We start from the raw sequence: 144,179 nt of genomic DNA on the forward strand, positions 1-144,179 counted from the left end.
TAAACCGGTTCACTAGTAGCCTAATTAACTGATCTCATGTAGCTGTAACCCTTGTTAAGGAAACTGGTCCATTTCCTCCACAGTGGCAGATAACAAGCATTACACAGCAGTGACCCGAGCACTTCTGTCAAATCGTTCCAACGTCTCTGAAACCTTCCAGAAAACAAGGGGTATGTTGTATTTTTTGCTTGGCACTACAGCTGTAGTAGATAGTACAACTGTAATGTCAGACTCTCATTTATCTCTCCCCAATTGCACTAATTGTTGCAATTAAGGAGGAAAACCAGTTCATGTATCTTTAAAGACCTAAGAAGTGCTATTGCACTTTGAACTATTACACCCTTTAACCTAAAAATATTATCTACACACTAGTCTCCTTACCTAAGGAGCTCAGAAGGAGGAACTAGATGTGTAAACTCCTTCAGCAGTAAGTGAAAAAGGAAGAGAAAAAAAATTTAAAAAATAAAAAATCAATCTAGAGAAAAAAAATTTTTTAAAAAAATCAATCTACTGTAAGTGGCCAATACAGCAAATTAGAGCTGATACTTTTATTGCTAATTGAAGTACTACTATATCAAACAAAATGATTAAAGACTTAACTGGGTCTAACGCTCTATGAGTAGAGATATGAAACTCAATCATGATAAAATACATAAGCAATTTAGGCTCTTACTGTAAAGAGTAGCAGTCACTTTATTTGATTCGTCAACAGTACAGCAGCCTTGACAATATGTTCTGTACGTTACAGTGAGGCCTGACAGCTTACAGGACATCAGGTCTCCCTTGCATGAAGATGTAGCTTTGTTAATTCATAATTCCCTCAAGGAGTCTGTTAGTGTGGATAGCAGTTAAACAAGTGTGGGCTGAGCATGTAGATCTCAAAGAATGAAAAATGGGACTGTTAAAAGATTAAACCAGGAATGCTTCAGAAAGAAAGGTCTAAAAACTCAAGGTTTCAGCTGAGAGATGCAGTGTGGAATTAAAATAGAGTTAAATTTAAATTCCAGAGTTCACTGGAAACTGTACTGTAATAAAATAAAATTTGAAGTCAGCCCTGTGCTTCTAATTGAAGCAGCTTAGCAATGCAAACTTAGAGCTGACTATTACACATAGAAGAAAGAGCATCTCTTCGCACTCAGAATTTTCATCTTTCAGGCTCTGAGCATCATTACAAGCAAAGGAGATTCAAACCTGTCACAGCCCTTCTGCTTTACAATTTATAACCTGCTGCAGAACTACAGCCAAGACTTTCTCTCAAACTTGCTAGAGCAGTTCATGGGATTACTGCCCCAAAGTGTCCGTTCTGAGTCCTGTTGGAGCATAAGAGACTTTGAAACATCACAAATTCATTTTCTATGTGGAAGATGGTTTTCAGATTAATTTTCTTCTTCATGTTTATCCTTAAGGTAATTTTCTATTCAGAACGCTGAAGAAGAAGGGGGTTCTGGCTCATATGCACTCTCCATCAAAAGTTACCAGAGCTACAAACCAGCTAAGAAGCAAGCTGACTGACCTAATGAAGAGTCAGCTGGGGCCCCCTGAAGGAAAAAAGAAATGACTGGAAGATCAGAGAAGGAAAAATAAAAAACTAAAGTTCATACTGTTGTGCTAAGCTGGTCAGAACATGCCCACTTCACCCTGTTTAGGGTGAAAGTGTGTAATATTATAGCTGTCTGGGGAAAAAAAAAAATCAGGAAAGTAAATTCAAAAGTTCTGAATGTTTTCACGCTTTTTTTTTGTGACAGCCAGCACTGCTGACAGGCCCCACTTGCAGACAACAGAAGTTGCAGTCACTCCCTGGTTATGAAATGGCTCCGTGTCCAGGCTGCACCAGTCACCATGAGGGCGGCATCGACAGAACAAGACTGTCTGAGAACACAGGGTGTGAGGGATCCCCTGGCAGCCACAGGGAGCGACAAATCAAGTGGTTATTTTCATCAAAGTGATAGAAACAGAGTTGATCAAAACAAGCAGAAGGCACTGTTCTGTTTGGTCTGTACACTTTGTACACTGCCACTTGGGAAGTTAATTAGTCCGCATGCTTCATGTTTCTATCTTTAGACTGATGGCATACAGCTGTTCTTTTCAACATTGCTGCCTACTGCCCTATCCCTGCTGTTGGGGTACGACTGTAAACAAACTAGGTGAGATTGTCTCAAGTTTAACCCTCTGCCAGCGTGGCCTGGGCTTACCGATGAACTGCAAGCCTGGAAAGATGGAGTGGCACTGGGAGAGGGCCTTCATTCACCCTGGGGAGAACGGCCGGGTGGGCTGCCATCGCGGCTGGAGGCCAGACTTTTGCCTGATTAATCAACCCAAACAGCACCTGCTAAAGGTGTCTAAAGGCAGGACCGTTGCTGATTGCCTAAAACATTAACTATTGGTCCAAATCATGAGGTAAACTGTTTCATTACCTCATGGGAGTTTTGTTTAATTGCGGTTAGGGGAACACTGCCTGCATGGGGATGGATCCCACAGCCTCACTGCGCTCATCCCATCACAGGGCCACCCTCCAAAGCTAAAATGCAAAAAAAAAAATCTACCCTTTTGAGGGCAATCATACCTGTCAGGGGGAGGGGGAGGCATTTTGAGTCACCGTCAGCATGAGGTAAGGGGGCAGAGCTGGTGCTGCCCAGGGGCTGTGGTGGCAGCAACTGCCGCTTCCCACCTCAGCTGAGCTGGCCTCCACAGAATCTGCAGGTGACTTTCTGGAAGGTTCTGCAGAGGCCACCTCAGCTAAGGTGGGTTTGGGGCAGAACAAGTCCCGGACATGAACATGTGTCGCAAAAGTATGAAAGGTATTTCAGGGTATCGAGGCCTGGCACTTTCCCCACAAGATCTCCTGCCATGACAGACAGTGACCAAGACTGTGCAAGGATTTAGGAATTAAAAAATCCAGGACTGAGGCTGTTATGGCCTGTTCAGACTGAAGTGCAGGAAAGAAACATCTACTGAAGATGCCAAGCTGGCAGTTGAAGTCAAAACTTGAGGAAAAACTCAGCAATGAGGCGTGAGCTCCCACTTCTGGTTGCCTATGTGTTTAGCATCAAGATGAGCCTTAGCACCCCTATGCCCAGCAGTCACAGCGCAGGAAGAAATACAAAACTGGCTTTATAGTCTGAGTCTGCCAACAGAGGAAGGGAATGCACCTCTGCACTACGTGCATTAAATCAGTGTCTTCAAAATCCCTTTGCTTCTGTCATTTCTCACACAGGGTGTCAAAGCCTTGCACTTTCAGCTGTGACATTCATATCTCCCAGCTGGAATGCAGCCAGCAACCCCAAGCCTGGCCGTAACCACCCCCAGTTCAGACAGCAACTAATTTTTCTGAGCAGTTAAGACGTTATAGGTTCATCTACTCCCAAGATTTACCATATCAGTATCCTCCCCCTCCTGTCTCCCCCCCATTAGTTTTTGTCTCTTGTAATCATTTTTTCTCATATCCTAGAACCTCCTGCTTCTCTACATTGACAGTGATGTTAACATCAGGTGCTGCATATCATGCCACACTCATGAGTTTTACATTCCTATAACATGGCAGACTTTGATACAATTACAGCTTGGCTACGTATCTTAATTTATGTTACAATATTGCTATAGTGATATCGGAGACAAATGTTTAATTCACAGAACCTCAGTTTTAAACTACAGTCCCTGAACGCAAACAGCAGACTTCAATATTTTTTCATCAATTTCTTAGTTCATAAAAATCAATTTTTGTAGAGTTTTTACACTGTACATAAAAGACTGTGGCATCAATTAGCCTTAATTCTTTTTTTTTTTTCTTTTTTGGAAACCTCTTTGTAGGAAAATCTCATATTTCAGCAATTTGCATTATCCACACAATCTGCTTTGAAGTTCTAAGTTATGGTAAGAAAAGGATCCACTTATCTGCACATAAAAAATGTTCAAAGCTTATAAATTCCCTGAAACAGATGTACATTATCATTGGATTTGCCTTTCTCTCTTTGCTGTTGCATGGCTAATAGAGTTTCATGTGCCCCCTCACATCCTCCCCATTTAGCATCTTTTCTCTACAGAAGCATGCACCCTACTGTGCCAATCCACACTTCAAAGATTTCTGTCTATCTATTAGAAACAAAGCACAAAGTGAGAACATATGGCCCCTTTTAAATTTCCCACATTTAAGTCAATATCGTTTCTTTTCTCCTTTGGCAAAGAAACATAATAAGGTTTATCTTCTCCCTTCCTAAATCTGCTGGCTCTCTCAAACTGCTTGTGCCAATTCAGCAGTTACTTTGCAGTATCAGACTTGGCAGCACATATGAAAACAAAATCTCTAATTTTTTAAATTGCTTTTATTTCTTCAGATCAAGAAGATGCATTTAAATGATGAAAAAGGACAAAATGTAACTGCACACTTTCAGATAAGTGGATTTTAAACCCATGAAAGGGCACAGCAGAGAGTCAACAGCAAAAAATTGTCTTGCTCAAGTTCTTTTCACGGTGACATCTTTCCAAACGTTTCCTATCACTGACTAAAGGGATGGAAGAGCATTTTGGAATCTAAGGCCTTACTGAGTGTGAGTATCTGCTTGTCCCATGTCCCAAAGCATCCACAGAAACTGGCTTTGAGGGGTGTGATTAGGCAGTATGAGACACTGATGCCCCTCTTGAGGAAAAGAAACAGTTACTTGCCTCAGAATCACTTTGGCTCCTCAATTTACTGTGTCAGGGTTACAGACATAGGGAACATACCTCTTGTGTGCCTGGAAGCAGAAATTTCAGACCATTGCTTTGGAGTGACTCCATCCTGCACATCCTTGGGGAGGTGGGTAACAGGGCATGCAGGAGGCTCATGGTGAGGTCTGCTGTTCAGAGGATTTCCTCCACATTTGTGGGCAATAAAAGCAGTATCTATATGAACAAAAGCTCCAAGTAAAATAAACTTCATTAACTGTTGTTAGAAAGATCAGCGGACACATAGTATCTTGTGAATGCTGAATTTATGATTCAGTCATAAAGAAAGGGGTTGCAGTGATGATTTTTTAGCAGAGTAAGGCATGGAAGTCTTGCCGCACTCCTGAAAACACTATGGCTTACTCCTTCAATTCATAATCAATAGCTAAAATTACTCCATATTTCAGATTGCTAAGCTGCCAAGGTTGTAATCTTTAAATTAATTGATTTTAGCATCCATTTATTAGACCAGGAAAATTCTTATAAAAACCTGTCCCTGATCAGTGCAAGCTATAAGTGCCCCAGGGTCCTGATTCCAAGCGAGTGCAAATTCAAGTACCTCTGTTTACATCTGCTGATCCAGTAAAGTGCACAAAGTTTCCATTGAAACCCGTGGAAGTCACATGTGCAGAGCCATTGAGGACTATGGCCTTAACAGACAGCATACTCAAACAACAAGAAGTTGTGATTATAGACATGAAAAGTAAAAAATATTCCCTGAGAAGGCTGTAAAGAGACAGGAGGAATGTGAGGCCCACAGTGCTGCTTTCTGCTTCCCTTCATACTTTTGCACTTACTGGAAACTTCGAGTCTCTAATTGAGCTTTTCCTCCCCTCCACTCCTTGCAGGGTGAGAGGGTTAATTGCTTTGGACTGGAACATTACAGTTTTCATACTCCTGCTTCTTAATGGCACGCTGAGTATGCAAGGATGCCCTGAGCAAGGATGGAATAAATAGCTCCAGACCCCATGGCCATGGGTATCTATAAAGCACCGTATCTATGACTTTAAAAATCAGCACTGGCCAAGTGAGACCTTAATGCTAATTGCCATAGCATTTCACTGTTTATCTTAGTTGAACTAGCATTACCAGTCCTGGTTGTTAACAACCTCAAGTGGCACTTTATTCATCTATCAACAGTCTTATCCTGCGAACAAGCAAGCGAAAAACTATAAACACCCACTCCAAAGTCACTTTATAGGTTTAAGCTAAAGCCCACAGAAAAAGACCATTCACAGAACTTCAGTGAGGACAAAATACAACCTCCAAACCAATGTTTTAATCTACAAAGTTTTATTTGTCTTTTTAAACTTGTAAACCATAAAAAGAGCTTATCAAATATCTGAAATTAGTACAAGAAAAAATGATGACTCATATATCAAACTGCATTTGAAGGTCCAAATTCCAAGACATGCACGGGGCTCTTCTGGCTTCCATTTGTGAAGCTGAAGACAAATTTGGCCCAGTTTGTTCGGTGTTTTATTAGAAAATTCACAAAGCCTCTATGTGCTATACTTTGTGAATCGAACACAATGGGAAGGATTAAGTGCAAGAATAAGCACTCAGCACCAGAAGGATCTGAATCCCATACCTTCAACCACAAAGTACTGGCTCACCAAAAGAGTACATCTCTTAGCTGGTAGCAATTACAGGCTGCTTTGTCTATATGGACCAGGCACTCAAAGGAAAACACAAACCCCACTTCATAGGCATGTCATGAAAAACAGAAAGCACAGTGCACCGTAATTACCAGTATGCCTGATATTATTAGTGTTTGCCCATTGCTAAATTTATGAAGACTCTTAACATTATGCCTTCAACATTCTTGTGAACTTTCTGGAACCTCCTACTCTCAGGCCCCGAAATACTAGGCTGATGAGACAGCCGATAGGTCCAGTCTGCCATTTCTTGTGATATAAAGATTATACTTTGTGTCAGTAGATTTCACAGGCATAGTTAGTGCTTAGTGTTTAGAAAATCAGGACAGACACCGAAGCTTTGGGCAACATTTGACCAACTTACGCGTGTTTGGAATCAAACAGAAAAAGAACTGATTCTAAATATTGAAAACAACTGTAGAAACACCTCCGCTTCTGGAAAAATTTCCCTCAACTTGGACAGGGACTCAGGAAACCAGGGCATCATTTCTTATTCTGCCACAGCCCTTGTGCCAATTATCTACAGCTTTCCTCCCTTGCGCCTCCCACTGCACACTGGAGGTTGACCTCTTCTAGAAATTCTTTCAAGCTTTCCTAGTGAAAAGCATTTGTGAACTACTATTGCTGGTTTATGAGCATTAAATGTACCATAAGAGATTCAAAAAAGTAATACAAATATAGCTTCTCCATACAGTATTTTCCTGCCTCTTGTCCATCTCCCCCCACCCCTCTGTTGGACAGTTCTGTGCTATCCCTACACTTCTCAAATCTTTCCATCCTTCCCTTGCCAGTCTTTCTTCACAGCTCTAACCCTCACAGTAATCCATCTGAATAGGCCTTAAAGTCCTGCTATTTTAAAATTAAGAAATTAGAAGACCTCATCCATATAATTTCTATCATTTTAGCTCAGTAGGATTGAATTATCTAGAATTATATAGAAATATAAAAGTAAATTAAAGCAGCATTGAAAACATCATTATTTAATAACTATAATCCAAACTTCAAATAAGATGCAGTTCAATGTCTACTGAATAATTTCAATATAAAATTATTTGCTTTTCTACATCTGTTCCTTTTAGCCCATTTTGAGCATGTTTTAAATGTACACAAGCCAAAAAAAAAATCCCAAAACAGTCCCTTCCAAGTCAGATCAACTGAACATCTGTCAAATATGCAAAGAAAATAAGTTAATATGTGATAAATTGAGGCTGGTTTTGCTGCTAAATGCATTAGAAAATAAGAGAAATCTTCTTCCAGAAGCTATTTAGAAAACACATTTAAGTTCAATTTTTATTTTATGGATTTTCAAACATGTTTCTGCTTGGTACATTTAAAAAAAAGTCTGACAACTAACAGGATGTTGAATATGACTTGCTTCCCAGCAAAACCATGAATAAGTCATGTTTGAAAACATATTTTCAGATCTTGATGAACTGCATCAAGGTAATTAAAGGTGAGGCTTGATTAGCTGACACATTTCCAAACATGAACATTCTTGCCTGTACTCCAGGCAAAAATTATGATGAATGTTTTTCAAATTTTCTAGCATGATGAATTTTTCTCAAGTATAATCTAGGCCCCAAGGGGCCTAACTTTCCTGTTAATTGGAATACAAATGAAATCTGTCATTCAATAATTGACATACACAATGACAGATGGAGAACAGTAAGCATTCATCATATCAGTATATTTATGTGGCAACTTGTAGAGTGTTGAGCATACACAGTACTTATCCCTTTATAAAAGACCACCTCTGTCAGAATCCATCTTGTGCCATTCACTAACTCCTACCAGAGGACACACACACACACATATATATATATACACATACATATATATATATATACACACACACACATACACCTTTAAGGTACTTCTCCAGCTGTACTTTGCTGTTCTGTGCTCATGATGACTAGAGTAGGAAGGCAGCTATAGAGGTCATATATGTGGCTTTTTAATTTGGTATGGCCTTAAGGGGCTGGTCTGCCAATACGGCAGGAGAACTTGTACTTCATGATCCAAGGGCAGAACTGGGTCTTAATTTCTAACAGCGACTAAATGACGTGTGGATGTTTCAAAGACATTTGGAAGTGCCTTGAGGTCCTCCAGTGACATGAGTATAAAGCACAGTATTTGCTGCTAATCTTAATTAATTTACCAGCTTGATCTCTTACAGTAAACTTCCATTTAATATTAGCAACTACAAAGCCATCAGCAGTAAGATGCATAAAAAATAAATACTGAAATCACTGTCTGAACATTACGTAGACTTCAAACCCACATTCCTGGAATGAAATTATAGGCACTCTGAAGCCAGTGGGAATCTGGCAGTCTCACCAGAGATTTCACTGGGTCAGAGATTTTACTTCACTATCCTTAGCTTAGTTTACTTTGTATTGGGTGGTCATGAAGTTGTGAGAAGATCTTAGCAATCCTTTTCAAAAATCTGGCTTCCCAAAAATTGCAGCTGGTAGAGGTAAGCAAAATTTTTCATTTGAAATTTTTTCAGCAAATAGTGCAAATTTTGGAATCATCTTCCACTTTGCTGAATTGCTTTGTGTAAAAACAGAAAAAATAAGTTAAAAGGCTGGAGTTTTCATTTGAAATGACTTCATGCCGCTCCATTTTACTTTTAAATAGTAATAATACACTCAACTGATTTTTTTTTCCCTTGGGAATGAAATGTTTTGTTTAACCAGAAACTAATCTATTTTAAATTTTGATTTAGCCACAGTTTTGAGCAACTTAAAATTATATATATATACACAGATATATATATTAAAGTTTTCAGAATTAACAAGCTGAAAAATCAGTTACACAACACAGGTATAACAGTAGGGGACAAGAAATTTACCTTTGAAACTTGATAGTTTATATATAAAACCAAAGCATACCCAGTCCATACCTTATGGCCTGATCCTGTTCCCAAAAATGTTAATGCAAGCTCTTTCATCAGTGGGATCTGCAAGCACTGACAGCAATTGCAATAAGCCCCTGAAATCCACAACAAGAAGAAGGAAATATACTTTCTGAACTAGTAAAACTTTAATTAACAGGGGGTTCTCTTGGCACAGTTTTGCTGTTAAATAAATAAAGTATTTAGTCAAAACCATCTATATTTACTATACAAAATACTGAAAAGCAAACATTTTTAAAAGATACGGAAATTTAAGGTTCTGTGAAAAGAAACTGTGCTACATGTTATTCATACTTAATGCACGTAACACAACTGCAACACAGTATTTAGATACTGTATGTTCATACATGGCTGGTGTAAAGTTTTAGTATGGGGATGCCACGTTATTAAAATGTATTTGTATTTCACAGAATCTGCGCAAGGTAAAATTTGTCTTTCGAATCTCCAAATATAATAAACCAAACCAAATCAATGCAAGGTTTTAACCAATGGTCAGTTGTGTTACATTTCAGAGTCCACTTGTCACAGCTAGTACTGCACACTTTTCAATCAGATGGGATTTTGTAACTGGTGCTGTTATCTTTTCCAGCAAAATATCTTTGGGTGAAAGAGCATTTATGCCCCTTTGCTGCCCTTTCTTAGAAAAACCCACAGTTCTGAAAGCACTCTAGTTTTCCAGAACGTCTTCTGGTTTACAGAAAAAATCTGCATTAAAAAAATTGACCAAGAAACAATTCCCACCTCCCAGACTTTCTGGCAGATGCTCTACTGAAAAGAGAACAGCTTGAATTACTTATTGAAAACAAATAGCATGGCATCCCTTCTTAGATGGAATGTACACTGGTGTGTTTGCATGCGGTATAACATAAGTCACTTGAATACATCAGACTTTGTTAACACTATAATATAAATAAGCTTATTCCTTCTACTAGACATATAAATGCCTTTTTTTTTTTCAGTCCATAATTATATATACATTGAAAAAGAATGATACACAAGCAGCAAAAAAGGCTTAGACTAGAACAACTCAGTGGTAACTATCCAAATTTGTGGCCTTTTCATATTTTTAATACAGAAAATTCTGCATATAAATATTTTCGGACTTTAGGAATTTTAAAAATAAACAGAACAGTATAGTTGTCACACAGATCAAACACATTTTAAAAACATTTTTTTTAGATTTAACAGAACACACTGTTGACAGCTAAAAAAAAAATAAAATAAACCAGATTTTTTAAAGAGGACAGTAAGTCTAAACAACTGCTGATCCAAGGATACAAGAGATGGACCTAATTACCATGAAGCAGTGATTCTATTCCAATTCCACAAGAAGGCAAGGCTTTCCACTTTTCTTTAAAAGTTGATGCCTCCATGTTCTTAGAAAGGACATCCCTCTAAAACTGGTCAGCAGTAAAGTAATACCCCATTTTGGATTGATCAAAACTCTAGTCAGAAAAAAAATACCCTACTCACAAAGGGCTTATAACAATGTGGGATAGTTACATTTTATAATATATACTATAGACAAAATACCACAACATTTAAAATAATTGAAACCAAAAGCAAATATGTTTATAGAACAATAATGTGAGGAGTTCTCTACTTTAATGTTCCAAAAGCAACGTAGGTGTTTTTCAGTCACTTTCTACCTGCAAAATGGTGATCTGTACAAAACCCAGCTGAATGTATTATAAATCTGGGCCCCACAGAAAGTAAAACTTTGATGTACTGACCCTTTTTTTCACTTTTTCAATTTGCTTTTGACCTTCAAATTTCTCAGTAGCCAGTAAGGTCTTGTGAGTATGGTCTCATTCTCCTTCATGGAATGGAAGCCCTTTAATAAGGAAAAAGTAGAAGAGGCCAGAATGATTGTGAATGATATTTTTTTACATGTTGAATTGTCTCTAAAATGGGAAAAGCACAACTTGGTAGGTGCTGGGGAAATTTAAATTGGAGGCATCTAAGAAAATGCCACGGCATATGTTTCTAAAAAGTCACTGTTGTGGAAAAAAAAATATTATAATGTTAATATTCAAACCACAGATTTCTAAAACACAACAAAATGTACCTGAGAGTGTGCATATTTATATATATATATTTATATTTATATTTTATATATATTTGCCAACATTTAAAGTGAGAAAGTATATTTTCCTCAATTCTTTCTCAAAACAAAGAACTGTGGATTTAAACAAAACAAAAACCCCAAACAACCCCTCTCCTTCTCAACCCCCCATGAATGATACTTACGGCCCAAGCACTAAAGTCTAGTGATGCTTTTGAAAACCCCATTTCACATCCTCCTCTTTTCAAATGGTTACCCCAAACAGAAGGGAGAGTAAGCAAGAGAAAAACCAAAAATAAAAGAAGTATATTTAAATATTACCCAGTATATAACAGACTGTACTGTGTCAGTGAAGAATCTCCAAGAAAATAAACGTGTAAGTCGTACACATGTAGCTCCGTTGACAAGTATAGCTAATATTTTCTTGTAATTATAAGATAATCTGAAAGGATGTGAACACAAACAGGCTACATGAATGCAGTATATTAAAATTCCCCCCCTGTAGCACATTACAATCAATAAAAAGAAAATAAAATCTGAATAATACTAGAGGTAGCAGCTGTTTGTATTTTCCATTATTCTGAGTATCTCTGGAGTCCAACCCTTCGAACATTGCTCCCCTGATAAAAGGCTTGTGTGCGATCAGCCGACATACAGCAGAGTGGTAAGCTAGATGTCTGCAATAGTGTTTGAAGTATCTTTCCTACTACAATGGAAGTAGTACTTGTAAAGAAGTGCGTTGACGACCTGTATTAAATCACAGCTCAAAAAGCTATGGCTGTTTGCTGTTTTACAAGCCACTTTTAAAAAAAAAATAAAATAAAATCCACAAGGTGTTTAAGCTATGCAGTTCCACAACATATAAATAGGGTAAGTTTCAAGAGTTCCATATAACCTCTAAAATATATGCTAGCTGAATATTAATGGAGTAACAATAATATTAATCATAATAATGCCTTAGTTCTGATATCACAAGAACGCATTTCCTTCATATGGGATGATTCTTGGAGGATGTTGGAGGGATCTCTTCTATGTCTGGTAGAAGTGATGGTAGTGGTGGTGGTGCTCGTGGTGGTGGTGGTGTTCATGTCTTTGTATCATTTGTCCAACTTGGCCTTCATATAAAATGACTGTGGGCAGGTCTCTCACATGTTCCTTTTCCACAACTGTCCCTGGAGACTGGAAGGTTTTGCACATTTGGTGATTCTCCTTTGCCCTCTGCTTATGCTTCTTGTGAACCTGTTGAGATTGCAAGGGGAGGTACGGAAGATTCTGGCCCACCCGTGCACTTGGGGAAGCCATTGGCATGGGCACCCCTTGAAAAGGTTTATTTCTGACTGCCCTTCCAGGATGCACAGGGGCAACGTTTTTGCCCTGGGCCTTGGGAGACCTCACAAAGTGCTTGTTTGAGTCCTGGTTCCGGAGCCTCTGTTGGATTTCTGCAATCTTGGCGTATGAACTTTCAGCCAGATTGATGTGGCTTGTATCCACCACTTGAGATTTCCTATGGTGAGCATGGAAGGTTTCAGGTTCATGAGAACGGGATCTAGTCTGATTTACAACTCTGCTTGGTGGGTCATGTTTTTGAGCTGCTGGAGGAGATCCTAGGAAATAACAAGCTGAGTTAGTCATCTAGTATTTCAAAGTTTTAATTAGTAGAATGTAGTTGGCAGGGATAGCATTATCGGCAGAGTGAATTCTTCCTAAGGAAGGGAATGCAATTATAGCTGTCTAGTTTAATTACATTTAATAATTCTGACTAGTAAATAATACACACACAAATATACGTACAGATCTATATAAGAGTGACTATATGTGTGTGTGTGTATAAAAGTCTTTACATTACCTTCTCTTGGTCATCATCTATCTGAAATTCACCAAAATAACCATGAGTGGAATAGTAAAATCTTGGCAGAGGTCAGGGAAAGGGAGGAAATCCAAATCCCTTTAATTTGGGAACAGAAGCCAAAATTCCAGGTATGAACCCACATTCTCCTATTTTTGGGTCAGTAGTGAGTACAAAATATGTGCTGGTATCATCTTGGGAATGAGCTCCAACATCCAAAAATCAGTCCTCGCCTCACCCATAGACTAAACCTAATAATTTAGATGTAAAGATTGTTTCCTAGGCTCACCTCCAAGTTTAGCTACACAAACAAGTACTTCAAAGCAGGCTTGCAGCACATGAGCCACTCCGTTGTGATACCACCTTCACCAGTAATTACCTTGCAGTATTCACAGTCCTATTCCTTGTAGCAAGTCACTACAGACAAATCACACAGGTTCACAATTCACTGCCCCTGATGTGGAACATGCAACTGAAGACAAAAAGGTTGCAACATAAATTAGCAAATTACCTGGCCCAAACTTTGATGTGTAGTTTTCTATTCCTGCAAGATCCAAATAGTGGTTTCTCCTTTCAATGTTCTCATCAACACAATGACGATAGCACCCACTTTGCTCTGGATTGTTTTCACTCTGGTGATATCTGTCAGCAGGAAGCAAAATTACAGTTCAGCAGAGCTTCTTTAAAGTTGTTATCACCATCTGCAAACCAACAACTAATGGCCTCTTTGAAGTGACAGGAGTTGCTCACAAAGAAACAACAAATGCTTGAAATTCTGGATGACCAGATTTGCTAAGTCAATAGTCCTGAACTGACTGTTCTTTCCCCTCATACAGATCGACCCTGAAGTTGCAAAGCAAAGGAGACTTTCAAATTGCATCATGCATGTAAAAACAAATAAAAATGCTCCTAGGGTTTATTACATTCTGTCTTAGGGCCAAACCATTCAACTGATTCTCCAATTTGGACATGCCAAAGAAAACCTGCAGTTTGATTCATAACTGTTCCCACTGCGTCAGGAAGCACTGGGGTACGCCTCGTGTCAGATAAACATTCATGTGTATCTGCTTCAGAAAGACAGGCAACAGCACAGGTGTAACTAGAGAGAGCCTGAGAAGAGAAGGTGTTGGTACAACACCCAGAGATAACCACTGCTTTCCAAAATACAATTAATAAGGTCAGATCAGCCGCTGGCTTCAGAATCTCGACTCCTTTTCCTGCTCAGCTTTGCAATTTTATTTATAGCAGAACTATTTCCTGAGAATAAATATCTGAAATACCATTCATTTATGAGGCGGAAAAAAATCAGGCAGAGGTTTACAGTATTGTAGCCCATAATGCCGAACAATTTAATTCAGCAATTTAAATGGATGTCTGCAGATATGAATAATATTTTTCAATATAACAAACAGGATAAGCAGAAAATTCTTAAGTCACTGCCTGTCATTCAGATAGTTCAGTTTCCAAGACCACAAGATAGGCTTTTTGCTCTTTCTCTGTGTGATTGCACTGATGTCAAGCTAAGACCAGAATTTGGCCTTGGTATCCTACACCAGTTGCTAAATATGGGCTCTGTACTGTATGGTGCCCAGCAGTCCGCTTTTAGTCTATTAACACATTTCCAGGTTTCCAGAGGCTGCTGATTCCACTGAGCTTTGGGCACAAACTGCTTTCCTGGTCTAGCGTAGTACTGTTCAGGGACATTACAGAACTGAGGCCCCCGTGTCTCTGTCAGACACAGGTCTACGGTTTCTTTGATAAAAGTCGCAAGACTTGACCTACCTGGAAGATCATTTTTGCTCTACTTTGATAGAGGTAGAGTCTCCTGAGTGGAGGAGAGTCTGCCTGGAAAGCAGGTAAGCTTTAAAGACTCTGAGTCAGCTTTGAACTCCAGAAGTGACATGGGGTACTGTCAAAAAAGAGGGAATGTCCAGATAGTCTTTATTTTTTGGATACATAGCCAAGTCGGTACCTTTCCTGCCTCAGACACACCTTTGCAGGTTGTTACACTTTAGCAGAAAACATAAAAGATCTCTGGGGCTAGAACCTGGCTAACTGAAGTTGCCAGGCATGAATTGCTATGGAAACCACTGGGACTTCCACACATGTGCTGAAAACAATACACAGTTAACCCAGAAAAAAACATCATTGGGCTTGATCCAACACCATTAAGCAACACTGTATACAGCACTGTCTGTTGAAAACGATGTTAACAGGGAACCCGTTTTTTTGTTACTGTAATAAATTCCATCTCTCATCAAGACAGTGAGGAAAAACCATGCCAGTACTGCCACAGCCCCGCATTCTCATAGCTTTCTTACATGCAGGATGACTTCAACAATATTCATGCAAATATAAACAGTGAAGCAATTATATACTGATGAGAGATGTGCTCCACTGTCAAAGAGAACTTCGAGTACTTCTGAGAACTGAAATGTCTGGCATCCAGCTCCACAATGCTCTCCTGCATACACATGGGAAGATACAGGCATGCATCACCAAGCACAGCATGTAAAAATATGCAGCATTGTTACTGTTTTTTGGTTTGGTTCGGTTTAGGTTTTGATAAAAAAAAGGCATCTGCTTAAGTGTTTGCGGAGCATATGAAAGCCCTTTCTAAAATTCCTATGCTGGAGTGCCACCCTGATGGTAATAAGCACACAGAATATAGTAGGTAAGGGGAATAGAGCAGTGACAGAGTGCAGAGTAGGACATTTCCTGAAAGCTATGCTTACTGGTAATACACAGTTTAAGCCCGTCATGAAGAAATGACTTAAGCAGGAAAGAGAGAGTGAGAATGTGTATCTGTGGGTAAAAGGAAGATGTTTTAGAGGCTGGTGTGCATCATATTTTCCCTGTTGCACTAAACAAAACACAATCTAGAATGGCATGAAGATACTCAATCTACAAAGTTGCCTGCCAGTGCTCTTCCACCATCCATCTTGTACCACACATGCCAGACAAGCTAGCTGTAAATCTAGCTACTTGATCTTGATACTTGTATTAGCCTTACAGGTGAAAACTCCTGCCTGTAGCTTCCAGCAGATGAAAAATCTAACCCATCTCCCACCTTCAGGATAAAAACATTTCTATCCATTTTATCTTGAATATTAATCACATCTTGCCTAGAATTCCCAAGTGACTGAATCTGTGAAATGTGTGCACTGCTCACAAGTCCTCATTCCTGCATTCAAAAGGGAAGCCTCTGCATTAATATCATGAGATTCTGATGTGAGCCTTGGGGAGCTTTCCTGAAGGTTAGCAATTTGGCCGGAGTGCACAAACACCCCTGCAACATACACAGTGTGAACAGTTCCACATTTAATGAGATGCAACAAAAACTGTCAGATGCTGACAGTTGTCTGATGCTGATCTACTCAGCTCAAGATACAGATTTGTTCTGCCTAGGAAGCCTGTAACCAAAGGGATAAGAAGGACAAATGCAGCAGAGCCAAGATTCTACCCCAATATTGGATGCCGCTATGACTGTGGATTTAAGTGGAAATGGCTGCTCTTCATAAAACCACTACATTTGCAAAACCAGGACTTTAAGGTGGATGGGAGGGGGAACTTCAATCTGAAAGGGGATTTTTGCAATAGATTATCAAACAAAACCAGTCCATTAAATTCACACATCTGCTAATGGTCAGAGGGAATCTGAACATCACATCTAAGCCAGCAAGCAAAACCACAGAGTATTCTTTAGTTCACAGAAGATTTTGTACAGAGTTGCTAACAGAAGATTAGAAGTTATTTTAGTTTTCTTTTAATTTGAAATTTGCTGTACTGGGATTTACTCACTGGGATAAGTCACTAGCAATTTTCCTCTATCCAAAAAAGGGAGGCACTGTGTTGTTGTCATTTTTAATAAGACTGAATGCTCCTTCTCCTGATAAATTTATTATGCATTTGGACAAATATCCCTAAATCCAAGGAAAGCCAAAAGTGGATTGTTTTTTTAAATTTGCAGCTGAAGAAACAAACGCAACTAATCATTCAATGTCATTTCAGCAAACACTTCCCTCTGCCTTAGCATGAAACATAAAATCCGAAAACAGATCAAACCTATACATCAAGATGACCTGTTTGGAGCAACTGATCTACACTAAAATGCATCAAAATTATCTGCTTTTGATTTTTCTATCCATTAAAATACCAAATTCAGAAAAGGAGTAGCACACCTACATGTGACTGAGAGACTAACACTTTTCTTAGCTGTAAAAAAGTTTAATACTTGAAAAATACATTTCAAATTATTATCACAAACCCTGAAGTTCAGTGCAGGTAATATCTATCAGGTAGGCAGAACTCATGATAACAGAATAGATATACATGATTACCCATTTTCAGAGGAAAAAGGCCTGTTCTGGACTGGCATCCAAAATAATATTGTACATTCTGTTAGGGAAGAACTAAAAGCATTTTTTTATCTAATCTGTAGATGGCTGCAAGTGTACCCACAGCTCTCCATAAAAGGAACCACTGTGCTTGTGCTTTATTGGAAATGGGTGCACTCTGAGTCACACAGGCTGGATTCTATTGAAAGACAACAGACAGGTATTTTTTCAAGTGGTGAAATGCATTCTGAAACTTACGGGAAAAAAAAGATAAAATAAATTATCCCAATTTTCCTGCAAGATTACATTAAATAAACTGGTTCTAAACAAGCAGGCTAATTCCTACATGGGCACTACCTAATAACTAGTTCTATAAGGGAGAAGTCAACCTAAAGCTGATGTGGCAGTGGGGAAGCATGGTTTCTGGCAGGTGGGAGTCAGCAGAGATGGCCACTCTGCTAAGTCACTGTGAGGTAAGAAAGAGATTAATTTACTTCTCCTACCAAATATACAAGCACACTTTGCAAGTGGAGTGGAGACACCCCACAGTCGCTATAAGCCAGAACCACCTCAGCAGAACAGAGAGAGCATGGAGCAGGCAGCATGTTGGAAGCTCTTGCTTGTCGCTTACTCTGTGGGATATAGCCTATGTAGACCATTTGCTGTAAAGCTGATTGTCTGCTGCTCTGCTGCAGGCTCCTTTCTTTCCTCCTGCTGGGTACTGTACACCCAGTGCTAGCCCAAAGCTGCTTCCTTTAGGAGGAAAGGTGGTAAGGAGAAGCAGGTCTGGTTATGACCTGGTGAACAAGATTGACTTAATACAGCTTGGAGCTAATCGAGTTGACCAGTGAAAAAGATGGGCTGGAAGGAGGACAGAGAAAGGCAAGAGCTGCCCTCTATGAAGATGTAAAGGTTTTAGGACACTTGTAGCCAAAAGGCTGTGCTATAAACTCCACTAGTAGGCACAATATTTGCAGATAGCATCTAAAAAGATACAGCATGTCCTCCAAAGAGCCAACAGAAGAAAATTTGAGTAATGGGTGCTACATATTTGCCTTTTTTTGGTTTTAGTATACAAAGCGTCCACCCATGGAATCTGCTGATGGTTCCACAGTGAAATCAGTGGTTGAGGTTTTCTCAGAGGAACTCAGTGCCTGTCAGGAGACAGGGTTCTTTCCCCTTACCTGAGAGAAGCCCGCTGCTTCTTCTCAGAGCTTCTCACTTCTTCATTAGGTTTGCTTTCAGCTCTATGCCTGGCACTCTGCAAATCTGCCAAGAGAAAATACATTATTCTCACCTTACTGTCCTTGCTAATCAGCATAACTAATGTGCTACATTGCAAATACATTTTTTCCTTGTTGGTAGATCAAGATGTAATGTATCTTTTCGTGTAGTCTTCTCAAAAGTGCTTTTGTCTGCATGACAGAGTCTAGGCAGATGTAACCTTGACTGCAGGACGTTAGTCAGGGCTAGCCTGCAAGCCATGTGGCAGGTTAAATGGAGCCACATTCACACTGATATACTTGTCCCTCAGGAGGGCTCGGCAGTTTGGAGCTCGATGCTGTACGAATGCATTACATAGCTCCCCAGCAGTGCCATTTGCTTATGTCAGCACTTGACTGAGTGGATGTATATATTAAAACTGAAGTAACAAGGCTGTCCTTTCGGATAAGGTGCCCACATTTTCTACTGAAGTATTACTTTAAATACTTTTAAGTATTTTAATTTAGTACTACTTTACCTACTGAAGTAATTATGCTGATACAACTATTATTAGAGTGAATATAAGGTGAATAAGTCATCAGAGTATAAGCCATTTTACAATGGCAGACTCTGCCAGTACAGAAAAATGTGCCATTTTTATGCATAGATACATAGAGGTTGTTTATGCTTAATTGTTTATTCTTATCCAGCAGCAGTGACAGCTATGCACTTGAAAAAAAAATTTTATACCACTTCACCTGTTTCCACACAAACTGAGTGTTGTAATATCAGCAGAGTTAAAGTGGTACAAGTCAAAAAGGCCTTAAATCTGCCTTGCAGTACACAAAGACACAACATACACATATGGGTTATTGTTGCTTCCAAAAAGAAACAACCAATCAGGAGAGGGAACCCTAACTTGCTTAAGAGACACTGAAAGGAGGGTAGGCAATTTTGCAACCAAGATCATAAAGCAGGTTCATGGGGCTTAAAATACCCACATAATTATTTGCCTTTAAGTATATATTTATTTGAATTAGCAAAATACGAAGATGGGTTTTTACGGGATTCTTGAAGGTTTTCGTACTTTTTCCAGTGGCTGATTGCACATCCTTACCAGTATGATTTAACAAGATACTCTTTTTCTTCTGGCTGCCATCTGGTGCCACAGTAAGTTTCACTCGCAGAGTTTTGCTGGAACTAGGAGAATGGTTTACTGATGCATCAACTACCTCATAGATGGTATGAAGCAAGCTGGTAATATCCTATAGTTGGATGGAAACACAAAAAGACACACTATTGTGAAAATGGTATGAAACCTACAGCTTTGATAATTATAACTATTTTGGACTTGGGACTATTAAATGCTGAAATATCCTCAGAAGTCACTGAATTTAAAAGAGCTGAACTTGCACAGAACCTTACAGGCTTCATCAAATGGCCTAAGATTTATGAAATCGGGCAAGCCAGATCAAAATAATAACAAGAGCGCAAGGTATTCAGGTTTTCCAGACTGTGAATCAGCAAAATTGTGTTCTGTCTTTTCTTTGATTTCAACAGAACCCAGGAATAACCATTCATACTGTGCTGAAAATTGAGTTCACATGACCAAAATAAATACAGCAATTGAAGAAAATCTTGGACATTACAGTCTTACTAATTCTTGGGGCTTTTTTCTTGGGATAGTTAAATAGCTGATTATATAGAGGAAAACCAGTAAGAGAAGTGGCAGAACTGTAAACCCTGTCAGGTTTGGAAATAAATGATATCTGAATTCACTCTACCATATGCATTTTGGGGTCTAGATTATTTTGGAAAATTCAAACCAGTTCTAAACTTACATTTTTGAACAGCAGAGATTATCCAGTCAGGCCTATTACAGAACATTCTTCACACATCTCTTTGAAGGCAATGGGACATGAACAAATGCTTACAAGTGTGGCTGTATCAGAAAGAACACTAGCCAATTTTAATAACCCAATTGTTTCAAACAGGAAAAACACTGTTTAGCAGCTGGCGATGCTCAAAGGTCTCTCAGGTTGATCTAATCCAGCCAGGCTCAAATAGGGTGCTACCTTAAGCTTCTATCATGGTTTAACCCCAGCCAGCAACTAATCACCACACAGCCACCCACTCACTGCCCTGGTGGGATGGGGAGGAGAATCAAAACCAAGTAAAACTGTGTTAAGACAAGAACAGTTTAATAATTGAAATAAAAATAAAACATAACAATAATAATAATAGTAATGAAAAGGAAGATAACAAAACCCAAGAAAAGACAAGTGATACACACTGCAACTGCTCACCACCCACTGACCAATGCTCAGCCAGTCCCCAAGCAGCAATCTGCCCCTCCTGGCCAGCTCCCGCCAGTTTATATACTGGGCATGACGTCATATGGTATGGAATATTCCTTTGGCCAGTTTGGGTCAGCTGTCCTGGCTGTGTCCCCTCCCAGCTTCTTGTGCCCGTCCGGCCTTCTTGCTGGCAGGGCATGAGAAGCTGAAAAATCCTTGACTTAGTATAAACACTACTTAGCAACAACTAAAAATATCTGTGTGTTATCAACGTTATTCTCATACTAAATCCAAAACACAACACTATACCAGCTACTAGGAAGAAAATTAACTCTGTCCCAGCCAAAACCAGGACAAGTGCCAGGACCAAAAGGAAATCTCTTGGCTCACTGCTTTTCCTCAAAGGGATTCCACCCAAATTGATCTTGGGCACCAACCTAAGGCCAAGGCATACTGATCATTCTAGGCTATAAAGATCCCACTCAATCTATATCTGAGAATTTCTCCATGTTGCTCTTCCTATTCCCTGATCTATCCTAGTACCTAAACCCTTTCCAGATGCCTGTGAGCAGAAAGGAAATATCTGAATCATCTTTTGTTAAGTATAACTGGTTTTGAGGATTAAGTCAGGTCTATAAAAATTCAAAACTTCTACAATTTTTCCCTTGCCAGGGGTCACACCCATAACAACAGCAGCATGAAGTTTCGTATGCCCTAATGGGTCCCAGCACTTTACTAGTCAATTTGCCACACGGTTCTCTTTATCTAACCAGCTTTAAAGGTGACATAGAAATAATAATTGCTACTCACACAGAATTTTGGGAAATACTGATCTTATGGCCAGGAGAAATGATTTTACAGTAGATGATTTTCCAACTCAATAGGCAGAATATATAACTAAATCCTAGAGGGTCCAGACTTTGTCTTAACATGTACCCTCTCTTAACTTTTCCTGACTCAGTGGAAGTTCTCCAGACTTGTGAGTTCAAGACAACATGTTCATAAAAAGAGAGCAGAATTTGCAATCTCTCCTTTGTTTCCCCACTGATATATTTTTTCTATCATTACCACAAGCGTCTCTATACTGTTACTACCATGTCAGTAGCTGCTTTCCATTCTCTTGACAAGAACCATGGTCTAAAGCTTGAATGAGGGAAAGACTGCTCAGTGACAATCTGGTGGACACCTCACAGCTCTTTAACACATCTCACTTCTCACACATCCACCCTAATTTGAAACCTAGGCAGACCTTTAAATAGACACAGCCATATCTGAACAGCCAGCTTGAAGGGCTGGATTTTTATTTCACCTATGAGAAAAACCCAATCAAGCAAGAACACAGACAAACAAAACATATCTGTTGTTTTATACGCCCTCCATAAATTATGTCCTAGGAGCATTATGCTATAATCCTACACCTCGATAAACCAAATCTTCCCCTTCAGCAGAATATTTAAGCACCATTTATTCTTAACAGGGCTTTATACACTCAGCACTTTGGTGAATGGAGCCTTTCCCATACATTCCTTAACAAGTGTTGGTTAGCCAGCATGGCATCTTTCCACACAAGGCTACTATCAAGAGGTTATTATCAACTCTTTCATTCACAATAATCTGTCCTCCTTCCTTTTTTCAGCTACACTAGATGTTTGTACAAGCTGATCATCTAGTCTATTTTAACTTCAACAGGCAAAGACAAAAACTCTTTACTCCCACTGTCCTTTTACATGAATTTTTTTGCCAGTGATGAGGTCTAACTTGCTAACTGGCATACAATCTGCCCCTTGTGTTCTGTGAGGGTCTTTCTCAACAAGCCGCTTGACTCAGCAGTTGAAAAAGTACTCCCAAACGCTGTCAAGGAAGGCCAGACACAGCATTTGTGTGACACATACTTGGCAAGTCAGAAATATGTGCGCACACATATCGTGTCAGGACAACTTACATCTCTCAGCCAAACAGGCCCGAATTAACCCAAATTAATGTCCAGGCTTTAAGAGGCTGCACAGAGGTATCAGGACACTTTGTGGCCTCATACTCTGCTGCCTTTGCATTTCATTACATGTTTAATACCCTGCCTCCTCCATGACAATCTGAACTGCTCTGCATTCTGGCACTGAATGAACATGGTCATCAGACTGGATATATACCAAGATCGAGGTTACGGATATCCATAAGTAACCACTTAATGCTTATGCTGATCTTTTAAATACTGACAACAACATTTTTATTATAGGATCCATTTACTTGTGGTCCTAATTTGAGGTGGGAATTCTAGCAAACTGACAGTTCTGACTTGGTCAAACAAATCTGCTTGGGTCATTCCCTACTCTGTCATCTACCAAGGTCCTGGCTGAGTACGTACCAGCTACAAGGCAGCTTGAACCTCCTGTTGCTTTCCAGTTATTGCTTCACAATTATAACATGCAAATTCCTGAGGCACTGATCTGGTAGGAATGGTCTTCATCACCGAGTTCTGAGCTGTGACTGTGACTAAGTCCTTTTTCGGCAGCTAATATGGTAATGGCTTCTTGTGAAATTAGTAGTACTAGACCATTAACAGATATGTAACAAAATTTGGATTTCATAGTTATGTCTGTATCTGCCCCCAAAAGAATTTTCATATTCCAGGAGACTGAGGCAATGTATGCTTCCCTTAAAAGCTGTCCCACTGAACATAGTTATCTGTATTTAAAATTCCTTAAAGAACTGCCTAAAACCATTGAGACAGCTCTACCTTCTACATACCAGCTTGTGTGTTTCACTGTCCTCAAGAAATTTAGCATCAAAGATCAAGACTAAAAGCTTAAACAAAAGAACAAAAGTTAAATTTTCCTCCCTTCTGGTACACCAACCAGCACGTCTCATGGACCACCTACCAAAGAATCTAACTTTTCTGCACAATGGATTATGATTTTTACTAGTCACATGATTTTGCAACTGCTTTGCTTAAGACTGCTTGGCACTTCCCGCACAGAAGTTTCATTCCACATTTCTCAAATTTCCTTCCTTTTTACATGAAAAATAAATAAGAACAAGATTTTTCAGTGTCTCCCGTTTTTCAAAAAATATCATTTGCTCCTTTTTTTTAACTGTAATGTACTTTTAAACCATTTCTAGTTAAAAATCATTGTGGCTTTTTAAACTAGTATATTAAATGGGTAAAGAGAAATAAGAATTTAAAAAAAAATATATATTTCTCTCCATTATAGCAAACGGATTATATTTAGAGAGGAAGTAGGCTACATGAATCTAACTTCTGAGGGGCTTCTACTGTGCAGAATTTCTGCTGGGATAGCTAGTTTAATCAAGTAAGAAAACTGAAACTATGACATTTTTCCTCAGAGGAAAACAAATGTTTGCTGGGTAGTATCCAAGCAGCCAGCACATGCCATACCCAGATTTATTTGTGTCTTGCTTATTGAACACCACAGTTGTTTTTTCCAGTGCTGAAGGATTTAACAGTGTTAATCTGTGTGTTTTTCTCATCCTATTTTATCAAGCAGCTAATACAACATAGTATATTAAAAAGAGCAACTTTAATAGATTGTCAGAATACTTGCACTAGAAATATTAAAAAGCAAACAGTTAAAGCCAGACACGTATGGTGCACTCACACATGTATCTGCAGAACACTTTACAGATCTCCAGTAGGAGTTTAGCAGGAATTTAGAACATTCAGAGAAACTAATGGGCCCGCAAAAACTAACAAGAGCAAATTATACTGAAGTATTTTCATTCCTTACAGAACTCATGTGACTGAGAAAGTCCCAATTACAGGTATTAATTTTTTACTTCTAAGGAACATTAGTGGTACAGGGGTGACCCTATTTTTCCTGTATTGGTGTAGCTTATCATCACAGAACTATCAAACTAGAGACTCTGTAGAGGAAACTAAGAGGCTTTTCCAGCAGCATTAATTTAACAGAGTGAGATATTTGCACAAAAAAAACCCAAAACAAAACCCAAAACAACAACAACAAAACAAAACCAAAAAACAAGAAACCAAAAAAAAACCCCCATGAGTTTAATAACACTGAAAGAAAACATTCAGTTTGATTCTTTGTAACTTGTCTGGGAGACATGTCCCCTCAAAACCAAAAGAGAAATTCCTATTTTCTCTTAATATTTCTCTCTGACACATATCCAACAAATCTAATGGCTGAAATGATGGCCCCTCTGATACAGACAGGCACTATTCCTCTATCCGTTGGTTCCGCTGCTCTTTCTATATCATGAGTTAATACAACGTTGACAAACAGTGAAAACAAGAAAATTTCAAGATAAGGGTCAGGCTGATAAATGGTATCCTCTTTTTGAGCCAGTATCTTTCCTTAAGTCAAAGATTAGGTGCTGAGTTCTGAATGCAGAAGTAACCTCAAACATTTTCACTCATTACAGAGGATACAAACAAAAATAACTAAAAAGGGAAAGAAAAAAAAAAAAAGGAAACATAAGAGGAAAAAAATTGGGTATTTAATGTATGATACAAAGAACATTTTTAGCATTAAAAATGCATGAAGAGAAACATCAATATCAGTTCATTACCTTTCCCTCAGCAAAAGAAAAGTACAAATGTCTCATTTGTACTTTGTTTGTAGTCTGATTTTTACATACAGCAGGATGTTTTTATTGCAACATCAGCTTTGTTTGATCACATACATTTTTGAATCATTCTTATTTGGAACCTGAAAGGAGCTTCACTTGCTATCTACTCAACAACCACTCTAGAAGAAATTCCTTTTTTTACTCCTGACAAGCAGATTTCTTGTGTGCTTATTCCTGTGCAGCCACTCACCAAAGAAACTCAATTTTCCAAGAAAGAACTGATTAAAAAAAAAAAAAGAGGCTACTGTTTATGTAGTATAATTACATTCAGAGAGCTCGATATAAAACCTCATGGATCAAAACACATTAGTTCAATTATCCAAGTTTCAAGTCCGATTACAAATATCCGTGTGAAGATAATTACAGTGCAGCTGTCAGTTCTAAAAAGGCCTGTAGTATATAATGAATTGTCCTCTTATGGTTTATAGAATGAAGGGAAACATTATTAGCCAAGTTTTGTAATATACATATTAGAGCAGGAAAAGTTATCTCCCACTGCACCAAAAGGACTGAAAAATAGTCATCTTCTATGACAGAAAAAGCAGTAGTTTAATAATATACAGTAATGCTAATTTTATAATTTGCCATCCCAATAATTATGCTTTCATAATGGGTGTATCTCTTCAACAAGCATGACTAGATCTGAATTTCTAATTATAAGGACTATGGAATAAGTCATACAGGCTCTAGGAGGAAATCAAAGCAGTATTAAGTTCTGAAGATGTTGCTAAGATCCAGAAGAAATTTCACTAAGATGGAATTTGAATGCTCTTGCGGTGATCTGCCATTGTGTAAAACCCAAGGGAAATTTTATCCAGTAACTAAATCCATATCTTATTTAGAATTTTCAAACATTTTAATTAAAAAAACATTTAGTCCACTTGTAAAATTGCACCCCACCTACATGTCTCTTACAAACTTAATTTAACACTGTGCATTCCTTTGGAAACTCTCTGGACATGAAGTCCAATGTTTTAAACACAATGACTCTGAATCAAATGAAATGGATGTGGGTGGGCAAGTCACTTCCTTTTACAGTGTTTCACTTTTCCAACGTGAAAAACAAGAATGATAAGGCTGACTTCTTTTTGTAAAGCACCTCAAGGTGCTTTACAAGTCAGATGATAGAAATCTGACTTAAGAAATTTCATCTATCTGTTAAATCCAGCTATAAATCCAGGATACGTTAAAGTGAAATTTTCAAAGGAGAAAAGGTCTGCACTAAGCTTTTCTCACCAGAACACTGGACCTTTGTTTAGAAAAGCCGATAGGTTCTGAAAGCATTTTCGTCAGCTCACTAAATAGCACGGGTACCGATCAGCCCTCTTCCTCAGCCTGTCCATTCTGTCCCTGACCCAGCAATAAGCTTCACATACTTTTAACTCAAAGCATGTGTCCCATTCATTTTAATTGAAATTATTCACATGTTTAACGTTAGCCATCATTAAGCCCTTTGCTGGATCAGGAGCAGAGCTGCTTAACAAATGACAGTATCAGGCCCACTATGTTGACTGCCAGTTGCTTAGGGGCTAATAGAGCAAGAAATTCTGTGTTGTATGAAGAGACTTTTTTGTGGCCAAGATTATCTATGAGCTGCTATCGTTAGTTATTCTTGCACAGACAACTCTTAAATTGCATCTGTATTCAACAGAAGACACCCAACGACACGGATTACACAAATGGCACTGGAACAGCTTGCAAAAGTAGTGTGTAACATAACTGGGAAACTCTGCAATGGTGCATACTATTTGTTTCTATCTTTGGTCACATATAAAGAGCTGAAAATTATCATCCTATTTGGTCCCTTGGTTAAAAGAATTTTTTTTGGCACAGGTTCAAGTCTGAACGTAGCAACCTCCAGACCTCAGAGTAGTATAATTTTCAATCCCTGCACAGATTTGGTTTCAGTTAAGCTGCAGTCTGCTCTTGTAGCAGGGAGAGGTAGAATTTGGCTGCAACATATTCTCCAAGTACAGTCAAATTAAGCTCTTTGGTGTACCACATAATCACAAATAATTATTGTATACATACTTAAAAAGCATAGTCTCGTTATGTTCAGCACATGGAACTCCCACTAACATTAATGGGAATTCCATGGCTGAATGTAAAGGACACCCATATGCGTGGGTTTGGGTTTTGTGTGTTTTTCCCCTGTTCTTTCAGAGTCACGATAATCTTGTAATGAAGACTTAGCCTTGGGTCTCTAAAGATCTAGGTTCAATCTGCCACAGGTTCTTGTGAGACTTCAGGCAAGTTATTTCATTTTTCTCTGTTCCCCATACATTAACAAACACAATACTACTTCCTCACCTCACCCCGCCTTCCCCTTGCCCTCTCTCTATATCTCATCTTCCCATTTGAAAGTCTGGACTTGGCCTGTAACTTTTCATCTGGTTATTCTCTTGCACGAGGGGCACAGATTTCATTTGACTATTCAAAGCACTATGAGTAGAAACAATAAAAAAATCCTAGTAATGATGTTCATATACATGTTAAAAACCCTGAACAACCACCACATTTGGCAGTTTGTTCGTAAATGTCAAAAGAGATTTGCTTCAGTCTTCTAGGAAAAAATTCTGCCCTCATTTGGTGTCTAAGGCCACTACACTTTCAGTATTTACCTTATTCCTTTCAATTAGTTCTTAATAATTTTCACAGACACCAGTGTAGCAACCAAGAGAGACAAAACCTGCCAATTATCTGAAGGCACAGGAGGCAGTAAACACACCTCACAAAAAAACCCAATGACAGCACATGGCAGTAAATCACAGTAAAAGACATTCTTCTAGAAGAAGCATCATTCAACTTGGATAGAAATAGTTCTGTAAAAGGACTGTATTCTAATCTATACATCCTCTTATTTGGCTTCTTATTTGCACAGGAAACACGACTTGAAGACAACCTGATAATAAAAAAATACACACAGGTATGCTTTGACGGCCATTCACTATGGTTCTCCACCAAATATCGTCAATGTTATTTATACTTGGAGGGAGAAGGCAGAGATCAGCCTAATATTCATGAAAACAACAGAACAGTATAGTTAGTTCTACTGGAAAGAATGTCAGAAAGCAACCTTGCTATTTGGTTAGCTTAACTCTGAAAAGCAGAATAGAAGCCAGAACAATATACATTTGCAGGGGTTTATTTTGACAATGTGTTTAGTTGTTCTGTTGTTTCAGATATTTTTCCTCCTCAAATGCCAGTACTATTTTTTAAAGACTAATCCCAGATATTAAACAACAACCAGCTTAAAAAGTGGTACAGTACATCTGAAAACAGTAAACTACTGGTGGGATTTTTTCTAGGAGGGAAGGGTCCATGGAAACTGCTGTTTAAGTTGGCAGGACACCTCTATTTCATAAAAGAAAAAATGTTCCTGTTATAAAACACTTCTCTTGTTAGCAAATGCTGCACACAAAGGGGCAGCTGTACTTTGCTTACCTCGCGTGTGACTCTTCCGTTGTTATCAAAGTCATACAGTGTGAAGGTCCATTCTTGCCTGTTATCTTCCTCTACAGACACATCACATTGCAATTCCTAAGAAACATGCAAAGAGCAGCTGATTACCTAAAGCAAAAGGCCTGTTTGCAGAGGTGACTCTCTGTAGAAGGAGGCTGCTTGCTTTCCTCCTTCCTCCCTCCCTCCCTCCCTCATGGGAGGAAGCTTTCAGGATATGTCCTGGGGAGGCCTCTGTCCACCACAGTGAAGGAGTCTCATCACAATCACATGATAATCCTAACTCCCTTGGGCTAGACTTTGGTGAATCTGCAAGATGCTTTCTACTTCACTGTAGAAAACACAAAAAGGTACAAGAAAACTTCTCCCTGAAGCGCTTGAACTATAATAAGATTTCCCACTAAAAAGTGAGAAAGAAAATTCTGCTTAATTCAGGAAGAGAAAGGTAACAGAAATAGACTCACAGAACAAGGCGGTACACCACAGTGCCGGGAGTAGTCATTAATATAAAGTGGACATATGGCACAAATCCCCACCAGCGAGGCCTGTCCTTGACACAGAAATTTGATACCCAAAGGTTGTCAGAGTTAGTGCAGTACAGCCTCATGCCACTGAAGCTCCTGAAATGGAGCGTGCCTAGGAACTGGCAGGTAAAAACTACCTGGGAGTAGTGCCTGGCCCTTATTTTAACTGTGCTTCTGTTAGTGAGAGTGTGATCTGTGGAAAGCCTGAAAGAATCAATTTGTTAAAGGGGAAAAAAAATCCCCCGAAACCAAAACCAAGACTTCAGCGAAGAACAAAGGATGCACTTTGACTGACTCCAGTCACCTGGGTGCAAATCGTTTGCTTTCTCTCAAGACCTGTGCAATCAGAATTATCCAGAGCCACAACACGGCAAAACAGAAAAGTTACAGTGCAATTAAAATGAAAGCCACTGTATGCAAGTAAAATAAACTGCTCCAAATAGCTTCGGCATGATAGAGCTCAAAATACCTGGTTGATCTTCTGACTTGAAACCAATTCCCTACAGCAGTTACTGGTACCCCCTGTCCCCTGCTGAGTTCAAAGGCAGTCTTCTCTCAGTTGTAACAAGCCCGGCTGAAAGCTGCCAAGTGCCCCACACTCTACTGTGGAAACACAGTTTCATATTACATAAACATTCCCGGCACCTTTAAAAGCCAAATCACACCACCTCAGATTTAGACCTCTTGTCTCAACACTTGCGTTTCTGATTCTTTTATACCTTTGAAACATTTACCAATGTCTTAGCTTCTAGCTTACATAGCTGGAAAACTTTCATTTGTAGAACAAGAGCAAAAATATCAATAGTTGGTTTCTTGCCACATATTAATACTTCCCTGTCCCACATTGCCTAACATAACATCTTTATGTGAGGATGTGCTCTGCTTAGTTAAGAGCCATGGCAACCTTCCCTACATTAGTCATGGTGCCTAGTACCAAGTGCTAACCTTTATGGCATGCCAAGAACTACTTGGGAACAAACACAGACTTTGTCAGTACAGTGGAGTTCCAGCTACTCTGGCACCAACCATGTTGACAGGTGTCCTCCACTGTTCAAATATCAAGGCACTGTTAATTGCAATTTATCATGCCTTTCCTGTCTGCAAATGTCTGCTACTCGAGGCAGAATATAAAATGTGCCTAGAAAAAGAGTTATCGCTGTGCAAAAAAAAAAAAAAAAAAATGCAGGAAAAGTCCCTTCCCCCCAGAAGGCACACAAACACCTAGGAACACCTGAACTGCCTATGGGAAAGCTAACTCCTTCTAATCAGCCTTGAAACAGTAAAAAATAAATCGTACCAGACTACTAAATCTGCTCTAGAGAAGGAAACAAACACTCGAGCCATGCTGCAAGGTGGCTGCATGGTCTTTTAAATAACAATTGAGGAACGCAAAGCTCATTAATGTGACAGGCTGACAGCACTGAAAGGTAGAAGTTTGCCATGTCTGCTGGAGTGCAGAGAGATGAAAATTCGTGCTGTTTCTTGCCGGTACCAGAATATCTTCCGCCTCACCAAGACAGACAACCCTAGCTGGATGACAGCATGTTTCAATACTCATATTTATTAAATCACTCCCTACATAAACAAACCCCGCCAACTACACACAATGTCTGGCAGTTTTATGATGTTTGTAAGTCTACAAGGAAACAGACCATCAGACTCATTGCCCTCCAGGATCCTTTTCCTCCTGCCATGTGATCAGATGGATTTCCCAAGTAGCAGGTCAGGGTTGTTTCACTTTGGAGGCCCAGGCATAGAAGACTGATCATTAAAGAAGCGTCACAAACATCTTTTACACGAGGCAGACTTAACCAAGTGCAATAGTCCACGAAATTCAGTCTAAAGGTTTGATAACATGGTAGCTGGAATAATAAATTATTAACAAAAGTATCATAGATAAATGCCTCTTCTTACTGTACATTTCAGATCCTACAGAGGAATGATCATAATTTGATCCTCCCCAAACCTGGAAATAAATCTCACTAATCACCTCATAAGGAGCACCAATAGTAAGACACATACTTGTGCCAATTCAGCTTCCTCCTGTACCCATTACAATCATTGGGAGCTATATACATGCATCAGAGGACACTATTTGGTCCACAGGTTATTCTTCTACCATAATTATGTCAGCACATGAAACTTTAAAATATAGAGGACTTACTTCAAATTTCAGTTGCTTCTTGGAACCTGTGCGTGTGTCACTTTCTTTTTCTGTTTTCTTTTCATCTCCACTGCAAACTCCATCTGTCTTCTCTGGAGGCAAAGCCACTGCGAAAAATATATTTAAGAAAAAATGCTTATACAAAAATGTCAAAGCAGTCTTATATTTGCAAATCTGTCTTTATATTTAGGTTGAAATTGATTTCAGCAAACTTGTATGAGAGGATCATTATACTTGATTTGCTTTTGTGTTCACTATACATCTGGGATAATTTCAGCAGACAATCTACCAACAGCTTTTGGTACACTGCCTCTCCTACAAACATCACCAGAGTCACACAAAGTTCAAACACGGTATTATAAGAATATAAATCAGCAGAACTGCTACTGTAAATAAGTTGAATAATTTGCAAAATATTGAAAGTTTGTGACATATTGCAAAAACATCAGCAGTGAATGAAGTAATGAAGCTGAAATGAAGTTCTCATTCTGTTCCAAATTCCCTCTTCAAATACACACAAACCTTACTACCTTCCAAAAAGGTAACACTACTTGCCGAAAAGGTTAAACTGCATTTTTTTCAAGTATATATGAAGTATATTTCACCTAAGTTTCAAGTTGAAATATTATGCTTTTGCATAATTCAATAGCACTCATCAATAGGAGCATCAATATTAACATCTATTACACATTTATCACAACATCTCATAACATATATCAGCTATATAACAGAAAGATATATATACTTCTCATGTGGATTAGAAGATAAATGCCCAGGAGCTTAACAGTCGTGCCTTTGGCTCCTGCAGAGGTACTCAGCCTTGCACATGACTAAACCCTATATCTGAAGTAAATTAATTCTATATTCATTAGCATTATGAAAATATACAGACTTTTTAACCCTACCCTCAAACTTTTTAGATATGATTTTTTTATACATCCACATACCTCTGCCAACGTTATGCCCATACTTCATTAGGCATAGCAGTAATCCTGTCTACTCCCCAAAAAATAGAAGATAATGCGAGAATGTGGGTCTTAAAAGTCAGCGTTTTTTCTCTTGCACTGCAGCATTTGCATGTACCCAAGGCCTTTATCCTAATGCTATGTAAGAATCGTTTCTTGGGGATGCCTTTCTACGTAAGTTAGTGCCGGTTCAGTAAAGTCAGATTCCTTGCAAAAAAGGAGACACGATCCCCTTGAGTTCAGGATAACCCATTTCAAACTGGGTTTACTCTGTGACTCTCCTGGTGTTTGGCATTACTGAAGTGCCTCCCAAGCATTCTCCCAGGAAAGCAAGTCACTAATGTGCTAGGAATTAGGATATCGTGTTAACCATTTTCCAGCATTTTCTTCCATATTTAAGATAGAACAACTAGCTAAAAACAAACAAACAAATCTACCCTAATTCCAAAAGCTAAGATTTCTGCCACAACATTCACATTGCTACACTGCAATATACATCACATTTTCTAGTCTTATTTCCTTGTTTAGATTTAACACTATTGTATTACCTTTCTTTTTGGTTTTCAAAACTGTGGCATACTATAAAAGATTCTGGATGTGCAGTAAAAAAAGAGGGAACGAGGTAGAAACCCTAGCCTTTGGAATTTCCTGACTTTGATACTTATTTGCAGTTTTGATATTATACTAACGCCAGCTTCCCAACACACAGATGTAATTTGCATTGTACAAATGCACACAGACATGGCATTTATCATACGCATATCGACACACTGATACACTTTGATTTCTACTCCAAACTATGTTAGGCTTCCCTATGCTAAACATAAACTAAGCAGGAAGGTCAGCTGAAGGAAGAGAAAGCTCACTTCACAGCAGTTTCTTCCCTTGCCCTTTAAAACCTGACGTTATTTGGATGAGTAGGAACTCTTTCTTAGGAGGCTTTTGTATAGTGTTTATCATAAAGAAAGCACGTATTAAAACTTCACAATACAGAACTTTGATGTATATCTGAAGGAGGGCTTTATGCTCACTTTGTCTGTAAACAACTTCATATTCCTAGAAGTGCAAAGCTAATACCACAAAAAGATCCCCTCTATAAAACAAAAGACAACATTTGGTTGTCTACCTTAGTCCAGACTTCTTGTTTCCTTCTAAAATCAACAAGAAATGAAAAGGTAATGTGGGCCTTCATAGCAACACTGCCAGTGGTTCTTCATAACTATCAAATATGCCCCTAGACCTTCAGTGGCTCATCTGTATCAGTGATCACTTTTCTCACATGAACAGTTCTAACTAACGTGGCAAACATCTGTATGAGGGACTTTTGCAATCCCTCACAATCTCGCTGTAGGGAATGTGAAATAAATGAAAGCTGGGATGGTATGACCCCTAGCTTTGCTGGAACAGTGGGCAACCAATCGGAAAAAAAAAATCCACCCCTGTTATCACACGTACTTTTAAATGTACAAAGGCACATAATGGCCAAAAGACTTCTACAGTTGTCTTATCTGTTAAGGGATAGCATCCCACACGACATTGGCATGGCAAACAACATGAGGCTGAGAGCACTGAGGAACAGATCCTGCACAAGGTGACTATTCCCTGCCACAAAGCTCTCTGTTGGGTTTTTCTGGCAAAACGAAGTGTCTTACAGAGTGTTCTCTCCCTGTCACCACCACACTCCTGCACTGTGCTGAAAACTGCCGGCATGTGCAAAGAGCACCAGAATTCCCCAGTCACAGGGTGCTTCAGAGAGGAACGGCACAGAGTTACCTTCTGGTTTCAGGAACTGCCCTTTCACTGGCACGTTTAATAATCTTTCTGGATGTACAGTTTGTGTGTTCAGATAAGAAGCTTTCACTTTAATGTATAATTTATGTATCAGAGGAAAAAATGTGCTCTGACAAATTAGTCTTCTCAAAAAACAAGAGTTCAACTATTGGGGAAGGAGGGGATACATCTTGCAGTACACTCCTTGAGAGAGTTTAAATACTGTATGCCAGAAATTATCCTCTTTGAGCTTCGCTGACCTTTGATCTGAAGAACTCATTGGCCTTGCTGCTCCAGGGAATTATCCTTTGAAATCAGTTGCTCATTTTGGAGCTCAGATGAAATGGGGCAATCTGGTGATCTCATCCTGATGTCAAGTTTCATTCAGCAAAGAAAAATGAAATCTAAATGAGGAAACTTTAAAGGGGAATATGGAGGTATTAAAATAATATTTATGAGTGATCAAATAATGTGTCTGTGCATATATTCTCTGAACATTTAAAAATACATACTGGAGTATGACTGTTTTGTCTGGGAAGAGAAGGATAAGTGTTTGGTATCTTGTTTCTATACTTAGTTTTGACTATTGACATGCGCTCAGTTTCATGAAGGATACAAACACATGCTGAACCTACTTATAAATAAAATGAGAATGTCTGCTTGGGACAGTTAAAACTGGCAGCCTGTAAACAGAGATCCACCAGTGAGCCACATGCCAAGGTTCAGATATATTCACAATGTGAACTTCCTTTCAGCTCTGCCAATGATATTAAAGTAGCCCAGACAAGATAGTTATCTCAAAGGAGTGGGGAGAATTAATAGATTTGTGTTTCCAAAGTCTAGGGCATCAGAAATAGGTCCACGTACAATACATCATCTGTGTAAAAATACTTACTTACCTCCCCACTCAGATAACAAGTCCTGACAAAGAGAACGTGCTATATAGACAAATACAGAGAAACCTACCCTTGTTGTGGGAATCCACAACTGGAGGGGGAAAAAAAGTATATTTATTGCTTCTCATGGGAATAACCATATGCTCTCAAAACCAATGTTCTCTAACAGAATGTTTCATGAATTGAAATACTGCATATGTTTTCTTTATGATGTTCTCTTTTCTTGTTCATTATTAATGGTCTTGTATTCACTTCTATAACCTTAAGACACTATAAAAATGCGTCTGGACAATATTTGAAATTGGAAAGACAATAAAGGAAAAATATTAACTTGGAAAAATTGTGAAATACCATTCTTTCATGAAAAACAAACTGACTGGCTTAAGTGTACTAGCAGATGTTTCTCTCTAAGATTGTTAATTACTACCACCCAATTGCTCATAATTGAGGTGGGGGAGGAAGACAGGGAGAGAATGAACACCAGTTTAAAGGTATTAAGACTCATCCCTGAAGAATTAAGGTTTTTTTCAGCGGTTTATTCATTCCTAAGAAAAGAAGGGGGTAATAATTCCAACTGCTCCTTAAGAATCACCAAAAAACCCCCCGAAATGAGGTAAAACCAATCGCTGTGCTGTGTGTATTGAATGAGCATAGAATACTAAGCTTCAGACAGCCAAACCATTCTTCACTCATCTCCATCCTGCATCTGAGAATAAGGGGGAGAAAAAACAGCCAAAATACAGCTCCAGTCAGATGGAAAAGTGACTGTTTAAACTTTCACCCTCACTCAGGTGGTTTGTCATTTCAGATTTCTTAAAGCCTCATTCAAGCAAAGCACCATGTTCTTTAACAAATTCTCTTCCTTCTCAACATAAGGACAGTTTCACTCTATTTTTCAACTGTACTTAGCATTTTAGCCAGATGGATTAAGAGGATCTTGTGGCCAGAAACAAAAAAGGATGCAACTCTGATGAAAGTTCAGGTCTAAGTTACAGCTACCAAGTTCAAATTTGCACAGCAGTTAGGAGAACTCGGGCTAAAGATCACAGGGCCTTGACTCAGAAAGCAGAACTATGGGAGAAGCTAAGCAATTCCACAGTGATAAATTATGACTGGACATTACCAGTGACTATTAGCTTAACATCAGGGTCATTACTGTGCAATTTTTGAGAGAAAGCAGAGTAAAGGTGGTAAAATTGGAGAATTGACAAAAATGCCACCTATGAAAGTCAGCATCTGGCATACATGAAACCAAATTCTTTGAAGTGAAATATTATTAGCCTTCCCCTCAAGTCAGATAGGCTGGATTCCACAACAATTCCTTAAAGCTACTACCAGAAACAAAGGAACAGAATTATCTGTACGTGGGGAAAAACAACAAACCACACACTAGAACCTGAGACTTGTGGGGAAGTAGGATAAAAGGAAAATTTAAAAATGCACAGATGTATCAAGACAAGGAGATGAAATCATAAGCACTTCTTAGAAGCTCAAATTGAACTTCGGTAGCACTATTTGACTGGTGGAATTGAGCATCAAAGAGCTGGTCCAAGCGAGCTCAGTAGTAAAACTCCTACTGATGTCAGTCAATAGGGTAAGAGTTTCACTTCCAATTTACACATCTAGCAGACGCAGCAGAACTTAAAGTCAGAGACTATGAGGACCAAAGAGATAGAAAGAGAATTAAATGGTTGTTTTTCCTGGAGTCTCTGATGTCCAAATTATCTGGTTCTGTCAACATTTTTTTCATTGCAAATCAGGTTTGACATGCATAACTGACATTCTTCACTGACTGCACGACAACCACCAGAGCAATAACTATATTTGAAAGTCCAAACTGAGAAGTTGTCCTTTAATTAACAATTACATTCACATTCAGATTTCACTTTTAAATTCTCCTGAAGGCCACGGATTAAGAAATATCACCCCCATTAAGCACACAGTTTGGTTTTATTCCACAGAGTTGATTGAAATATATCCCCAACAAAGATAACTCTGCTTGAGCAAAGGCCCTCATCTCCAGCAGCAAATGAACATAGACAGAATAGGACCAGGAAGGGAGTAACATTCCTGTTCCACAGCCACCAGAAGAAGCACAGAGAAAAACAGGCTCATCCTGGGTCAGTGCCAAAAGCGTGTATTCAACTTTCTCTGGCTGAAAGCTGAAGCTGATGAATTAGACACACCCTTCAAAACAACAAAGATCAAGCTGCCTTCCCTGAAACTTACTGTAGGGAAATTAATTGTCCATTTTAAGTCTGGTGGGACAAGTCATAACCAATTTAGCTAGAGCTGTACTAGTAGTACTTTGCACTAGTCTGGGATGGGTATTTCAACCTGAAAATATGGAGAGCAGTCTTTTTCTTCTATTTCACTATTTCCTGTTGATGGTCACAACACAAATTAAAGGCTCAATGGCACACCATGAAGTAGAAAAAAAAAGATTCAAGGTGTCTCAAGACCTACTGCCAGCACCCAACAGTTAGGCACAGAACAGAGGGGTAATGACTCAGACCATGTGATGGCCTGCAAAAAAACACCATCAAAAGCAGACAACCAAAGTATGTTTTAATCATTCAGGCATCAGATAATGATTCTAACTGACAAGTCACCACTAGGACATTTGGGAACTGCTAAACTGAAATTCACTCAAATGTTCAGACATTTTCTCTCCTGAATAAAAAGTAGTCAAACTCTCAGGTCTGTGCAACACCACGTCCCTTAAAACTTCAATTCCTTTTGCCAACCCCAATAATTTGACACATGTAAGTAAGAGTATTTCCAAGCCTTGATACAGAACCACAGGTTTCTGTCTAGGTCTGGTGTCTTTTTTTTTGGCTGCTGGGTTGGGGGAAAAATTTTTTACTATCTCCTTACCAAAAAAAGTTTTGTACTAAAGATGCATATACAAGGGACAATACGGTCTCTCTCTGCTAGCTTGGGTGTAACTCATACATGCTTAAACACTAAACCTAGATTTCTCACACTCTCTCTGGAGTGAGTTTGCTGAAGGGAGGGAGTTTGTTGAATTTTGCCAGATTATGATTCCCTTTTCCAATTAGTTCCCCAACTGGCTGTATTTCATCAACAGCAACTGCCAGATTAAATGCCTTACTTGACCATCTTCACCCAATACACTTTGATGTTCAGTTCTCAAGCTTCAAAATACCTTTTGGATGAAGATCAGACAGCACTAAACAGAATTACTAATTAATTAAGCAAAGTTAAATTTTAAACACTGTTTGTTGTGCTAGCCAAAAGCCTGAACAGAACAGTCTTTTTTTTTCCCCTTCCTCATCAGAGATCAAAGAAGATCATTTCTCCCTCCCCTCCCCTATCTTAAAAAAAAAAAAAAAAGGGGAAGGGGGGGACTAGAAGGAGAGAATCTCCATAAGTTTTGCTCAGAATAGTTCAGGATGATACCTGTAGCAGCAAGATTTGTGTTTGATCAGCGGGCATATCAAAAGCCTCATTAACAAAATGCAATCTGCTATCATTATCTGTATCATTTAATATGGGTAAGTACTTCTTAAGTGAAAACTGTCACTGTCATATGGACCACTTACCATTTTCTAATCGCATTATGTGTTTCTAGAGCTCTGAATGGGCCTGAGAAGTGTTGAAGTCTGTTGCTCAACAGTGACAGATGGGGACACCAACTCATTTGTAACTTAAAGCAAAAGAAGACAGACCTCTCTTCTCTAAAGATGGCCATACACTGATTTTGGTTAGTAACTGGTAACAATTTTGCTTTTTAAAAATTCCTTCTCAGTGTAAGTTGCAGATATGCATGTTCACACAGGATTTTCTGTCTTAAATTTCCTTTGTCTCTTTGGATTTCTTTCCCCTGAGATTCACAAGAGAAGAAAAAGAAGAAAAAAAACTCAACCACTACATAACCCTTTATTCAAATGAAGACTGAGTAGGTAATGTTATTAATAATGTAGGCTTTGATATCAACTCACTCCCATCTAACTTAGATGTTCAATGGGAAAATCATGTTTCCACCACCTTTGCTATGGTAACAGGGCCTCTAAAGGTATCTGAACTGTAAGATTCATTTAATCAGAATTGCTTCCCATGAGGAAGAATGTCACTCTGGCCCCTACAAAGCTAGCCTTTTATAGAGAGCAATGTTGTGGACCTGTACTGTAATGTTATTTTGGCTGTGATCAATCAGTTGCATATCTGACAACTCTCTCACAGTTAATACTCAGTAGCAGGTTCTGTGTTCCCAGCCTCAGAGCCCTACATCTTACTCAGAGAGGTGGGAGGAAGGGAAATTGATCCACAACACAAATGAAAAGCAATATAGTGACTAATAGTCCAGCATACACATGTGTGTGCACAAGCATATGTCTCTTTTCCTTTTCATATTTATACATGGTTGTACGGTACTACGGTGATACATCACAAACTGAAAAACATGCAGAGAAATAAAATTCATCAAGGCTTGACCCCACCACCTTATTTAAAGACTAGAGAGCACACAGGATCTCATCACAAGAAATCACAGAGTGATTTGGGTTGGAAGGGACCTTAAAGATCATCCAGTTCCAACCCCCCTGCCATGGGCAGGGACACCTTCCACTAGACCAGGTTGCTCAAAGCCCCGTCCAACCTGGCCTTGAACACTGCCAGGGAGGGGGCAGCCACAGCTTCTCTGGGCAACCTGTGCCAGTGTCTCACCATCCTCCCAGTGAAGAACAACTTCCTTACATTTAATCTAAACCTAGCCTCTTTCAGTTAAAAGCCATGATTTCCACAGAGCAAATGCAGGTAACTGCTCACCATTATTAATAATTATACTACAGCCTAAAGACCACAATCTGAGATGGAAGCCCACTGTGCTATGTACTGCTCAAAACGTGGAAGATGAGACACTTTGGAGCATCCCTCCTTTACAGTAGGATCCAGCCCTTCCTACTGCTCTAGAGAGCCCATGTGTTTCACAGCTGAAGTCAGCTTCCCATACCCTTTGGTGCAAAATGCTGTAATATCCTCCTAGACAGTGTCACTGTGAATTTGCATTCAAATGTAGTGTCTTGAAATGTTGGTGGCAATCACTACTGGCTAGTGGGGCCTGGACAGCCACCCCTCCAGGGGCACAGGTGGCCTAGACCAGGGCAGGCGGGGGGTGCTCAGTGCAGCTCCCAGAGGGTCCTGCAGCAGGAACAGAGAACGCCCTCCCCTGAACACCAATTTGCCAAGAATATCCTTCCATACCTGGATGGCTCCACTCTCTGTAAAGGCCCATTAAAATAATTTAAAAAAAAAAAAAAAAAAAAGGTCTGCAGCTTCATGCCTCCAAATGCTTAAGAGGGACTATAACTTCTTCTTAAATAAATCTTTTGCACACAGAGTTCAGGGCTGCCTTGGCTCCCCTCGGCCACTGCCCCACTGGCGCGGAGTCCTGCACACAGCCCCAGCTGCAAGGTACAGCAAAGCTCTCTGCTCCTCCAGAGCCCTGTGAAAATTCCTCGGGTAGCAGCTCTTTTACTTCTGGATATTTTGTTTTACAACTACTATTCCTTCCCTCTCTTTGTTACCTTTACAGTTTTAAATCCTTTTTGGTACAAGGATGGGCACTTTGTATGACATATTTTACTGGTGAAAGGACCTGGATTGCTGGATCAGATTTTTAAAGCAAGAAAAGCCTGATTACTGGTATTTTTAATTTTTTGGTAGGCTGGGGGTTGGGACTTTCCATCTAACAAGAGCAGCTGGACTCCAAGCTCTTTCAAGAGCAGAAATGTTGCTTCAGGTTCATTTCCACAGCCCCATAGTGCTGCATTTATTATTTGCTTTTACTCACAAACTAGTTGTGGTTACAAAAAAAAATCCTCTTCCAAACAAATGACATTTTATCTTTTTCTCCACAGGAGAATAAGGTTGACTGCTACTTGTGCTTTGAGGTTTGGATATGATTGAGATGAAACATCTGTTAAGAAAAAAGGTGTGGGGGGGACTTTTTTCTGCTAAAAATATCATGCCTTTTTTTTTTTTTCCACCAAACTTGAAACATGTGATGAAATTCAACTTTTAAAATATAACCCTGGAGCTACTTGAAACTATAAAAGTCTCCTCAGTATCTGAGGCAAGTCAGAATTTCCACTGTTCAAGCTGGGCTTTTATGAAGAGCAGACTTTAGAAAAAGCTGTAATCTGTCTAGGTAACAAAGGGCACTTGTTCTGCCTGGTGAGGTAAAACTTTGGGTTTCTGTAGCTACTGCAGCAGAAGTGGAGTTGAAGCACACAAAAGCACCCTGACTGATACACACTTTGAATTTGGAACAGCAACTGGCAAAAGCAATATGCTTTTCACTGAAATTGCCTCTATAAGTCTGCATGTACACGCTTGTGTATTTGTAAGGTTCAGCAGGATGACAGGCTGTTGTGTCTAAACTATCCAGCCCGAAGGTTCAGGCATCTGTCTAGCTTTACATCTATCTAGCCATCTATATAAAGCAATGGCTCCTAAGTTTGATCCCAGAAATGCAAGAACTATTTAATCCTGTCATAAACTGTATCCTCACATGAGACACTCTGGGATAGGGATTTCAAACCCTACGGGCAGGAGAGAAGGGCCTTACAGGAGCATGCACATGGGATCTTAACAAAAGCCTATTGCAGAAAGCTCCCAAAAACCCAGCAAAGGGAGCACTCTGAAACTGGGTTGCCTGGCTGTGTCAAGGTCAAGTCAAACACAAGAGAACTGGCAACTTTAGGAATATTCGGGAGTTGCAGCAGGACATATTGCCTATTAAATGCAGTATTCAAGGTTTCTAAAAATGAATGTAATGTTTCATGTAAAGGCAAGGGATTTGAAACAAATATATTGTCTTCTGAAATAGCAAGGGCCAAACTGCTTTCAATTACAAGAGCACAAAACTGGAATAATTCCACGAACACCAGCATGAGAGTATTATCTGACCCCAAATCTTTGCCTGGAAATATGCTCTAGTTTCACATGGGTAAAAAAAGAGAGTCAGTCACAAGAGAGTCAGAGAAGAATGGCATTTTGACTCACTTTTCAAAAACATGTTTAATAAAACCTCCACGAACTGTGGTCAAAGCTACAAGAAAAATAACTGGTAATAATCGTTGCTGGGAAATTAAAAGTAGAAAAGAACCTTTGTTCTTCAAGTAGAATAAATGAAACCACTGGTATTCATCATGTTTCCAGAGAGATTGTTTTCAAACTCCTGACTTGTTCCCATATTTCATTCTTTGTTCTTGGTGGTGGATGTCCTGGGGCAAAGTTCAAGTACATTTTTATACCGCTGCACATGTACAGTAATGCAGCTTTATCTCTGTACCATACACACTAGATCAGCTGCCTCTCACAGATATGCCCAAGTCCATCAGTTTGCCAATGTCTATCTGATGGTAGACCCTGCCTCCCAGATTAGCTGAGGCAGGGGCGTGGGACATACAGACAGATGTGGCTAGCTGGAACCCAGCCATCCCGGGTTGGTGTTGACAGGCGTACCCACGCAGTGGGCAGCCGGAGCAGCGCTGTGCACCAGCTCGCATTCCTGTGCGCTCAGTGCGATTGTTACCCAGCCTAAGCTAGATGAACAGCTCACCCAGATATGCCTACACATGCTACAGTTCCTTCCTCCTCTGAATCACAACCTTGACAGCCCAAGGGAAACACTAGTGACCAAAACTGACTTGGTGAGTCCCAAGCCCAGCCCTTGGTGAGGCCCAGCCCTTTCAAACCTCATGCACAGAGTATGAGCCTCATATCACTGGCACCCATTTCTCGCCCCACTACATGGTAGCTTTCCTTGAGCTTCACCCACTGATGTGAACAACCACTTGGGTGCCCACGGTCTGCTGCCTCAGCTCTGCCATGATGCTTCGCTCACTTTTGGGATGTGGAAGGCAAATGCAAGAGCCCTCCTGCCTTTGATGAGAACTCCCTAAGCTACATCCTTTTGCCCTTTGACTCTCCTGGTTCCCACATGCACCCGGATGGTCTGGCTCTCGCATGTTACAAGAGAAGCAGCTTGAGAGATTTGCAGACAGGTTTTTCAACAGCTATACCCACAGGTGACTTTTTGCCTCCTATCTATCAAACTAGTTCACAAGTACCCCAGAGCTGGGAGTAAATGAATATTCTTATTGTTAATTGATTCTTTTTTTAATGACCACTCAGAAACAGCATTAGCTTCTCTGTGAAAAAAGGAAAAGTTGCCAGTCTTAGGTAGAGGTAAAGAGTATGGAAAACCAATATTGTTATAAATACCAAGATGCATATAATATTATTTTAAAGCTTTCCATGTTTAACATGTTCACTAAGAATCAATTCTGCTTTCCTGAGGTGCTTGTTCACTTCCCTTTTCATTACCTGGGTTTTCTACTGAAATATTTTTTATACATTACACACAATTAAATTAATACTAACATTTGGCTTTCTTCAGCCACCATAAAGAATTGAGAACACTTGTAAGTTTGGAAGGTTTTCTTGTGTTCTATACTTTAAAACCCTTTCTCTGTCATATTGTAAGGGACAGAAATGGACGCAGGAAATCCCAGGCTCTGTTAGCAGCTTTGCTATTATGTCCCTGAACCAAATATTCAACTTGCTTGTGTTCAGGAATAACAACTCTCCAGCAGTGTAGAATGATCTGAATACAGAAATCAGTTTGAAACTATTACTTACAGCAGGTATGATCTTCCCAGTCTAATGGAGAAGATGAGTAACTCAGAACAAAACTCTTAAAACCATAGACAAAACACATCATCTATGAAAAACTCTTAGGCAGCTGGTAGGAGCTGGTGGGTTGTTAAAGAGAGCAATACCCTACATGCAGGGGGAACAAGCACGGCACAGGCAGCAGAGCACATACCCTCTGCACAGCAGTGGCTCAGTGTGAGGAGGAAAGCTCACCCTCCAAGGTGACTTAACAGCCCACTTTTCACTGCCTTTCTGTGCTCTGCTTGCCAACATGGGTGGGAGCTGTTAGACACTGTAAAGGTCCATTTGGAAACACCTGGAGACCACTAACTCATTACATACAGGCCATGGACAACCATTGGATGGCAACAGTCTTTCATCACTACTGACCTGGCTGCACTTGAAACAGCAGCTCTAGAAGTAAAAGCTTCTGATCCAAATACCAACCCCCCTCAACTGGAACAGCTAATGTTAAGAAACACTTGTACAATTTTATATTTTTTTAAATATTTTTTTTTAAAGTGCCTTATGCCATAAGATTTTCCTCCCACTCATGGCAAAGAGCCTACCTGCTTCTTATAATTTCCTGGATCTGTGCATGACCACAGGAAAACTTCTGCTAATCCTACCAGTCTCATGTTCTTTGGTGACTTTTATTCTAACTGCCAAACTAAGCAGTTTTCTCTTGGCACTCTCCACTGCTCTTTCCCCCCCCCACCCCCCTCATGTTCTTTGGTCCGCCTTCCAATTCACAGTAACTAGCTTATCAGCTTCCAGCCTAGGCAGGGACTAGCTGTTTGTCAGATAATGGTGGCTGGTGCCAGTGGGTCACCCTGAAGCTGAAGATATTTTTCAGAGTAGTTTCATGTCATATTGAGTAGTAGGAAAGAGTACAGCAGAAACCTCTTGACAGACGAAAAAAATACAGCCAGTGAGCAAGTGATCACATAGCATATACTCATGTATAGCAAATCTATGGTAAGTGCGTAGGATTAGCAACAAGTCATTAAAACGCTGAGTTCCCATACAACATCCCAGAAAGCCCACCACAAGAGCACTTTTAAGGTAGAATTATTAAGCCTCTGTTTGCAGTGTCAATAACGAATAGGTATTTGGTTTAAGAACATGACAGAGAAAGGACCTTCATTTGTTGCACCAAGTCTGCATCAACTAGATAGGTAATAACAACAGTGCTGAGATAAAGCAACTTTGTTTGTGTGCAAGATGCAATCTATGTCTTTTCTATAAATACACTGGAATGTCATGTATGTAATACATAGAAAATTATTTAAACCTTAGAAAATAAATTAAATAACCATCATAAGTGAACGCATAACTTGAAAGAAGCATGCAGTTTGAAATAACTGCCTGATGTTATCCATTCATAGCTCAGCCTAGCGCAATACATGAATTTATTACAGCTAAGAGATTTAAAAAGTATAGCAAAAAGTGTCTCACATGCAAATGGATGGTTAGCTAAAACTAGTTAAAATACTTGTTCAAGTTTTCCTTTGCTGACAAGTATAGAAACAATTTGAGCCCAAGTACCGTTCCTTGTCACCCTTCCTCTGAGTTGACAGCCCAACAGATATTCTTCCAGTTACCAATTTTAGAAACAACTTTAGGAACTAAAGTCTTCACTGAATTTTTCCTGAACGGAGAGACAGAAGAGAGGGAATGATCCTGCAATGCATGAGAGCAGCCTTTCTCCAGGGTGCTGTGAGGGAGGCACGCTTCACCCCATGCCCTCCCCTGCACCTGCAGCCCCAGGACGGGGGAAGCACCGGCACCTCGGCAGCACTTGCGTGGAAGCCAGCGTGCTCTCTTCTCTGGGCTGGTCGGGACATGTATGGTGGGGGAAGCGTGTGCAGCTGGGAGGGGTCTGGGAAGGTTGGCAGCGTTGGGCATAAAATCAGAAGCCTTAAACCACTGGTTCATTTTTTACTATTGGTTCCTTGTTTCCTTATCAGTTCTTATTAAAGTAAAAAATAACAACACAGCTCTTAGTGGTGGAACTCTTTTAACCCACCTCAGCTCCCACTTGACCACAGATTCCCTGGATGCTGGGTGGAGGAAGAGGTGAAGGACTGAGTGGACATACTAGTAACATCTTGAAAAACATATAATAATATTAAGAATATAATGAATTATTTTTCTGCTTTGCTGAATACAGCATGCCTTACTTGCAGCTTTAGAAATTCCATAATGTCTTGTAAATGTGTGAAAAGTGCTACAAGTAGCTCTTTTACAGATATGACAGATCTTTTTCAGCAACAACATGTGCTTTGAACTCTGCTGGAGGGCTCTCTAATATTTATGGGCAAGAAGATGGCCTGAATAATTTCGTCATTTCTGGTACCAGATGAGGCACCATCTTACACCTAGGGATTTGGATACATCTGGTTTGGGAAACATATCAAAAAATGGGTTTGTTGACAGGTCAAGCTCTGTCCCTGCTTTCAGCAGGACTTTGGATATCATGTTCAGATAAGGCACCAGGAAGGCCTGGATCTTCTCCAGTTTTCTGTTGAGAGAATAATAATCAAGACATCACCCTCAACTGACAAATGAAACAGGGAACAGATTGTTATCAGCATAAGAGACAGCTCCTCTGACAGGTACAGGACTAGATTGATCTCACAGAGATGCAAGACTTCTGGTTAGTAGAGACACTTAAATCATACTTTTCAGGAGAACAGTGACATGAGAAATCACATTATCACATAACTTAATTGGGGTGATAGGTTAGGTGTCTCCTGAGCTTAAGAACTTCACCTTGAACTCCAAAAGGCAGCTAAAGTAGACAGGTATATCCCACTGGGCTCTAAAGAGCTTGCATTGAGACAAGCAGGAAATTGCCTCTTTTCCACAATCAGTCTGTGTCAGAGGGAGATTTTCCTGCTTCTGGTTCAGATGTCACAAGCAGGGAGAAGACAGGCTGCTCTGAAAAGCTTCTAAATGTTCAAGTGATAAGATGGAGAAACTCCAGTTCACTTCATAAAGACATGGAGTGGTCAAGATAAGAAAGCTCTCCTGATCTACTATGTCTGTGCTAGTTTTTGTGACTTCTTCCAGAGCCACCATCAGATCAGTCATCCAGTTCTAGCGACCTACTATTCTATCTAGGGACAAGGAAGAGAAAATGCAAACTCTTTTATCCTAGACATGAAGAGTGATGAAGCACATGCTTCCTGTGCAGAAACGTCTGGACAAGAAAGTTCAAGCACGAGAAGCTTGTGGACAGCCACAGCAGATTGCACAAGTACTCTAAGTTAGGCAAGTAGAAGTCTGAAATGCAGTGGGAAAGCACTACTAAACTTGGAATGAAAGTTGCAAATGAATCCATTACAGAACGTATATCCATCATGCCCAATTGTTGAGTTATTAATGAAACAAGAAGAAAGAAGAGACTGAGGTTTTCATTGGTGTCTCTTATCTAAGGAAATCACTGACCACGTAAGAGAAAATAAAAAAATTTCAATTTAGTGACTTGCTGAGCAGCAAAATCAAAGGCAGGTGCTGGATATAATAGACAATACTGGTCAAACTGTTTCTTTCTGCACAGCACTCAGTAAACAGTCGCCACTATTGAGTTCTAACCTCTTGTCATGCAGCAACATTGAGTCAACAATCCGCTCTCATGGCTTAATGCTTTTGATGTTTACTTTGTTCTTTCTATAGTTCAAAAGAAAGAACTAATGCACCAGTCCTCTTACCAAATACAATCTTAATCCCAGAATCCCGAGCCTTTTGCTGTTGGCCAGTTAAGTCTGTTAAGACGAAAGGATTTGATCAAGCTTTACATAACAACACAGAAGTTAAATCCAGCAAAGAGAGTTCTTTTTATCTGTACTGCTCAGACGGCTAAGAGGGGGGAAAAAAGAGAGGGAGGAAAAAAAAAAGGTAATGAACTTGGCTATGTAAAACAAAATAAGGAATTCAATTATTTCTTATTGCCACTTTGTCTTTTCAGTGAGAGTCTTCTAAAGAACTCAGATTCATTCTCCAGTAAAGTCTCTGAGTGTGAAGGCTATAACTTTCCCCTAACCCAGAAGAACTGTGGCACCTGCTGTGCTTTTTTGCAAATCTGAGAAATGTTTCTTTTTCATTTTTTTTCATCTCTACCGTGTATTTATGAAGACAGAATATAGTTCATTGCTTAGACACTTGCCTGGTACTTAGTAGAGCTGGGTTCAAGTCTTTGTTTTGCCATTCATGTCCTTTGTGAGCTTAGCCCAACCAACCATGTTTCAGTGTGTTACAGCTCGTCTCTGAAACTAGTTATCAGTGATGTTGATGTTATCTGATGATACATGAATGTATAATCATGCAACATGTATGTTACACCAGCACATATGTAAAGATTGTGAGATAGCAAAATAAAGGTAGAACAACTATTTTAGATGGAAAGATTAATTTACTTTCTAGAATATTAATTACATTTTCACACAAAAGATTTCTTTGCAGAAAAGAACTACAACGTGGTCATCTTGTACCAAAGCCACACAAGCTGTGCCCTAACAAAGGTCTCAAATCATGTTTCAGCTTCACTTTATGCTAATATCACAATTTTATGCTAGTACTATCACAATCATCCAAAAATATTATGCCAGTAAAAAGTATGAAGTTATACAAAAAGGGCAAAACCATTCTGCTTTAACACACTGCTTCTAATATCTGTTAATTATAAGAAGGTATTCGATATCCCATTTGAGAGGGAAGTGAGTAACAGTGTCCACAGCATAGAAAGCATGGCCTGGAGGTCTGAGAGCAGAAGGGATGAGGACCAAGCCTCAGCAATCTGCATGTGTTTGCCTGAGCACTGGGAGGGAACAGTTACCTGCCTTCCAACTGGAAAGATACCACAGAACAGCTCTTCCCTGGTGACAGCACATGAAGAAAGAACGACCTGCTGGTATCTAAATCTCGTCTCCACTACTCAGCTACTTCATAAGAAGTTTGCTATGCAAGACAATACTACGCAACAAAGGAAGAAATAATTAGAGGCAAGGAAAGGTAGAATGAGACTCAGAAAAATGAAATTATTCACCTCACTGACATATAATATCCCGTATTAAGTAAATTCTCCTATAATTCTGAAAATTAAAAAGCCACCCCTTATTATATTTATGTCCTACTATGAGCAGAAAGGAAAATCTATGGTGAATTTAAATACTGAGACACTTTTAACAAACAGTGACTCCATCACCTCAAGTATATCTTGCTTTTGTGTGTAACAGTATCCGAGAAACACCAGCTGAAATTGAGCTCCTATACAGGCACATACAAGGGAATATTCTTTGTAAACTACAGACATGACAGAAACATGGGATTCAAGAAACACAGTATATTAACACATTTCACAGGTAAGGAACTGGAAGACAGACATTCTTAACATAGAGAATCTTTCAAGTTCTGTTTAGACAGAAGTGTCTACCACCAGAAACAGATGACTGGATTATAAAATGACAGAAATTTCCAAGTTAAGCCTGACACGGTTCATTGCTCTAAATAAGTTGGGCATATTGTTTCCACTAACCTATAATGTAAATCTAACACATAGCCCATGCAACCACTTGTTAAACTAGTTTCCCAGAGAGTTTCTGAAGTCTCATTTCCTTTTTTTAAAGAATGAGCAACTATGTCCTCAAATTAATCTCTTCCGTTCACCAACCCCCACCTGCCCAACTGAAGTTCAAGGTACCTCAGATGTGTTCTTTGGCACACAGAATACAGTGTCCATACTCAAGATTCCCAAAGGCCCTTCCCACCACAACAGCGATTCCATCTCCACTGCAAGGAGAGGCCTGATCATAGAGGAAGAGATGAGATGAGCCTTGGAAAGAAGTTATCTGAGGCAATAATGATTCCATTCATATTCAAGAGAAATGTATTGAGTAAGAGTCTCTGGACTTTATTAGAAATTAATGCAGGAGTTTCTAAGTCTGGTTTGTGTAACACAGAAGGGTGTGCAGCACATCACAAAACCCAGCGCTAACATTTTCAGTGATCGCATTTACCACCTCTGCTGGGGACAGTGATATTTACTACTGCTACCAATGCCAAGAGAAGTACCCGGAAAAAAGTTGAGACACCTTGAATTAAAACACTTGGTCCCTATGATACAACCGGATGACTTTTCTCAATACTAGGAGGACAGTGGTAAGAGATAGAGAAATACTACCTTATTCCCATCTTAACAGTTTTGCCAGGCAAACGACACATCAGTTTATCAAGAACTGCATTCTCATACATGCATTCTCACACTGTCTTGTTCACTGACTTACTCCGATATCCCTTAATATTAGCCAAGAAATTTTGTTCTTTAAATACCTTCTAGATGAAAGTGTTCATCACCAATTGTGTCTCTGTAGCCTTCCCCAGATAAATCCTGTTTAAAAAAAACAAAAATTAATGACAAATATACTATATACAAAGTGTTGAGGCGTTAAGAATATGTATTTATTATCACCAGGATTAATTTAAAATGAGAGCACAAAGTTCTTTTCCAGGGAAGAAGTCAATCACTTTATTAGTGCTAGTCAATGCATTTGGTGCTATTTTACAATGCTCTGGACATACTTTAGGACAAAAATTTAATGGAGATTAATAGATTGTACAGGGGAAAGAAAAAAGAAGTGTTCATATTCTAATCCTTTTACAAAGTAGATTAGTATTTAGCATTTCAACGTTCTGTCAATCAAGCAAGATAAAAAACTCCAAATGGAAATGATAAAGGAGAAATAAGCCCTTCACTACCCACAGAGGAATGTTATCACTTGGTTCCACCAACAAACAGAAAACTTTCATATGCCAGAGGTCACCCAAGAAAAGCAGATACCAGACTCTAAAGAGCTGCCTGATCCTTCAGTCCCGAAATTAATGAAATTTTGTCAGCCCCAGTATGTCTACAGCAATACAGAAGCAGATGCCATAGATATGCAGATGATCTTATCTCAGACCCAAAAAACATTTCTCTAATGGTGATGAAGTAGTAATAAAGGGCATCAGTGGGATTTGGAGATAATCCCCCTCACAAAGACCCTGAAGAGCATTCCTACTCTCTTATTAGCAGACCCTTCCAGCTCCATCCCCCCACCCCAGCTAAACCATAAGCAATGAAAGCTATCCTCATGTGTTGCCTTCTCCCACTCATTCCGCAGGCTCTAGCATCACCGTAACGTCACTGACCCTACGTTATAGTCTGGCTCCCTAGATTCTCCACAAACATTCTCTGCCACTGATAAATGGTTACAGTGATAAAGAAGGATATGATCCTAAAAAGCTGGTGTGCTGCACTCAGGGCCGTTCTAACTTTACCTGCAAAAACACACCAGGAACACATAGCCAGCATTCTTAGCATCAACTTGTGAACTGGAAGTTGACAGTACAGAGCTTTTACCACACCATAAGAATACCGGAATAACCTGTGAAAACTTATGTCTGGTTGCATTCATTAGCTTTATTGTTAAGTAATTTTATCACGATAAAAGCAGTTCACCTCTTTTTCTTGAAAAACCTGACAGGTTCTTTTCTGCCTACCACATGCCCAAATGTTATTCTTTGAGATTAGTTACCAGAAAGTAACTAAGCCACAAAAGCATATCTTAGGAATTCTTCAGCGTCAATTTCTGCAGCAGCATTTTAAAAATAAGATTTCAAAACCACTACCGGATAGCTAGCCCAGAGATCCTGAAAATATTGTTCTGTTCATGAGCAGCTACCCTGAAACAAAGTTAGAACTCACAGGCCAAATTGCTCTGAGAAATGCTGGCAACCTGGCCCGGAATGCCAGGGTTCTGCGCAGCACAATGTTGCTATAAAAGCTGTCATTCTGAGTTTAGCTTTTTTGTTTCCTTGAGTTTTTGTTCCAGTAAAAAAGGTCTCTTCTTTTGAGCATGCGCTGATTAGTATCAATCATTACCTTAAAAATTATTGAAGAAATGGACAGTGAACGAAAAGAAACCATTACATGTTGGCGTAAGTTATCACATTTCTGCAACAAGATGGTCTTTCCAAGGTGTTGTAAAACTTTGTATACTTCTGTTTGATCAAATTCCCCCGTGTCATCATTTTCCATGAAGCTCTGAGAGCGCCACCTCTGACTGCTCTCGTAGATTATGATACGCATAGAAGTGACTACATAGGCATTTATGGACCTTTGCTCTCTCCCACAATGCTAAATATTTAACTACTCTGGTTTGGGGGTTTTTTTAATTGAACTCAGAATTCCTGCTCCCTCCTGCTCTCCTGGAGAAAAAATATTGTCTGTTAACCTGACCAGAAAATATGCAATGAGTAGGTAAAATTTTACTTGTGATGTACCTTTGAGAAGAATACTACCTAGCTGGTAGCCTTCATCTCTTGAATTTTTAGCAAAGCAAATAGTGCATCTGGGTATCAAATGTTGCCTGTTAAAATGATGTCATTAATGTCATCCTCTACAAAATCCACAGGTCATTAATTTTTATAATTTTTCAAAAGACATAGCTTAAGAATGAGCTTGTTGATTGTTACATTGTCGATGTAAAATGCACCACCAAGTAACTCAATGGAAAAGAGTGGAAGACACGAGTGTAAAACAGCAGTGAAGCATTAATATTCATTAGTTAGCTTCCTTATTTTCTCACTTTTAATCATTACATGGGTCTTAAGTAAATATGTTTTATATTCGTCTAGTTTCAGTTCTTCTTTAGCTCCTAGACATTTAAGTTAAAGTAGTAACTTAATGCAAGCAAATTTCCAGTGTTTCCACCTTAAACAAAATTATTATAAATTACCAAATTCTAGAGAAGTGTTTTTATGATGTTGAACCATGATGTAACTGTTAAATAGCACATAAATTGACAATCCATCCTGAAACTGATGAGAGTATTGTTTGAACATTTTAGTGACACATTTAAGCAGAACTCCTCAGCTCCCATTCAAGTGTGTTGCTCTGTGTGTGTAAGATTATGACATGTATCATCTTTGATAGACAGAAGTGTATCTGTGAAAGGTGTGGGCAACTCTAAGATTTTACAGGAAAAAAAATAAGGGAGAAAAAGAAACTATATCATTCATCTTATTATCATTAACTCCTCCGTCAAAAAAACCCTGCAAGTGTTACCTGAATATTTTTAGTGCCACTGAGATAAATGTCACAACGTGGATAAATACCAAAATGCACCTGCTTGAGAAAAAGATCCCGGACAGTGTATGTAAACTCACACTCAACAGGAAAGTACAAAAGCTGAGCAAGCATCAGAAAAACCAATCCTGACTGCAGCTTATACTGTACAATGGAGTATTCTCCCAGTCACCTGTACAAATTGCCTTAATGTGAATAAAACAGTGCATCTACCCCCAGAGACCCAAATTCAGAAAATGGACTAAGGCGAAAGGGTAAATGTGTAAAACGTAACTTGCAGCTCAAGAAATTCTAGTGGGAAGCAAACACTATTGCCAGGTAGGAGTATTTGAGACTGAGGAGAAGCGTGTTTGAGCATAAAGGAAACACAGGCTTGAGGGGATGAAAAAACCCCGCAGCAGCTCTGCCGTTTGGCCAGGCTCTGCGGCGTGGGCCTCCCCGCGCAGCTGCCGGAGCCCAGCCCGCGGCAGGAGCGGTGCCGGAGAGAGCAAAAGCAACAACATTTAGGTCATAGGTAGTTGTATATCACTGTCCTGACACGATGTTTTAAATCACAACACTGCATTTTCAGACTGGAACACTGAGTCATGAAACAACCAAAACCAGATGTACCCTGTGAAATACTATATAACTGAGGTCAGCAAGCACTTGAAAGAATAAAGAAAAGAAACGTTTACGTAGAAGGATTATTTCACCATGCCGTTTCTATAGGTTGCTAAACAGGAACCCATCTAGAGTAAGTGTCTACCTCACCAGGAGTTTCCCAGATAAGTAAGTTGGCCTCGGTTAGCTACCAACACAAATCACACTGAATGACTAAGACTCAGGCTCAAACATCTGCTTCAAAACTCTGAACAGCTGGCTGCCTGGCCTGGGTAGAAAGGACCTTGTATCCCATATATCCCATTCTGATAGGTGCCACTGCACTCGGCTCAGATTTAAGAGGGTGGGGGTGGAGAGAAGAGTTAATTAGTACAACTCCCTCAGAAATGCTGCTGAGTATATACACAGGAGAGGAAGAAAAACAACCTTTAAAAGCTCCCACACCCCAGGGCTTCTATTTGGCTGGTTACAAGTCAGGCAGTCGTCACTCACTTCCCACCTTTGCTGTGCAACCAGACTCCAATGAATTTTACCTCGCTGGGAATTTTAATTTTTTAACCTCAATGTCAGCCCTAATCACCCCGTGCAGTTTTCTTATTGATACATCTCTGGAGACTAACAGCCAGGCACTCACTCTGGGGCTTCCAGCTATTGACTTCCTTTTCACCAGCTATCTGAAAATGCTGCCATCTAAATCCTCACTCATCGTTCTGCCTACATCACTATATTCCTCCGATGCCTCTGCTGGCTCCCTTCCTGTTTCTACACTGAGGTTAAGCTCCTTGTCCTCACCTTCCAGGCTCTACACAGTTGAGCCCCAGCCCTACCTCCTAGCCGCTATGCCCACTGACTCCTTTCACCTTGATCATCAGTATGACTCTTTCTACCTGTTCTGGCTCTGCCTTTTCATGCTGCTCTCCGTGACACCCAGCACATAAGAGCCAAAGTTACAGAATGCAAACAGAGTGTGTATTTTAGCAACCCACATTCAGACTAACATGGTGTTAAATACAGTTTTTCTTTTGGTATAAGTAGAAGCAGCTACATCCATAGATGTATTAGATATATCAAAGAATAACCTTTGATTTAGGTAGGTTATCAGGATAACAAGCACATTTTTAAAGTTTGGACCCCCCTACTCCCTGTACTACATCACAGTCAATACTGTGTTAATTAACATTTTTCTAGAAGGTGTTGCTCTTCTCGAGTAGAAACAAGTTGCTATACCTCTCCTTCTTCAAACATCTCATTAAAATCCTTTGATTTAGCCTTAAGATACTAAATTTTCCACATTTTTGGCAAAAAATATGCACACATTTCCTGGTTTAGTGAAGTTCTTATCAAAGTATCATATCCATCACTTTCCGCAAGTACAATACAAGCAAAATGACAAACTGTCAACCAAGAAAACTTTCCTCCCTGTTTTTAACCATCTGACTGAAACGTGGGGCTTTTTCTCTCTTTATTCTCATATTGATGCAATAAAGTTCCCGTACTTTTGGAAAGAGCAAAGTTGAAGAAATGCGTTTCACAACAGGACTGCAGGGGACAAGATATGTGGTAACTAACATCTTGTGGAGCAGATTTTATAATGGTTTTAAAGTAGCTGCCAACAAGAATGCTGTGTCACCTATGCACAAACTTCCATGTAGACGAAAAACGATACCAACAAATAGAGAATGAGGATGCCCGTTGGCCTTTCACCCAATGACTGAGGGCTCAGTCAACTGCTAAGTGGTTGTTGTCAATGCTTCAGTCTCACTTACAGGAAACAAGTTTCCAAAATAAGTCAGATTTTCATATAGCAAGTCCTTAGCAGATTTTGAAAACCTAGTCTCCTGAAGAGGCTTCAGGAAACCCATCCAAACCCCAAAGCAGTCATTATTATTGTTTTACTTTATTTTTAACCTTGTCCAGACTTGAAGAGAAAGATGTAAAACACTTTTTTCAAAAAACAGTTGATGGGAAGAACTGAAATTTCCCATGAACTAGAAACAGAGCTATGTCTAAGTATGATCAACTCAAGCCTAGTCTTCACTACTAGGAAACCTATTCACACCTCAAAGACTGGCATCATTTATTTTAGGATAATGCAGGTGAAAGTACATTCAGTTATTTAAGGTGATCATAATTCTTACAAATATAGCTTTACAGACAGGCTTAAAATTCAAAACTTAAATAAAATTAAAGAAACAAATAAACAAGCTACTTGTAGTCAGACATACTTGGAGATGACATTTTGCTAGGTTAGCAGCTTCCATGCATACAAATGCATGCAGTCAAATATAAAAGTGGACAATGCATTTTTTGGGGCATGCATTTGGGTCTTTCTGCATTTGGAAGTGAAGCCCTCATATTAATATTCTCTTTCAAAAATGCTTGAAGATCCCTCTCGTAAGCCTTTTCAAATAAACCATACACTTCTGTATTACATTGTCCTATTTAGGACAAGAGCTTCTTTTCCTTCCCTGTTTCTAAGTAATCTATGTATCTAGGGCCTTTCACAGATAAAGTATATATTCCAAGCCTCACTATAATGAAAACTGAAACCAGGCTAATACAATTAAGAATTAAAGCATATACCATATAGAAAAACACTACAGAGCAATACACATTTATGCCTTGGTTTAAACCTAATATTGTTTCCCCTACATCACATTTTACTTTTCCTTCTGCAGCCATGAGGTTTTACTTTTTCTTTTTGAGTTTGCCACTCCAGATAATTTAGTAATAAAGATAACTCACTAGGATTCAACTTCCTGTAAAGAATGTGTAAAGCAGCTCACACATGGAGAAATCAAGGTGACTTCAACTTTTAGACCAACATTAAAACATACATTGCAACTGCAATAATGCAGTTTGTTAAGCAGACACAGCAAGCTCAACTTCTATAATGTTTTCTTTCTCTGAATAAGAACCTGGTGCTTTGTGATCCATTACAGACAGGTTTTTCTTCCTTCACCACGCATGGAAGCTTCTCTCAGATAAAATTTCTTATATAATATAATCACAGCAAGCAGAGATGTTAAGAAAACAGATTTCTTCTCCAGGATCTCTGATAGATGATCTTGGATGTGTTTAGCTGCTGCGGTTTAGGCTTTTACTGCCTTTATCTGCCATGATGGCCTTTATGTCCAAAGTTACGGTCTTCCTAACAGAGACAGCAGAGCACAATGGGTGTAGCACAACAGATACTGAAATTCATCCTTTGGTACCTTTAGCACAAAGTTCACACTAATACACCAGCTCAAAAACTATGATGGTGAAGTGCACAAATGCATTCAGTTTGGTTGCCTCTGCTCTAGGAGCAGTAACTCCCAGCCATAATAATATGGTAATAGTGTTTGAAATCACTGCATCTGTATCCACCAATCTCACAGAATTGGAACCCCTGCTGTCTCATCTCACAGAAGGTGGCTGTAGAGCAATTCCAGCTGCTGGTAAAATACTGTGAAGATAAAGACAGGATAGCAGAAAAAAACAGTCACAAAGGATCGTGGACTATTAGAGGCTTATGAGGCAAAAAATATCCCCAGTTTCTTTATATCCCTGTTACAGACCCTCAAATGGGTACAAGGAGCAGTTGTACGATATGTTTTTAAGGATATCCCATCCATAGGAACACAAACATGAGGCTGTTGAGGAAGTGAAAGTGCAAAGCAGATGGACACTTACACAAAAGCCTTCATAATGGACATCTGAACAAGAAAGAAAGGAAACGTGGTACTTTTTGCTCCAGGTTGCTTGCAACATGCAGCTGAATCTCTTTTGTCCCAGTCCAATACCTGGAAGAGTCTTTCTAACAGGATAAAACACAAACCCTTTCTTCATTAATCTGATATATTTCTTTTCTCCAGCCTATGAAAACTGGGTAGTGGCAATACTGAAACATGCTCTTTGCAGGTAGCTTTTTCATCTCTGTTGCAGTGGGTAAATGAGCATTCTCTTTTAGTGGTCAGTCACTGCAACGTGCATTCAACAAAAGCTACCAACCTGCTCATTTAACTTGAATCATAAGATTCCTATGTGCTGTGGAAGATAAGCATGCTTACAAATATGTATCTATTTATATCTTGTATACAAAAAAAAAAAATCTATAGAAGAAAAAAACAGCAGTAATAGCTTAAAATACTATGGATTTGCTTAATATTACTTGTAGCTAGCAAAAAAGCATTAACAGATCAAATTATTCAATGTACATTAAGACCTGTAGATAGTCAGAAGATTCCTTTAGGGGATAATTTTATTTAGACTATTCCAGTTTCAAGAGAGAACATTACTGTTTCTATGTTTTCACCCTGCATTTTACGGATATTTAGAAGCTCTTGCTAGCTGTTACAAAGTAACATCTTCCATTAACACTATTACTGGAATTCTGGAACTATTATGGCTTCGACTTTTTAAGGTTATAGGGTGAGACACAGTTTTTGAAGGACTTTGGCCAGATAAGAGGTTATATAATTGAAAGCAACTGTATGAATAGACATGGATTCAGCAGTTACTTTCCAACTGAAGGGTCCAACCATCTCCAGCTAAAAAAGATCATCAGTCTTTGAGATTAAATAGGACTGAAACAAGAAGTCACTGCTATTTGCTATATTTAAATTCACTTTGAAGCTACTTCAGAAGGATAAATGAACTCACTCTACAGATTCATCTATTTACCTTACATTGTTCTTCTAGCTATCCTCTAATCTCTTTGCTGATTGCAAAATCAGTTGTCCCATGTCCCCTGAGATCTTACCTTCACATAGATCATAGTGATGAACAAGTCTAAGGACATGAATGAAGGAGGACAAATCTTCATCTACCTTCCAGCCTGGAGAAGCTCGATAACTCCTCCAAATTGCTTATTTTGGGCTTCTTCACCGCAGCAGACAGATGGGCGTAGCTATGTAATAAATCAGATTTTCTGTTCAACCTCCTTTCATGATAGATTTGGTTACCAAGAAACTCTTTAACAGACTTAAGTGCACTGAGGTGATTTTACCCAGGCATACTCTGGGAAACAAGCATGCAGAAAATGGTTACAGAGCCTGACTACAGAATAACTTGCTCATTTAAGATGTGATCACTGAAATCAAGGTTACTCTCTCCACCAACTACAGCTGTAACATACTGCATTCTGAACCTTTCTTGTGATAACAGCCTGTCTCTTCCTACATAACTCAGGTTTTCATACAGCACAAAGGCTTAAAGCTCTTCTAGAATGATAATCAATGGTCCTCTATTATGTTTATAGCTCTAAGTCTTTTCCTGCTAATGGATGACGTATATTTATGCAGCTGGAGGAAACCTGGATTCAATAACTGCTCCACCACAGACTCACTGTGTGGTGCAGGGTAAGTCACTTAAATCTCTCTGTGCCTTCATTTTTCAACTGTAAAACAGAATTCTTGATGCCCACCTTTGCAAAGAGCTCTGAATCCTCAGGATGAAAACATACCCTGCTAAATAATATTACCTTGTTAGGAAGCACAGGTGTGTGACCCTGGACACATATGCTAATGGTGATCCATAAATCTGTCAACAGGAGGTGCTGGCAAAACAGATGGTTCACATTCCTTTTTAAACCACCTCTTTGTCCCCAAAGCCCAGGTATGTCAACTAATCATTTTATAACTGGTCAGGGTTTTAACGGGCCAGGAAGTCACAGTGAAGCACAATGCCACTAACATTATGGCTAAAACTGGAGCCAACAAGAGGAAAAGACAGACATAGAGGCTTCTTTTACTCTTCTCCTCTGCTCCCTGGCACGTAGGACAAACACTGTAAGGCTCTGCAGAAAAAGATAAAAGAAAAAGCAGAACCCATCCCCACACATTCCTGTAAGTAGTGCAGCATCACTGATCATGCCTGAATGCTGATTGATGCTGTGTACATAGAAACAGACACATGTTTTTTAATGACAGGCAATAAAAAAAACCCACAGACACACACCATTTAAAAACCCGATTTAGATGAACAGTTGCATGTTGATCCACAGGGTCAGGAGGATTACAAGCAAATAAAAAGTTCACTTTAAACGTTTATTTTATTTTTTACTTAAGAGTTACCTCTATTATTATCTCAATAGCTGAAAACTGAGCACCCGGCATTTTCCTTGAAAATGTTACTGCAGCAACAAGGGCTCTGGCAGGATTTATGCTGCAGAGGCTGGGCAGGCTGCTGGGAGGGAGCGCTTGGGTGTGGGGACAGGCGGGGAGGGTGAGCGGGCTGGCGGGCAGGCAGGCAGGGAGGGCAGGGCAGGGCAGGCAGGCAGGGAGGGAGGGAGGTCAGGGCAGGCAGGCAGGGAGGGTAGGGAGGGCAGGGCAGGCAGGGAGGGCAGAGCAGGCAGGCAGGGAGATCAGGGCAGGCAGGGAGGGAGGGTAGGGAGGGCAGGGCAGGCAGGGAGGGAGGGTAGGGAGGGCAGGGCAGGCAGGGAGGGCAGGGCAGGCAGGGAGGGCAGAGCAGGCAGGCAGGCAGGCAGGGAGGGCAGGGCAGGGCAGGCGGCCGTGCGGGACCGTCTGCCACGCACATTCCCATAAAAGGAATCCCAGGGCCAGGGGACCACATCAAAGCTGCGGAGTTTAGCAGATTTCCCCTTCCTCTCCCCCTGAGTCTTTGAGACGGAGACTTCATACTCCAGAATTTAATATCTTTTTCCTCCCTCCCCCCATCAGCCCCTTTGTCTGCGTCTCTGTTCTCTAAGAGCTAACAGATGTTGATGCCATATAGTTTCAAAGAAAACTTTTGATGCCCACATAACTCATTACAACTAATATATTCCAAGAATGCTTGTAGCTCGGGAAACACTGGGGTGAAAAAACAGAGGAGAGGGGGCAAATGGCTACACTGAATAAGCCTTGAGAGAAAATAAATAGTTCACTTCAAAGTCATCAGGGAATTCTTTAACAAGCTCTTTCTTCCGCAAAACACAGAACAAATTCAGCTGAGTCTAGAATTCCCAAAGGAAAAAAATAAAATCAAACCCCACATAAATGGCAAACCAGAGGGAAGCATCAGAGAGGTCGCCCGGCTCACCCAGCAACAAAGTGCAGCATTCTCGAGGTTCGATATTCCCAAGCAACCTGCAGTGTGCCAGGGCACAAAAGCTCTGCTGAAAAGCGGAGACTGTCAACAATAACAATACAGAGAGCCCTAAAAAAAGCTAACACTGTCCCTCTGCATGGAACAAATGCAGGCAGCGATGAGATTGCTCAATTCACAGAACACTTTAGTTCAGCCTTACAACATATGCAGGAGGAGATGTCACGAATGTCACCGTTATAGAGAAGAAACATTTGCTCATTTAGCAAAAGCAGGTGATTGTATTTTTCAGGGCAGGCAGGTCCATGTTCTTAGCTGTTTTCTAGGGTTACATCTAGGATGCGACCCTTCATAAATTTTTCTAGCAGGTCTCCTCCCCTTCCCTGCTGCTTCAGCACACAGCTGCATTCTCCTTTCCGTTTGGTGAGAAGCCCCCCAGGAGTCACCAGGGGTTGGTAGGGAGAAGGGTTGAGAAAAGGGGGGAGGGCGAGAATGTGATTACATCAATTTCCACAGCAGGAGGATCAGATTGCATCATTGTACACAACTTGGGGCCCGCTCTTTTATCCCTGATGCAGGCAAATTTCCTATTGAAATCAGTGGGAGACTTGTCTGTGCAAGGACTACAGAATCGGGTATTCTGTGATCACAGAATTAGAAAGCAGTAGGAAGCCACACCTGGCAGCACCTCTCTCCGTGGTGCCCGGCCCTCCGTCAGGATGGATATCAAATTAAAACAAATGAAAATATAACAATGTTAAGTTCCTTCTCCCTCTCATACACAGACTCCTAAAAATCCACCACTGCACTTATACTACTATAAAAGTCTGTATAAAGGTCCTATCAGTGAACTGCAGGTTTCACACAAAACAAGTAACAATGAGAATGAAAATATTGGGGAGGGGGGGAGTTCTACAAAGACACAGATGGGGGAGACAGGGGGAAGCTAATCTGACTACAAAATCGTAGGCATCTCTCATCTAACAATTAAATGTAAAGAGTTTTAAGGGTCTTAGACAAACAGGTATGCTCTCCTGCTTGGGTTTTTTTCAAGGGTTTAGATGGGAGAGGAGGAACAAAACCAGTCAGCCCTACTTCTGCAGCAGCAACAATGCATGGTCTCTTTTTCTGAAGGGTTCAGATACAAACCATAGTACCATACCACAATATGAGGAATTATTAGTTTTTCACTGCTGGCCATTTCCAAGCACCACACTTTACATCCACACTCATTTGTATAAAAATTTGCCTTGTAGTAGCTCAGTAGTCTCCCCACTTCAGCTGCTGCTACTCCCATGCACACCTTCTCTGCAGAATAACTATCCCCCAAACACATCGGTAAACAGCTTAGGAAAACCAGAACTAAAATCTATCAGGTTTGTCCATGACAAAACGTGGTTCCTTGTAAAATGATTCCTTATTATCTCTCCTGCCTCACTGTTTGGGGATGGATCATTTCCTCCAGGGAATAACAAGGAAGGAGTCCTCAAGCCTTGTGGCTTTCTAAGTAAAATACTGTATTACTGAGGTCATCCACCACATTTCAGGGAGGCAGAAACTTCAGCAGGAGAACAAACAGAAGAGCTGCTCAGGTAACTCAAATCTAGTCTGTGGACTTGGAGATTTCCAAATGGCAGAGCAGGGCCAAGACAAAAAACATCACAAGAAGACAGGGGGCATCACAGAAGCAGAAAGCGTTACTGAGCCCTTAGGGCTAAATGCATGAAATCAGAAGATTTAAAATTCTATTCCATAAATTCAAAAGCTTACTAAACTCTCCAAATAGCACACCTGTAAGATCTGGGTTCCAAGTTTCCTCAAAACACCCCAACGCATCCGGACTAAGAGGGCTATTCAGTGTGTGGAAAGGCTGAGAAGCCCCACCAGTAGAACTACTTGTGTGGTGGCTGTGCTGCAGCAATGCTCCTGTCTCCCTCAAACGGCAGGTTCTGAGTGACCAGCACACAGCACTCAGGCCAGGAACAGCCTTCGGAGTACACTGTGTGTTTTGCCCATGTTTTTTACAACTGTCAAATAGCACATTGCAGTGGGGGCTAATTACATGCTCCTTCTGTCTCACATACACCAAAGCAAGATAAAAAAGAATCCCAAAGTACACAATATAAAATAAATGTGATAGCCTGATTTTAGTTTCAGCTGAGCCCTATTGTGACTATTTTGTGACAGCAAAATAATCTGTCCTTTAGGATGAAAAAATATCAAATGATAGTTCAAAGAAAAAAAAAAAAAACCAACAAAAAGCCCTACAAAAACTTTGTAACTACTTTGTACCTGTTACTTACAGTGGCTATTGGCAACAAGAGCTGGAGTTGCCCAAGCATAAAATGAAGCACAACAGCAGCAGCACCACGACTGAGGCTTTACATTAAAAAATACCAGGACTACAATCTGAGGTTCCTCCTAAAGCTGGTGATGCTTTGCCTGATTAAAGACCTAGAAATCTACACCTATAGCAATACTCTTGATTTTATACCATGTTTCTGCTTTCTATACTCAAAACATTAACTACAGAGGAACTGATATATCCAGTACCCTTGCTGGACTCTCTTAGCTGTTTCTATACATTGAAAATTTATATCCAATAGGCTAAGTTGCTTCTGCTGAAATTTGACAAAGAAAAAACCAAACTTCTAGATAAGCCAAAGCACAAATACTTTCAAGTGTATCTCCTTCAAATGGTCTCAGCGGTAGGGATGCAGCAGTACTGACTGCTCTCAGAAACTCATAATTCCTCAATGTCTCAAGCAAATTAAAAGCAATTAAAATTCTTTAAATTTTTCCCAAACTTTTTTTTTAACTGTCAAAGATACCATCAATGTATTTTCAACTGTGTCCCCCTGAACACTAAAGGTCCAGACAGAAATCTTTCAGATGTGTGTGGTCTTCCTCAAACAGGACTTCTGCTGATACACACAGGAACTGTGCTACAGATAGGAAGAAAAAAACAAAACTACTTCAGTCTGCCATGATGAAGTAGATCCTCATTTTGATGCAGCTCTGACATTCTGGACAGGCAAAACTCTGAACATTGGGCCATTGGTACGGTTTTGTCTCCTGAACTGGGCAGAATGATGCCCAGAGACATCCAAAGACCTTGGAAGGGCTTTTATGGCTGGTTTTCACCATTTCAGGGAAAATGTTTGGTTTTCTTATTTTGTGTGTGTGTGTGTGTGTGTGTGTGTGTGTCAGTGTATGTTTGGTTTTGTTACACTGTAAGAAGAACAGAAACTTTAAGGAAAAAAAAGATTAATTTTGCCAAACATTATGTTTTCTCTCAAGAAATACTGATAGAAGAACATAATCCAGTCTCACAGAATATATATGCAGTCCCTTAGCCTGAAACAAAGGGATTTATCTTGCAGTGACAGCACCAAACCTGGGTTTCTGAAGCACTATGGGAGCTAGTATTTGTAGGACTTCTTTCAATGCCTTTTTTTCCCTTGTTCCACTATCTCCATTAACAACCATTACTGTTAGCTATTGCTGTAGAGTGGTATACTCTAGCAGAAACCACTGCCTGTGCCTCCCAGTGCCATGAAGATCCACAAACCCTCCCCTGGCCCAGGAGGATGCACTCCAGAAGGTATGCAGGGATTTATTTCTTGCCACCTGCAAGTGCTTGCAGTAGAGAAGACCCCACCAAGCTCTACTATCTGGAGATCTCTTGTTCGCTTCTTGCGGTGACAAAGCCCAGAGAAAGATGAGTGCATGGGTCTTGGGCAACCAAACTGTATCTTTCGGTCCAAGTTTCACAAGTGCACGGGTACTCTAAGATCAGCTCTGAAGGCCAGGGATCCATCTCCAGGCATGATGTTTTGTATGATTTCAGATACAGTGCATGTATCTCACAAAAGCTGGCCCTGGCGTCAGGCTTCACACAAAATGGGAGAGGCCACAACCAGCACTGTGAGAAGCCAACCGAACCAAGGATAATGGATGTTGTCAAAAGCTCTAAGAGCACCATTTCCACGTTCTGAGCTAGGGCTAGCAAGTGCTCAGTGTGCTCCCCTTGGAAGGGCACAGCCCCCCTTTACACAGCTGGCATAGGAAACACGACTCCATGACTAGCACAAAACACTTTGACAAAAGTGGCATCACTTGGGATCAATAGCCACTGTCTCTTCCCACAGAGGGTGGGAGAAGGCCGGAAGAGAAACTTAGGGTACTTCAGTTTCATCACAGGTCCACAAAGTCTTCCTCATGTGGCTGTAACTAGCAAGTGACATAAACTGGAGTTTTAGAGTCTTATCAGGTTACCATCCTGTCTTACTTTCTTTTTTAAACCAACTTAACTCCATCTTTGTGGCAAGGTTTTGTACTCATTTGCTATGATTTATAACATCTTATTTAAACAGAAAGGCCAGTGGAAATCCTTTACAATGTTTATACAATCTTTAATATTTTCCATGAGGACCAGACACATTTGGGAGGGGAGGGAGGAGGGATGACAGCAGAATGCAGATTATATGCAGAACAGCAGGCTTGACTGACCCCATGCAGCTATTAAAGGGACAGCAGCATCTTAAAATTTACATTTGCCCAGGGAAGTTTTACCTAGTCTTATGCAAACACCTGAAAGGCATTAAAGGAGGAAGGAAACCTCAGCATTTCCAGTCAGTTCACTTTGCTCACTTGACTTTACAAAGATTGTTTCCTTCATTTTTCGATTCAAGCCTGTTGGTCCATTTAATATGCTCCAGTATGAAAGGTGCACAAAGAGGAATGGTGCAAATAATTATTAAAATAGAGGAAAATGACAAAGAGACTTTATTACTCCAAGCTACCTTCATTTAAATTTTTAAATATAAACTAGGAGAAATATTTCATCACAGTCATTACTGGCATCTCAGTTAACACTGTTATTTTAATGTCAAATGTTTTTTAATGCTGCTAATTTTTAATTGCTTGTTTTTAAAGAATGAAAGAAAATTAACACAAACAGAACAGATCTCTCCTCTCTTGCTAGGCACAACTCTTTAACTTCAGTCAGAAGAATCTGTCAGGCAGCCCAGATTGCATCAACAGCTTCATAAGCTCATGACACACCAGCAACATAGCACAAACTGTTGCCCAAGCTGTCCTGGCAAGACATGCAAGCCTTGATTTTGATCCCAGTTTTACCCTAGTTTCACATTTCTGTAACTGCAGTAGAAGAAAATCAGAGTGGCTGGAAACAGAATTGTGCCTTCACCTCTTGCTGGAGCATTCAGGACCAACTCATTTTATAGTCGGCTATAGCATCAATATCGATATCACAGAGATTTTAACTTAAGTTGAAAACTCTTCATACTTCTTCCACAAGCAAAATATTAAGAACCCTGCCCTAGAGAAAGATGAAAGAAGCCAATCTCCCCTTTAAATTACCAAGCAAGCCTGGGCCTTGACTCCTTTTTCAATAGGAAGTCAAAACGTCTGACTTCAATCAGTTTGTATAAACCAGCTTTTGTTTTTCCTTTTACCCAAATGACTCCACTCTTAAGGATTTATTGTAACTGGATTGCTTTTCTACCCAGCAGGGAGCTGTAGCACTAGCAAAGCTGTTCCACACAGTAGGTTTTCCGCTGATTGAATTTCTAGACTTTCAGCTCTTCGGAAATGTTTGCTCTTGTACAAGCTGTCAGAGGGAAATTGTGTGCAGTCGATTTTGTCTCAGCTAAAGCCAGGCGGGGTTCCATATGAAGCCAGCCAATGCAGAATTGAAAGAAGGAGGATCAATCAAATTGCAAAGGAAAAAAAGGTCTCAGCACAAATAAACAAAAAAAACCCACCCCAAAGAAACAAACTACACAACAAAAAAGGGCAGGGGGAAGCAGATGACAATGAAAACCATTTCTGCAAATGGATGCACTCAAAAGAACCAGTAACATCCTTTCTTAAAAGGAAAAGTTTTATTTAAAAATCACTAAAAGAAGGGCTAGGAGCCATTTCAAGAAGCTGTTCCATTGAACATGCACAAGGACAACACCATTATGTTGCTTCAAAAACAAGATGCTGTACAAACCCTCATCCTTTGGAGCAGCCCACCCTACCAGTACTGCCACTGTCAGCACCAGGGTCACATCACCTCGTGGCACAGCATACCTGCCACAGCGAGCACTGGAGTAGCCAGGCCTTTTACACTGCCTACTGTGCTTCTGCGTGGTTCTCTGTAATCAGGAACACACATTGGGAAGATGTAGGAAGCCATTGCAAAGCACCTCTGCTGCCTTGCTTGTCACAGATGGTGGTGGGTGATCTAACAAGAAGGATTTTTCAGCCATCATGTTCTCAGTATCTTACAAAGACTATAGAGTCACCTCCACTTCAAGTGCGCCGTAGCCATTACCTTGCCACACATATGGCCTAATGGTTCAAACTGCTGTCTCTGCACTTGAGGTTTTGTTATTTAGAAATCTAGTAACTGACAAGGGCAGAAGTGCACATAGGGGCCAACACAACCAAAGAAGTCAGAAGCTGCAAGCAGAAATTAGGACATCTGTATTAAAGATCCCATAAAAGGATCTCAGTATAAGCAACACTGAAGTGTGGTCTGGTCTGCAATAGATCACATTTCTAACTCAACGGCAAGGACGAATTTTGGTTCTAACTGCATTACAGGGAACAGAAATTCTTTTAGGCATAAGTCAATACTTCCAAATGACATAGTAACCCATGAATGTGACAGTACAGGTCAGTATTATACTGGGAGTCTCTGCCCTGCTTCTCATAATTTTCATTATACTTCTCATTGTCCTACTCTGTCTGTTAAGTGGTGGTGTTGTTAGTGTTTGAATTAAATTGATGTTCTTTTTCTTCCCCTAACAAGTCTATCTTTTGCCGGTGACTATAATGGGTGAGTCATCCCTCCCTGTCCTTATCTCAATTCCCAAGCCTTTTGTTGTATTTTCTCGTTCCTGTTCCTGAGGGGGAAGGGCTGAGTGAGCAGCTGCCTGGTGCTCAGTTGCCCTCTGGGTTCAAACAACACCACCTTGCAAGAAGGCTTTCTTAGAGCATGCCAAGCGTCTGCAAGAGTGACTGGTGGCAGAGTCTCAGTGAAGGTTCACTTTTTAGTGAACTTTCAATTTACTGTGCAATGTCTTTCCTCAGAAGACACTCACTATGCAGTGAGAAAAGATGACATCTATCATGAAACAAGTAATGATAATGAGGATTTTTGCCTCTATTCTTCCCTAGTCAGCTGCCTTCTATTAACAGTGGTTTTCTCTCTCAGTTCCCACCTTACTTCACCTGTTAAGTGTAGCTCAGTGATTTTCCTGCTGGGAGTGTGTTCAGACACGCTTTCCCAACTCAGCACACTGACAGCCTGACATTCGTGTTCCTAATCAACAGTGCACCTCGACAAAGCCCCGATGATGAAAGGAAATATCCTGGCTCCAAAGTCTTCTAAAGGGCCACCTGACTGACAAAGGCATTTGCACCACTATTTGCACCATATTTAATGAACCTCATTATCTAAACAGTTGTCTGCTCATGCTCATCACTAAAGTTTCCTCATTTTTTTGTTACCTCTTGGGAGGCTACAGTTCCTCTTTGACCATAAAGAAAAACATTGCAAACAAAAACGAAAGAAGGCAGAGAGTAATTCCTGATACACAAGAAGGAAACAAAAGGCTGCAAATGACCTGAAACTTTGATCAGTCTTTCTTCCTGATGATATTAAGACTTACTCCAGCTGTCCCAGCCACTAGTGCTAACAGTGCCCCAGTCCAGGGCTGTAACCATGTACAACAGCTAAATAAAGTATTGCCTTAAGATAGAAATTCATTCATAAATCCCAACAAAGGTTATTACTCTCCAATTAAAGATACACTGGCATTTTCAACTAAGTGCAGATTTGATTTAGAGGGACACAGAATTTAAGATTCAATCTTGCAAATGCATAACCTTCAGTGTCCTATGGGAAAAGCAGAACAAGGATTGGTCAATTCTCCCAACACAGACTGAAGAAGCTCAGACTGCCTGAAAGATTTCTTATCTCATTATAATTTCAATCAAGTCTTCTATTGTAAAATTCAATTTGTGGACACAGGGTTATACGAAGTGCAAAGAATTTTTCTGGAGCTGACAGATGTAACTGAAGCAAGGTAGGCAGAGCTCCAACACACTTTTCACCATCACTTATCCCTAACCAATTGCTTCATTTCTTACATATAGGCCACTTTCAGGTCCTAAAAACAGAGGACAACAATACCTGAACTGTCTATCAAAGCTAGTGTTTTTCACCATGACCAGCCTTAGAGTTTTGTGGGTTTTGCTCTATTAACCTACTTTGAATAAAAGCCTGCCTTCCTCTTTGTCTAAAAGAGAAAGTTATGAAAGGGAGAAAAAGGAAAAGAGAAACAACTGAGTGAAGCAAGACGACATTTGGGGACTTTGGAAAAGGAGGACCATAGCTTGAAGCCTTGCTGCTCACCTCCACGCTCTCCCAGCTGAGCCACCAATAATCTTATCATACTAACTTACCTATGCACTGCACTGGAAAATACATACCTTCCTCAAAAGGTTAAAACAGAAGTTTGAGCATATGAATCACTCTACTCTGCAGTGTGTAATTATACAATATACACATTGTGGATTTGCTACTTCTCCCATTTAAGTAAACGGAAGTTTTGCCATTGATTTTAATGGAAGGAGACCTTATTTCCATTATATAGCATAGGCCGTCTGCAGATTAACATCCTAGACTATATGTCATGCCTTGCAGGTCTCACTTTAGACTACAATTGTCTTTCATCCCAAACAAACTGCTGTCAATTTGCCTTTATTTGCTTTAACAATTGTCTTACAGTTATTACTGGAAACTACTAACTGACTTCTTTTGAAGGCACAAGGCAGTTTCACATAGAACGAAGATGGTGATGACAGAAGAAGATAAAGTAAGAAATTTAGGGGAAGTTACATATATATATCTCTCATTATTTTTAAAAACACAAAAGACGTTGAGGTTGGGTGAACTTAGAGACAAGGTTTAACTGCACAAGACAACTAGAAAACCGATGCATAGAAGAAATTAAAGGCACTCAGTCATGGAAACCTTTGCACAGACACTAAAACTTTCTCAAATGAACAGTTGTTTTGAAACCAACTTGACTCCTTAATGAGTAAACTGTACAGTGTGCAGGATCAATCATCTAAAATGAATGCTTAAAAACAATGAAAAAAGATCACAGTATTTGTAACAGAGTAACAGCACATGAAATATCATATCACGCTAATACTAATGTTAATTATCCCTCATTAAAAATAAACTTCAAAGTGGGACAAGAAACCTGAATGGTAATATAGGCAAGATTTAAAAGTAATGATAGAAACTAGGCTAAGGTATATAATAGAATATGCAGTGAAAAGGAAGTAATCAAAAAGACTAAAGCAAAACAAGGCAAAGAAGCAAGGACTACAGCAGGAAAGAAAATGGGATGGGTGTAGAGAAAGAATGTGCCCAGATGTCTTTATACCCTATCTATTCAGGGTCACAGCCCACAAACATTTAACACCTGATGAAAAGACTAAAGCCATGGCCATTGCTGTGAATGTCAGTGACCTGGGTCTAACTCTTAAAGACATTCCTAGGTCCGGAGTTGCAGGGGTTTCTCTTCTGAATGAGCACACGCACGTGTATACACACATGTGCAGCTGCAGGATTTAGTCATTAGTTCACAGACCTTTCAGAGTTGCATTTTTCCTTATAATATGGCTTCAACAGCCATAGTCTTATGCAAGTGAGAATGAATTGCTGGGAGTGTGACAAAATGGGGTGCAACACAGAGACAGATATCCAGTGGAGACTAGGATTTCCGAGAAACTGCGGACAAATTCTACTGCTTATCTGACAGAGACAAGATGGGCTGCTGGCTGACACTTCAGAAAGTGCTGAGAACACTGCCCCAGTGAGAAAGGCTCCTTTAACATGTAAATGAACTTTCCTCAGATCACATATATATAAAATAAAGTTAGGTATCAACACCTAACATATACATGGAGCTGCCTTGAAAAAAAAAATATCAAGAATTCAAAAGAAAACTGGGTATGAAGGAGATAATTCTGTGGGTGATGTCTTTCAGTGAAGCTCTTCTATAACTCTATACCATTGAAAAAAGTCAGATAATTCTTCGTCCATCTTACATTTCTGAAAACAGTGTCACCCTGCTGAAGCAGCGTGGCCAGCTGACAGCACAGTACTTCACCCACCCCAACCTCCCCTGTGCTGCCATGCACTGTCTGTGCTACCTGAGCAACCATTTTAAAGCAATCCTCAAAGTTTCTACATGAGCTGCTCTTACATCAGTGTTTGCAGTATAGACATCCCCCTCAGATCTGTTGTACGAGGCAGAAAGGAGTAACTGTCTAAGACATTGCTCAAAGGTAATAATCCGTAACAGGGATTCTAGAAAACAATTAAACAAAAATCTGAGGAGTGGGAAAAGTGCATAGAGGTAGGCTAGGAAAACACATGTTGTGATGGAAGTAAAGGCCCTGAAACTTACACTAAGCTTATGGGAAAATGCAATGCTCAGACATTCATTTTAAATCTTACTTGTACAGTTTTTCTAGCGTCTCTAGGGCCAAAGCAGAAGCCTGAGCAGCCTGAGCTAGAGCACAGTGTCCCTAAAAAGGCATCTGCTGCAGACTTACAAGCTCTGCAAATGAGGCACAGAGGGTGTGCCGTGCACAGGAACAGAGTTTTACACAACTTTCTGGTCCATTTCAATTGATGAATATTGTAGACTCAAATATTGCAGGGAAGCCTAGGAGGAGAGTGTCTGTTAACATGTGACAAGCTTTTGACTTCAGGAAACGTGAACGCAACCTGGCTTAGATCATGAAACACAGTGGCTGGAATAGTTTTAGCATATCGGTTCAAAAATTCTTTGCCCTAGGATGGACTGAGGTGTTTCACATAGGCCGGCAGTATATGGAGTCTGCACTGGAGTCTGCACTGGAGTCTGCGGTATTCTCCATTTGCTCGCATTGTACTATTAACAGACGATTTAATTTCAAGTTTCTCTGCTTTTATGGCAAATAACTATGCATAGCCAATATTTACCAATTGTAATGTGGCAGCAGAACCCTTGTTGACAGCTTAATTTTGTGAATCTCTTACACAAAGCCTGCAAAGCAAACTTCGCAGCTGCTGAGTTTGTTATGGGTTGGGTACTCCTTTGCATCCTGACTGAATCCTAAATGTGCCCAATAAAGCTCTGTTTATTTTAGCTAGGGATATTTCCATAGGCCTGTTTTGATGGGCAGAGCTCCTTCTCCTCTGCTTTGGTGTCTTTTCCATTTAAGAGTAACAAACTTGAAAGATTTAAAAATAAATAAATAAATGGAACAGGAAACTATCATAGCTTCAAGATCTCACTTTCTGAGTAGAATTTAGGACAAGAGGCAATACTAACAAACACAATTTGTACCAGACTTTAAAGCCTACATGTTCAAGCCAATGATCACACACATACACAAATTCATGCTGTGAATTCTCTCATAAACTTGCTGGAGATAAACACACAAAAGCTTGTTTAGACACCTTTGCTCTTTTTTTTCCTAATGTATTATCACTGTATTTATTTTTGTTATGCCCTTGCACATAGAGCCTTAGCTCTCCGCTTACAACGTGCGTTCTGCTCTTCTCACCAAAGCAGGAAGGGAATCAAGGAGAACACAAGTTTCCTAATTATACACAGGGCAAGTCACCACACTGTGACATTCAGCAGCAGTCATGCAGCCCTCTATGACCAGGGCTGCATTAAGCCTTCTGATAACATACTGGATCAGGTAGGTACGTCACTCTGGACATATTAAACTGTACTGAGAGAAAACAGTAGCTCCTTTGAAAAGAGTTGGTGTGCACAGAGGTAACAAGGCTAGCTGTGTAGTTCGGTACGGGCAGCTGTCACAAGCCCTCCTTGCCTGCTCGACCTAGGGAAGAGCATAATGCAGCCAAGGAAAGAACACAGTTCAAAGGCCCAAGTCTGAAAGCAAATACTAAAATAAAAATTAAAGGAAAAATAAGAACAAAGGAATCTTAAGCTGGTTTGTCTGTTTTTCAATTTACACAACTGTAAACAAATTCAGAAGTTTATTAGTTTATAATGCTTTTTGTGGTCATGTAACTCAAATGTGAGCTTTGATTTAAGACATGGAATTTGGCAAGAAAGGAGTTTCAAGGCAGCTTACTCACTTTCTCATTAAGAAGATTAAAAAAGAATTCAAAATATTTAACTTTGAGTAATAAGGTCTGTACTTGTGTAGCAACTAATCTTGTGCTCATGCACATCCCAATTCAGTACTGCACTTGCTTAACTTTAAGCATCCAAATAATCTCACTGACTTCCCACATACTTCAGCACACACTAAGTGCTTTGCTGAAACAGGGCCATGATCAGATTTAAACAGTGTCTCTTAATGAGGATTTACTCGTTAGAATAAGAGGTCTCCAGAAAAGCCACTCAGCCTGTAAAAAGTTAGCCATTCACCTTAACCAGCAACTTTTAATCTAACTTTGCCTTTAAATAAAACTGTCTTGCATACAAGGAAGGAATCTACAAAGAGTTATTTTAAACAGAGCATTTCAAGTTCAGCTAAATGTGGGAAAAATCAGGGCCTGGACTCTTAACTGTATCCGGACTCGCTGTGCCTGTATGTAGAAGGCAGCAGCATATAATCCGTTAGTACACCGCAGCCACTTGTGCATTCAGCGTTAACTCTGAACGTGCTGTCTTGCTTTTGTAATCCAACAGGCAGCATCCATGTTTTCTGGCCTAATTCTTTTCAGTTATGATCTTTTCCAGATTTCAGTTGTTACTTGCATGCAAAAGGAGTTGAATTCAAACCTCTATGCTATGATAGGCTTTAATTGCATACACCACATACTTCTAAACACTAACCTTACTCATGAGCAGTAAACTGAGAAATAACCTTACTTTGCCTTGGGGGGGGGGGGGAACAAACCAAAAAACAACAACAAAAAAAACAGGATACAGTTAGGAATAAAGGAAAAAGTAGCTGAAGAAACACCACCTAGTTCCCCATCTCCAGCTCAAAGAGAAGGCCAACATTTTACACTGAGAACATTCATGATTTCCTTTAAAGCAGGTTTAGATCTTTGTCACAATTACGATTATTCTGCTATTGCTTTAGCAATATGTCTCCCTCTTGCAGTTGCTACTGCAAAAAAAGTCTTTATTTCACAATAAATTACCCTAAAGAAATCACATATTCCCACATTCAAACATAGCAATGACCATCCATTTACCTGATTATAAAACATAAGCAAAGCCACAGAAGCGATTTGTAGCCAGTACAGATTTAAATTTCCCAATGGCAACAGGGGAGTTTTGCCTGAGCTGGTACATCTGCACCGCTCAGAGGGGCTGCTCTGGCATTAGTCAGTCCCACAACACTACAGGTGGCACAAGTTTGTCTGCAAAAGAAAGCTCTGCTGGATTTAAACTGGAGGCTTAGCTTTAAACCGAGTTAAACTGCAAAAAGCTATATATGCACGTTTATTTCGTGTGGCGTATTTTTATTTGGCTTAATTGATTCAGAATCATGTTAAGCCAAACAGAAAAGAGAGCCAGAGTCCTTAATGCCCACAATAGTCTTCACCATTCAATCCAAATTAAAGTAGCGATTTATTTAAGCTAGAGTTGTGCCACTCTTGTGTGTGGACAAGGCCAAAGTAATCAGGTGTTGTCTCATCAAAATCCCAGCAAACAGTCTGAGCAGAGATAATGGAGGGCTCTGCTCCCTGCCACAGCAATGCGTGAGGGAGGCTCTGCCAGGCCACAGCTCTACCAGCAGCAACTTGGGGTGTATGGGAGAGGGGGAGAGGAGGAGAGAGGGAGAGCAGCTCCCTGCTAGATGGGGCTGGCAAATCTATTTCTGCACCAAAGAAACAATCCCCTCAACGTCCCTCCAATGTGTTGTCGAACCTGACCTGTGTGAAATTTGAGAACGGATATAAATCAAAGGGAGAAAAAGTAATAAAAAGCTCCCGGCAGACTTGATGACATGTTGATAATGTTCTCGTCCTGGAGTCAGGGTGACACCAGCCCAAAGATGATATATAGAACTAAGCCCACATACCGACGATTTACTGGCCTAACGACAGTTTTCATTGATCAGAGGCCAACAATTACTGGATTCCTTCCCACTGCCTATTTCAGTATCAGGCTCTGGCGTACAATCAAAACACTAGCCCTGCTTCTCCACAGTTCATGTGCCAACTTTGCAGTGGATGCTCAAGCCAAGCAAGAATGATATGCAAATCTGGCAGGTGTTTGGGGCATACCAGTGCTGCTCAAAAGCCCAACCATAAAAAAGGAAACAGCAGAAAGGCTAGGGGAGTCCCGATCTGCTGCAGAAAGGCTGCAGGCTCTGTACAGTACACAGTAAACAGGTCTCAGAAACAGGAGATGGCTTTCAGGCAGTAATAGAAAAGCTCAATTATTTTTGCTCAGTATAAACAAAACACATTCTTTATATCCCCTCCAGATTGTCTAAAGGCCTCTCTTGACACTAAAGCTTATTGCAAAAAAGAACAAGAACTTACAGACAAATAGAGCAACTGGTGCTGGTACCAATCATGTAATGTTCCTTTGGTTTTTTGTTTTGCTTTGTGTCTTAAAGTAGGGAACCAGTAGAAAGATATTTCCTTCCCAAGTGTATGGAAAATGGATGTGTCAAATTGAATTAATATCTTCAATGGCACAGTCAAATGGCCATGATTAAGCTACTGGAACGAGATGAATCAATGTGGGAAAGGTGCTGGCAAAGAAATATTTTTCCAGTATATTACTGTCTCTTACAGACAGGCAAGTGCATGTAATTTGTCTTGGTCTATCAGGATTTACTGATCTGTTCCTCAGCCAGCATAGGGGAATGCTGTGAATTTCCAAAAGCTTCTATCCAACCTCTTTGGGACCCAAAGAAGAGTTGGGAAGGGCTCCAAAGAAACAACTCCTGTTAAACAAAGTAATTGATAAGATTCCTTACCATAAATTCATGAGATACACACATTTAGAAACTACACAGGAGCATAGACTACAGATACAACAGCATCTTTGTACAACACTCTTAAAACTAGTGATGCCACTAAATACTTTCCTTCTCTCTTAACGTTTTACCCTCTTCTTTCTGTTAATCTTTCTTTTAAATCTGATTTGGCCAAGTTTTTCAGCAGAAACAAAAGCAGCTCAAGAGTTCAGAAAGAGAAATACTGTTTTTAGGAGCACAGACAATAGAAAAAAATCTTCTTATGATCAATATTTGAAAAAATTACTTTCTGCAGTTTCATGAGACTTCAGAGTTGGGTGATTAATTTAAGGGCAATACAGGCAGAAGGACATATGGTTTTGAAGAAACTCAAAAGGTTGGGGTTTTTATGTTATTTTACATAATATTTGTGTAAAAATAAAGCCATCACTAGAAATACATTTCATCTTGGGAGAACAACAACCACCCAGGCCCACCTGAAATTTGCATACTTCCAACCACATGCTCTTTTCTTAAAAAAAGGTTAATATAACACACTTAAAATATTTAACCCTCTTCCACTAAAGGGGAAAGGATGAAACTACAAAGGAAAAATGAGGAGATTGAGTATCCAGAAGATGCTACAGATACTCTGATAAGAAAGGGAGTTTTCCTCTCTTCAAGAGTCCAGAAGGTTCAAACGCAAGCAGATTTTTATAAAGTATTAATTTCTATGTAAACATATTGCACAAAGACCCCCTGAAAGTAGATGAGATTGACAGCCTTTATATGCTCCCCCTATGCAGTACCAGCTCTAGAGTTCTTCCTTGCTGCCTCAATTTCAAACTTCATTTAATATGGTATTTTAGCTTCCATGTGTATTTACTCTTTAAATGTGACAGTCCGGTAACAATATTTGCATCGCAGCCACGCCTACATGTCCTGGTAGTGAGCTGGAACCCTCTCGCACTAAACGCTGAACATCCATTTAAATGAGCCTGTGAGTGTTGACCAAGCTCCTGGCTGTCCTGTGTGCAAGCAACTCCTTGTCATCCCACGCAAAAAGCATTCCCCCAGGAATCAGCACCACCCTGCCTTAACTGCACCAGATTATCTCAGAGGGGAGCAGCTCTACATGAGGCTCTCTAGAGACAAGCCACTGCCAGGGCAGCACAACTACTAAAAATACATTTATTTTTTGCCAGATGGGTTGTTGGAAAGAGCTTCTCTATCTTTTCCATACTAAAGGAATAAATAGAGAATGGGCAGAACAGTACGAGAGCCTGGGGAATATGCTTTTGTTTTCCTTCTTAAGAAAGGGGCAAGTATTATTTGATGGGTCCCCATGGAATACATGCTTCTTTCTGCCTCTTCTCCATTCAGCTGTAGTACTCATCTGGGTCTTCTCTCTCCTGCAACTGCTGAAACCACCCATCTTTAGCAACAATATTGACAAAACAAAATTAGCTCCATATCTCTGACGGTTTTTTTAATTCCTAGAAAAGCATTATTTCAGCAGCAGTATTTCAATGTGGAGGGAGAAGGTGACACTGGTAAACACTTCCCATCAGCAACTGATACTGAGGCTCATTAATCTGAGCTCAGAAATTAAAGCAAAGAAATGTTGGCCCTCAGCCCCACCTGAAATGTTGAATCTGCCTGCCTGCATCACACGTTTACTGGGGGGAAATACAGAACAGAGCTCACTGAGAGGAGTGCCACCTTTGCGTTATGTCTGTTTGAGCAATTCTCAGCATATTTTGACCATGTATACTGAGGCCACAGAAGGTTTTTTAGAGTATGTTTTCCCCCACCCTTTCATATCACTGTTCTTCCCTTGTTTTGCTAGCATTTAGATGGTCTGGTGTTCACCAGCATGCCCTCCTGGTCAGGCAAGCATCTGTTTCAGCTTCAAGTGGTCTGTGGGGGAAAAAAAGCTCTTCTGTTCAAAGAAGCCAAATTATTACCTGAAGAGGGTCCCCAGATAAGAACATCTATATGCAGTAAGTAGGCATGTTTCTAAATATCATATTTTTGGAGAAGAGATTAAATAATCTACAAATACAAAGATTCATACCACATACTTCAAATGCTAACCCTACGAATCAAGGTTATAAAGTTCCTTTTCAGATATAACTCTTTCCCAAGGAACCTGCTTTATAATTGCAAGGTAACATGGTAACTGTATGCTGTTCACTATATGTTAAATGCAACGATAGGGTCAAATGACACTATATCAACATATTTCTGTATCTGTACAGAGATAACACCGTGGTAAATAAGCAACTTCCTCTTTCTCAGTTGCTCAAGGTGCCACACTCCCAGAGGTGCACTGCCTCTGGCAGTTTTTCAGAGCCTCCTGTGTTGGATATATTTGCTGTGTTTCACTGATCTTTGATGAATCTGAATTATGATGGTGGACTATTGTATTGCATTGCGTGTCAAAATCTGGTTAATAACGTTAAGTTTAAATTACATCTTTAGCGACATATGAAGGATTTACAAATTTCTCCTAAACAGCAGAAGACTGTTTGGTGCTGTTTCAAATTGTCCTGGACATTTACTGCTCATGCTTCTGAAATGTAAGAGTACTGTGGCAGCAACAAGAAGCTCTGGTGTTGCCTGTAGACTAAGGCAGATATTAGGACATTACACTCAGCAGTACTCTGTCCAAAACTGGAAGGTTAGGTTAACTTTGCAGTCAGGCAAAGGAAGTTTATATGGAACATACAGATCAAAAATTCCACAATAGCACTTTTCCACCCCCTTCAGTTAAAGCTTTTTTTGGCTGATGCAAGTGAAACTTTTCAGGCTTTATTTCAGAGGATGGATTACTTAGTGTAAGTGTGTGGAGTAAAAGCACACGAAAAGCTAGTTGTCAGCCTTCAGAATTTGTTCCTGCATCTTTAACTTGGCTAGTCTCTCCCTTTTCTCCTCTTACCCACTGTTTCTATTTCTCATTTCAGATCTTAGCCTTTTCGCCAGATTAGCTTCTCCTTTTTTGGACAGTTGGTGGATTGTGTTTATGTACAAGAGTCAACATACATCAAAACCTTCCAACCTGACAAATCTCACAGACTTAAAACATATGCCTAAACTGAGAAACACAAGAAATAAATTTGCAGAATTAAACTTCAGTTTAAGTAATTCACCAGTCCAGCTCCTTTCACTTCACCTTCATCGTCCCTTTCAGCTGATGCCAATAATTTACAATAACACAAATGACAAAAAATAGGTCTGTGTGGAATGGTAGTAAATATAAAATTAAAGTGAAGGACAGCAGAAACATAGAGTCAAGGTACATTGTGTAAGTAGGATCATTTAATTTTCTCATTTCACCAAGTGAATGTTGCACACAGGGCTGATCTCTGAAGGTAGCTGTGAAGTAAAAAAGCAAATTTCAAGTATTTCTGCTCTGTCCAAGTAATAACTGAGTAAAAGGTATATAAAATCCTTCTCGTTCATGACTTGACATCATCAGACAGGCCAAGTTTCTCTGTACTGCTATACTGAAAAAATAAAAATCAAAGCAATTCTCCTTTTACTAAGGCCACCAGACTGCACAGCTGGGAGATCTTCTGGATCTGCTACAACCTACCTGCCCAAATGGAATTTCTTCCCTTTATTAATCTCTCCAGCAAGTGGTGGGGCGGCCGCTATATTTAGCCAGCTCATGCAGGACTGGCTCCCGCTGTCTTCAAAAGGCATATCAGGTGCTGACGCCTATTTTTAAACAGGACATCTAAACTTCCCAAGTGTGGTGACCCGTGAGTTTGGACATTCTGCTTTTAATCAAGTGAGTTAATTAACTACAGGGCTCTAAAGGAAAAAAAGGCATCAAAGAGGAAGACCAGGCTACAATAAAGCAGCTCAAGATCTGAGTGATAGGAGCTCCTCCTACTTCAAGCACAAGTATTCAGGAAAGGCTTTTTTTTTTTTTTTCCCCTCCCCTTATCTGTGCCACTAAAATACAGGCAAGGCTTCTTCCTTCCTGCAAGAGGCTGACATCATCTTTTGTTCAAGAAAGTCTCAAGCACTGGTATTACTCACTCTCAAGTGAAAAGTTATTCAACAGACAAAATCTTGTCCCTAAATACCATGCCATTGAGAAGATAATAAGAAAATATTTAATTCCATGACTGAAAGTAAGTACAAACTGCTTTACAGACATTAACAGAACCTTGTAAAATAAGTATGACAACTAGCTGTGGTAGTAAGCAGTGATGACAGGTGATAGGATGGTACGGGATGCAGTGGGGGTGAAAAAATTTAAAGGTATTTTCAAGACAGATAAAGCATGGACACAGAAGTTACAGAACTCGAAAGGATCAAAGAACCCAGGACTTCTTATAACCTCACCTACTTTGTAACCATTGGCCAATAACCCTTTCAAAGCAGAGTGACAGGGATATTACTCATCCTTATGCTAGTTACACATACGGTGAAAAAGACGCTCAATATTTTGAACCATTCTGGAAAAAAAATGTACAGCTTAAAGTTGTTCAAGTTATTTACACACACACTTCGTCCTACTGGCGCACATCTCACCTCTAACGTAATGGAGCTGTTATTTTGACCTGTGCTGCTGGGGAAAAAGCAAGGATTTTCTGTCTGTTCAATGTAAAAAGCAGATAAAAAGAGATATGGGATAAGTCATAGTCCTAGCACAAGGCTGAGAAGTACTGTGAGTGCTTATCCAGTTCTGTGACAAACAGGCAAACACTGAAAACACAGAGAACAAGATGATCAATGGACAAAAATCCTCTGTCTGTAGAGGAGATGCACCCACTGTTGATAGTGGGTGTCATGTTCTGGTCCTTGGGCCTCTGTTTTCTCTCTCTCTGACACATGCACACAGAAACACACTCTCCCTTAAACACCCACACTTAAAGTGCAACAGAGGCCAAGCTTCACAGTCAAAGGTTTCTAAATCTACCCCTTTTCAGATACGTGAGATTAATGCTTGCGTGTCGCTGCTGTAATTTGAATTTGCTCTCCAGCTTAACGGCCTTCCTTAAGGCAGCAATGAATAAAGAAAGGATAGTTGGCAGCTTTCCTATCTCCTTTTTCTTTCATCTGCTCCTCTTCTTTTATACATATACGTATGCTCTCCGGGATTTTTATTGCAGTTTTTCTTTTGGTAAGTTTCTTCCTTCTCAGCCACTGAACATGGTTGGGTTTTTTGACTTCCCTGAGAGATGGTGACAATTTTGGACACAGCAGTGACTTCCAGCACACACAGTGGACATGAGTCTGTCCATGGAAACCTGATATATCTCCTCTGGTTAAAATAGCACAACTAACTGTAAAATTTCAAAGCGGCTAGCCACTGAGCAGCTAATCCTACCTTACTTACCTCCTGCTATATATTCAAAAATAACAACGTTCTCAATGCTATAAGAAAATTCTCACCCATGGTCTATATATAACAGTACCACCCAGAGGAGCCGCCAGAGACAAGGTCTCATTCTGCTCTGCATAACACAAACAGCAAAATAGACATTCCTGCTCACGTGGCTTACCAGAAACAGTCTCAAGTGTTAAAACTGACCTCACTTAAGTCTCTGTTTCTTTCCACTGATGAAAGGAGACAGCATGACTAGCTCAGATGTCAACATTTACCTTGTAGACATCTAAAGTTAGCTGAGATGAACCGAGTTCAAGACATGACAAGTACAGAGTACTCGCACAGTGCCTCAGCAGTTGTGACAAGGGGTGCTAGCAAGACAAAGGGTAACCATAAATTAAATGCAGACTCTGCACACAAGTCATATAAAATCTGGAAGTTTTCCTACGCCCATTTTATTTAAGTAAGATAACAAAACTATTACCAAATTAATAATGAACTTCCTATTTGTAGAAGCTGGAAGTCTTAGAATAAAGACAACTATGGCAATTTATCTGAGCAGGTACTGCAGGTTTTGACCCCAATACTGAGTTGAGCATTTGAAACTTTCCCAGTCTAGTTATGATTTATAAAAGTCTTGATAGCTCAAGTCATTAATGAATCCAGAATAATTTTCTGTATTGTGTCACATACAGCACATTTCTCTTTATTATTCATTGTTATAGACAACACTCATGACTCCAGTATCCTCTTTCTTGGTGCTTTACTCTTTTTCCTACTTATTTTCACTCCTGACCTCTAACAGTAGTTCTGCAGACGAATCGCAGCATCACTGTCATTATTGCTTGACTCAGTATGCGTATTGCTTAAAAAAAACCACTCATAACACCCCCATTGCAATGAGGTCTGATTCTCCCAGACAGCTTTTGCTGATATTATTGTATGTTTAGTTTTGTTTAATAGCCTAACCCTAAGGTACCAGTCATCAACTCATTTTGGTCAGCCTCATTTCTGGGCAATCAAGTCAGCTATTTAAACAATATGTTTCCACTTCTCATCTTCAAGGTAAATTACTTCATTGGGAAGCAGAGTATAGTTAGCAGCATCTGCTGTGGTTAAATTAAATGCAGGAGTCAAATTATCTCTCACTGTTTTACAAACACTGAGCAATTTTTTTTGAACTAACAAGATGCCTGAAAAATTGTTATATAATTTAGGAAGAAAAATGTTTAATTAAAGCAAAAAAGGAAAAAAACAACTCTCACCCCTATTTGGTTAGAGGTACTCAGGCACTACATGTTTTCTGGCACACCCTGGTCTTGCAGTAAGGTAAGAGCTCAGAGGCTAGCCCACTATTCACCCTAAAAAGTAAAAAAACCAGCCTGATTTTTACACACATCCCTCAAACTGATTTGAGCAGTCATTCATACCTGTCACAGAGAAAGGATTATCAAACCTCGAACTTTAAAATGAGGGTGAACTCACACATACCCAGTAACCTGTAGAACTCTTACAACCCAATTTTCTTCTGGCCAACAGCTCTTCTCAGCACTCGTGATATTCATTCATGGATCCGATTTAAAAGAGAACTGTTGCCTCTAGCAAGTTTAGTCATAGGAGAAGGCTGTAACAGACAAATCTACAGCCCCATTCAGCAAAATATCTTCCTAAATGAAAATTCATAAAAAATGCAATTCTTAATACATTTTATAATATTTTTTTATTGATTTGTGTGCGCTTTTGCATTTGTTTTCAGTTTTCCTTTCATTGTGTCAATCATGCAAGCAATCAGATGTCCTCATTAAAAATTAATAAGCAAAGCAACATATATGATAAAGGCAAATTCTGGAAAACACACAAGAATTTACTTTTTAAAATGTATTTATAAAATGCTGTGGACATTCATATACAAATTCAAATTTAAGGGAAACTGAAGTTGCAAAGGAACGTCTCCAAGTGGGTATAATCCTGTCATGTAGGATATGGACTCTTGGAAGACATTGCTCTTAGGATAAATCTGTGGCCTTTTCCACTGGTAGTTATGATTCTCCCATGTGATATCAAATGTTATGTGAGCAGATTTGGACAGACAGCCCTAGTTAAACCTTAGGAAAGTGAGAACTGGTTTTCAAGTGAGGGCCAGATCGTATTTGGTTAGCAGGTTTTTAAAAGCATGTATGTAAAAGGATACTGCTGCAAAGGAAGTAGCCCAGCTTCAACTCCCATTAACCCTTGACAGGTATGACTTAAAGCTGAAATCTCACACCTTCCCTGGTTTAGCTCTAAGTGCTCAGATATGTACATAGATAATTCTCAAATTCCCAGGGTTTACAGTTCCCAGCTCCATCTAATGAAGAAACTTCCTCGCAATGTTTATTTTTTGAACACACTAGCAAGCCTTCCCGTCTCTTAAGCCTCTGAATGACCATTTCAGCAGGCTACCAGTTCATGTCACACTGTAATGAGCATGAAATCTAACTATAAACCACATTTGGCCAAATTCATATTAACAGAGACAGGGGAAGTAAGGCAGGCATAAGGGAAACCCAGTTCACAGCTGTGAAGATCATAACTAAAGTGCTACATACAAGAACAAGATTACATTTCCTATCAAATTCCATAGGGATTAAATCATCAAAATAATTCTGGTAAGAAGGACAGTTAATTCCATTAAACAAGTCTGATATATACAAAAAGGAGTCTATTTCCTCTAAAATGAACAGAACATATGAGAGATCCAAGAGTATCTTTCATGACTAAGACAACACAGCAATTTATGATCACAGAAATGCAGATGATTACACAATTAAGCAAACTTTGAAAGTATCAGTTGCATTTTGGAAGTGTCTAAAAATCCAAATAATATTCAGACTCTAAATACAACTGGAAGATATATCCTGCCCTACACAGTCTTAATAGATGAGAGACGTAAGTAAACATTGTAGTGGAAAAAAGATCCAAAAGAAGTGAAACTACTTATTCCCAGTCACATCAGGGTTCAATAGGAGACCGAAAATAGTGTAGAAATCCCTCCATCCCATCTCCTGAATGATGACCCTGAGGCTGTATATAATTAAAGAAGTACGATAAAATGTTCTACGTAATACTTTGTCACCCTTCTTTAATGGACACAGACACAATGCCAGGCAATTTCAGCATTATTCAAAGAAAAGTTAAACTTTTATTCTTTCTCACATCTCTATATTGGCTATTGTATGCCTCTGAGGAAGGCAGAGAAAAGGCAGACTCAGGTCTAGCTTTGGTGATGCTGGAGCAGAAATCTCTTGTGGTCCTTTGCTCTAGGACACAGAAGAAATTCTGTTGTTTCTCAGAGAGCAGAGATGTGGACATAGATGAACATGGAGAGCAAAGAGCAGACATGGAAGAGGAAGTGAAAAAGGAATGTCCAAGTCAGGCTTGGAGGTTAGAGGCTGAGTTGGAAAAAAGAAGAATTAGAAAAAGTGGGGAGAGATAGGAAAGGGAAATATCAAAGACCTAATAGAGTTAAACAAAGTATTAGCCCATGGCTTTAGGAGAACTTCTCTTCTTAATACTAGGCTTCCAAGACAACTTCAGCAAGGTGTTTTCTTTTCTGTGGCACATTTTGGAATGATATGCCAGTAACACCAGGTTGCTGAAAGAAGCAACTTTGCACTGAGGAATGAGCAGTCTCACAGTAATTGAGCTGATGGAGAGACCTGCTGTCATACTGCTAGATATAGTGTTGCACTGTAGTGCAGGGAAGGAATAAGAGGATGAAAAGCTAGGGGAAACAGGCCCAGCTCCGGTTCATTCTCTCTCCATGGAAAGTGGTGGTTTACCTTAGAAAAGTCAGGATGGCATACAAGCATACGCTGGCCCGTTCTGATCACAATTACAGACATTCAAAGAATACTTTCTTTGCCAGACACAGTAGCATTCTAATCATCCACACCAACCACAGTTTCAGACTATCACGCCAAATACTATTTAGACACAATTAATATTATTAGTAATAATCTCATCACCAAATTAACGTGAGCTTCTGCCTCAACGTGGACATCACACTCCTTAGGAACAATTAGAGTAAGTTAAGAATACAATAACCAGATTTTACATAAAACATAGATCAGCTAATGCATTCATTTCTTCATCAATCACATGGAATTGTTTATTGCCTCCAAGAGCTACAGTCTCATCCCAAGGCAACATCTAATAAATACACTAATACGTCCATTATGCAAAGATCTCCTTTGCAGGAGGACGAGCACTGTCCTTATGTTTGGTTTCATAGTCACCAAGTTCTGTTGGTCATTAAGACGTGTTCCACCCCAGAAAAAGGAATCGAAGATTATTAACAGCAAAGACATAAGTAAAGAGAAGACTTACTACAGGACAAACTAAACCAACAACCCATTATCTTCTTTTTGATGTTTAACTTGGGGTACGTGAGAAGAAAAATTAATACAAGGTGAAATAAATAAACCTTATCTGCAAAATTGTTTCTCACTGCTGTCAATTTAGAGGAAGCAGACATGCAAAGCCAGCCCATCAGCCTAGCAAGATGAAAGCTGAGCTATCTTGCTACAGTCTCCAAAGCAGCAACTCTTCCCTGACACATAATAGAAGGGTTAAAAGTTTGAGCAGCAACAGGAGCCGCACACAGCTTGAGACTGCTAACTCACTATGGTAGTCTGCCAAGCCAGCTGAGGGAATGGTGTGGTTTCTCCATGGTAAAAAGAAAACCAGAATTTGAGTAAAACATGCCACAGTCTCAACAAGTGCTGCCAGAGAAACAACATGAAAGAAGAGCTGGAATCTGAAATGATACTGGTACTCGGGCTGAGTTCTTGCCCCAGGAAGAACCAGGAGGACTACGACTGACATGGAAGAGAAGTTAAGAGGACAGGTCTGCAAGTCAGGGGTAAGGGCAGATACTTCCTTGAACATGACCAAAAGGTTTTCCGAGAGCTGAGTACTCCAAGTTCCCACTGCTTAAATAAACCAAGACCATGGCTATGGCTTCCTGAGGGAGCAGCTTCTAAAGTTCATTTGGAGTTTCAGATTGACCCAACCCAGGAACTCCAAGCCAAACTCAACACTTGAGAAAAAAAATTCATTTTCATCATACACACAGAAACACAGCTAAACACCCTAGTAAAGCTATACCCAGGAAAAGGTAATGATCTGTCAGCATCTCTACAGGGTAGGATCTCCACACAGAGGTGCTGGGCACTGTTTGCTGTGAAGTGTTCGTGTGTGGCAAACCAAATACACATTCTTGGCTTCCCTCTTCACTTTCCAGCTGGTAGCCTGCCTCCAGCTCCCTCCAAGCAGTGAACCACCGCAGTGACCAGCAGCTGCAGCCCTAGCATAGCAGTCCAAACTCTATGCTGTCACTCCAGCAGCTTCTTGCTCCATAAGCAAAAAGTAAAGATGACAAAAAGGAAAAGTGAGAAGTAGAGAGGAAAAAAGAAAGATCTGAGGAAAGGCAGGTACAGAGGAAAAAAAGAAAAATCAGACATATGACACAACCACAAGGAAAGAAAACAACTAGTTCAGAAGGAGCAGGGAAGGCATAAGAGTACACAAGAACTGAAGAGGAACAGTAACAAACAGGTATCTTTTGCTACATAGGGCTCTCCACAGAGATGCAGAGAAAATTTTTGCCTCTAATTAGAACAAACTGCTTCACCTCCACAGAACATCAGCTCCCAAGTTTCTATCTTAGTTGTACCTTCCCACTTATCCTTCCATATGTGTGTGCTATGCAGCAACACTACTGTGAAAGTTGAGCCAACTCACAAGTTCAACAACCTGCAGCCTCCCCCCAGCATGCAGCCATGCTGCAGGCAGCGGGCTACAGCTAGAAAATGATGCATTATAGGCCAATGGGAATGGTTGGGGTTTGGTCCCTTTGAAAGGGCTTTTTCACCTGGTATCACAGCAGGAGATGTCACAGTCTATTACACAGATCTCAGATACAACAGAACAGTGTATTCATTTCTATACTAAAGAAATTGCCATGTTCATTTGGACATGCCTATTAAGTCTTAAGAAAAAATAAATTTGAGCAACTGCCAATTTTAAAGCCTCCTGTTTGATAATAATTATTTTTTTTTCCCCCAAGTAACATAATGGGCCTAATCCATATTGTGGGCAAGTATCCTGTAAAATTTAATTAAAGGCCCAAAGCTAGTAAACAAAGTGATATTATGACACCAGAAATATAACAGAGATTTGCAGGGTTTCAATGTAACTCAAGTCACAGGTGGCTCATAGTATGTGATCTCGTACCCATTTGCAGTAACTACCCACTGTACTTTTTTTGTACATGTTGCTCAGTGGGGCTTAGGCCCCTAAATGATTCCTGGAGGAGGAGATGAAATCATTATCTTGGCGTACTCTAGCCTTCACTAAACAAAAAAATATTTCCATTTTCATCCTTCGGGATTTCATATGCCCTGAAGTTTGATGGTTAAGGGTACTGCACTAAGTACTAAGCCAGATCATAAAAAAGGTTCAGGCTTTTCTCCAGGGAAATGTTATGCTGTGATCTCACTGTTTTCCCAGATAAATTTCATTGCATTGTTTCTTTTGCAGCAGTTTTAGACCCATGTGAATGCCATAGCCAATACCAGATGTGCCTCCATGCACTTGCAAGAGAGCTCTGAACAAAGAAAATCCAGGAGAGCTGGAGTTCTGCTTAATGAGAACAGCCCTGGGACAAAGCTTTAATAGTTTAACTAAAATTACATTCAAAACTTAATTAGCAGAAGCTCTGAACTCACAAGCCGTGGCCCATGAGCTCTAATACACTAATTAGCTAAGACACCCTTTAAAGCCAAGTATAGCTAAACCTTCTTGAAGAGCTGTCACGAGTCCTTGGATCTGAGGCAACATTTGTGCTGCACATGGGAAGTTCAGCATTATTTCACTATAATGCTGTTGCATATACAATTATTGCAGGCCCTAATTATTTTGGGTAACAAACAAACTATAAAATGTTCATAGCATATAGTTCTATAAACCAGGAAAGATCAAAGCAGACTTTAAATATGGACTTCCATACAGTAATGTGAGCCAAAAACCTTGGAGAGCTGGACAGTAATTTTCAAAACTTCAGAAAAATTACATCTTACTGAAGGATAAAAGAAAATCACGAGTGACATATGCATTTTTTTCTAAAAATCTTCCTGGATCAATCAAAGCATCCAGAAGTTTATTTAGATAATTTTCAAATGGTTGTTTCATTTTCCATCTTCTTTGCTTATTTGCCATAAATGAAATATCTGAACAAAAAATTGCTCAAACTTTAGAAATAAAGATTCGTTTCAAACATGCAAAAATCAGATGTTTCATATTTTTCAATAAAATGTGTCATTTTGTAAAATTAAGTTTTATCACACAGTGTGTCTATTTTGACAAATCATACTGCCTGTTAAATAAAAGTCACAGTAGGATTCCAAATCAGCTTTGCACTGTCCCACTATCTTTACTGATATTATTTAAGCAAGATTACTGGTTTCAGTAGGAAATTTGGTTAAGTCCAGATTTCAGTATATGAAGGAATACTGCAGGAATTGCAGAACATCACATGAAATACATGTATTTGTGTTGACATAACAAAAAGGTATTTTGAACCTTTGCCAGGGTTTTTGTGAAAGGGAAATATTTACAGTAAAAAAATCTGTATGTATTTCAGCTGTTGCAATAAAGATTTTATTATTATTATTTTGTACTTGAATTTCCACGGCATACCAGCATTATATCATGGAAGTTTTCAACATGCCTGTATCAGACATACAGCATTCAGTGAATTGATTAGATCAGTTCAGTGCATTATACAGTGGAGAATGGCAAAGAGAAAATTTAAATCAGGAACATCAGGACAATTTGTATGTATTAAGGAGACTATCCTATGATCTTAAAGAAGATGAACAAAAGGAAATTTTACCCTCCCATGACAGATTTCCAGCCAGTGAAATCCATGGTGCTCAATTTATTTACCTTTGAAGGACAAACACAGATTTGGATCTGTTGTGCCAGGGCATTTCAGTGGTTGAAACCTGATGATTCTATGAACCGGCCATTAGTTTTCCTTCTCTGAGGCCTTGTTTTTGCTGTTGAAAAGGTGTGTTTCTATATTTTAGGATAACTAATTTAGGCTGAAATCAGATTTCTACCCGAAGATTAGGCAACAGAACACCTTTTCAACAGGAAAAATGGGTTAATCTTCTCTTCCCCTGTCCCCCAAAACAAACACACAATCAAAAACCCTGAAATGTTGTTGGATTATTTTATTGTAATGGATCTTGGTCAGTTTATAAACGGGCTTGTATGGCATGGCTGTCTGTAACAACAGGGGATAACCTTGACAACCCAGAGGCTTACTCCAGCCCTTTGCCTCATTTTTTCTAATGCGTGAGACATCCTAGACAGACATACAAGGTTTCTAAACACAGGGCAAACTAGATAGAGTCACCTCCTGGCTGCCACTGACCTTGTGTAGCCAACCCTCTGGTAAAGATGAAGCACCTTATCTTCACTGTGCTCTTACCTCGAGATAGCTCATACAACTTCATACCCTGAATTTTAAAAATACACTTTCAAAGGAGTGAAATTCGCTCTATCCCACCTGTCAACACCAAAGAGTAGCAACAGACTACAGTGTGCTGTAGTAACTACTCACCAGATATACACAGTGTGAAAACTTCAGTTCTCCATATGAGGGTCCTGGTACTCTATCTGATCAGAGACCCATCAAGTCTAATTCAACACAGGCAACAACAGCTCAGCCCACCCCTGCGGAACAGACACTGGGCATCCATTCTGCTTTCACCAAATGCAGCAAAGAGTACCAGGCAAACATCAAACATTACACATTGCAATAAATCCTGTCACATGATGACTATTGTTTTACACATGGAACTGTATAAAACTCACACTGACACAAATCCATAGCGTATAGCTATTAGGATGGTTACCATCTACAAGACGCGTCCTTTCCAGTTTTATATAATGTACATGAGATCCACAAAACATCAAGGGAATCTTAACCAGGAGTGCAGAAAAAGTTACTCCCAACAGGTTGAAACTAATAACAACAAAAAAAAGGAGTACATCAAAGTACTGTATTTAGTTCTGCTTGTATGTGTAAAGCACTAAGTCTTCCCTTGAGGACACAGAGTTGTGATGTCTGCTCCTGCACTGTACTGCTTCCATTAAACCCACAGAAAGCGTTCAGGCCTCATGATAACTTTGCAACTGCTGATCCAGTAAGCCGCTTAAAAGACTCTTGATCTCTCAAAGCAAATTTTTTGCTTCCAGTTTCAAGTTACATTCCCTATTTCAAATTACTGAAAAAAGGAAGAATCAAGGGAAAATAAAAATCCAAAAATGAAGAAAAATTAAGAGACATGCCGGCTGTCCACAGAAATCAACCAGCAAGAATTCAACAGCACACTATTCAGATTTCAGTCCATCCTGTTCAAGGTAATATGTGGACAGCAAAATGAGGTTAATCTTCCCCTTTCTCCCGTACATGTAGAAGGGAGACTAGCTGGATCTGCAACACAAAAATGAGTTTCAATTGCATCCACAGGACTGACTGCTGCTGTGCAGTCCTAAGGAAATGCTTCATATCACACTGGCAGAAAGAGATCAAAGAAAACCCATGAGGTTCATCACCCTGGCTCCCTTCCAAATCTTCTTTAGCCCCAAAGAAGAGATAATGCAATCTAAAGTTGGTTTAGATTTTCCAACAACTGTCTAGGAGGACTGTCCCAACCAAGAGGGTACTCCACAGAGGAGCTGGTGAGCTATCAGGGGCCAAAGCTGGGGCAGCAACCTAGCACCTCGATGGCTACAATACATCCTAGCTTCTTTCTCTTTCAGAAAATAATTCACTCAAACCAAGAAGCTCACCAGAAAGATATCTAAGATTTTTTTCCTCTTTCCAAGCTTCCAGTGAATTTCCTACAGATGGAGAAAATCTAATCTTGGGCCCTGAATCTCCAGTTTGTTTGTTGAACTGTTTGTTCTGTAGACTATGTCATGAACAACACACTCTCCAAGCTAAATGCAAAGTAAATTTATTAGTGGCTTTTATTTCTGGTAAGCATCTGGTAAAGGTTAAAGAAACTCTTAGAGGACCATTAAGACACTAGAAACGCTAGTTGGCTATGTGGTATTTCTATTCATGAAGCAGGACAGCGTGAATTAGAGAGTACCTGTGTCCTCTCAAACTCAAGTATTTCTTTCCACCCCAGGTGAACAATGAATGAACTGCTCTATAACAGTGATGCCCTCAAAGGCCCTCTAGTAATTTCATTTATGTAATTTACATTTCACTTCAGTAATTTTCAATAAGACAGAGTTGAAATAGTTGTTATTGCCAGCTATCTCGTTCCTGCATGTTATGTGACTAACAGCACTACTTCCTAATATTCAGATTTGCTTTGTCATTAATGTAGTGCAAAAATTGCACAAGTTGTAAGAACAGAGATGAGACATAAAAGCCTCAGGCATGTTGAAACAAATGCCTCCTTTTCACACATTCACTCCCAAAGGGAGGTACTGTGTTTGTGTAAACGTGAAAAGAATTTGGCTCATTTTCACTTTATTTAGGCCATAGGAAACCAGAAGGTTGCAACATTTGGATATTACTGTCATGTTGAAATGATGAGCGTCTGGGGGAAAAAAAAAGACTATAAATAAAATATATAGTGATTGAAGTCAATGGGAATTGCACATATGCATCCAAGGACTTTATGTGGCCCATAAAATGGAAAACCAGCATCAGCTACAACCATAACAGAAATGTACATAATTTGTCAGGTTCAAATGCAAAAAAATGACAGTGCAAATGGAAATGACAGAGCCAGAACACTAAAACCTCAAAGAGGATCTGCAATAGACTTCAAAACACTTACAGAAATTACAGAGAAGTATCCTTGAAGATAAACAATTGCGTATAAGCCTGTTAATATAATTAAGTCCTCCAGTGCAAGAAAGGTAAAATAGAGTACAGAAGTTGCGATGTGAAAAAAGAGATTTATCACAAGTAGTATGCTCGTGCTTAAGAAACATCACCCCACTCCAAAAAAATCAAACCCTATTCTAATTAATGGTAACCTATTGCCACCTCTTTCCTCCCCAGCCAGCACATGCCCACACCAGGAACAATTTCATATTTCTCCAGGCACCAAGGCCAATCATATTTATGCTGTGCACAAATCCAGCAGGTTACCATGCCAGATAGATTAACAAGTGATGTCTCTCTGATTGTACCAGCCATGTGCTTTTATGCAAAATATGGCTTACAAACCATGCAGCGTGTGGAATGAATTGATAATTTAGCAAATCTGCTCTCTCATGAATAGTTTTCAAATTTCTCTGTGAGGCAAAGCATAAGCAAAGTCCTTTGGCAGTCAGACAATATACCACTGAACTTTATGCAGTCAGAATAGCATTTAAACTATAGTACAGGCAGAGCTTCATCTTTCTCCTTCAAATTGGGGCTTTAAAGCAAGGCTTATTCCTGGATGACATTTTTGAAAGCAGTGGTTGGTAGAAATAAACTTACAGCTGTCCTGCTTTCAGAGCCTGATGAGCTCCTGTTGGAGGTAAGGATGCTCCTTCAAAAACCAGGCAACCCTCTCTTCTGGGAAATGGAGGTGTAGGGAGCCATCACTTCTAGTTTACACTACCAAGTGCCTTTCCAACACTAAAGTGTCAAGACAAATACTGTTTCATTTTAGTTTAGTTAAGTCTATTAGCTATACTCTTACCTTCAGATCTCAAAATATCTCTAGATACAGGATGACTGTCTCTGTCCACCAAGAACTCTTGTCAGTCTATCAAATAGCTAGTTAAGGCTTTCTATTACATAAGTCTCAGCTCTGACAGACACAATATTGTGGCTTCAACCCCCCCTCTTTCAAGAAGGCATTCCTACAGGTATCGGGGCTCTCTTTTTTGTGTAAGGGATTCAGACCTGGAAAGAAAGAAATTTGCTGGGATTTATATTCCCTTCCTGTTTTTCTGAAGCTTTTGTTATTTTGTCTTTATCCTTCACGTCTGATGATTTGAATATCACTATTCTGACAGACACATCATCTCCCTTCTTACAAGGGTTTCTATTACTCTTTCTACTTTGAACTGATCATTCTTATTTAAATGCAACATTTCAACTACAACTTGTCTAAAAAGACAATCAAGACTACCTTTCCTGCCTTTTCTTGTCACTTGGTAGCCTGTAATACTCAAGGGCTTCTTTTCCAAAATCTCCTTGAGTTACAGCTCCTCATTCACTTTTGGAAGGCTCAAGGTTGGATTAAACCTCTTATACTGCTTCCAGTTACAATCTTAAAAGGACTCTTTTTTGTCTTACATTACTTGTTTTCCATTCTTCGTATTCTTATTTGTCATTTGCATTTCAGTAGCAGCTGGAGGTCCCAATGAAACTGTAGACAACAGTTTGCACATTACAGCACTGGAATAGAGGGACTCTGCCCCAGGAGTTAAAAATTGAAAGAAACAAATAAAGGATAATAATCTTTGTGGGAAGGATGAACAACATTTAAAACACAGAAACACGACCTGTCCGAACTTACAAGGAAGTCTCCAAAAGACACAGAAAGTGAGGCCAGATCTCCTAAAACTGAAAGGCTACCTAGCTCCTCTATCTGATGCTATTTTCCAGGGCATTTGTGCCTATCTGGTCTATTCAACTATGCGAGAACAACATATAAATGGCTGTCATATGCCTTTGCACTCTCCAAAACCTGTTTTTTCCAACTGCCAAAGATGGAGTTGCAGTAGATTTAAAAGCACTCAATTTAAAAAAACGAGTGAAGGGAGTTAATTGGAATGTATGATCTCCATTTCCATACAGCAGCACCTTAAGGTACTGAGTGGACTAAAATGACAGTCCAAGAAATTTGATATTAAATACTAAACCAAGAAAACACATGCTCTAAAGCACAGAACATCACTTCTAAGCTAAGATGAGATATTATTTTTCACAAAAATACATTTATTGCTGCATGTCTTATATAAAAAAAAAAATCTCCAAGAACCCCAGCCTGGAGCATATAATGGTTTATGCAACAAATACTTGTGAAATGCCTACTTAAAAAGTTAAACCCCCTGGAGGGCTTGTGAATCTTTTAGTTGTAATGTACCCCTGGAGGATTTTATTTTGTATCCGCCTAGCCTGAAGTTAAAGAGTACTTTTTGAACATGTTTGCTTTACTTGAAGCTAAAATCTGGGTTACTTGGGGGAGGGCAATGGAGAGTCTAATAAATCTTACAATATACTTCTTGGCAAGAAAACTACTTACTGGTGTCATGAAGAAACAACTTTACTGCTCTCTAAAGAAATATTGGTTTCAGAAGTTACTATTGTATTCAAGACACATGGAAGCTGCATTAAATCAAGTTGTGAAACATACTGTGGGTTATACATGTTTTTAAAAAAAAAGTTAAATCCTGAAACGGATCCTGACATATTTAAAAAAGAAAGTTTCTGAGGCTTCCATAAATTTTGAAGGCGGAAGTTTAAAACTTGGGTGTTCCTCTCCATAAGTCACATTCCACAAGGAAACTGCTTGATTTTATGTATATACTTTTACCATTCAAACTTAGTGTTTTTTGTAAAACTTCTATTTTCACCATTTAAAATTGTGTATAGGTATGCACAGTAAGCATGAAGACAGAGCACGCTTGCTCTGAGAATAAATATCAAGAGCCCTAGCTGTTGGCTCACAACACTCCCAGTTACTTTCTTTCCCAAACACTGCATCCACAAATGGATCAGCTAATTAATCTAGACACAATTAATTAAGGCCACCAGCAGCAGAACAAAATTGCTTTGCCAGTTGCCTATGCATCTGGATCTCCTCCCACAAGCTGCCCAGAGAAAAAAACTGGGAGGGCAAATCTCTACAGAAAATCAACTGTAAAGAGAATAAAGTGAATTTAGGCCCTTTGAAAGAAAGCAGATTGAGTAGTCAATTTATCCTCAGAACAGACTGCTGAACAAGGTTATGTTCTTCCATGCTGCCATGTTCAATTCTGTACTTGAGGGACCATCAGTACAAAGGAAACAAGGTGAATTCAAAGTCCCTGAATTTCTATGCTTTCTGTTTGAAGATACCTACTAGAATGTGAAGCGAGAGCAGGTGCCACAACTATCCTTCTGTGGCATATTTGGTAGACTGTTAACAAAAAATGTTTCCTTGGAAGTGGCATTTGTAGCTATATAGCTAGCTATGAACCAGAGACTTCTAGCTCTCTTTCCTCACATGATTTATTCTGGACTAAAGTTAACTCAGTAAAATCAAGACAATTTTAAAAAAAAGAAAAATAGATCTGCAGATGAGTTAGACTTTGATGCTTGCAGTCTATGGTACTTAATTCCAAAATACACCTCCTTTCCCAAGCCTATATATGGAAGACACAGTCTGAGCCACACTGTCACAAATTGTCTTGTTAATCCTCTGTTGAATGCAGAGTATATTGCCAAATATATAGGCCAAGTTTGCTTTGGTTTTTTTTAGACTTTGATTCTAATGATAAAGAAAATTATTGCTACAGTTGTTAAAATGCATCCACTTCTAGACCAGAACTGGAAGAAATAGTTCCTAAGAGGTGCAGAACAATATTTTAAATGAGTATCATCTTCCTCAATGTGACTGGATTCAAAATCATATAAAGAATATTTTCAACATATATATTTCATGCAGCAAAGATTCCTTAAATGGGAAGAATGTTTCCCAATTTAGCCTACTGTTTGGCTGCACTTTCTCCCTCACCACTCCCATGGCACCGTGTCCAGCAAAAAGAAGAGAGGAGGGGAGAAAGGACGGACGGAAGAAAGAAAGAAAGCGCTCAAAACCCCAATGCGTGCCTTTCAGTTTGTCACATTGTTTCATGTGCCATGAAGGGTGCTGAAGATTTTCCACAAGCTTTCCAAAACATCTCACTTCCAATGCATCTGAGCAGTAAACTCCCTTACTGGCTACTGAAGAATGAAATTAAGCAAATGGCATATTTTTAAAGTTTCAAAATCCAAAGTAAAGTTTATTGGGAACTTCAATATAATTGTCTCAACTCTGCAAATTAGAGTGAATATTTAATGTTACAGTGCTACCACCACAAAAGGCCTACTTCTTTTGATAAAGACACTGATTTATCTCAGTGTCCTAGGAGGGTGAGGCTGAAATATTGCAAGAGAAGCTGGCTTGGATCTAGGTTTCAAAAATGACAAAAAAATTATCAACCCTCAGTTCTTAACTGCCTTACATTAGTCTTCAAAGTTAAAAGGGGGATTAAAAACATCACTAAGTAAAGCAAAAAAATACCAGACATGCTGGATTTCAAGCACAGTCCAATTTTATCTCCTAATTATTTAAAATGCAAGCTGCCAAGTACACCAACCATTATGACAAGAAAAATCTGATCCAACACTGCAACAACAACAACAAAAAAATGTTTATCAGAGAGGTCTAAACCACAGACTCGTTTTGTAAACTTTGAAGCAATTTCAGAACTAGTGCATTACATCTCAAAGGAAAAGATAAACCCTCACTCACATTTTTATATAAACAACAACAACAAATATAAATGGATCAGCAGTCTTCATGCAAAAAAAATTAAAAGTCTTCACTGTCAAAGCCACAAGACTTCTTATCAGGGACATTTCCGCTAATCTAAGTGCAAGTAAAACCCTTGGCAGAAGTGTCCTGGTTTGTGTGTGTCAAGAGGGAGGAGTGAAGAGCCAAGCTGTCTCTCAAGGGCTCAGAGCATTCGCTTGCTCCTTACAAGCAATGAAACCATTTGCCTGCTTCAGGAAGAGTCTTGCAAGACAAGGGTTTCATCCCCTTCAGAATCATCTCGGGTTTCCAAGAATTTTGCATGGAAACCTAAGTCAAATTGCACCTGAGAACTAAAGACTAAACAGTGAACCAAAGGCTTTAACATGTGAGAACGAGACACAGGCAAACACATTTAAGCAGCAGGGAAATTTCATGTTCTTACCCTCCACTCACGTTTTTTCAAATGCTTCTGGAGGATGAGCTGGCTCAGCAGATCAGAAAGGGAAACAGTGTCTTTCATTAACAGGCTGCTGTTTCAAATCCAGCTCAGTCTTAGGGTGGCTGAAAGTTACCATCCAATAGGTGGCCAATGTTAAATGAAATAGCGATTTCACTTCCAGTTTCTGTTAAGTAGGTGTCTGCAACACAACTGGCAGTTTCACCAGACAGGCCAAGCTCTGGCTCTCCAAGCCACGACCGAGGTGTGCTGGCAGGGCAGAACGGTGGCTCACACCTGTTTTGTGGCAAAGGACTTCATCTACCAGTGCTGTTAAATATGAACCAGGAATGAGTGTGTGTTTTTAAAAGAAAGATGAAGAGGAGAATTCTACATACATGACTTTTTCCCGATTAATTCCAGCCACAGAACATATATCTAGCGTGTTTACACTATATAAATTATTATTACATCAAATTAAACTCGATACAAACTCTTAAATTTTGTTCCAAGCTGTAAGTGAGGAGCTGTAGGACTTTGCCATCTGATACAGTGCTGCTATCGTGGTTTATGGAGCAAATGACTAAAAGCTAGGAAATTTTACTGGATGAACCTCAGCAGAGTACTTCAGGCTAGTCTCTCAACATTAGGACATCTGAGAGTATGGCTACAGGGCAGGCATTCTGCGGTAATAGCTCATATCAGCACTTCCACTGAGGTAAATAAAGGCATAAACTGCCTCAAATTACCTTGTGTTTACCATGGGGTATAAGGGAATGCAGACAGGACTCCATGGAGCAGCCAACTACTGGTGTGTCCACAGCCTCACTTACCCGGAGACCATCCGCCCCAAAACTGCAACCAAACTCCCACATCAGCCTTCAAGGTACTTGATCCTGAGATACCTCCACCCTAGCCAGGCACTGTTTCCTACACAGATAAGCTGGGACGAGGTGGGGTTTAACTCTTTCAGCACTTTGCCATTCCATTCTTTGCCTGGTTGCCAATACATACTCAGCGCAGACAACTTACTTTAAGCTTCCTCTTGACATTGGCTGTCCCTATATGCTTAAAGGGAAAGGCAAGCCACCACCCAAAAGAACAGTCCCCCAGGAGAAATCAAATAATTAGCAACACGTGTTTTGGTAGAGAAAGGTGCAGTGCACATGAAGGAAAATTCTGGAAAAGCAGTGAATTAGACACTGTTTTTTCAGCAATATTTAGTCTAACTCAGCCCCCACATAAGTTAACTTTTGCACTGACAGAAGTACACTGTGTAAATTTTTTAAGAGTTTTTTTTCTTTATATCCTATCCAGCATCTTCTCTTGAGAGTATTCAAAAGAGCTGAAAAAGGGCAGTATGCCCTCATGTCACTCTACAGTAGCAAGTGTCTGCTGAGCCACAAGAGTTAGAATTACTATTTCCAAAGCTGTGTTTTCACCTATGTGTTATTGATGACAATGTTACTGATGGCCCAATAACAAAGAGAATAAACCCTACATTGTCACAACTGTGACAATATATATATACACACACACATATTCAGGAAAAAGAAGGTAAATTTAAAACATGTATTTCAATAAGTGAGTGTTAGAAAATAATATTTTTCCTCCTAAATGCATGGATAAAGAACCTTTTGCTAGTCTCTGAATTTGGCTTTCACAGCTACATCATCAAGCAGTGTCTTACCCAATAAAAATATTTCTGCAGAATTTAATAACTACATCTATAGCACCTTGTCTGAGATTCAAAAGCATTGGAAATTAAAATATGGCAAGAGCAGAATTTATGACAACTCTGTGAAGTAATGTCTATACATACATTCCCTCTTAATGTCATGATTAATTTACTGCTAGGTCTATACTGTAACAAACTTAAAAATAAGTCATTGGTTCTCCCCCAAAACAATGCCCACCCATAGAAGGCAAGCTTTTGGGCCCTGTGCCTGCTGAGCTGTTTTCTGCCTACTGAATGATGGCAACCAGAATAAAAGTCAACAATGCTCAGATGTGTTAAAAGCTTCAAGCTCTTTGCAGCACTCCCAATAAGCCATAAGCAAATGTGATATTGCAAAATGACTTGTCATCACCCTCTTCCTGCCCTTCCCAACACATACATTCCTCATGAAGGGATCTTTTCTCTCCAATAGCACCTTTGAGATACTGAAACCTTACTGCTCTAGTATTTTATTTCTGCCCTATAATAGGAAATAGCAGGGGAAGATGTCTGCTGTTACACAGATAATTCTATTTATGAACTGAAAACAACTTCCAGGGTTGGCGTTTCCAACGTATTTATTATTTCAAGGACCATTAATCCTTATAACGGACAGAGCTCTGAGTTACAACTAACTGCTGTCAGCATAATCTGCTAAAGCCATGTCTACAGTAACAGCAAAGAAACAGCACTTCTTATGCTGAATGGTATCACATACAAGACATTCACTGAAAGAGAAAAAATCCACACATCTCAATTTTGCTGACATAGATGCACACGATTATTCTGTGTTTTCAGTAGAAGAAATTGAAATGGACTGAGTTCAATGGACTCAACTTTGAAGACCCTTTTCCATTACATACTTGAGAAAGGTAGAGATGTAAACGGTGCAGTTTTAAGACTTCTGAGAGAAAATAAAACCTTTACCATTTTCCATTCAAACAGACCTCCATTACCATGTCTTTACACCCAATCTTTCTTAAGTTCCCCCATCGCTATTCCTAATTGTACTCCTTCACAGTTCTAAATAACCTTTTTTAAGCTTCAAACAATAGAGACTAAATTTTCATTTGGTCATCGATTCAGTATTATTTACTAGCATGTTTACATACAGAAACTGATTGCAATGGGTGTTCCAGAATAGCTGCTGCACAAACACTCTGTATCACAATAAAAGCATGTGTAAGGAAGCACATAAATTACTGATAAGTAAAAGTACTTTTTATTCTTTCACTCTATGTCTGTAACAAGAAGTCTCCTTATCAATTTCCCTATGTACACATGAAGCAAATAATTTGCTCTTTCAGTTGTCTTAGCTCAACCACCCCTGGCTCTTCTATGAATTTCTTCAAGATCGCCCAGTATCTTTCAGGGGGCTTCTCTGTGAACAAAAGGATATTGTAATGGTGGCAGAGAACCATATATTGCATACTGCTTGCGTGATAAGATCTCTACATGCATGCAAAACACTACCAGACTCGGATTGGCCTCAGCATCTATGCTGAAACACGTGTAAGTTCACTACACATGCTTCTACCCGCAGATCTAATAAGGCTGACAGAGGAGTACTTGCAAATTCAACAAGGAATGAGAAACAGGGAAGAGTAACAAGACTGTAAATCTATGCTAGTTTCTGAAGAAGCAATGTCCCCTGCAATGCTCCAAAAATGACGACTCAGCTGCGGTTGCAGCCTGAACTTATTGAAATTTCCTACTGATTTTCAGTAAGTCGCTAATGAGGGGTTCAAAAAGTCACCAAAAGGAAAGAGGATTTCTCTAAAGGTCACACACATTCAAATGCTTCTAAACAAGTGATTATTTTCAATCCCAATCTCTTTGGTATCAACTGGAACTTTGCCTGAGAAAATGGTTTCAGGACTCTGCCCATTGATTTGTTTGTACAGTGGTACAGGAAATGTGTAAATAGATTAAAATTTATGACAAAGTGCCAAACATTTGAGAACACTGCTATACTCACTTCTGCAACATTCCCAACTACACAATTATGACTGCCAGAGCCTAACTCTACAGAAATCAGCATTAAAATCCTCTCTGAAAACAGACGCCATGCAGAATCTGATGGGCTTGCTTGCCATCATCTCAGGACCATCACACATGTTCACACATTACCAGCCTTTGCTCAGAATGAAGCCAGTCTGAAATTACATTAAGTGCCACACACCAGGCTACAGATACAATGGGTGACAGTCCAGGAGAAAGCATGTTCAATGCCTAGCTTATTTGTTCTGTTCACATTTTGGTACTCATTCCTCACTGCCATTCACAAATTATGTCTTCTGACAAGAATTTGGAGCCTTAACCTCCCACTTCATAAACATACTGCCCAGTCAGACCTAGCTAACAGATCTGAGCAGACAGCTCTTCTACCCAAAGTGAGAGTTGTTCTTGCAATTGCATTAGGCTCAAAGTGAAAAAAAAAGTTCAGCTCACTACAAGACCTAAGTCTTACTGTTCACCTTTCTCACTTAAAGTTCTCCAAAAGCAAGGATAGTCCTTATTCAGTTTAAACCTCCTCCCATCTATCAATTAATTTTGTTTGCTTGAGTAATGAAATATAACAAGCTATCAAAGCTGAAACAAAGAAATAAAAGCTTTCCTAAAAAGATAACATGATAGGATATTTACTTTCATCTCTGTAATACAAAATCCAGTTTTCATTTCGAGGTAATTTATGAAAGAGAAACATTATTTTTCATAGACAATTAACATTTGCAGCTCTACTACGTCTAGTCAAGTTGTCCTTGTTTGCCAGAATATTCAGAATTTGCCCAGCAAAAGAAAGTATCTGACTCCAGCAAAAAGAAATATTTTCTAAAATAAAGACATGCTTAAAAAGCAAGACTTGCACTACTAGCAACAGCTCTCAAACCACATGGGTAAATTTTAACATTTACATCCCTGCTAACTAGAGGCAGGCTTAAACCAAAACCACAAATATGGAGAAAGTCTGAACCCAGATCAGACTTTGATAGCTCACACCCCAACTCTTAACAATGGCTGGAAAATGCTTTTCAAAACTTCTACAATATTTGTTCCATACACAGGAAATGAGTTTAATAGTACATCTTCGGGGATTAGCTTTGTTTAGCTGTCCAAGCCTTTGATGCAAAGTCTGTAGATAGTATTGCTTTAGTTACTATACAGAAACAGACATATTTCCTGATGGGATGCCTCCCTTGCTCACATGGTCGTTCACCTTAATCCCTGCTAACTTTATAGGATGCTATACTGCACGTATTGGCTGTAAAGGAAGTGCTTTATCCATGTTTCTTGGCCTTCCTCTATTCACAGCATGAAAATGGTGAAGATAAATATATTGCTGAAGCATGGGAATTGGGAAGTTGGATAAAAAGCATTACATTCTTACAGAGGAATTCTTCATTTCTAGACAACATAAAGCAGCTCCCGAGGATGAATTTACTGCTTTTCTGCTTCGGCACAGTGGGCTGTATTATGACCCTATAATCCACTGCGAGCAAGGCAGCAGCTGAGAGCCGCACTGCCCCTGGAGCTGTCTGAGAGATCACTATGATTCACTGAATCACAGTTTCCTTTTCAATTTCCCCACTGCCTCGAGGAAGGCAGCAAGCACTGCCTCTGCACTGTCCTCTTCCCAAAATGATTCTGCTCCTGAGCTGGGCTATGCTCCACCGTCTTTCCACTCATAAATAGGCAAGTAAGGAAGTAGGAGATGTGAGGAGAAATTCTTTAAGCTCTAGAAATACATATATGCGACACATGGTTTCTTTTAGCAATCTGTACAGTGGGTATGGTATGGTTAGGCAGTAGGTATGGCACATACTTGCCTCAAATGTTACAGTACGGTGTGCTGGCCAATGCAAGATGGCAAAAGGATTTTCGATGTTCCACACCCAAACGTGCACCCTGCTAGTAAGACCACCACGTGGCTTTGTTTCTCCACGAAGATTTAGTTTCTGAACAATGCAGCATTTAAATCAAGCTAAGGCAATAGCTGTTAAAATAGAAGTATCTAACGCATACCTGAGACCTGAGGAACTGGAAGGGAAAGAAACAAGTACAGGGCAACTGCTGAGAAAGTGTGATCTGTGGGCAATAGGTGGCAAAGATAACTTTAAGTCTCCAAAGGGAGTAGTAAAAAACCCAACAACAAACACCCATATCCAACACACAGACAAAAGTACGATTTCAGCCAGACTGACCAAACTCTCCAAAACCACAGAGCTGCTAGATTAAAACCATCCTTACAATTCAATATTGAGAGAAATCATCCTTAAATACATAATAATGGGTTTTGAGATGCCATTAAATCCTCTTTAGACAGACAGAATTTGCCTGAATTCTCTTCATATTTATAAGGAGGGGGGAACAGGGAAGCTACAGGCTGGGATGTGCCTGGCTGCAAACACACAGCTGTAGGGGTGTGCTCACTGCTGCCAGGCTAGCAGGACAATAAGTGCCTCTTCAGCACCATACATTTAACTGTACTCTCTATTGTTTAAAAGAACAAATGACATTCGCAGCAGAGAATTCTGTGGCAAAAACTAAAAAGCTTGGGACTATCCATCACTACCCATCAGTCACCATTTCTAAACATGACCGTGGGTGATACATCACTGCCAGCACCACAAGGAGGAGGGAAGAGGTGTTAATTAACCTGTAAACCTGCTCCACTTTGTGCTTCAGATAGTACAAAGGCCCACCAGAATAGGAGGCATAGTTCACCCTCATTATAAGGCTCTCTGTTACAAAGCCAATGCAAACAAAAGCCTACTGCTTTGACTCACCACTCCACTTCAGTTCATTGTAAACATTTTGACATGCATTTCACTCATGTACAAACTCTGCTGCTCTGAAGAATAACCTTCAAGAGAGGGTAACTTCATTATTCAAGCAAACACCAGAAAAAAACGTTTATCTCCCTGCAAAGCCTCAAGTCTAGCTGGTGCATCAGAGCTCATCTTCAGTCGAATTTTTAATGAACATTTTTCTGCACCCTTTAGCTATGTCTGTGTAGTCCATTTCACCTAGTAACAGTGGTAAAAGTCTGGCATTCTCCTCATCCTATATTATTTACCTATTATGATTTATACATATGCTAGCCATACGCTCTATCCCCGCATTCCTACTAATCTTGCACTGAATTTATATGTTTTACAAAAAGCAAGGTACAGCAATAAGCAGGAAGTCTACATCAGTTGAATGCACGTGTCCTTGGACAGGCCTCCACAAGGAGTGGAGATTCAGCTCATACATTAAAGACATGTCCCTTCCACCACCTTCTAACCTTGTCCAAACTCTCGTTCAGATGAGTGGGAAGTAAAATGTCTTTTTTCTCCATATGTTAAAGCTGCTTCGATTAATACAAACTTTTTAGAATTAGACTTCTTGGGCCACTGGACTGATGAGAGCTGGACAGTTCAGAAAGGCCCCTTCCCAAAAGGATTTTAGGAAGATTACTGTAGAGCAAAAGAAGAAACAATATAAGAAGGTTTTCATGCAGAGAAGGATTATATAAACTCCAAGGGGAATTGAAACATTCTTTTTCATTCTTATTTTCTTACTTTGCTCGGGAAAATAGGTAATAAATACCTGGCTTATTCATAAAAACATAGCAATGACTTAAGTGTACAGCTGGCATTGAAGTTCTTCATGAACTTTAAATTCTGTGTACCTCCACAGCCTATGTAGGTAAAAGGATAAAACCTATCCCCACTTCCCCTGGGAAGTGGGAAAAAGTGGGTAAAACTGTAGTTTGAATGAGAAGACAAATGAGACTAAATGAGTGGGAAGTGCTTAGCTATCTTGGGTCTCTGTAAGATTCATGTTTCAGCAACTTGAGAAAGGATATACAGCTAAAGCTAGGGTCTAGACTAGAACACATGGCTCCTGTGTCTCATTCTTAAGCAATAAATTTGGAGTTTCAGAGACCAGGTAGCACCACAGCAATGGCTATGCATCTCTGACCACCCACATCACAAACAGCTCACAACTTCACATCCAAGCCCACAGACCAGTATTCTAATCTCTGATGACTTCAAAGCCTACCTACCTTGTGATTCAGAGTGCTTAAGAAAGCTGTATTTAACCTATTACCCTATCTCCTCGAGTACAACTGTGATGACGTCCTACCCATGAAAATCCCAACCACTAAGTAGAGACCCAAGGGGCTACACTAGTCAGCCCAGAGAGCAAAGGCACACCCTGTTATCAGAGATGCAAGGATTGCACAGTCAGCCCGTGTCTGAACACTGAGAGCTTTAACTTAGAAGGGATCTTTCTGCCATATACGCTTGTATATAAAATATGGTCCAGCACCACTTGTTAATAGATAAATCTAAGAAGTGCTGCACTAGAACATGCAGCTTCTAACAGACACAAGAGCTACCAGTAATTACTATCACAAGATAAAAATACAAACAGAAATTATTTTATGATTGAAGTAAAAAGGATTAAGGGCACAGCCCAGATATCCCATCTATACTGTCTGTACTTCTGACATGCCCATTCTCACCCCCTCCCCTTAACAACCAAGTCAACAATTTTGTTATATCCTATGCATGCGAATCCTACATTCATTTCTTTGACTGTGTCCCCAATACCAAATGAACCCTAATTTTGCCCTTTCCATCCTTTACAAAGCCTGTCTACATAAACTGAACAAACACTCCATTCTCTGCCACTTTTTTCAGGCCTTCTTTCAGAGGAAAAGTCTAGCCATTCCTTTAACCAGCCCGCCCTTGTCTTCTTTCTTATGAGCGTATTTTCACCCAGTCTGAGAGGATTGCATTTTGCTCATTCCCGTTTGATATATTTATTGTGAGACAGGATCATATGAGATTGAAGGCCCAGAAAACCCCATGCTGTGTACCTTGCATAAAATGTACTTTCTCTTACACTAGAAAAAAGCTTACATGACATATATTTTTTATAAATATATATCTATGAAATTTTGAAAGTAGGCAAAAAACATTATAATATCATAAGGCAGCAAGGAATACAAAAGAAGAAAAAAACCACAGTGAATAGAATCCTTTTTTATAAAAAAGAAAACTATGCTTAACACAAACTCCTTCATGAATTCTCTTTATACTTCCAGTGACATGAATTCACCATTCTGCTGACACTGTTGCTGACGCTACTGAAAAAGTCACTCAAGAAGACTCATTTTAAAATAAAATTTTACAAGGAGAGGAAATGGGGATTTGTAATGGAACATTTCCTTCTACTTAATCACAGCATCGTTACTGTGATGGTATAAAGTCCACTTGGTCTTTTTAATTGATTTAATGATAAAGACATAACATTTTGGGGGTAACTGCCACAAAGACACCCAGTTAAAGGAGAAAAATCTTAAATTATAGTTACCAAAAAAAATCCTCCCCCCCCCCAATTATTTAATACCAACAAACAAGAGATTCTTGCAGTAACTCTGTGTTTCTAATACAGTTATTAATTTTTAATAGTACCTTCAGATTCCATTGACTCAAATCACACTGAGGAATTCTTAAGTATTTACAACCATCAAACAGGAACCTTTTCAGCTCTTTGCCCTTAGAATCATGACATATAAACTTTCAACTTCCATACAGAAGATATTTTTAAAATGAAGAGTGCATTTCCCAGAATAATGATGCTCTAATACCAAACAGCAGCTCAGTTATTTTGTGTGAAGAAACCAAAGCCCTTCTTACACAATTTCAAAGCAGCAGCTGTGACTTTGGAACTAGGGATTCATCCTGGCCACCTGCTTTAAAACTAGCCAAAATAAATGTAGTGGGAAGGTTCCTGTCGATAACCATGGGATGGCAGGGTAGCACAGGTTGTTTTCTGTTAGGCCTTAGGCCCTAGACATCACTAACTTCGAGGGTCTCATCTGGATGAGGACCTTGGGATCCAGCTGCATCTGAAAGCTGGATTAATTATTAAGTGCTAGACTGCAGTACTGTTACTCACGAGGAGCAAAACTTCATTGCACAGCTGAGACATATTGTTCACAGCATGCCATTCACAGTATGATGTTTTATTCCCACAGCAGATGATCCTTTTCAATCACTCGGCAAACAGAAAGTATTATGGTCTGGCTTGTAAGGTATTGTTTTCTTTAAAGAAAGGGTTTGTTTTGCTGTTGGTTTGTTTTATTAAAATATACTCAAAAACATCAGTAACAGTAATAACAGTAAATTAAAAATGGTGACTTTAAAACCTCAAACTAGCCTACTTTTTCTAGCCTTAATGAAAGCACAAACATTGCGAACACCAGTGCCCACCAATGCAACTTACTCAGTGGAACACAAGACCTTCCCAGATTCACAACCATAGCTAATGCAGCACAGTGTACCTCGAGATATTTCAGGGCCTAATCCTGCTCTGAGCAGAGTTAATGGAGAGTTAATGGACTTCAACATTTGGCCCACAAAGACTCAGTCGTTTCTAATACTCAGAGAGTGTATTTCACATTAACCTGAAAATAACTCCCTTCAGAAAACTATACTACAAAGTACTACAGAAGAAAAAGAAACCTTTAATATTTAAAAACATACAAACATGTTCCTAAAAGTATATTTTAATATAAACATTGCTAAAGAGGGAGGGAAAGAAAAACAAAAAAACAAACAAAAGAAGAAATCAGGGCATTGATAAACATACTAGGTTCTTTCCACTTTCTACTCCTTTTTGTCTTGCTTTCCCCCTTTGAACACCCCTTGTATAGAGGCACATTGCAGACAAAGTAACCTACTGTAACACTAGCAGTGCTGAGGTGGAAATACGCTCTTCTCCTTACGGCCAGCAAAGGACCCACACTTTGATCTTCAAGGAAAAGCCTCTGGATGGTGCAACTCGAAAGGCTGCTGCAAGTTTATTTCTTTTTTTTTTTTTTTCTTCTTTTCCTATAAATTACTGCTCCTTTTGATGTCTATTCTTGCTCTTAAAAAAAATACACACATCAGGTTAAGATGAAAACTGCCCACACGACAAGTTTGTGTTTACAAGCTCAAGAGCAAGTTTCACTTGAACACAGGTCAATGCCACTTTAAGAAAACATCACATACCAAAAAAATCACACATGGTTAGAACACATCACGAGCAGAGAGGAATTGTGGACTCAGTCTGTGAGGCACCGAGCCAGGCTGCAAAGCCCTTTGAAGTTAGAAAAACATCCTCTGGTCAGAGCACATTTGTGAAACCGTGGGACAGGCGCTTTAAACAACATTCACTCCGAGATCACCTGCGGTGTGCCAGTGGATTGGCGCCTGTGTAACTTCAACAACGTAACCCTTTATATTCCACAAAGATCACTCACTGCAAAATCTGTCCTATCAAATAGCATACAGTCAAAAAACCGCCTGGCAAAACCTGTACCATTTCACCCTCTGTACATCACAGGCACGTGAAGTTCAGGTAAACCCTTCTGTAAGCCGAACTCGGTCACCAGAAGAAAGGCCGCTCTCCCTGGACATGGCAGCACTGGCACAGAAGGAAGGCATCACCCTGCAAGAAGGGCCACTGCAAACCAGCTGCACAAAACTTACAATGTTGTTTGGTGTGCAGCCAGGTATTACACAAAATACTCATTATTCGTCACCATCACCATGAGAAGAAAGATTCTTGGCTGTGGATGGCTAAGTCCAGGTAACACACACTTCTTTTCCACCTCCCATTTACAAACAGCTGAGACTGAACATAAGGAGACTGCTTTTTCAGCTGAGTTACTTCCCTCCGCCCAGCTCTTCGGTCAGCTATTAGCACCCAGCCCGCTGGCATCACTAAGCTATGCCAACACAATTGAAAGCCAAATGCTATCCCTGATCTGGCAATGTCTCTCAGACTGGCACGCCTCTCAAAAGTCTCTGTACATATTTCTAACTGAAGGCAGAACTGGCTATCCATTCCTGATACTACTTGATATTGGAACTGATAGGCAGTAACAGCAGATTTTGACTAGACCCCGTGTCTACTGTGAGCATGGAAGAAGGAAGCCTCACCCCGTCTTTGTACAGGGCTCCTGCTGATATTAGGAGACACTCTGACTGTACAGTAGGCCAGGACTCTTTCCTTGCTTAAAACATGGCCCTAAAGGCATGACATTAGCATTTTTCTTGTCTAACCATTCTGTTGTTCTGTATTTTACGAGCTTTCCTATTTTCCCCAGTGGGGGTGAAATTCTCCTCATTTTTCGAGGAGACCAGGACTGCCAGTGTTGCCATCAGAAACACACATGAAGAGGGTCAGATTACTGTTGCAGAGCTAATAAGGGACCTCACAGTCTTTTTGCTACTCCCACAGCACATTACCCATTGTCTGGTACTCATTTACTGGCAAATCTAGGGGGCTTCCCACTACGGTGTCTTCAGTTTCTGTCTTTCCAAAATGGGGAAAATCAGAGATAGCCATAGAATTAAGGATAAATTGTTCTAGCAGAGGTTTATTCTGTGTTTAAACAGTGCATGTATGTTCACTGACAAAGCACAGACAACATCTGCATGCTGCAGTCTAGGTAGTCCCTCCTGGATAACAGCAAATGTCCAAGGACATAGAGCTACTTCAACATGCCTTACTTTTGTCTTTCATCACACAGTTCTCACAATTTTTTTTTTCTAAATTGCATTAAAAAAAAGGAAATCAAACAGCATATCTAGAAAAGAGTGCCATAGTAAGGTTGATGACCAAAATCCAATGAAGTCTATGGAGCATCTATGAATACAATAATTCCTTTCCAAATGCTGGGGTTTTTTCATTCTTTTCTGTTACATGTCACCATGTTTTAATCCAAGAGCAACTGCCTTTCAAAGAAAAGCCCTGTACAACAGTTTAGGCAGGAAGAGATCTTATTTACTTCTTTATGCTGTGCATTAGTCCAGAGTTAAAAGATTTTGTGTGCTTCCTATTGGTCATAAATAAACGATTAAAACCAGCCTCAGAGTAGAAGGAAAAAAAAAAAAAAAAAAAGGGAATGAGACTGTGGTGCAATACTTTAACGAACCAACCTAATTAGATAAAAGACACCTTCATACAATAAAAATGTGGTATTCTAATAGGTATTAAGCAGTGCTGTGGGAACAGCCTCTCTCAAAACATGCTTTTTAAACCTACCTGCAAAATTACATTGGTAATTACAAATGGGAATTTAAGTAGCAGCACAACTGGGAAAAACTTTTGTGAACCTGTCATAAAATGATCAGATAAACTGCATCTGCGGGGGAAAACACACTGCCATTCTACCAGCAATGTAGCTGCTAGATAAAAAGACTATTAGTCTCACCACTTGAACCTTCCTTCGTCTTCCACTGATGTGGCAGAGAACTCGATAGAAAACCACCGAAAGCAATGAGAAGTTTCCCCTCTATTAGAGCAGGGCTTTTGCTTCAAAGCAGAACAGAGAAATATTGCAGAATTTTTCAAAATGATAAAACCAGGCTTACCTAACTGCACTGAGTTAATTAAAAATATACCTTTAAAAGTAATTTATTTATGGTATTCTGAAAAATGCCTTTTACATACGTATCCACATCAGGAACAAGACCTTGCACATAAGCTTTGCATAAATAAAAATGGCTTTAACTGAGATAACCTATGAAGTTTATCCTCAAAATAAAATTAAATATTCGAGATGGCTAAATGAGGCACAGTTTTTCCATGGGAAAAATATCAAAGTATTATTTATTTTCCTGTAAGTACTTGTTTTGAAAAGCCCTTCCTCCCCACCTGGGCTTCGGCTAAAAGCCACAATCTACATTTAAACAGTGTGTACGCTTTAGAAAACTATCAACCATCTTTTTTTAAAGCAGGAGCATATGAAATTTTTTGATCCACTTTTCATATAGAAAGTCTAGGGCTGACCATAAAGAAATAGGCAGGCTCCCAGTATAAACTTACCAGGATTACATCAAAGACCTTCCTCTAGGATCAGACGATTGATTTCTTCAATGCTTTTTAGAATTTCTTCCAGGATATTTTGGGTTATTGCCTTAGACCTTTGCTCAGCTGGAATGACAGATACTCTGTTTGCTAGACTATGATGTTCTCTCTTTATAGGGGAATGAGTGTCTGTAGTTTATACACACGTACGTTATGTGAACAGAGAAACTTGGAAAGTTCACAAGCAAAATTATTATTTATTGTTTCAAAATGAGTAGTTTATTACAGAAACATTGATATAGGCTTAACTGCAGCATCTTATGCAATACAGAGACTGCTTGTTACTCTGTGAGCTCAGGACTGGGGCACTCTATGCTCAGAGAAATTCCCGCTCCCCCAAACAGGCATTTGTTCTTTATATGCATTTAACACATAGGGCTTAGCTTTACAGCTACTACCTTCTTCACCTAACTCTCTTGAAACTAGAATTGTAAAAGATTTTTGCCCTAAAAGATAGGGCAATAAGAAGCAGCATAGTCCTTACCTACCACTATCAAATCTTTGGGGAATCAGACAGCAAACTATCTCCAAGGGCAATGCAACACACTACCTACCATTCTCCTTCCTCCCCCAAGACTAATCTGTCACCTCCATACTACTCATCATTCGCATCAGAGTATGGATCAAAAGATCCGAGGCTGCTCCCAAATCCCATTTCTCCTGCAAGACAGTACTTTGTTCTGTCACTTCCCTACTGAGTCTATCCCCTTATTTTATGCCTCACAGCATGTGTGGCTGCACCCCAAGATCAAACACCCATGCATGATTTTCTTTCACAGATCTTGAATCACAATGTTACACTTTAATAGGAACCTCAATATACTTAATCCCTTTAAAGCTGCCACAGTAATGCCCCCAAATGCATTAAATTCCACCCTAATCGCAAAACACAAAGTATTTCTCTGGATGGACAGTACATAGACTGTTCTGACCACATGCCAACACATCTCCGAGCTAAAGTAACATACACTGCCTGCATTTGTTAGTTTGAAGTCCAAGGATACATGGCTGAAAATTCCAGGCACTTTAAAAGTTCTCTGCTGCAAATTTTGCTCAAAACATAACTGATCACCTCCCACATTTTAAGGGAGGATCTCACATTCTCAAGGATTCTCATTGCAAATGATATAAGAGACCGGTGCCACTGAGCCTGCACTTAAATCCAAACGCATTAAAACCGAAAGCAAGACTGGTAGATGGCACTTTTCAAGGTATAAGCAAGACACCCTTTCACAGTCACCTCAATGAGTTTCAGAGTTCCGCTGAATTTTCCGATTGAGAAGTGTTAGTGAAGAAAATTAGCAAACCATCAGAGCTTTGACAAAAAGCAGAAAAACTGCTTCGCTTAAGCCTTGTTTCACAAGTATTACATTTTATTAACAACAGCTTCAGATTTAAGGAACAACTCTTTCTCATGTACATTTGGCAGGGACCTTGGGTTGAACCAGGGAACCCCAGGGTCTTCTGTTATGCCTGCCAAGGGGTTAGTGTGGTGGGATCTTTTAGGTGTATTTTTACAGGGCTCTTCTTGGCCATTGAGGAGCTTCTCAAGCACTTGATGGCATTTCAGTCTCCTGTGGCCACAGTCTGGTCTTCTGAGGAGCAAAAGGATTTACTCCACCAAAAGTTTTATAAACTAAAACAATAGCATCATTTATTGCCCTACAATATACAATAGGCCACACCACAGAAACAAAACCAGTGGTACTCAATTTCACAGCTGCTACAGGACCTCCCAACAAGAGACTGCATCGTTCCCTTCCTCAAACTATTAGACTCTGTATGACTAAAACAGAAGTATTCCTCACCTACGATGGGCACATATTAGGTCATGCACATGTACAGGTACTAAGGAATCCAGCTGAACACTTACTTGCAAATATAAGCCTGCTGGAATGCCAACTCCCATGGCAAGCCAACAGACTGGTCCTTATTAAACAGTGACATGCGGTTACATGACAGCAGTCTATTTGGAAGACACTAACTATACGGGACTTTTCAACTCAAAAAAGGATGTCTCACACGTTCAGAAGTGTCATCACTATTCTGCAAATAACAAGACAAAATATGTGCCATATTGCTCTGATGACAATAAATCCACAAGTTTACAAAAAGCAAATGCACTGTACGGCTGTACCCCTTGCAGAGAGACCAGGATAGCAATAGTTGAACCTACACAAGTCATTTCCCCTCTCTCTTAGATTACGCAGTAGTAAAAACATCTGCGCCAGCACAGCCCTTTCACCACAGCTAACACCACTGGCGTTCCACCACTGCAAGACAAATGTCATGAGATATTCCAACACAAACATGCTTTGCTGGCTCAGAAATCAGACACAATGAAGATTTTGCATTTGGAACTTGGTTAATAATTCTTGAATGGAATACAGTCCAACCCAGTCTCCCATAGCTGTAGTTACTCTGTAGGAGTAAATACAAGCTTAGTTTTGCTGCCAATGTTGGCAGATATGACTAAATAAATTCACAGAGAAAGTCTATTTGACCATTTCTTCACATTAATTTTTTTGAACTAAAAACTATACTTCATTTTCCATGAAAAGATATCTATAAATATCACATAGTATGAAAACTCCCACGTATTCAGAGTAACTAGTATATTAACTAGAAAAGTGTTTCAGTTACAAAAAAATACTTCAAGTATTTTATACATTTCAACATCTACCATTTACTTTCCAAACAGGTTTTGATGCTGACATTCACGAAGCAAAATCCATCCACAAGGGTTTCTGTAAAGGCCAACATCTGCAGCACAGGGAGCAATGTTCCATTTTGATTTAAATATCATCACCGAACAATTATTTCCCCAACTTTGGAAAAACTAACTCTTAGAAAGTTTCAATACTCAAGAGACTTCTCTTTCCTCTGTTCATAACTCAATTCAAAAGAAACTATAAAAGTCAACCAAGATCTTCTTCTGAAGGGTGCCTACAAATAGGCACTTACCAAGCTTCTCCTGGGTCTTATTACAGATCTCACAAAACCTACAGAAAACCATTCTGTTAATGAATGCTGCTGTAAAGAACATTCCCATATGTCGACAATCATGTGCTACAAATTTCCCATTTTTGTTATAACCAAAGTTTTAGTGTAAAGTCTGGACTACATTATTTACATTTAAGTCATTAAAGAATATAACATACTGTTGTTACTTTTCATCCCAATTTATAGAAGAATACGTACTCCATAACCAGGGCCTTCTCATTCTGAAAAACTAAGGTTTCACTAAGCCAAGAGGGACTATCAGTAGCCCAGGAGACATAACTTGTATCACTTAGATGAGGACTTCATCCAGCTACTACACAGAATATGCTTCTTTCTTACAAACATAAACCTAAGTAACTCCACTTCAGAGGGGGCAAGAGAGAGAGGGTTGTTAGAGATCAAAAAAAGTTACTTTAACAAGATTGTTTGCAGAAACTTCATGGGCCATTCAGCTTTCCAATCAACATGCCAAATTAAAAGTGCACCACATTAAATCTGAAACACCTATAAAACAAGCCCTGATGAAATACAGACTGTCTTCCATCCACCTCTTCCATATGGCTCAAGCAAAGTCAACTTTTAATTTCATAACACAAAATATTTAATTTATGCTTTTCTTCATATGTCAATTTAACCTCCGGCACATAGCTTTGAAACCATGTAAGGATGCCTAACACTTTCCATATGGCAACTGAATTGTGGCTTTTAATTGCACCAACTGGTATCATTCAAGGATAATTCCCTTGGAATCCAGCTTTCTGCTACAGTATTGGCCAATTCACTAATCTCATCACCATGGCACTAATACTTTCAGAGACTCTTTGATTGTTAATATTCATATTATAATTTTCCCAAACCAGAGCTGTCAAGATATACTATGTGCACCACTAATTAAATTATCTTGGTTTGTTGGCACCAAATTTCAACACTAAATAAGATTCTGCTTCTCTCTCTTTCAATACAAAGTTTGGCAATTTTATTTTAAATGCCATACACAATATTTTGTGTATCAAAATATTTTTTTAGTCATACCAATATCTATCACTGCCAAGTCTGTTATTTCTTTTAATCCTCAGAGTCAATACAAATAATTATCTATACAATACTGACATCAATGTACTTGAAAATATTTCAGTTTAAAAGATCCCTGCAGGCAGTCACACAAAATAGCACCCAAAGAAATTTTAATTGCTCTTCTCACCGTATCAGTAAGGCGGCAGTCTTTCAAATGTCATTCTACCCATGAGATGACCCCAAAGTAGTGCTACAATTAAATCTTCCACCTCAACAGCCTTTAGGCCATAGTATATACATACCACTAAAAAAGTCTCTTTTCTGTTTATTATTTTCATTATGGATGAACGACCTACCCAGCTGTGTCTTCCATAAGGCTACGTATTTTTATATGCACACACACACACACATGCTATTTAACAGTGGGGGATTGGGAAGGGCTTTTTTTTTTTTTTTAAATTTAAGAAAGATCGTGCTAGAGGAGCAGTGAAGTTGACACTGGCGTAGCCTCCTCTCAGTCATGCAAGGAATGCCCATTAATGTCACTGGCAGTTACAGGCACAGAACAAATGGAGAACAAGCCCCACCTCTGAAGCAGTGATGTGCCTCAGCATTTCATACGGTATTACTCCCAGACCAGATACTCAACTCTAATTAATATCAATTAAGGTTGAACATGAGGATCACTGGCACCAAAGAGCCCAGCAGAAGTGGTAAGCTAAAGTTTTTTCTATTATGCCTAAAATGATTACTTATAACTTGGTTCACTGTGAGCTGGTTTGAAATTTAATTAAAAATACAAGATTTTTTTCCAATCCCAAGCACAGATCTCAATGAGATGCACAAAAAACTAGTAAAATTTCTTATGGCTTTGAAGATAAAAGTAAATTGAACTAAGCAAATGTCATATTTAATATCCCCCTCTAGCATAGAACTACTTCTCAGTTAAATAAATAAATACATGAATATTTGCAAACAATGTTGATCTCCAAAAATATTTTGTAAAAGTAAACACACTGAATAAATCTAAACTTAAGAATTATACAGGATAATCCACAGTGTCAGAAAACCTTTCTGGGCACAAGTTAACTCATTCGTAAAACAGCAAAAGAAGCGTATTCAGTTGCTCTAACAGATTTACAGCCCCAGTGGTTTCAATTAGCTTTGAAACTAGAAGACGACTCTGGACCTCATACTTTTCACGGATGCAACAGAATTCCTTTTTTCTTTAATTCTACATGATGTGGAAGGCTGCAACCCAGCCCTCAGCCTCCACAGTAATTAAAACATTTAGAGCAGAGCAGCCCCTGCTGGGCGGGTGGCAATGGTTTAATGAGATCAGAGCTCTTAGGCAGATCAGAAAGCTGTACACACACCAGAAGTGCATATTTCAGATACACTCCTCTTCCCCTGGCTCATGCAGTCACCCAACAATTTACTATGAGATCCTCTCAGATGACTGATGCATCTGGCAATAGCTGGACTCTGATTACTGTTCTTCCAGTGAAATGGAGGGGGGAAAACACAGATGGACGGGACACTACATGGATGACACGCCAGATGATGGAAGTCTACTCTAACCAAGAAGCTCTCAAACCTTCAATTCAGGAAGAAAAAAGGTGTATCCTTGAACCCTCCTTGTGTCAAACACCCCTTTTATGAACTAACATAAACACCTTCCCTCCACAACTATTGGAAATCCAATCATTCTAGAGAGGAGCATAAATGAAATTTTATTGCTTTCCTGTGTAAGTCACTCATTCCTCTTGTAAAATGCTACATGAATCCCCCTGAACTTGTGTCATCTCCCCTGGATCACTAAGTTTATCAAAACAATTCAGTGTCCCTGTTCTTGAGGAAAACAGTCCTCCAATCACAACCAAGACAGAATTTTTGGCTTATATAGAGCAATCTAAGTCAAATTTCACTATCGCATTCAAGTTCTAATCAAAACTATTCAAATCTTTGAAGCTTCAGACTTGGAAGCAACTGAACGCTCTCCTCTCCCATCAACAGGTCTTTGGAATTACACTGGATTTCACCAAATACGGCCCTACATAGTAATGAAACCACCATCAACAAAACTCTGGTTAAGAATTCCTAGGAGGAAAATTATTTCTAGGACCATTATTTTTTTTTTTTTTAAACTCAACTGTATGTTTCTCTGAAGGCAGATATTTTCATCAGTGTTTGAGCTAACTCTTTCTGCCATAAATCACAAATGCAGCAATTAGGACCTTGAAATAGGTGGGGAAAAAACTCACTGGAAAAAACATGTTTTAATGAGAAGCCAAAGTTTCAGGTGTGACACAATAAAACTACCATTCCACAAAACCTTGCAAACTAATTCAACATTTCACAAGGAATTTTGAAGGAGAAGAGCCCTTGGTCAATTCAAGTGCAACACTACCACATTATTGGGGAATACACAACTGTCCTGCCCAATCCCATGTGATTAACCATTAGTTGAAGGGACTAGTATTTCTAATCTTGAGGTGAATGAAGAGCCAAGAGGTTAGGCTACAATTCGCTTTGTATCTTGGTATAATTATACAAAAGATCAAAGAGATCTCTGAAGAGAAACAGTCGTGCAATGTCAGTTATGAAGTCAATAGCTGTGACTCCATAATCCTTGTCAAAAAGACTGTACATATGGCACATCTGGTTCCAATGTAGGATTAGAAATGCATCCTTCCATATTACCAAAAGTTCGTATTTTAAAAGAACTTTAATGTAGCTGTCACAGTGTGTCTGTGACAGCATGACAATTAAACTAAATCAATTAGCAGGCTATATATGCATGCAGATACTAGTAAATATATTAGGTAATAAATTGCGAATATTTTCAAACATTCAGGAACAGCTCTATCAGGATGACAGTAAAAAGCCTCGCGGGAACATACTTAAACCTATTTACAGTTTTATAATGTACTAAAACTGTAGACTAATTTTTTGTTAATGACTTGCTAATTGCTGAGCTATCATGAGGAGCACACCTTGAGTAAGAAGACAAATGCTGTTCTACTGTCATTCCAGCTGAGCAGACCTCATTGAAGAGTTTTGTGAATACCAAAGTATCTTTGACAGAAGATTTTTTTTCTTCTTTTCAGAAAGCAAACTGTCTTTGAGGAAGGAAATACAATTCACAAAGCTAAAGTCAAGACTTTTTGAGCTTTAACTCTTGTATTTTAAACCTATGCTTAGTTTGGTTCTTTCCTAGAAAGGTAGAACATATCTAAAAAGCTTGACTCCCAAAAATGTGGATAATGAAAAATAATTAGAAGCACATGGTTTTACTCTTTGCATCTGCATTGTACATGTATGTACCATTATTAGCGAGAACTTCTTTCTTTGGACACACTGCCTCCAAGTAAAGCACAACAGAAATCACTTCAACCAACCATACCTGCAAGTTGAATGTGGTTATGCTCATCAAATACAAACACTGACATCACCATCTTACTCCCTTCACCTTACTTCCAGTGACTCCCAAACAATTTATCCTCCTCTAAATACAATACTGGTGGAATCTAAAAAGTCATCGTTAGCTTTTCCCATACTACACATCTTTTACACACTTTAACACCCCACCTAAAATGAAGTATTCTCCACTTGCAAGTTAATTTTTCCTGAGACATGAGAAGTCCAGACTTCTGACAATAAAACTGGTGGCTAACAAAGAGAAGAGCCTGCAGGAGGTTTGGTGGCCCTCCTCTGCTTGTGCTTTCAGAGCCACATTCCTTGCTGGGAAGCAGATTCCAATCTCCCCATCTCTCAGGTTACTTTTCCACTGATGAAGCTTTCAGGGCTTGATCCAAGGCTCACGGAAGTCAATAGGAGTCTTTCAGTAAACATCAGTAAGCTCTGGATCATACCCTGAAACTCTATGAGGACCATATTTAAGAATTGTTAAGTTTGTTTACCTCCCATCATGCCTTTTTGTTTAAAGAGACAACACAGGGGGGAAAAAAAAAAAGCAACTTAAGACATTTCCTCCAGGCCAGCTTTACACGGGCAGACTGGAGGAAAGAGAAAGGGTGGAAAGCGACCAGTGTGGTAACAGCCAGGACAAATGACATGTGCAGTAACTCTTAGGGAGAAAGTCAGCCACACATTATTAGCAAAGAGCTAATAAATAACAATACACTCTTTGGGGACTTCTCCTTTCTTGAATTCCTCTGCCAAAATGTCACAGACAAACTTGTGCACCAGTCAGGGTTCACAAGCTTGCGCACACTGGCAGGGTGCTGGGCTTTTCCCTCAGATTCTCTGTTCCTGCTTGTGAAGGATTTTGTTCTCATCGTACTGCCCAGTCACCAGCCGACAGGTCCCCTTACTCCTCCGGCTTTTGTACCAGTACCAAGTTTGCAGCTCCTAACTTCATCAAAGGACTGAAGGAAACCACCCACGGGGCAGCCCCTTGCAGCAGCATTAGGGCAAAGAAAAGCCTGCCTTTGCACAATCGACCCTTGGGAGGGAGAGAGGGATGTAGAAAGCGCTTTTGGTTCTCCCTGTTGCAAAAAGAAGGGGCGGGGGCGGGCAGCGAGGAGCCTGACATACCCTGGCGCTGGAGAGCCTGCACACAGTCCGGTGCTGGCAGCCTTGCTGGAGTCCCGAGCTGCTGCCTCCGCTGCTGCTGCCCCCGGAGTATTTCTGCTTCACCATCCAGTCCTCCAGCCCTCTGCGAGCCAGAGAGGCGTTCACCGCAAAACTATCACCTAGAAAAGAGAAGACAATGCCGCCGCTGAGCCGCCCGCAGAGCCCGCCCGGCCCCGGCGGCCACCCCGCGGCCACCCCCGCGGCCACCCCCGCGGCCGGGGCGGGCACGCAGCGCGCAAACCGCGACGGAAAGTTGGGGGGAGAGGGCAGGGGGACGGGGGCAGCCACCCGGACCGGGGAAGGCGTTCAAAGTTACTAGCAGCAAGGAGCCATCCCTACCTTCTGGACTTTCTCTGGGTTTACAAACGGCAGCTAGGCAGATCCGGAGGAGAGTGTGTGGGGGAAATAATAAAGAAAGATCATTAGACACCAGTATAAAATCACAGCCAACAAACCGAGTAAATCAGAACAAGGGGAAGGGGTTGAACAAGTAGCAAGTGAAAGGAACTAACCATGTTTCGAGTGAAGTTTCCCCATCTCTCCGCATTGAGCTGCAGTTACGATTCATTTGACTGTTTTCAGTAGGGTCAGGTTCGCTTGTTGTTATTTCTGCAGACACATAAAATCCCAGCGTGTTTAGAAATCCATGTGCTTCGCTTCTCCCTTCTAACGCACAAGCGAGATCAAATCTCAGTTCCTCTCCTGCAGCACGGTCCGGCGTCCCCCTCTCCGCTCCAGCCTTCCTCCTCTCTCCTCTCTTTCCCAAAGACAGAGGCGGTTACAAAAGACCTTACTTCACCCACCGGGGAACATGATTGACACCTCATTGAGATTAGACCACTTGCAGGCAGCCTCCGCCTTCCCATTGGGCCGCGGCGGCAGATGAAAGGGGCGAGTGAGCCTTTTGGAGGCTCCAAAAAAAAAAAAAAAAAAAAAAAAAAGGAAAGAAAGAAAAAAAGAAAAAGGAGCAGCCGGGGCGCGTTTCACTTCCAGCCAGGCACACGGGCAGCGGGGCCGGCCCCGCTCCGCTCCCCGCGCAGCGCCGGGCAGACAATGCGCCGCGCTGCCCCCGCCGCCCCGGCCCGGCCCCGGCCCCCGCCCGCCCGCGGAGCCCCGCGCTGCCGCCGCCTCCTGCCCTGGCCCGGCCCGGCCGGGGGCTCCCGGGGCCGCCCCGCCGGGCAGCGCCGCCCTCCGCAAGGCTGCGCGGGCCCCCGCGGGCAGCCGGCGCTGCGGGGTGCCGCTCTGCGCGCCCGCGGGGGCCGGCCCCTGTGTTGGCAGGAAAAGCAGCTTTTCCACATGGGCCGAAGGGTCGGTCGGTCTCTCTGTCTGCCTGCCCCCTCCCTCCCCGGCGCGGCTCTGTCCCGGCCGCTCGGCCGCCCCCGAAGGACGCAGGAGGGTCCGGCCGCAGGACGCCCCGCACGCCCTGGGGGGTATTCGCAGCCCCCCCCCCGCCCCGGTACTGGGCTGCGGTGCGGCAGCGCCCCGAGTCCCTGGCTCCCCGCGGAGCAGCGCCGTGGCTGCGCAGGGAGGCAGCACGTCTGGAAAAGCGGTTGTTCTGCTGCCTCAGCCCTGCGAGCTGTTTTTCACGGGCATCTCCGCGCACACAAGTGGTCCTGCTGAAGTCCCTGTTCGTGCCAAAATGCAGTTTGCAGGGTCTGAGCTGGAACCCTTTCTCAGTGATTCAAAATGTTGGCAGCAGGAGGACAACGTCTAAAGTCTATCAGCTTTTTAAAATTCTTATTAATTGAGTAGATGAGATTTAAAAAGAATCTCACCTTCTCCAGTTTACAACTTACATATAGAATAAACTAGAAGGAAACTTGCTGTTTCATAAAGACAATTCTCACAGTCATTAAAAATTTGTTTCCTTCCTCTGCCCGGTCATTAGTTTTCTGTTTATGAAAATCACATCTCCCTTGAGATTCTTGTAGTTCAACTAGGAGAGATAAAAGGGAGTGCATAGTAGATTCAGAACAGGAAAAAATGAAGGCTTCTGAGAATTTTCCTCAAGAAACTACTAGTCAAACTATGTAGGGATTGACCCAGATGGGCCTGGTCCAAAAACTTCAAGGCCACATCTGTGCTTTCAAATCCATACGTTTCAAGCACAGGGAGGAAGGAGTTAGAATTGGGAGCTCATCTGAAAGAAAGATTCAAAGCATATGTAGTAACACTTCTGCAGGGAATTGGGATGGGGAGAGGAGGGTCAGGCTTGGAGCTCATTTTTAGAAGGAATTCCAAAGCACATGGATGTGGTGAAGGTCTGGTATGAAATGACTGCGCAGCACAGCCAGTGGAAAGCCATTAAATGAACCATTTAAAGCCAAATTGTTCTTTGGATGACTGCAAAGTCATTTCTCACATTATTTCAACTATTTATCTGTCTAGCAAAGAAAACACTTGCATTGTGAAATGCAGCCATTGCCACAGCATCAATTACTTGTCAAATAGCTAATAACATGCATCTTCTGTGAATCTTTTTTTTATGTATTTTAATAATTTATTTGGCCCATTTTCTATATTCTGTATTTAAAGTGACATATTTGTTCCTTTGAGGATTGACTCTTGTTTTGGGGAGAAGAAAGAGATAAAGAAAATTATTTAGATGAAGCAGACTCCTTGGGGCATGGGCCTCACCTAGACTGTGAAAACTTGTAAAAACTCTCTGATGCATATTAAGAAATTTGAAAATTGTAATACCAATTTTATTTTCTCTCCTCAGCCTGGCACACACTCGAGTACTCTCTTTTAACTTCATCAGCAAATGTTTTATTTGGGGTATCACTTATCCTCACCATTTATGAGAAATAGAGAACACCTTAGTGGATGTTCCCCCCAAATGGTACGATTTATTAATTTATTTTGTGAAATGGTGCCTCCATCATTCAGCTCTTGGGAACAAAATGAGGCCTTAGAAATGTCATGAGTTCAGCAGGTCTGAACAAGCGACTGGGGGAAGGAGCCCTCGCTTTCACAGCAATTACAGAGGTCCACTTGTGTCCCAGTTATGGAGAGGAAGGGACTTGCATTTGTGTGCAGTACTGCTTTCACATACGCGACATTTGTTAGCATTTAAAGCGAGCCCTTGTAATTACAGTCAGTGACGTACCCTGCAAGACCAAGGTTTTCACAGGAGACCAAATCTGACAAAAGAATCCCGAATGTCAGTAACTGGCTCTGCAGACAGTGGGATTCATGATTGCAATGCTTGGGCACAGGAGTAACACAAATACAAGCTGGTTACATTACCCTGAGTAGGAATCACAACAGCAGCTATTTCTTCCTCCACCTGGGAGAAAGTTTTATCTACTCTTAAAGGGCCAAATCTTGAGATTCTTAGCATGTTTTTGCTCAGACAAATTCCAGTTGATTTCAGGAGGATTTAGAATAGTATAACAACTAAACAGGGACCTCAGGATTTGACTCAGTAGAATTATTATGATCCTCAAAACTACAGGGACTTGGAGGCACACAAAGCCTTTTGTTTTTCCTTCCATGGAGCCAGAAGTGTGTTAAGTAGTGATGTCTAGTAAAATATCAGAGTAAAGTACACCATTCATAAAACTGTACTAATGATTAAAGGGTGTCTAATTCAACCCAGTGACCCCAGTGGAATTCTGAAAGTTTGAAAGCCATGACATAGAGTATTATTCATTGCCCTTTCTTTAGTGCTGACTACACTCTACTTTTTCAGAGGACAGAAAACACTTTTGAACCTTGATATAGCATGAACTAGTTGATGATAGGAAATAAATGTATCTATCTCAGCCAAGGAACAACTCAATAAGGCCACTCCAGGAATTACTTTTCAATATTCAATAGCATAGTAAAATTAATGACAATACTTGCAATAGCAAGAATTATATCATCAGGTAGAGTGAGAAGAACCCTGTGTGCACCACTGAAGGTTGTTCTGATGTCCTTACAGAGTGGAGTACTTCTATGCAATGATATCAGCTAAAACAACACATCTAGTTTGGTTCTGTATTTGCATACTAACTACCGAACAGTGGGCAAAAATAAATGCTAGCCTAGTATATGGTAAAGTAAAACCAGTATTGAAAAGGTTCAGATTTAATATGTACCTAAAGATAACTGAACGTGGTATAAGGCTGCATGAAAGCAAGTGTCCTAAAAACAGTTGTTTAGAGGCCAGGGTAGAAATACTACACTATACACTAATGGTGTACCCGGCTCTAGACCGGTAAATTTAGTCAGAGATCACATAAAACACAGACCTACAGATGTAGCCTATCATAGCAAACATAAATACCTGATGGGATTCACCTCCTGGTTGTACAGGCTTCGCTGACACACTCAGAAAGTCCATACAGGCAGTGGGGAAGGCCCAGCCCTGCACAGCACACGAGCCACATGCCCGAACCACGGACGCCCACCACAAAGTGGGGCTCTGCTTAGTGCCCGGGGCAGGACGGCAGTGATGCCCCCCCCCCCACACCCCCCACACCCCCGCCAGGCTGCTGTTTCCTACATGTAGAAGAGGGAGGAGGGCAAATACACATGATAGATGAAAGAATCACACTGATTTTCCTGTCTGGGTAATGGGGTAAGTGGTAGGATACTGCTTTCCAGTTCTTCAGCTTCATCTCCTTCCTTTTCTTCCCCTCTCCTGCCATCTTCCCATCCAGCTGAAGATGAAAGAAGTCTGGCATTGGCCTCCCAAGGTCTCAGATGGGTGCTGTTCTCTTCCACCTGGAAGTGGCACGCAGGTCATGCTAGACCACTTCCAGCATAAGTGAGGGTTGAACCATGCTTTTTGAAGTGGAAAAACCCATGTAATTCTCAAAAAATTGTGCACTCAGAGACAGTAAAGTGCAAACTGTGCTGCTTTTCCTCTGCATTAAATAATCTGTCTGTATTTTATAGAAGTGTTTTACAAAAAAGGCTGTTCAGTTGTGAAAGGAAAAACATATATAATTGTACGTTTCTAAAGATGCTTCTGGTGCTCTCAGCACCATTGTCAGGAACAAGTCGAAATATATCTAAGCTCTTAAAGATTTCCAGGATCCAGCTGATACAGAATTTTGAACCCTGTGGCTCTCAAAATCACAAAGAGGGTCACAAACCACACTCAACCTCCATTTCAACCACCTTCCAATCCATCTCCTTTTACTCCATCAACAAAGAACTGCCCACAGCAACGATACCTCTTCAACAATTGCTTCACTTACCATCCTGCTAATGCATTTAGGGTCACAATCCTACTCTTGCAGGTATGACTGATCCTTTTAATAACATTTACGTTTTGTTTTGGTGACCATATGAGTGCTTTGATTGCTCATTCCCAACACATACAAATGAGATGCCTGTCACAAGACACTGTTTCAGCTTTTGGGTCTTTGTCTTTGGTACCTATGGTCTTGGCAGTTTTTTCAGCACTTTCGCCTCAGGCATTTTTGCAATCTGGCATGTCAGCACCTACTAGCTTTAGCAACTTTGCAGCCTTGGCTTATTTCCTCAAAGCTCTGGCATGAGTCTGCATTGTGGCATCCTTTCAACTCCAAACCTACTTGCTTCACAGGTTTTCTTTGTTTTTTTTAGGATGTCAGCAACTGCCCTGACCCTAGGGGGGGAAGAAAGACTGATCAGCAAGTTCAAACAGTGTCTGTGCAGCAGAAAGATGTCTATCACAAATGAGCACATTCACTACATCACTTGCCCTTCTGTGTAAGCATGCTGGATATTGCACATGCTCAGGTACCATGAGAAATTTTTTCAGGCCTTCTTCAAGATTATCGCTATACTTCTTCTGAGAGCCTGAGATGATCGGCTGGAGAAAACCCTGTCAGACTTCATAGTCCCGGACTGTTAAAGCACTATGGCTCCACACTCCAGGGGTTATAGTTTCCATCATCAAAGTATTTTCTCTCTCACCTCTCTTCAAAGCCAAGAAAACCCATCATGTAGAGGTGGCTGTTGGGTTTAAGGGTTGATAGTTTAGGGTGACAAGTGCTGATTCAGCAGATGAGCTGCTTCCCACAACAACCACCAGGAGACAGCTGGGTGTCCTTCATACTGCCTTCATTAAAATACTCCTTTTCAGGTCGTATCACATCTTCTTTGCATTTTTTCAGGGAAATGAGTCTAAGAAGTCTTCGAATGGAAGAATCCACAATGATGAGGATATAGGCTCATGCCTGGTTAATCTTTCTTCTTGCCATCTATTACTCTGAAAGTCCACATCAGCAGCTGCCTTCAGTGAAGGCCTGAGTTTTGATGCAGCTGGAAGACTTCTCTGTTAGAAATGCTTTGTTGTTGTGAACTGCTAATTGTCACCTGCTTTGTCCTGCAACTTTTCTCTCAAAGGACTTTGCATACCCAACTCAATAATCCAGACTTCAGCTCATCAGAAAAGTGGAAAGGTGAAAAAGACAACAGATGCCTAAAACCAAGTGAGAGACTCTTGCTGCCACATATTTCTCTGTAGCCAGCGAAGCTGGACCAGGGCTTTCCCAGCAGTTTAGAAGCAACTGGCTTTTTCAGTAGATTTTAATGGATTTGGATCTAGAATCTGTTTGCTTGGAATCTGACTGCAGATCCACCAGAAAGAATTCAACAATCATACAGAATTACCAGGACTTTTTTCTGTCAAAGTTTCCACAAGGAAAACACACTTCCTATCCAAATAAAATGAACTTGCAGTTTATTTACAAATCTGAAACACTGTGGATGTCCTTCATAAAAAAGGCAATCCATGAGATATTTTAAAGTGTGATTTTTCTGAGGTTTTTTTCCAGTGGATATTTTGCTAAGATGAAATTTGCTAGCAACTATAACAATATGCAGAGAAAGGAAAAATAACTTTTGCCGACATCATGTACAGTGTGCTACACATGAAAAGAAAAAGCAAGGTAAAAAGTAGTGCCATGACTTCAATAATCAGAACCTTTCCTTTAGCATCTAAGAAATGACAAGTAAGAAAGTTTTAATATAGGAGAGGATTTTTATTTGCATTTCTTAACAATAAGGGTGGTTTATATTCCACCTGGTGTCTTTTCTCACATCATCTTTTATGGGCTTCTCTCAGTGACAAGTACCTTTGTACAAAGGTTTCCTCCCCCCTTCTCCCCCTTCTCTGGTTCTAACTCTCTAGCAGGCTTCAGCATACAAACACAATGGGAGCATTGAAAGGAAGACAGTGGGACACCTCCTTTGATCTCCTGTTCTAATAACTTGTGTATGTTTGTGTCCAAAAACAATGTTCCAAGGCTGTGAGGACTGCTGCTGCCGAAAAGAATACTCATCACAGGGGTGGCGGAATAGTTAAACTGTATTCAGGAGAGTAAAGTACTGGCCAGTAATGTAAACAGCAAACTGTAAACTCTGCTAAATGCTTTGATGACTGAAGAGAGTCCCACTCCTGACAGCTGACAACATAGGTCTGTTCAAAGCATGGCACTGAAACTCACCATTAAATCATACCATTCCCCATTACTTTTCATATCCATTCTAGAGGATACTCATTGCACGTGGACAAAAGAAATGTGTCTTGCATTAAACCAAATGGCTACTGTCAGATAAGCCAGCTGAGCTCCTCCACTCTACTGCTGCTTGCTCAGTGTTGTTGAAGTTTTGTTAAACTACAAGAAGCTGGATTTTTGTTTTCATTTTTTATTTTGTAACTTGCTGTTGCTTTTCTTTCTTAGAAGGGTTTGGAAAAATAACTGGCATGAGAACAGAATAAGATCAGTCAGACCTTACACACAGAGCACACTGCTTGTGTAAAGTCACTTCTGACAAAGTGGCAACCCACAGTGAGGAGTGGAGGAAGGAGAAATTAAGTTGCACTGTCCTATTATTTACAGCTATGGCCTGGTAAAGTCTTACACACTTAGTTATACTGTCACATGTTGACAAAGCTGTGAACTTTGAAGAAAGAATGTAAGAATCAGGATCTGCACCTATATTGTGTATTTAGGTTCCATCTCTGGAACCAGCAGATTTGAAACTACAGATTCTGACAGACACCCAGGCCTGACTTTCAATATGATAACCTTTGCAAAACTCATGAAACGTGAAAGGCTTGAATTCAATGTGTGTTGGTTCAGTACAGCACTTCTATGTTAGTTTTGCTTGGTTTTTTTAAATAAGCATAAAGTTTGTTGAAGTTCTGTTGCTATAGTAAACAGTATTGGTGCTGTGCTTACAAATAAGTAAGTGTAAGAAGTGTTTAACATAATAGGTATCTGGAAAGGATAAAAAAAATGTTACTACAACTATCTTTTAAGCTCTGTGTGAATTATAACAATTCCAAAGTGTTTTGGCAAACTCACTCATAACCATATCATACTGGGAAAGAAAACTTTACTCTAAAAAACATGCCTAGGCCACAATGTCGCTGTACAAATCTGGCACCAGGAACTTGCCACAAGTATTTTGTCATTCTAAAATAAACTTGGCTATAAAAGAATGCCTTCTTCTGAGCATTAAGATATGGCAAAATAAACCTTCAGGTCTATTTTTAAGTTGCTGACATGCAGTCTTTGGTTAATATTGATTTTCCCCACAGATACTCTGTGTACACTAAGAAATGGTGTTGATGCAAAGTTTGTGATGCAGCAGGCATACAGCATCTGATAGAGGTGAGGAGCAGTGGCGAAGACAACAGCCATTCTGCATTTCAGTATGCATGTTTCTGCTCGGCTGGACACAGAGCAGACCCTGGCTGCCTGTAGCTTACAGACAGTCTTGGTGATGAATTACACAAGACTTTGAATTACACAAGATTTAAACAGAACAGATCCAAACAGTTAACTACAGGTTCTCTGTAACTTCATCCAAGGGGCACAGAAAGCATGGTCCTGGCTGAGGGCTCAGCATTTGTGCAGCTTACCAAAGTTGTTGAATCAATAATAGACTCATTTCAGACATGGACCTAGGGAGGTGGAGGCACGCAGCAGAAGTAAAGAGCAGATTAGCACTGCTCCACACCACACACACACACTCCAGGTGATGAGACACAGTCTGAATGTGTCACCCTGTGTGCACCGAATATTCCTTGCAAGAAAAACAGAAATCACTAACGCAGTTCCACTACATTGGTGCAACCAGCACAGCACAAACAGCTTGATCTAAATGGCCCTTGTTGTTTTCCTATATTCTCTAAACTTTGCTGTGAAAGGCAGCTTTGTTTTCAAAGTTCACTTAGTTTTTTCTTACAAGATACATCCAATAGAACCACAAGACTGGCTCATACAGATAAGACACTATCTTAAATGAGCTTAGAACCAAAGTCTTCTTCGCTCCTACAAGGAAACTTCTGAAGTCCTGGCAGATGGGCAGATACGAGATGACCAAGTAAACTCGGACCACTTAATTTATACTTCTCTGATTTTCTTTTACCATTAACTGTCAGTGTTATAAGACTTTGCATCTACCCAGCATGTTGCACGTTGATCTAATTTGTGTGCTGTATATGTGGCCCCTTCACTGTACTTCTGCAACATTTTCTTATGGCATTAATGACATAATTATTGCATTCAGCTAGGCTGTGCTAGTTTGAATGAAGTGAAGATAACCCATGGAGATCCACTTTGCTGTTCTGCTCCACACTCTGTGTCCTTTTGCATTGTGTATTTTCAAATACATGACAGAAGCTACAGGAATTCTGGGATTTGCATAAAACTAACAAGCCCCCAATTCTTCTCCTGGCATTCAGTAATTTTGCCATGGTGGTTTTGAACTAGTGCCAGACCACATCTAACCCAGGCAGCATTTCTGTCAGCATCCTGCAAAGGCAGGGTGCATCATAGTGGGCTTTCCCTTTTGCCTCTGTTCTGTCAGCTGAAGGTCAGACAAGTGGCACACTGGCCACACAGCCCATGCTTCCTCATAGCATTACCTACTGCCCTCACTTGTTGGAGTTTCTTGGCAATGTGTTAAGGGAATCTTTCCCTATAGGACTCCTTCAGTATTTTGAGGCAGTTATAGGACTGTGGGCTGGATGACAGAGGCTAATACTGCCTTCATGCAATAATAGCCCAGTCTCTTTTAAAAATACAAACAAATTCCTGAAAACATACTAGGTAGAATTCATCTCCCTCTGCGATCAATGGAGAGAAATAGGTGGTTCATGTGGCCTACTTTATATGTCTATATTAAGTTGAGATGAATCATTTTTTTAAAGTACCTATTAGGACATGATTTGTCTCATCTTAATATAGGACATTTAAAGTAGGTCAGATGAAATGGCTATTCCCCTCCCTTGGCTATAAGAGGAGACTGGGTGACCAGGTCAAGTGAAGATATTGTAGGCAACTAAAGTGGGGTGAGATGCATTCCACTCCCTGTACATGGTGTAAGACTTAAGGTACCTTTTCCCACTGGTCTCAAAGAGAGAGATGCTTTTTTTTTTACACACAAAAATAATACTCCTGCGTGCTACGCACTGCAAAACATCTAGGAGATCAGAGGGAACAAATTGCTGCTAAGCTGAACAAGGTTCAAGTGAGAATATATAAAAGCCTGAGAGATCACACCTTTGTCATCATACAGAAGGCAGTCAATGTGTAAGTTACATATGTGTTAAGCCAATTCCTGTATGTGTACTTGTGACTGTTGTGGAATATTTCAAAGTGTATTTTCTGTTTCTGCAAGGAGTAAGAATGTCACTACAAAAAGTTTCAATAGCATAAAAACCACTGTATCAATAAAAGCTTTTCTAACTGCTCTGATCTTAGGGTCTGCTCTAATCAGCCCTCTTGTGCAGGCAGGAACAGCACTGTCCAGCGACCAGACTGACCATTCCCATCAACCTCCAGCAGACAAAATACATGAAAGAACAGCTATGTCGTCTCTAGTCCTCTGATATTCCTAACCAACTAAACAGTGGGAGTACCCTAGCTTACAGAGGCTTAAGGAAAGATGGGGCAAACCAACATAAAGGAAATCCATTGACACTTTCTGAATACATAGAAGCCTTCTCAAACTCAAGAGTACCCTGAATAACAACTTGAAAGAGACCAAGAGATGATTGAGTGGAAGTATCATGATATGTTAACCTCATTATTATATTCTTCACCGAGCATCTGCTTTTGGTCACTGTTAGAGACCAGCAATTGTACAGCAATTCTTAAACTACCTACCACAAAAAATAAAGTGGATCATGAGCATTTCAGACCAATTGAAGAAGTTCAATTAGTATCGTCCCCATGGAGGAGAGGAAGAAAATTCCTGCACCGAGTTCAGCTAAGCCACTGAGCTGGTCTGGAGACTCCATACTGGTTTCAAGAGACTCTTGAGGTACAATTCATTCTCTTTATGTCTGAGTAGCTGTACAATAATATCCACATTATTAAAATGAAATCTTGTTTCATAAGACAGTTTCCTCATATGTTCTGAGTATTTCCTACTGAGAGTGGGAAGGCATTAATAAAACTGGATTTAAAATTCTACAAATCAGCATAAATCTCTATGGAAAAAGAATATACTTCAGCTCTTCCCCGCTGTTGGATTACTGTTGAATACCCTATGGTTCTCCACAAATTGTTTTCTATAGCACAAACCAATGAGATGGATAATGTAACTTTTGTTTATAAATTCTATATTCTCTTTACTATAAAGTCTCATATTTTAATAGCTAATCTTTCACACAATTGAAATGTATACTCAGAATTATGGCACTCTGGCAAATAGTTGAGGAGTTTAAATATATCGGTCTTAAATCAGGTCAAACAGGATTAACAACCTGAATATAACATAGCCTCATCCTGGTCATTAAAGAAGATGTTAAACAGTATTTGGCTCCTGCATTGGTTCCTTGGGTACACCACTGGTGACTGGCCTCCAGCTGGAATTCATACTGCTGATCACAAGAGTCTGAGCCCAGCAGTTCAGACAGTTTTCAATCCACCACCCTGTCCACTCATCTAGACCGTACTTCATAAGTTTGCCAGTAAGGATGTTACATGAGACAGTGTCAAAAGTCTCAGTAAAGTCAAGATAAACAATATCTTCTGCGACATCCACCTTTCATTGTAGAAGGCTACCAGGGATTATTTATCCCCTTCATAAATCAATGCTGACCACTCCCAGTCACCTTCTGTCCTTAGCATGCTTGGAAGTGGTTCCAGGCTTATTTGCACCATCACCTTTCCTGGGACTGAGGTGAAGCTGACTGGCCTGTAATTTCTCAGATTCTCTTTTTTGCTCTCCTTGAAGATATGAGTCACATTTGCTTATCTCAGTCCTCAGGAACCTCCCCCAATAGCCATGACCTTTCAAAGATAATTGAGAGTGGCCTCACAGTGATATCAGCCAGCTCCCTTGTGAGTACATCCCATCAGCTCCCATGGACTTGTGTACATCCAGTTTCTTTAAATGTTACCTAACCTGACACCCTTCCACTGAGGGTGAGTATTCATTGCTTCAGACTGTCTCACTGGACTCAGGAACCTGGGATTACCAAGGCTGGGCTTACCAGTAGAGACTGAGCGGAAGAGCACTGAGTACCTTGGCCTTCTCCGTGTTCTCTGTCACCAAGCCCGCTGCCTCATTCAGCAGCAGACCCACATTTTCCCTGCTCATATCCTTGCAGAAGCCCTTCTTGTTGCCCTTCACATCCCTTGCCAAATTCAACTCCAGGTGGGCTTTGGCTTTCCCAGCCCTAGCCCCAACTCCAGAGGCTGCACTGCAGAACACGCCTGAGTTTGCGTCTAGAGACAATTACAAATGTCATGTACCAATCTCAGAAGGAAACACGGAACAGTCTTTTGTGTACAAACTGGCAGGAGAGGCTGATTTTGCAAGGACCACAAAATATCCCAGCCATCCTAATTTTCATTTTAGCAATTAAAATAATCCAGATGTGATTCCCTGCATTCATTTTAAGTAAATATTACTAGCAAATAGAAGAGTTTAAAACTCCTACAGTGGTCCAAGCCTTTGTCAAGCTCATAGCTGGGATCAGAGCTGTGCAGAAAGTAGATTTTCTGCTTTGCAGGAAATTTCACAAATATTTTTTTAATCATTCTGAAAGAGGAAAAAAATATTGACATTTTCATAAATTTTTTAATGTTCTTTTGGGGTTGAAACTAATCATTCTGATTTTTAGGCTTTTTCTATTACAAAGTACAGTTTGTCTTAATTTTAAACAATGGGCTAAAAAGCTACTTTACAAGGTCAAAATGTTCAATTCCAAAAATACAAGGAACTTCTGTTTCAAATCTATTCAAATATCCTGCTCCAATATTTTTAATACATAAAAAATTGTCAACAGTGAAGCATTTAGATGGATTGCCATTTTGCAACGAAAAGCTGTTCCACAATAAATTTTCTGACCAGTTCCAATTTGAAACATGAGAGAATACAGGGATTATATTTACAAGTGGTTTTGCATCTTCAATGGTATTACTCATCCCTTTCATCTCCTAAGGGCAAAGATGACTCAGAAAATCATGATTGAAAGTCCAGGCCCTAGATATAACAAATATAATAATTATATTTATTATTTTATCCCATTTTAAAGATTTAAGATATCATCTGAAAAAAAAATACTTTCCAATTCTGATTCATCTGACTCTTTATTTACCTAAGTTTATCTTCCCAGTGATTTTAGTGAGGACTTTCATTTCAGAAACATTTCAGTCTCTCTACTCCAATTTTACTATAAAGGAAGAACATCTTATTTTTGCCAGTTTCCCTTCCACCCATACTGCAGGGTGCCTCCTATTATGCTAATCATTTTGGCTAGCTAAAGCCAGTTGGCTTTATTTTATGTATTTTCATACTGAAGATGTTTACAGTTGCTTTGTTAGAACACCGGGACTTTTTCCCCACATGAGATGCAAAAGATGCAATAATACTTTGCTTGCTGATACTGAGCTAACAGTCACAATGAACAGCATCCAGGCTAACCTCAATTCTGTCCCCATCAGATACTACAAATAATACAGACATAATCCTGCTAAAGAGATAAAATAATATAAGAGAAAGCAAAACAAAAGAAATCTTAAGTGTATGTATTCCTCGTCTGGCTTTACAACTGTACAGTCCCCCTGAAGCCATCGCATTTCGTTACAGTGAGGCTTTCTGGTCCAGCCTCACTTATCGAAAAGGCACCTGCATATCCTTGAGTTCTTTCCTGCCTGTATTCGGCATAGATTTTGAGTACAGGATGAGCATCTGACCTTCAAAAAAATCTTAAATTCAGAATATATAAAACAGGCTGCTTAGCTATTCTTCTTATTTCTAAAGGAGATTAAATGCAGTTGAAGAAACTACACTGCATTCAGAAACTGGACCCTTTGGAAGAAAGGGTGACATTTTCTCAAAAAGAAAAAGTCCACAGACTAGGACTTTTCAACTGTTTCAGTATAAAAGAGCCAAATATAAAGAGCAGGAAACCATTCTGTACTTTCAGAATAATGTGAAAAAGACAACCCAAGAGAGCTTTAATACCTGAAATGCTCTTAAATCCTAAAGAAAGACTTTTTGTAATACTATATCAAAAGGGGAAAGGGAAATAGCCCAACACAGTGCTTTCCTTTTTTCAGCATGATATGGATGTGGAAAGTATGTTAATTCCTGTATTCTCAAAGGAAAACAAATAGCATAAACAGACAGACAGGGGAGGAAGAGAGCAGTATGTTTAAAATAATAGAGAAACCCACCACTCATTTAAGCTGTTAGCTCTGGGAAGGCTCAGGCTGTGTGTCCAATCACAGGACCTAGAGTTTATGCCAAGACTTGTTTCAGATGCATTCTGCAGCAACTCCACCGAACGCAAACACAATTAGAGCATTCAGCATCAGACAGTAGGAGATCCCCTTTGATGTTGGGATAAAATGAGGATATGCATGGTTTTGTCCAAAATGACAACCATCCCAGGTTTACTAATGGGTATCTAATAGAAAAAGAGAACTTTATGATGCTCATTAATTACCAAACTGTCATGTGCTTCTGGCAGAAAGAAAGTAATCCTCTTCTCCAGATTAGACAGCCACCACAAAGGACTTCAAAGAACTTTCAGTCCCCTCCCCTGAGAGCTGCCTTGCATAAACCTCACAGCACTAACTGTGCAAATTAAAAGAAGGGAGCAGTTGACAAACCCGTCCTGATACATGCGCAGTCTATTGCTGTTGGCAGTTCAGACACGAGCCCTTATTCTGCTGGCAGATGTGCACATTCTCTATACATAAAACGTGCTCTAAAATTCACACAAAACTTTACAAATTGTCAGTAAACAATGCTTTCCATTCTTGCTTTCAAGCCTGGAGATATTTGTGCTGGAGATTCTTTGGTGGCAATAAAAATTCTTTTAAGAACATGAAAATGTAGAAGAAATACAGCTGAAAGTCTAGTTCTCAGAAATTTTCCTCAGATGTTTTTCTTATGAGGAGCAGCTAAAGTATGCCTTTTCTGGCAATTTGCCACAATGGGCATAAAGGGCTACAGAGATCATCTAATATGAGAATGGATGTGTTAGGGAGTATGAAGCACTTACAGTGAGTCCCCTAGTTTTAAATGGTCAGACATTTATGGAGTTGGGGATTTTGCTTTCAGCACAAATTCCTTCCCTTGCTCCTACATTTCTATAAACTCTTTATATGTTACTTTTTTTTTCCAGGGACTGAACTCTACAGGCTTCAAAGTATGCAATACATTTCACATATTTATGATTGTCACCCAAATGCATGTATTTATGCTTTTTTTCACAAAGGTCTGAAATAGTGATAAAGTCTGAATTGTCTCTCAGGAGGAGCAGGGGGACGGGTACTTCTGATGTTTGGATGTCACGTGAATTCTAGATGACGGGATTGTGTTCTTGAACATATTTACCTTGTGGTTTTTTATTTACTCATGTAGATTCAAATTACTTTAGTGACAAGGTGAAAGACAATGGGCCCCATTATTATTTGGAATCGGAATATTCTCATTCAAAGGCCGTCCCAGGCAGCAGTTGGTTAAAGTTGTGTGCCTTGGTCTTACTGGGCAGACCAAGTTTTTAATAGGTGTCCCACAAATCTTAAATTTAAATAAGGGCTTTCTTGAACCAATCTGACATATTCTTTAGTACACAATGATTGCCAGAAGCATACTGCTATCCAGGATAGAACTGGATTTATGTTTACCGAGAACATAAGAGTCCAGGGGAAGTAGTGCTGAGTGACAAGTGATACTAAGAGTTCAGGGGAAAAATAAATAATCATAGGGACCATCAAAAACTGTTCCTTTGCTCAGAGCACTTTTCAGATAGCACCTCTTTGGTATATCATGGTGAACCTATTCAAAATCCTAAACTGTTTGAAAGACTCCCAAGCAATGTGTGTGCTGCTTCTCAGTTTGATTTTTCAGTAGCAACAAAATAACTGAGAGAAAAAAGATTTCATTTTCCTTTTTTTATGAGTAATTTAACATCATTGAAAACTCTAGGGTTGCATCAGAAACATGTATTCTGAACATGTGACCATCCTAGGTCACAGCTACATATGTAAAATACTAAATGAGGCCGGCTGAAATTTGTTATTCAACATTTTTAGTGAAAAAATTCCTCTTTTTAGGGTGAAAACCCCAAACATTTTAATGGAAATTTTTTTTTCCTAGTATAGAAAGATCACAAACTTGGAAAATAATGTCAGCACAAAACTGGAAAGGATGGAATTTTGCCTGAGAATTCTTTTTTTTCAGTTTCCATCAATTTTATTTGAGGATCAAAAATACATTTCCTGATCATCTCTACAGCTAAGCCCTTCATTGTCTCTTTTGCTCACTAAACACATTCCTTTTTTAGAGCATGGTTTTTTAAAATTAATAATTACTAAGAGCCTCAACACTTCCAAATTGCCATGAGCAGGGCTCTGGCCTTCCTATCAGCTCCCCAGGAAGAGCATTTATAATGGACCCAGATATAACTGATGAAATAAAACTTTAATATTTGAATGCTAGACAGTCTATGTTTGGTCAGTCACAAGGAATTTACCTGATAGCTGCCAGCTCCAGATCTAGACCATGGAAATAAGCAAGTGCCTTACACTGAGGGAAAGACAAGCTCTACTCACACTGAGAAGTCAAATGAAATATGATCCTAACCACTAAAACATTAGAGTTGTACTGTGCTATAGAAACTTTCCTGATTGTATCTCTACAGATTCTTTCATTCCCAGCAGAACCTTTAAAAATACTTCTTAATATACAACTATGTGCTCTTGATGCTACTACTTCTGTGTAATCTGCTATTTTCTCTGGGATGAAACCATCACAAAATATTTTACAAGACAGATAGAGTACAGACCAAATATCTTGATTAGTTTGTAAGTTTGCTAGAGATGACCAGATCTTGTAGGCTGAACTTTCTTTTCCACCCCTTTTTGGAGGTTATCCACTACAGCTGAAAATCCAGTGCCCATCCAGTACCTGCAATTCAGCTGATGCAAAAATGTAGGACATAATCTTTGACACAACACCCTCTTAACAGAGGACATCCTCCTCCACCTTCTTCCCCAAACACTAAAAGATAGCCAAGAAACACAGTCAAGAGTCTCTCTCAACTCAGTGTCATAGGCGTGCTTTTCTGAGGTAAGTCTTTTCTTAGATAGACGAGCAAAAGTGATGCACCATTCTGCTAAACTGAAGGGATGCATTCATTCTACTTCCACCTCCATAACTTTCATCACAATAAGACCAAAATTACAGTTAATTCCTAAATGGGTACATTTCTGCAGACATGCACCAACTTTCAGGATATGCCCACAGAAATGTGACTCCATGTGTTGGCTGTTTGCTCTAGTGAACATCAATGGAGAATTCTTGTTTCAAAATACTCTGGTTGGCACCAGACAAACAAGTCATTCCACTGAATGTGAGATAATTTCCATTAGTTTTCCTTTGGTTAAGTGACAGCTGAAAGAAAGAAGCCTTGGAAAAACTTGGGAATGGGCTGATTCTTGCAGGCAGAAACTGAATTGGTACTCAATTAAAAAATGCAATGACAAAGGGATTTGTACTGAATTTTTGTGCTGCATCTTTGAGCATGTGAGAAAGAAGCAGTGAAAGAACAAATGAAGGCAGCAAAAAAGAAATCCAAAGCAAACAGAGCCGACATGATCTGAGAAGAGTTAAGAAAAAGAGTTTTAGAGTAGAGGGTTGGCTGGACGAAGGCCTGGATCTCCGAGTCCTGTTGTTAATCCCAGCTGTGCTCAGGCAAACAGGCCCCAGTGCATATTCTTTGTAACTAAACAGATTTGTCCCAGAGAAATACTTCACTCCATAGTCAACTTCTCCTCCCAACAGAAACAAGCTAAAATTGGCGAGCCCCTTAGGTCAAAAAGGGATCAGTGGTGTTAGCAATGAGATCTGAAGTATAAGCACAGAAATTTCAAGTTGCTATTCCTGCTAAGCCAAAGTGCAAGCTCTGGCATTTTTTCAGCTCAATGTCAAACTCAAATGAATGGCTCACAAGATGGGCAGAAAGGGCAGGAGTTTTTTTAGCAGTCAGCTAGTCTGATCTAGCACCAATGATGTTGCAAAACTTTTTTCCCCTCCAAAAAATGGAATCATTCCAATCTAGGACCAGCCCTTGATACGCTTGAACCAGCCAGCACAGGGCATCGCTGGCCAAGCACGACTAAAAGGTAGAAGTCAGGCAGGAAGGAAGAGACCCCACTTGGACTGGCAAAGGACTTGAGGAGACTTGTGTTTTTGGCATATTCAACTACTTGTAAGGTCTTCCAGGATAAACAGGCAATGAACCAGTTTATACACACTCAGCTGCATCTGGACTTGCAGATCAAGATCAGGGGAGAAAAAAGAAGCAACAGTCATTCCAAGAGGCTGTGGATTTGCCCATAGAACTTCAACCTTTCCCTTTCAGAAGCCCACTGAACAGGAAGGCAACCGGAGCTGAAAAAGATGCCATCTGATTGCTGTGAGCTGAGGCAGCGCAACTCAGAGACTGATCTATATTTTGGGAAACAGGAAGTCTGAGGTATTTTGAGATATTTTTGTACAATTAGCAAAAGCAATCAATTCAGTTGGTAGAAAAAAGAGTAAATGGGAACAACTGAAACATTAAATGAAGTCATTAAACCCGGTAGAATGAAAAAATTGCCCCTAAAAAGAACTGGCCAAGCCCCAAATGATCATAGATACACAGAGCTTCAAAGGGTATAGGAGGCTTATTTGTGAGGTTGTCAGTATGTGAAAACTTCAAGCACAGGTTGGATGAGAAAGAGAAATCCTTTTAGTGATCAGCAAAATGTGATTTGGCAGTTTTAGAGTTCATTCATCTCGTTTCTTTAACCAGAAATACTCTGGTTAAAGCTGCTGCTGTTAAGAGTCCACTGAAGCTGGTAAGCTGACAAACATCTATATTGTGTGTTAGTTCAGATGAAGTCTTTAGTTTTATTAAAGACCCTGACGATCAGTTTTTGTAAATGACTGACAATGGATATTTCACTATATCTCTTTTGAAGCTGTTTGCTCATCCTATTATGTGGTTACTAAATAAAGATAGATCTGCAGCAAAAGTAAGGTATGGTCTCCTTTCACAAAGGAGAAGGAAAAACGGATTTCAATTCTGAACTTCCAACTTCCAAAACAGAGTAGAAGTGCCCACGATTTGCTAGTCCCAGATCTAGAAGAAACACTTCTAGGACACTTGAACACTTTTGTGCCTTTGAGACATGCATTCACACAGCTCAGACATCAAAAAGTTGCTACAAAATAGGGCCTTTATCAAGGGACCTATGGGCTCACACCTCCCACTATCTGCCTTCCAGTCAAGTCACCTCCATTTCCTTCTTATTTTCAAAGCCTTCCCAAAAGTTTTAGCCATATGAAATGGCAACAGTGATTCAGAGATCCAATTCTGTAGGTCCTGTTTTCATCACAGGGAAAAACCCCACATACTAAGCATAATTAGGGCCGGACACATCCTTTTAACACAGCTCACAGTATCCATGCAACATTGATTTTACTGCCACAATGCCATCGTGTCCTGCCTACATTTACTATATTCCTCAAATGCATTAACATCTATGAATCCTAACACAGCCTAGATGTTATTCCAAATAGCTTCAGCTAACAAAATATGAACTCATCTTGCCACAGAGCATAATGGAAAGAAAATGAAAGACAGTTGGAGGTAAATGGTAAGGAACACCTGTAGTGAAGAACTGTGTTGTAAGATAATCTTAATTGACCATGTTACAGTTTTATTCAGGAAGAAGGCCTAAACAAATGCTAAAGTTACATGGAAGAGATTGTTAAAGTTGCCTAAGCCAGTGAAGAGAATGCATTAGGGTGAAGATATTGTACTGGGTTCAGGTATAACATGCACGGGATGAAGCACATTAGCAGCGTCACAGCAGTAACGCTGATTGGAATCCAGGTACTTATCAGCAGAGTCACATGTAAAAGTAAGGCTGTTGAACAAATGGAAAATATTAGCTCTTGATCAGGTAGCAGATGCTTCTTGTAACAGAAAGAGATCTACAGAATAGATCTATAGTTTATAAGAAGATTGATTTCTCAAGTAGATCACTAAATGGGTGCTTGGAATAAGTTAGTCATGCTTAACTGAAGTATTAACCATATAGATGTTTTCATAAAACCACAAATTATCCAGTTATTGCCGGACACTTACCAAGCTTGAAAGCAATCCAGCAAGTATGCAAAACCCTGATACCCACAAAGCATTAATACTCTAGATGAGTCTCTAGTGTACCCAGCCAATGACAGCCCATGACTAGAGGCAGATAATAACTGATGGTGAGAGGATGATCAGAGCAGATAAACTCATTGCCAGATTATATTTGATGATATAAAACTAACAAAATGAGAAAATAGTTCTATTCACTCTGAAGGCTCTTCTGAGGGTGTTTGTATCTTGAAAATAATCCCAATGTTAATGCAGAATTGTGAGTGCATTTTCTATTAAAAAATAATCAGTATAATAGTTGTTAAGAAGATCTATCTGATGATCCCGTTGAGGGTCAGAACAGCTTATCTGTGCTTAGAACTGTAAAGATAATATTAAGCACGCAAAGAAGCAGCTGTGCATCTAGACAAAGCCACTCAGTAAATCAAAAGGCTCCCCTGCTATGTTACACAGCACACAAACAGCTTTAGCTCCTGGTCTGCATACACTGACAGCCTCTTACATGAATTTTAACACTAGGACACAACATTAAGATGATATTTTCAGAGCAGTATTTTTTCATCCTGATGCCCCCCACTCTCTGGCAGCCTACTCTGGGTTACCAACTTCTACACTTCAAAGAGGCAAAGAAGGCAGAAATACTAGTACATTGAGGTCAGAACAGCAAAAACTGGAGTTTGCACCATGGGCTGTGGAAGAGCTCAGAACTTCATTGGTACAGGAAAGGCCCATCGCATGGTGAGTAGAGCAAGCATAAAGCCTAAAGCCATCTATAAAATAAGTCTCAATTTAACCTTCCTCTTGAAATCTCGAGATGAATATCACAGAAATAGTTAGATATGGAGAACACACACTTCAAATCAAAAGCTCTCCTTGTGCCTTTAATGCAGGAATATCAGGTTTCAGCTCTCAATGTGAACTGATAATCCAGTTAAAGAATGATACAAGCAGCAGTTCAGCAACTGCTCAACTCATTTTCTGACCAGCTTCTTTTTTCCTAGAGTAGGAAACAGAGTAAACATAGTTGACAAGGCCAAATATGTAGAATACTGACAGAAAAAAACCCCAAACAACAAATCAAAACAAAAATAGTGGCTCCATACCCACAGGGGAGAGTCACAGTCTGTTCTCTTCCAGCCAAACTTGGTTATGAAAGAAATTCCTGTGAAGGCAAATTGCTGTGAGAGAGAAGTGCTTCACGGAACGGGCTGGGAGCTCTGTCACAGCTGGGCTGCAGGGAGGGCAGACATTATTAGGGTCACTTCTTTTCACTCGGGAAATGAGAGACTAGACAAAGGGATCAGTTGCTCATCTGGAAGAGTATTAAATCAACCAGAAATCAGCAAGAAGGGGATTGTGCAGATGTAAAAAGTTAAGACTGATGGTATTGTTCATGTGACTTGAAGTACAGATCACAGGATCTAAGACTTTCAAAATAAAAACTTTATGAACTCAACTACTATGAATAGATTTCTATTCATGATGAGCCAGGTAAAAGAAAAACATCTCTAACATTTAGATTGTATTTAAATTAAACATTCCTTTCAAGTGGACACCTCTATAATACACCTACATTGCACATGCTGGAATAATGATAATTTTTTATAAAAGATTTCTGAGGTAAAATATTTCAGGGGTGAACAATACTAAGGGAACTAATGAAAGTAAACTATTCTTGAACAGTATGGGAAAATACTGAAAATGCATGAAATGTATATGACACTTGTATAACATTTTGGGTTCTGCAAACCATAGTGCAGATTTAAGACTAAGAATGAAAAAAATTACTGTTTTCTTCATGGTTTTTTCCCCATGAAGAAACACATTTTGATGTTTGTACTTTTGCAGAGCCTGGAGAAGCTTAGGACTTCTCTATCAGCAGAGCAGAGCAGAGTTCATCCAGCTGTCTAATGAGGTAAGAGTGAATGCTGTGACGGGGGATTTGCAGGCAGAACAGGATCCTCAGTTTGGTAGTCTGGGAACAGAAGGCATAATGAATGGAAAAGTAACTTAGGTTCAATATTTATGAAGAGACAAAGCAAAGAAACTAATGAAAAGGTCCTAATCTCTTTTTGGTAGGCTTACTGAAGTGTAATTTTGGCAAACATATGCAGTTAGAAATCTCTCAATTGACACACTGTCATAAACTGTTACTACTCTTAAGTTACTGGAGGGGAGAGGTCTGCTCAGTCAGGGAATCCCCAGCTGTGTGGGTCAAAAGTCATTAGCTCTAGAGTGATGGTATCTGGTCCTTAGTCCTATGTGAAGAGGAAAACAGTGAGATGTAACTGCCATTTAAATTACAAAGACTGGACCTAACCCCAAAGAGGAAAAGAGCAGCCCACAGAAGCTGAAGCTGGAAAGCTCCCTAGATATTTTTTTTTCCACTGACCCTATCAAGTATTTTGAAGAGGGAATTTGATCAATTTGTGAAATAGACTGAAGAGACAGAAAGGGGATATTTCTTGCAATAGCAGTGATTTGGATGTACTGCCAAATTCCTTCTAATTTGATACTCTCAGAATTATTTAATAATCTAGATTGGAAGTGACTCTGGAGGTCATCTAGTCCAAACCCCTGTAAATTTTTTTACCCTTATACCTGCTCAGAATTTCCCTTGGTGCAACCTGTGACCACTGCTTCTCAACCTTTCACTGTGCATCTCCAGGAAGAGTCTCATGAATATTAAAAGTGTAGGATCTGCAACACTTCCTCAAGCCAATGATTCAGTACCCTGTTTCTAAGCTCTACAAGCTGTTAAGTGAAGAACAAGGCATGCACAGGTCTACCTTCCTCATCTTTCCTGATTCCAACAAGTGGAAATTTAGGAGCCCCTTGAGTTAGAGTCTGCAACCCAGCAGTGGTGCTTAATTAGACATAGGTTTAATCCTTTCTTAAATCGATTTTGCTTCCACAAAATTCTGTAGTGGTAAGTGCTGTAGTTGAATTATAAATTATGAAAAAGCGCTTCCTTCACTTGAAGTGAAACAAACCCTGCTCTCCCAGTTTTAGCAATACTGTATTGGAAGCAGGCAAGACTAAGATGCATGACTTTGCTAGCTGATTTATGCAACTTCAGTGGCAACGGGTCTCAAGGATGTTTTCAAACTTTCCAGTGCAGGGAAACTGTTGAGATGGTAAATGTTAGCATCCTTTGAGAATTTCTCTGAATAATAAAGTTTACCATCAGAACTATCCCAGTGTAGTTTTTTCCACTAGACTTCTAGTGGTGTAATTTCTCATGTGAAGAGACTCCAAAATAGGCCAGTTCACCCAGGATTTACAGCAATACAACTATCATAATATATTCTAGATTGGCTGGTAAATCTATATATGTACATAAGCATTGATTGCAAAAATGCAAAGAAAGACATTTGTAAACAGAGATTTTCTTTTTCCTAAACGGCAACTCCTTGCCCACTTTTAAGATAAAAGACAAATTGCAAGGAAGTTATCAAGAGAAACATAGCTGTGTCAGTCCAAAACTAAAAATGAAATACTGTCATGTTACCACTAGTCACTTTAAAATGCTGTTTGTTTTCTTCTATATTCCTGCCCAAATCACTGCTGGCCAGAACACTAAACCTTAAAACTGAAAATCACTCTTTTTAAAATAAAGTTTTTACTTATGCTGACTTAGCTGTTCTCCATTCTACCATAGCTGTTCTCCATTCTGTCTGATGCCATTATCCCTCCATCCCTATCTAAGAGTTTAAGCATAGTAATAATAGCCAGTGAAAGAATAATCATCGGATTTTAGTCAAAATACCAAGTGTCTTACTAGCTTAGTACATTCCAGAAATTTAGTCTATACTGACTGTCCATGCCTGTGCTGAACTGACTCTTATCATCCTCTTTTTCACTTCCTTGTCCTTCTGTAGACTTTCCAGTAAATGCCTTTAAAACTCGCTACTGTGATCCCTACCTTCACTTTTGTTTCATTGTTGAGTCATTCTGTTTATTTGACTCCACTTGTAGTAGCAAACTGTCCTTTGTATAAACTGAACCTGGTTAAGAATTCCCTTTTGCTGCAAATCCAAATGGAATTCTTGGCAGTACATAATGCCATACACTGTGCCAGGGTGTTTGCTCCCATAT

General features: G+C 39.9%; 1 protein-coding gene across 1 annotated transcript; it reads right to left on the bottom strand.

Annotated features, from left to right (window-relative positions):
- Positions 1 to 5,977: 5,977 nt before the first annotated feature.
- Positions 5,978 to 120,560, bottom strand: NKD1 (NKD inhibitor of WNT signaling pathway 1). The gene is made up of 10 exons (XM_074881783.1): positions 119,977 to 120,560; positions 119,804 to 119,836; positions 119,426 to 119,583; positions 50,426 to 50,483; positions 31,777 to 31,883; positions 29,074 to 29,169; positions 19,845 to 19,992; positions 18,709 to 18,793; positions 13,699 to 13,829; positions 5,978 to 12,945 (listed from the first exon to the last, which is right to left on the bottom strand). Exons 1-10 carry the CDS (start codon positions 119,999 to 120,001, stop codon positions 12,371 to 12,373), a joined length of 1,416 nt encoding a protein of 471 aa, XP_074737884.1. The 5' UTR covers positions 120,002 to 120,560; the 3' UTR covers positions 5,978 to 12,370.
- Positions 120,561 to 144,179: the final 23,619 nt, after the last annotated feature.

Source organism: Strix uralensis, chromosome 12 (assembly GCF_047716275.1).
Source record: "Strix uralensis isolate ZFMK-TIS-50842 chromosome 12, bStrUra1, whole genome shotgun sequence".
NCBI lineage: Eukaryota > Metazoa > Chordata > Aves > Strigiformes > Strigidae > Strix > Strix uralensis.

Excerpts from the sequence above, each read along its gene's own strand:
- NKD1 (XM_074881783.1), bottom strand. The coding sequence starts at position 120,001 with ATGGGGAAACTTCACTCGAAACATG. Across the intron at positions 31,884-50,425 it reads TGAACACTTTCATCTAGAAG|TGGCTTTGCCTCCAGAGAAG; the intron begins GTATTTAAAGAA and ends TATTTTTCGCAG. Across the intron at positions 18,794-19,844 it reads TATCTTGTTAAATCATACTG|ATTTGCAGAGTGCCAGGCAT; the intron begins GTAAGGATGTGC and ends TTCTCTTGGCAG.